Here is a 144179-nt window from a genome sequence, read left to right as displayed (position 1 = left end):
AATTATCTCCTCTCTGAGGAGAACTGAACGTGTTACAGCAGAAAATCACTTTTATTTCTGCATACATAAGACCTAAAACATCATCAGATTTTCACTTATGTCCCAAAAGTAGACAAAGATAACTTAGTTAAAAACACAGTTAAATTAATCCCCTATAACCCATAGTGTTTAACTGTGTTAATCCTGTTATTTATACACAGTCACTTGTTATATACCTAGGAACCAATAAAGTGAAAACACACACATTATCATAGTTTTTTTTTTAGGTCTTTGGTGTTTTGAGTTAAATCGCGTTACTAAGCAACAGTTCGGTTTAGAAGGTTTAGATTTGAATATTGAAGCTCACTTTGGACTGAGAAGTTCAAGGCTGAACACGAGCGATTTTGATCTGCGGATTATCCTCAACTCACTTCACCAATTCTCACTCATTTTCACTCTTTTCTCAATATTTCTCATTAATTTCTTATTCATTTCTCTCGTTTCTGTCAGTGTTTCTCACTATGCCTTTCCCAGTGTATTTTTCAGATGGGGCTGCGGAGCTGCTGGACTTCCTGGACTTGCTGGATCATTTCTTCCCCCGTTTCCCCAGACCAAACCTTCGTGCTCTTCTTCAAGGTAAGAAACATGAAGCTCCTATATTTAAATACTGAAGTGAAATAGAAACAGGAGCCCGTTCAGCCCTGTTCACACAGCACTGCGCTTTCAGAACCGATAAAAAACGCTTTCTGAAGAAAATCAGCACTGTTACTAAAGTCCCAAACTAAAGTCCCAGTACTGTGGTCCGGATGGAGAGTTTAATCACTGAGGAGACTCTGAGGACAGCTTTTTTACTCTCAGTTCTTCATGTGATTCAAAATGTGATAGAAAGCTTTTTCTCCTCCACACTATTGATTAGAGCTTCAGTGATAAATCAGCATTTTCAGTACAGGATCAATAAATCAGCATTTCTACACTAATCACACATGTTGGATCCGTTCAGTACATGTAGAAGTGCTGATATTCAGTATGTGGAATAAATGTACTGGAATTCTGTGTAAAAATAGGTGATGTTGTGTTTTCAGTACCCGGAGTTGCTACAGTGGAGACCTTGGTGTTCCTCTGTCCATCCTTTCCTCTCCTTAGGCCGGATGGATTTGCTCAGTTACTGTACCTCCCAGATGTCGGTGAGTTTCTTATCAGTCTAGATCTCTTTCTCTAAATATTACTAATAGAACAGAACTATGTGCAGCACATAAACAAATCAGATCTGTATATAAAAGCTGTACATGTGCAGTTGTACTGGATTAAACAGTAAATTAGTTTTGATGGTTTGAGCAGAACTGATGAGGTCTATTTCTGTTTTTTTTTTTGTTTATCTGCAGGTCTGTTCTACCCCACTTTCTTCCCCCTGGTGTGGGAGGACAGAGCCGAGTACTGGGAGTGGCGTCTGAGCAGCCATGTTGCCCACCTGTGCTACATGGATCTGCTGTGGAGAGCCTACCTGAAGACCAGGGTCCCCCCAACTGCCTGCAGACAGCTGGAGCCTCGACCAGACAGGGACCACAAGCCGGGGGGCCACAGCATCGCTCTCCCTGAGGACGACTGCGGACCACCTCGCAAGAGACGCCGCATCTGATCCAACCTGTATCCTTAATTTATTAATCTGTATATGTCTATTTATTACTGATAAGTTTACTTTATATTTGTACAGTCAATAAATTAACTAGCTATATTTTTATAGATTAGATAAGTTTACTTAATCATTTTATAAAGTTTCATAAGTTTACCTAATAATTTTAGAGCTCATAATTTAATTATATATTTTTATAGAGTTCATAAGTTTACTTTATAACTTTTATAGTGTTCATAAGTTTCCTTTGTCCTTTTTATGGAGTTAATAAGTTTCCTTACCATTAGACTTTAATTAACTATTTATTTGCTTAATTACCTATTTGTCTAATCAACAATATATTTGTTAAATTACCTATTTATTTACTTGTTTAATTACAATTTATTCATTTAATTAACTTTTATATGCTTAATTAGCTTACTTAAGACCAGTTACCGACCAATATAAAAGTACTGTTTTTTGCATTGCTTAATCCTGTTTCTGATTACTTTATGTTGTAAAAACTTAAAAACGTGTAATATGCGCTTTACAAATAAATAAATAAATAAATATTATTATTATTTCTCTAATCACAAATTCAAATAATATTTAGTTATTTAAATTTTTAACAACAATTTTAGATATTTCACAACATTTACAGCAGTTTTTAAACTTTTATTTTACTTTAAATGTACTTTATTAGATTTAAATCTTTAAAAATATTAGCTTTTAAAACGTAATATCTTTACACATTTTCAAAATTATTTTTGAATTCTCTAAAATTTAAATGTTCATATAATCAGTATTAAGCATTTAAGAATGTTTTTTATGAATCTTTTGTTATTGTTAGTATATAGTTTTCTTTCTGACAGATTATTATTAATAAACTCTATTTCAACCTACATTCTGTCTCATGTCTTTTGTTTCTTATACCTGTTTGTAAACATTATCTACTTAATTGTGTGTCATGTTATTTTAGCAATGATAGCAGATATACAAGCAATTTAAGTGCTCTACAAAAACTGTATGGATGCACTAAACAGTTTTGATTTTAATTAATTTACGATTTTAAACCTCTCATAAGAAATTCAGTTATCTAGTGTGCCATCAGTCCAAAGAGATCATCACTAGCCCTTTATATATGAGTCAGTGTAACTGCTTAAAGACATGACCAAACATTACAGGAAATCAGTGAAATCAGGGAAAAGCTAGCTTCACACAGACGGTACATGTGGGTCATTTTGTAAAAGAAAGACTAAAAGTGTAGCCACTATGCTCTCCTCTAATAGCATGTGGTCATCACAGAAATCTCTGTATTGCTGTACATTCATCTACCTTAAACTACCTTAAACCTTATATGGGCGTTGCGATGAGCACATCACACAAGCCATTGAAGACACGGCTAACACCATACACCGCAGGAAAGCGCTGCTTATTATCTGCCTTTTAAAGCTCTAATACAGACTAGACTGCTCAACATTACTGAAAGAGTTTTCACATAATTTAATGATCCTCTGTAAGTTAAAATATTAATCCAAAACGCGATCCGGATGGAGTTCTCTGGTGTAGCGCAGGAACGAGTCCGCAGCCATTGTCTGCCACTGTGCTGTGACATTAAGCATTAGCTTAAAGCTAGCATTTTCCTAATTATTACCCCTAAACGATCTCAAAATTCAGAGGACCCAGTGTTGTTTAAGTATTTAATGTAAATATAAACAGAATAAAACGTACAGGTTTCTAAACATATTTATTTACTACAGAATGTAATAGAGGCGAAGAGAGGTTTTTTTGTAACTTGTAAAGACAGTCGTTTTTTGCTCTTGCTGTAGATGGGGGTATTGGCCGCTGGAGGGCGCTGATATTTCTTGCTGAGAATATCGGGTCGGCCGGCAGTGAAACTGCGCATGTCTTGTCCGCTGTGTCCTCAGGAAGCATGGCGGCGTACAGGAGTTCGGGAGTGCTGCGTACCCTTCCTCCGCTGCTCGCGGCTCTGTGAGTCCCTCTCTCCGTCTGTTAGAGCTGCAGGGTTCCGCTGTAGACCCGCGGGTCTTAGTGCAGGGCCTGGCCCGGTCTGTGAGCGAGGCTGCGAGGCGGTGCTGAACCGGCCTGAGTGACGCAGGGAGTTTTATCGGCTCTGTTTACATCAGTGAGCTGACTGTAGACTCTCACACTGCTGAGTTTATAAACATCATACTGGGTACCTGATTACCCAGTGAAGTTTGTGTGTGTGTGTGTGTGTGTGTGTGTGTGTGTGTGTGTGTGTGTGTGTGTGTGTTTATTGTATTAGATGCACTAGCTAGACTATGCATATACCAGCCTTACCAATTTGACGTTAAACAAACTGGTGATGCAGGTGGGTAGGACTGCCACGATAACCAGTTTTTGAGCAATACTGTACAAGTCAAATGTTTGGACACCTTCTAATTCTTCTAATTTATCTCTACATTGTAGATTAAAAGTAAAGATGCTGAGAAATCTATTTAAGGTGACTCCACCTCATGAAGCCACTAAGAAAATACCAAGAGTGTGTAAATCTGTCCTTAAAGCTAAATGTGGTATTTAATCCATATCTTGACAGGATTAGTTTCTGAGGGGGTCCTGGGGTATTTTTTTTTCTTTTGTGGGGGCCCTATGTGATTTTAATCCCGCCCGGAATGACCATATATATGTTTTAAACGGTCAGGCTGAGTTACCTACTGTTTTTCTCTGAACTCCGTGGTCCTCCGTTAATTTTTGGTTCGTTTGAACGCACATCTCTGAGTTTTGTCACCTCGTGTTTAATAAAATAGCTATTTGTCCACTGCCACGCACTGTAATTGTACTTTGGGCCCCCGTTTCCACAAAGAGCCACGTAAACACAACAGACGAGTGCTAATGAAGGAGCTACTGAACGCAATGTCACGTGACCGAGAAAGAAAAAAAAACTCACTGGTCCTCCTGTTTTTCCAGTTGCAAATTTTGAAATATTTGACACAAATTTCCCCCTGAGAAACTAATCCCGTCCGGATAGGGCTTTAGATGAATCTAAAGTTTGAAACATATTCTGATTTGTTTAACACTTTTTGTTTACAAATTAATTCTGCACATTTTTGAAAAGCTTTAATGTTGTATCTATTAAATTTGCAATCTAAAAAAATAATAAATTAAGAAAACACATTGGTACTGTATATTGTACCAAAAACATTAACAATAGACAATTTCATTACACTTCATGTCATGATTTCTTGTAATGATGACAGAACAGCATGGTAGCTACATACCGTAGTTAAAACAAAAGTTGTCATACTGGCTCAGCTACAATGGACTATTGATGTCTGTGAAAATGTTGTGGATATGTCCTACAAATAAGAATAGTGTACATTTTCTTTTTTGTATTAAGCAGCAAAAATTGATATTTGTATAATTGTATAGTATTTGATATTGCACATCATGTAATTTGGCTATTGCACATTTGTACATTGCTAATAATACTGAAACGATATTTATTGCAGCACTAAAGAGCAAAAACATATTTGTACATATGCTTCCAAAATACATAATATATTCATTAATCAGCTCATAGTAGGCTGTGTGTGAATACAGCCTTTATTCAGGAAGAAGAAAATGCTGTTTAAAAGGTTTTCTTGTTTATTGTTCTTTATAGAAGAGGTCCTACATGCAGTTATCATGCAGCTGTGCTCAGCAGGCCTCGCTTCAACACTGTGGTTATGAGGACATTACCACAAGCACCAACATCCATGTTTGGTAAGTACGGATAAACAATATTATATAGCTCTGGAAAGAAATAAGAGACCACTTAAAAATGAGTTTCTTTGGTTTTACCAAATTGAAAACCTGAAGAGGAGGACGGATGTTCACAAGCCATCAAACCAGGCTGAATTGTTAGAATTTTTGCACCAGGAGTGGCATGAAGTTATTAAAAAGCAGTGTGTAAGACTGGTGGTGGAGACCATGCCAAGATGCATGAAAACTGTGATTAAAAAAACTGTGATTTATTCCACCAAATATTGATTTCTTTACTCTTAAAACGTTATGAATATTAACTTGTTTTCTTTGCTTTATTTTAGGTCTGAAAGCTCTGCATCTTTTTTGTTATTTCAGCCATTTCTCATTTTCTGCAAATAAATGCTCTAAATGACAATATTGTTATTTGGAATTTGGGAGAAATATTGTCCGTAGTTTTTAGAATAAAACAACAATGTTTATTTTACTCAATTATATACCTAATAATAACAAAATCAGAGAAACTGATTTAGAAACTGAAGTGATCTCTTAATTGTTTTCAGACCTGTTTTTTCAGGTTTCCAGATCTTTTTATTATTTCTGTAAATTTTTTATTTATATTTATTTCTGTCAGTTGTAATAATTAGCAGTGTTAAACTGCTTTCTCAACGCTCTTACTTTAAAACGCTGTTTAGATTATCAGCACCAGCTGACTGTATGAATGTAAACATGATGTGTATAATGCAATACAATTTTACAAAGTAAAATGTCATCTATTTGTTGTTAGTGGTCATAGGCACGGTGGGTGTGGGATAATATATTGTGCAGCCACAGCAGCATTGTTTCAAAGATTAAGTTTTAGTCTTATTTGTTTTAGTTGTTTCCACTCAAAATCCAGGACTCATTGTTACAGTGACTTATATTGTGCTTCATTGATGAGAATGGAACACTCTCTCTCTTCCAATTTCTCTAGTGAGGAACATGTTCATTCAGACTCAGGACACTCCAAACCCGAACAGTCTGAAGTTTCTCCCCGGCCGCATCGTGCTGGAGTCGGGGACGATGGACTTCGCCTCGGCCAGAGATGCCTTCTGCTCCCCACTGGCCAGGTGAGGAAATATTCTATTCATTATTATAATGCAAACTTACGCACTTTTTTTTCATATAAAGTAACCAAAAATATTGCACTGTCTAATTATTGCACTGAATATTTGGCAATGAAAAGTGCTTTTTTTGAAATGTTGGCCAAATATTTTTGATATTCAAATGTTGCATCCCAAATTTCAAAGTGAAAACCTGATTAATTTATCACAGTGAGCAGTGAAGTTTGTTATAGGTCATATTGTAGTGTTTAACTTTTTTTTAATTGCTTAAAAAAAAAAAAATCAAACATGAATCAAAGTTAGCTAAAACCAGACAAGATGGCACCCTGTAGCCATAGGGCAGTGAGAAGACTAAGCTAAAAACACATCGCTTTTTGACCGACGTGGAACCGGCACTGTTTTGGTTTACAAACTTTATTTTGAACCATTTGCTTCGTTTCCACCAACAAAAGTAAGTTCTGGAATTCTGTGCAGTGCCCTCTGTTGATGATGTATGATGTGACAATATAATGGTTCCACTAAAACTGGTGGAAACGCATGCTGGTTGGCTGAAAAGCACCACCGTTCTTATGAGCCTAAACTGAACAAATTCATTTTGTGAAAAAGGGCCAACAGGAACTTTAATCTGTCATTAAGCCCAGTAAGTAATCCAGCTTAGAAAAACAGTTAGCTAGCATCGCTGGTAAACTTCTACATCCTAGCTGAGAACGGCAGCATTAATTTTGAATGGAGACTAGCTGCTGTGTTTGCAATCATTGTTTCAAATTAAATGCCCTCTGCAGGGTTTTGATAAAAAGTGGCAAAATAAATATAAACCTGAAAAAAATAAAATAACACATGGTTTTCAGTATATGACTTTCAGGCAGAATGTATAAAGCTAGTATTTTCTCATATAACTTAATGAGTCAATAACCAGAATATGTGCTCTCTGCAGGCAGTTGTTCAGAATTGATGGAGTCAAAGGGGTCTTCCTGGGTCCAGATTTCATAACCATCACGAAGGTACCATAAAATTACACTAGTATTCAAAGATGATGAGATTGATGATAATGTACAGATTCAACACAACACAGGAAAAAATGTTATAATCCTTTGTGCTTTGTATCCTTTGCGTGTCAATGCAAGATTGGGATGCATCATCAGTAGTGTTCCATGATACATCCCAAACAACACTTATGATGCATCCCAAAATACAGATAATTAACGGTAGATCTCTTTGCTGATATCAGACTAACTCGGATGCAGAGTGGAAGGTGATCAAGCCGGATGTATTTGCTACCATTATGGATTTCTTCACGTCTGGACTTCCTGTTGTTTCTGAGGATGCAGTTCCTAGTGCAGACACCGGTAATGTTTTCATATTTACATGCACTTCTTCCGACTGCTGCAGAACGTTGGAGTTATTTGGTAATCCTATTAACATGTTTACATGTTTACAAGTGGTCCAGTGGTTTTAAGCGCTGCCACTATGATTGGGAGATCACTGGTTCGAATCCTGCTCATGTAGCTTGCCATCAGCTTGGTGCACTTTCATCAGTCCTAGGGTGATGTCGATCAGCCCAAGGCGTCTTTGAGCGGATGTATCGCTGCACTTTCCTCCGAGCGCGCTGTTATGGTACTCGGCAAGTTCGAAAAAAAGACGGTGATTGGCTTCATGTGTCGAAAGAGACGTGCTAGTCTTCACCGTCCTTGTGTTGTGGCATCACCTGTGATGGGGGATATACAGCTGAGTAGCTGAATGGTGGGACAATTAGCCTAGCTAAATTGGGAGAAGGGGGGGGGGGGGTTATGTAATCGTTTAACACATACGCTGACTGAAAAATCAAAGAATGCTCTGTTTAAGAGGATTCACGGACTGAGAAATGTGGTTTACAAAGCTTTTCATCTCTCTACCAGATTTCCTAATCTGATTTTTAGACCATACTCAAATCAGAGTATGTCTTTTACATGGCTACTCAAATAAGCACATAACTGCACTGGGGCTACAAACTATTTAAATATGTCCATTCACTTAGCACATATAAGACAAAAGACAGACCTGTACACCCATAAGTATCTAATTGGCCAATCACCCTTTAGTTACACAGGTTGGAGCTGACAGAAAAGCTACTGTAACTCAGATAACCAAAGCATTTTAAAATGCATAACACATCAAACGAGGTGTAAGGGTCACATCATCAGATCACCATGTTGCATTCCATGTAGTGATCTGAATAAATTGCTTAATAAATGCATACTATCTCAACAAGTAAAGGAAGCCTATATGGAAGTTTACTCAAGCCATAGCGAACTGTTAGTTCATGTGAGGTAGATTTTCATGTGAGACAATATTTCTGTAAATACTGTTATATTAGCTACTGAAATGATCAAAAGTGCATTACACAACTGAAAACAGTAACAGCAGCAACTATAAAGTCTGGATCAGTTATTAGAGAAAACATTAACAACTTTAACAACTTTATTTTTCAGCCCCCTCAGATGATGATGATGAAGTCGTGTCTATGATCAAAGAGTTGCTAGACACACGGATTAGGTACTGTTACACTCATTTCTCTGTCTGTTTTACTTCAGAGTACAATTGTTTTATCTGTTTTTTTTTATTTGATCTAGGTTTAAAGCAGTTATATGAGGCAAATTTACCTTAAAGTGCAAGCATTGCTCCAAAGTCTAGTATAAAATCTTTGGGACAAATACTTTTGTCTATGTAGTTTACTCTTCTGATTAATGCCATGTTGGTACTATGTTTTTGGTAAATGACTCAAAATTATGTCTTCCATCTCAGACCCACAGTGCAGGAGGATGGTGGGGATGTGCTGTATCGCGGGTTTGAGGATGGTATTGTGAAGCTGAAGCTCCAGGGCTCGTGCACCAGCTGCCCCAGCTCCATCGTCACTTTAAAGAATGGCATCCAAAACATGCTGCAATTCTACGTCCCTGAAGTGGAGGGTGTGGAGCAGGTAAGAGAATTTTAACAAAAGAAAAGTTAATGGAGACCATTTATTGTTTCACATGTAAAGCTAACCAGCTTGCAATATTTATACTGTATTAATATTATTTAATATCTTTTTTTAAAAGAATAAATCAGATTTACATGGTTTTCTATTAACCCCATATGTAGTTTGAGTTAAGGCATGTTTGGTAGGTGGAGTTTACACATTTAGTTATTTTGGAGCTACAACATGTATGTAGCTAACAAATAGGCCTGTCACAACAACTACTATATTTTTGGACAGTATAATTTCCCATAAATTATTGCAAGGATTGATATAATTGCAACCAATAATATGTATAACTGTGTAATAATGCAATTAGGCCCTTTTAAAGATATGATGAGGGCAAAGGGAAAACTATCAAGCCAGAGTTAGTAATAAACTGATCAATTTCTTATTTTCATCTTATTGATCTCTGTGCTCCTTTCATCAGGTGAAGGAGGAGGTTGAGGATGTGGAACAGGAAGCCCAGAGATGAGTGTTAGCCAGAAGGAGTATTTCATCTGGACTACATTCCAGTCTCCTACAGTTCCCAGCAGCCACTTCTCTCACCACAATCTAACTAAGTCAGAGGAGGACTAAAACTCAATTTTGCCATGTTTAGTTTATTTTGACTATTTTGAGGGGGGGTGTAATAAAGCCAAATAGATATTGTCACTGTCACAAACAAATCTTGTGTATCTAAAGCTCTACACTGACGGGATTCGTTTCTCAAAGTGACGTCCATGACAAATATTTACACTTCTACTCAGTGTTAAAACTTTTGCATCTGGACTGCAATTGAAAAAAAACAGGAGGACCAGTGAGGGTTTTTTAGGCTTTGTCACATTGTGTGTTCAGTAGCTTCTCCATTTCCACTCGCTGTTGTGCCCAATGTGTAATCACGGTGCATAGCAGTGGACAAATATCTGTTTTATTAAACGCCAGGTGATGAAGCTCAATGTTTGTCTGGATGAGATTAGGGCTGACAGTTGTTCCTTACATTGTATTGGAATTTCACAGTGAATGGTTCTGTAGAAATTCCCCAAATTGATTTGGAATAAAATCGTTTTACACTGACTTTTATTACAATTTATAAAGGGTTTTCCTTCTCCTGTAAAATTTCTGAAGAATGTGACGACAGTGACAGTATGCTCAGGGGATCCGTGCTTTTTTAGATAATTGCATCTAAATCTTAAAAGAAAATTGTGTGACATGCGTCATTGCTCAATGCAAGTTTTTTTTTCCTGTCATTATACTGTATTAGGTATATGTATATTTAAGTTGGGTGAATGCATCTTGTTTAATGGTAATATTCTGCTCTCCTGATATTTATAATGCTTTCAGTGTTCCACCTAATATTACCCAACCCTGCAGTAACTCGAGACGCACAAAAATAACAGTGGATATGGCCTGTCCACATGTATATTTGTTTTTAATTCAATGTACAGATGTAGAAAATGTGTGTATTAAGAGCAATAATAAAATTGACAAATTCAGACAAAATTGATGAATGTTTTCACTTTTTTAAGTATTATATTATATTATATTTTATTAAAGAAGTAATTTTAAGAATGGTATACCTTACACTGAAGGTACATTACAAAATATATTCAGAAAACAAATACACATTAACATTAGGGGTGGGAATCACAGGGCATCTCAAAATACAATATTATCACGATACATGATATCTTCATATTCTGATTCACTAATACCAAACAGGAATCATGTTTTTGCTATTGTCAGTTTCACAGAAACAATATACTTCACTGCAGTTTTTCCATTCTACACTGACAGGCCAAAAAGTCATGAGACAGCAGCTTGTAAGTTAATCATAAAGTGTATCATCAGGGATTGATTAGGGATGAAACCTTTCTAAGTTATGAATGAAAACATGAAAAATAGCTAATAGATTGACACTAATAATAGAAGGACACTAAGCACATTTTGTGTATATTAAATGTGTATATCAAAATAAACAATATCTAAGGTAGAAGGTAAAATATCTTGTAAAGCATATATGGGATTTGGAGTAACACAACAATGCAAAAATAAATTATATCTACGAAGGATTTTATTTAATTATATTTTATGATAAAGTTTATAGTTACAAAGTGGGGACAGGTAACAAATGCTATTTTTCAGTGTTCTAAGTAGTTTTTATTAATATTTTTAATTACTAATCTTACTTTCGTAATTAGTTCGATGTACAAGACGCTATGCTTAATAATAAAATTTATTTTAAAGTTACTGTGTGTGCACATTTATACATGTAATTTCCATGGGGACAGAAATGGCACAGATTTGACGGAATATTCCATAAACTATTCGTAATAATCACCATAAACACACATGACTGTTACTGATCCTCTCCATCCCGGACAGTATGATGACACATCACTCACTAAGTATCTCAGCCAGCAGCCAATCAGATCTACCCCCGCGTAGCTACGTACGCTGTCTTTTTCTACGTAGAGTACCGGCGCTGGAGTTTGCGCAGGTCTGTTTTGCATGATTTCCTGGTGTGGATCATTTGTGCACACGCGACACTATTTACATCACTATTACTGACTGAACCGACGAAAGGTAAAAGCTCCGCGAGCGCCGGGTCCGCAGGTGATTGTCGACATCATGGACGCATCCTTCTGCCACGTAGAACCAACCGGCCTCCGCAGGCGAAGACCTGGTGTTGGGCGTGACTGACAGCTCGTTCCGCCAATCAGAGGCGGGTACGTAGGCACAGCCTGGGCTCTCGTCCAGTAGAGTGTGAGGGGGCGGAGCTTGTGTAAGACCCAATGACTCGGAGGCGGAACTCAACTCCACAGTAGTTGGAAACGGTGCTGAAGACATGTGTGGTGAGTGTGAATGGAGCATGAGATTTTTCTTACTGTGTTTAACTTCAGCGTTTTTAACACGCAGTCTGTAGGTAGAAGAGGTTCATACGGTTCAGAGGAACTAGAATATATCTGTGTAATTGTGAAAATAGCTCAGAAAATAGATTAAACATCTCGAGAGGCACAACGTTAGCACTGCTAGCTAGCATTTACATTTGGGCTGTAACCTACCTACTGTACTAGCCGGCTAAGTAACCAGCGTAGTGAATTAACTGTGCCGCATAGTTTAGTGTGTATGTGTCACTTGCTGCCGTTTAGGGCGTGTTATTATTTTATTGACATGCAGCTTAGAGACTCTAAAACAACTAGTCTGACTGATTGTCACTGTTTAGACTCTCACAGACCGGGTTCGGTTTCATTACAGCTGCTTTGCGTAGGACTAGAATGAGGGGTTTCCTCACTGTTCGATATTGAGAATTGGTTTCGTTTAAAATGTATTTATTTGTTATTTACATTACCACATAGCTAACCTAGTTAGCAATATCTTTAAGCTGTAAAACCTCAGACTCACTTCTGTATTTATTTGTTATTCACATTACCACACAGCTACAGCTCTGGGAAAATTAAGAGACCACTTCAGTTTCTGAATCAGTTTCTCTTATTTTGCTATTTATAGAAATATGTTTGAGTAAAATGAACGTTGTTGTTTTATTCTATAAACTATGGACAACAATTCTCCAAATTAAAATATTGTCATTAAGAGCATTTATTTGCAGAAAATGAAAATGGCTGAGCATTCAGCTTTCAGACCTAAATATTGCAAAAAAAAAAAAAAAACAACAAGTTTATATTTATAAACCAATATTTGGTGGAATAACCCTGGATTTTAATCAAATTTTTTTATGCATCTTGGCATGTTCTCATCCACTAGTCTTACACAAGGCTTTTGAATAACTTCATGCCACTCCTGGTGCAAACATGTAAGCAGTTCAGCTTGGTTGGATGGCTTGTGATCATCCGTCTTCTCCTTAATTATATTTCAAAGTGTTTTTTTATTTGGTAAAATCAAAGAAACTCATAATTTTTAAGTTGTCACTTATTTTTTTTTCCAGATCTGGAGTTAGAAACCTTTAACCCATAAGACCTCGGACCCAATTCTGTATTTATTTGTTATTTACATTAACACATAGCTAGTTAGAAATCTCTTTTACCCTTATGACCTCAGACCCAGGTTTGTATTTAAGTAGTTACATTACCACAAATCAACCTAGTTAGAATTCTCTTAAACTCATAAGATCCCAGACCCAGTTCTATATCTGTTTATTTACATTACCACATAGCTAGTTGTCTGTTTGTTTTTGTTTTAAAGCTGGCGGAAACCCTAAAATCTACAGAGCAGTGTGCCTCCACTACAAGGGTTAAAGACCATTGACTTAGGAAGACTGCACTGATTAGATTGGGTTCCTCAGATAAGACGTAGACAAATGCCAGGACCCGCCTCAGCCCCTGATAAATGGCAGAACCTGATTTACTCCTTGATGGATCTTAGGACCAGCTTTAGCTTACGCAGCCAGTGGGAGTCAGAAGACAGACAAGAAGAGTACATTGGTTTTAAAGTCAGCTGCTTGAAAGCACAGTACTGAGTGGAGATGATGATACTAATCCGAGATATCAGGATGTATCAGTATTTCAGGCTGATATAAACAAAAATTGCTGCATCAGTTTAGGAGTGTTCTGTTGATTGTCGAGTGTATGTCACATTAGAAACAAACATAAAACAGCCTTAAACATATTGAATTTGTTGAGAACATTGGGCCAATCTGCCTGCTGTGGTACATAGTACATAGATACAACAACAAATGCCTTGTTTAGTCCCTTTTAAACAGGCAGCTCATATCAGATTTTCTGACATTTACAACAGAAACCAGACCTTTTCCACTCAGATTGAGACTTAATTTAAAAGTAGTTTAAATTCTATTTTTAAACATGAGATTATAACCAGACATTTTTTTGACATGAACGAGATAGGAAGCACAAAAACGTGAACCTTTTAATGCAAAAATACATTGGAACTAGAGGAGTGTTGTATTGTAAGCAATAATATTGCAAACATTTTTGACACAATAAAAAAAACCTCCTTGTTGTGCTAATAGCGATATTCTTGAAAGCAGTCTGTTTTATATTTGTTTATTTGCAGTTTTTGTCATATTGCCAAAAATATTATCACATAAATACCTTGAAATATCGGATATGGCCCTAAAATAATAGCATACAGCCCTAAACGGAACTGGGCAAAGATACTTGTAATATAAACATAGCCTACCTTTGTTTGGTCTGAACCAAACTAGCATAAGTAAAAGCTGCCGCAAACCATCAACAAGACCAAAATTTGCTCCAAACAAACAAGGCAATTTCAGGCTTGTACTTATTTTACCTTTGGACCATGTTAGTAAAAAAGAAATGTAAGTGTAAAGAACCTTCTTAAACATTCTGTGCAAATGTAAAGTTTCTTCACATTTATACATTTTTTACAGAAAATGGTTATTTAGAAAACTAAAAGGGGTTCTTCTGTGACATTGCTTAAATAACCCCCTGAATTACCTTTATTGTCAATAGTTGCCACATGTTTGCTCTACAACAGATTCCAAACACACATGTATAGTGGTTTTAAATAAGTGGTTTAAGTGGACTGGGGAAACAAATTTGATTGGGAAACACTTGCATGTGTTCCTGTAATTCTCTGTATGGGGCCAGCTTGTAGGCCCATACCAATTCCTTGCACTCTAACAGCATGAGTTACTTAATAGCTTTACTACAATCATTTGTAGTAGTTACTGAATAAAAAGTCTTCAACTTAAAATTCAGACATAAGCAAAAACAGTAATGAAAGGACTAAAAGGAAACAGTGCTGAATTAAGAGGCTGTTCATACTACAGGAAAAATCTGTTTTGTTTCTTAAATCTGATTTTTAGAATGAATATTCAGATTTACAAGAGATCAAATCTGATTTGACTTGAAAAGTAATATTGTAGTTACATTTGCTTGCACTGCGACATGTAAGTAAGGTAAAAAAAAACCTGAATCTGATGAGTAAAAGTAGATTTTATTGTTCTGAGATTAGATTTGGGCACATTGTTTAGAAAACAGAAGTACCATATGAAGGTGTTCACACATATGGGTCAAATCTGATTTATTACATTTGTTGCAATAAGCAGACCTTTTCCAGTCTGACATTCTCCTAATTTGTAAGTAATTTCCAATATGATTAATGACGTGCTTGACCAGTTTTTCCTGTTTTCCTGATATTTAGGGATGCACCTTTTATTTGGCAACCAAAACCTTTCGGCTGCAAATAAGTGAAATTAATCAAAACAATGTGTTCAGCATTACTAAACCACTTGGTTTCCAGCTAAGAAAAATACAACCTGGGGCTAGGATATATATAAAAAAAACACATTAGCTGAGCTAGCTAGCTAAACTAGCCTTATCATTTGTTTGTTGAATAAAAGGCTGGCTCCATTTCATAAAAAAAAAAAAAAACTCACATGTGACTGGAGTACCACTTCTAGTGTAGTGTACTGTCCCCCTTTACACCTAAAACAGCACTGCTCGAGCAAATTCATGGTTAGAAAAGCAGTGCTCAGTTAAAGGTGTTTGTGCTTTAGTAGTTTGTCTGCTGGTAAATTAAAAAGGTCTTCAATAAGTATTTTTGTTTTGTAAATGTTATGTCTTTAAGAAGGAATAGAATATATTTAAGCTGTTTTTGTGGTAAAAAAAAAAATAGATTCATAAAAAAAACAGGTTCGGGTTCGGTATGTTTAAAATGTTTTCTTTTCTGTGTATCATTGAATATTGAATATATCTAAAGATCTAATTGACAAAACAAATCAGATTTTTTCCAGTTAGGGTGAACAAAGCCTTCATACAAATCTGCATTATTACTGTATTTTTGCACTATAAGGCGCACTTCATTATAAAGTGCACTATCAATAAACGTCTATTTTCTGGTCTGTTTTCATACACAAAGCACACCGAATTATAAGATGCATTATTTTAAAATTTAAACGAGTGCTGAATGTTAATCTACACTTATTTATCCTGAAAACTGTTCATTTGGATGAGTAAAGCGCTTCCATTTATTTAAAGTAAGCTTTGATTTCTGGATTTTCACTAAGGCTAGCTGCGATTAGCACTACACTAAGGAGCCCTGAGTGTTCCAGTGTTGTGCCAAATTCAGCACCCCCGCCAGGAAAAGCCGCCCCTTTTGAGAGTGTGCACGTACGTCTTCTTGGCTTTAATTTTTTTTTAGAAAATGATAATACCTGTAATAATGCTGTTCTAAGTCCGACATACTCACGTCTGAACTGCTAAAGAGCTAACTAGCGATTAGCATGGTTAGCGGGTAATGCTAATGCTGCTCCAATAGTGCCAGCCAGGGTTAGCAGCAGGCTACAGGCTCATAATACTCACCTCTGAATGGCAAAAAATGCTAGTGCTTAGCACAGTTAGCAGCTAATGCCAATACTGCTCCAGTTTCAAGTCTCGGTGTTGAAAAAACTAAACTATACAACAAAACTATAATGCTGTACTTCAGCGGAGTGGCTTTACTGCTCCTTACAACCTGACTGGTAAAATTCTTACATAAGGCGCACCGGATTATAAGGTGCACTGACAATTTTGGGGAAAATTAAAGGATTTTAAGTGTATACAAGTTTATGTAATGGCTACATGCTCTTTAGACGAATAACATAGTTTCATAGGTTTACTGTCTATGTACAAATTTATCTCTGAACATTTGAACCCAGCACCTACAGGCCATTTCAGCTATAGAGCTTTTTATTCAGACTCACAAGCTCATATTTATTGACCCCTCCAGTTTCTGGAGCCATCTGTACTTACAAAGCAGAGCCTTGTGTAGCTACCTCACCCAGACTCCCGAGCTCTCAACACATACACATACACATCCACACACGCTGACACTCATGTCCGTGTGTAGAACACAGCTGTACTCAATGGAGCTTCTGTTAGGATACTTTCCACAGTGCCACGCTTGCCTTCGCTGCCTGTTTCAGTCTGGAGTTGGTGGAGTTCAGTCTTGGAGATGAAGTTAATGAAGGTCATTGTCATAAATCCCTCATTAATTCCCTCATTGACTCACTAATGCCTTTTCTTTTTCTAAATGATCTAAAGGCCCATATCCTACATTGTTCTTGCAACTTATTTTAAATGTTGGCATTCATTAATGATGCACTGTGTGGACAAAAATATTAAGACATGCTATTCATTGTTTTTTCTGAAATAAAGGGAATTAAAAAATATATAATTCTGCTTGTGTTGGAGTACAAAACCTCTCTACCCTCCAGGGAAGGCCTTCTACTACATTTTGTAGCATTGCTTTAAGGATTTAATTGCATTCAGTGAAAACAGCATTAGTGATTGAGAGTATGGGATTGAGAACTATCATTCCACCACCCCACAGATCAATGCTGATGTGTTTTTTTCCCCTGTAGCCTGAAATTAGGCATGGTGCCAATAGGTTTATGTTTATATAATCTCTGGCTACGTTCACATTACCAGGCTCAAATCTGATTTTTTTTTAGCTTTTCATGGCTGTGTAAACATGCCACAACCAATTTTTTCAAATCAGATTTGAGTCACTTTCATATGTGCTCCAAAAATACATATTTGATCTATGGACATGCGACATGAACTTTCTAATTTTGGCTTTTACGCAGGCACTACATGTTTCTTTCTTATCTAGGTGCAGCTGTGCAGCTATAGCTGCAAAAAGTCGTCTCAATTATGACGTCTTTTGTTCTTGGTGAAGAAGATGACGTTTATACACGTATCAATGTGTGTATGTGAGGCGTTTCAGGGACAGATTTGTTCACATTACACACATAAAGGTCACTTACATTTGTGAAGCAAAAAATCAGATTTAAAGATTTAAGCAATGTGGCTTGTAATGTAGCCTTAGTCTAATAATTAACATGTAGCTCCATTTTTGTCGATTTATAGTTTGCTAAACAATTTGAAGACACTGGACAAATGGACCAATAGAAATTCTCCAAAATGACTCAAACAATATATTTTTAAATTGACTTCCATTGAAAGTTAAGAAGGTTTCTCTCCTATCAAGTTGCTGTTTTGGAGATGCATGTTTTTCATTGGGACCACAATGATATGCTCCAGAGAGTCCTATTCTATTGGAAACACTTCTTTGCAGGGACTTAACAATGTGTGTGTGCATGTATGTCAAGGGTCAAGGCGGGGGGGGGCATTTGTTGTCAAGACAGCCACCCTAAAATAAAAAGCTGTGGGAAAACACTGTAGTACTTAACACAAAGTCTGTTTACTGATAAAGTCCTGACTTTTAGGGAAGGTAGTGAGAGGAAGGGGGTCAACATGGCACTAAAGGGGAAAGCCCCAAAAGGAAATAATTGTGGTTAATAGATTGCCATTTTAGTAAACTGTGGAGCTTCAAAAGTGGCAAAAGTTAACAGAGAAACTGCACTTTTAATACTAGAAGATCTCAATGTGCCAAGAGTGCTAAAAATAAATGAGACACTTGATGAGATGAGAAACAGCTGATGGCGTTATGTCAGTAGGAAAGTACACAAATAAATACAACTGTAATGCTGAAAAATATATATACATTTTCAGTGTGGGACTGCTGAAAGAAAGTTCTGTGATGATTCTGGAAATGTTGTAAAAAAACAAAACAAAAAAAAACAAGTAATATTCTGATATTAACTCAAAATTCTGTGATGAATAGGGGTGTGACGAGATATCGTGCCACGAGATATCGCGAGATTAAATGTGACGATATTTCTCGTCAAGCTTAAACCTGTCTCGCGAGAGAAAAAAAAACCAGTTTAATGTGGACTTTTTAAGAGGGATCTGGCAACCCAGTAGCAGCGTGTGAGAGCAGCTCTCAGCAGAAGAGGAAAATGGGCGGACCGCGGTCCGGACCCAAACGTTGTCCAATGCGGACCCAAACCGATAAACTACTGAGAAGGATTTAATTGTGCGGCGCAGTAAACTCACAGACCAATCGCGTGTGGGGTAAGATCACTAAACGCTCTCTTCAGTCAATCAGATCTGTGCAGACGCGGTAAGGAAAAAATAAGTGCAAACACACCGCTCCTCACGCGGGATCGAGCCCGTGTTGTCAGAGTCGCGGTACCGCGGCCGTGAAAAACCGCCTTTATAAGGAGATAGGGAGCCCGAAAACGGGTGGAAAAACGAGAACTGGCGGAAACTAGTCACGCCGAGCGCGACAGAGAGACAGGGGATACATGTAAACCAAATCTGTCCAGAGAGGCATTTCTTCTTCTTCTTCTTCTTCTTCTTCTTCTTCTTCTTCTTCTTCTTCTTCTATATTTTTACATCATTCAGTTCAAACAACCTTACAGGATATAGCACTTAATTATTTAACATAATTAAATACCCCTGATATAGAAGATGCTTCTGCTACTTTTTAGTTGTATGTCTGGCTGCATATTGGCTCAAGTGAAAACAATAAACGTAACAGAGTGACCAACAAGACACAAACCATATATAAATACTGTAAGTAAATCCTACACATGACTGTTTCATAGGCAGTTGTACTAATCCCTTAGCTCTGTACTGTATTAAAAAAATATTCTGTCACTGTTTGCACTTCAAGCATAGTCTTAATATGACTGGTTATGGTTATGCATAGTTAAATTACAAGAGATTTAGGAGAAAAAAAAACACAAACCATAGTCTTAATATGACTGGTTGTGGTTTGCACTATATAAGACCTAGAAAAGTTGTATTTTTATTTTTTATTCTTATTTCTATTCCTTATAGAATAAATGTGTGAGAGAAACCAGTCTGTTAAGTTTGAGGTATATGATTTTGTCCAAAAAAAAAAAAAGTTTTCTTTAAAATTTTATTTTTAAATCTCGTCTCGTTATCGTGAACCCAATATCGTGTCTCGTCTCGTCACCGTGGTATTAGTGTCTCGTCACACCCCTAGTGATGAATTCTTTTTACTTTGACTTCTGTTGAAAGTCTAGAAGGTTTTAATCCTTCTCCTGAGAAGTTGGCAGTTTTGTGGTGATATTTTGATTAATATGAAGTTAAATACTGACCACCCCTAGTTATTTGTCATGATAAATTTATTAAAGTATTAGTAAAATACTGCATTTCAGTTAATGTAAATTCACAAATATAATAATAGCAGTGAAAATGTATCATACTGTACTTACTGCCCACACTTTTTTTAAATTATTGTATAATTTTTTTTTTACTTAAATTGTTATCAATCATTCTGTCACAATGGCAGAAGGCCTTGGAAAATAAGATTCAGTTTCAGTTTCTTGTTCATTGTGTGTGTACTCTCTATAAATATAGATTGCCTGTAATGCAGTCCTCCGCCGATGTATGTATGTGTGTGGTTGAACTGGTTCTTGTGTGGTTTCTGGTTCGTGGGAGAGGACTGATACATTATCAGTGCTTTGTTTTTAATGGCTTTTAGCTGGAGGTGGTTGTATTGTCTGCGTAAACAGGTCGGGTGATGGTAATGCAGAGCACATTGACGGTAAACACATCAAACAGGTCAGAGAAGTTTCATCAGCTGACGTCCGATACGCATATTACAGCAATATTATACAGATACAGAAATACAGAGATACATGTTTCCATCCTGTTCTTCTGTCACGTCCTTTATGTCTCTGGAGACTGTTTGATAATAGCAGATACACTGATTTCATGACCAACAGACAGAAAAAAACATCTTCAGTCCATTAATGTACAAAAAATTATATACAAATACTTCTTGTGGTTTATTAATTATGTTTTTTTATTTCTCTCCCTTTCTCTTTCTCTCTTACACTTAATATTTCTTTATCCTCCTCTCTTTGTCAATTTTTATCTTTTACTTGTCTTTCCTTTCCCTTTCTTTCTTTCTTTCTTTCTTTCTGTTTCTCTCTGCATATCCCTTGCTCTTGGCTTTATTTTTTTTCTCTTTTTATTTCTCTATTTTTTTTGTTTTCTTTCGGTTTCTCTTCCCTGTTTCTTTTAATATATTTCTCTCTCTCTCTCTCTCTCTCTCTCTCTTTTTTCCTGTATCCATTGCTCTTTATTTGTCACTTTATTTTCACACTTCTCTCCTTTCTTTCTTTCTTTCTTTCTTTCTTTCTTTCTTTTTAATTTCACTTTAATCTCTCCATACTCTCTCTCTCTTTCTTTCTTTCTCTCTCTCTCTCTTTTTGTATCACTTTTCTTCTTCTCTTTTTCTGCCTTACAACCTCTTTTATTTTTGTTGTTCACACTTTCTCTCCTTTTGTTATGTTTTTCCCTTGTTCTCATACATTTTTTCTTCATAAATCTTTATAATATACACTTTATTCTTTTTTTCTATCTTTCTATCAAATTTTCCTCTCTTTCTCTCGATTGTCTTTTGTTCTTTTCTTCCTGTCTTTCACTTTCTCTCTCTTTCTTATCTATTGTTCGTTCTAATTTTCGCTGCCTTTTTCTGACACTTTTCTCCCTTTTTTCTCTCGGATACTTTTTCTTTTCTCTTTTTTCTCTCTCTCTCTCTCTCTCTCTCTCTCTCTCTCTCTCTCTCTCTCTGTCTCTCACTGCAGGAATCTTTGCGTATCTCAACTATCATGTCCCTCGCTCTCGGCGTGAGATCCTGGAGATCCTCCTGAAAGGTCTGCGGCGGCTGGAGTACCGCGGCTATGACTCTGCAGGTACACATCAGTTATTCATACAGTAAACAGGATGTGACCTCAGAGAGCAGGATCTGGTGGTGTTGAGCGTGCTCTGAGGTGTGTGTTGTGTGTTTGATCGTGCAGGAGTGGGTATTGACGGAGGGAACAGTAAGGACTGGGAGAGCAATGCTAAGGCCATCCAGCTGATTAAACAGAGGGGCAAAGTCAAAGTCCTGGATGATGAGATTCAGAGTAAGACGCCGGTGACGTTAATACATAATTCTTATCAGAACTGATGTTCTTTTACAAGACTAAACATGCTGATATTATTCACTGAAGTGATTTCTTTTGTGTGAAATCTACAGAGCAGCAGGACATTGATCTGGATGTAGAGTTCGACGTTCATCTCGGCATCGCACACACTCGCTGGGCCACACACGGCGTCCCCAGCCCTGTCAACAGCCACCCACAGAGATCTGACAAACACAACGGTTGGTCCCCATCAGTGTTAACTCTTTACTTTAACTCTGCTTTACTCAGCAGGAATTTTCAGGCCTGAATGTAAGAAAAAGCACAGCACTAAAAAGAAGACTTTAATATTGTACTATAAAATCTGTATAGCAAATAAATCCAATTAACTAATATTTAATTTTTTTTTTATTTCCATTGCATATGAAGCCTGCGTTTAATATTTTATATTTCATTGTGACCTTTTTATTTTTATAAACCACCCCAAAAAAAAAAAAAAACATGATTAAAAAGAGCTCTAGCACATTAAAATAGTAAAAATGAGCTTTTTCTTTGCAACAATGGCTCTACTGTTTTTCCGGTCCAGTGGGCGGGCCAGGTTACAGTTTAAAAGGTTTATAAATTTGTTCATTGGCTGTTTCATGATCTATTCTAATTGACAGCACCTCTCAAATAGTGTCATGTGCTGCAAAATATTTAAAAATAAAAATATATGATGCCTATTGTAATGGATGCAGGGTCTGAAAGGGTTAAGATGCAGAACATTGCCATTATTTATAGGCACCTATCAAATAGTTATAGTTGGTATCAGAACTCAGCATCAACAGATCCTTAACAATCTGACATTGGAACGGAAAAAGGTGTATCAGTGCATTCTACATTTTAATAGAGCAAAATCAGAACAAAAATAAAGTAAAATTAAAATTTTAGCTAAAACTATAAAATAATCTCCTCAAACTTTGTCCCAACAGTCAGAAGCAAGAGCTCCTCTAAGTAGCTGCCCAACACTCCATTACAATCACCCTCAAAATAATAACTGCCTACAAAACAGGAGAAGACTATAAAAAGATGACAACATGTAAGATCATTATAGATGGATTAGTTGTTATGTAATTAAGAAGTGTCAGTTGACAGGAATAGTGAAGTTTAAGTTTAGGTCTGGCCAAAACCAAGGTAATAATCAAATAGACTTTCAGAGAGAACTGTGTGCAAAATTCTATAAACCAAGGCCGTAGTCACAGTACATGTTGAAAAAACAAGAAAATAATTTACTGGAACATTTATCAGACTCTAGATTGGTGGTTCACTGTTCTAGTGTGTAGTGATACCCCCACAAACCAAACATGACCTTTAAGGAAGAATTATCAGAAATGTTCAAGGATATTAAAGGAGCATATAAACAAGCTTGATGCATTTACAGAAGCAGGAAGCATTGGTGGAGAAAAAACAAACAAATAGCAAAAAAAAAAATATATATATAAAGAATTTAGAAAGGGTTTACCAGGTGGGATACCTGCCTCACTGTGCTGAGTGTCCAAACTTTTGCTTTGGAATGTTTTCTATTCTTTCTTTTGTCCTTTTTTAATATAAGTTGGAAATAAGAAGTAATTCTGGTTGATATAGCGTATTATCTTAAAAAAAAATCAGATAATCTTTTACTGACATGATGCTTCACAATAAAATATTTTTGACCAGGGCTGCCCTGGTTTAATTTATTATTATAGTGTTTTTTTACAATAAATATTTAAATAAACATTTTTGTTAAAATGTTTGTTATTATGTTTTATGAAAAATAGTTAATATTTTACATTTCCTGTTAAAGCTCCTGTTTTTTATTACATTTAAGTATTTTGATGTTTAAAGGTTAATCTGAGTGTTTTTGATCACAACAGAATTCATTGTCATTCATAATGGAATCATCACCAACTACAAAGACCTAAAGAAGTTCCTGGTAGGTAGATAATCCTTATCATCAGTACATTATCTGCTCATCTCTATATGTCCTTCTATCTCTTCTCACCCATCAAACCATCCACATGCTTGTCTGTTCTGGGTGTTCCAGGAGAGTAAAGGTTATGAGTTTGAGTCGGAAACGGACACAGAGACCATCGCCAAACTGGTGAAGTACATGTACGACAACCGGGAGAATGATGACACCAGTTTCGCCACCCTCGTGGAACAGGTCACCCAGCAGCTGGTGAGAGTCTGTCACCTTTCAAACTCATGCAGGACTACCAGAAAACTGTTTTACAGAATGATCAATTTAAATACGTTTCACATTTTCACTTTATCTGTTTTTAAGACTAATATGATTATAGATCCATAATAAAATTATTAAGAATCATAGTGGTATCAGCAGGTTAATGCTTTTGAAGAAGTAAAAAACTTTTAAAGAGTTAAAAGTTTTGTTATAGTCAGTTTATTTCTGTCAGAATAATTAATATGCAACGTAAAGCAGCACTAACTACATGTTTCAGCTGTTATAAATACTTTATAAATATTAAAATAAATAATAAATACTTAATAAATGAGTACAAATTAGAGCTTTAGATATTGTATTGAAAGCTACATTAATTATGTCTGCCACCCTCCAGAAGAGGGAGCTCTCCCCATTTTCCCTGAAACAAACAAACCTAAAACACCAGGCTTTTTAAATGATCCTACATCTGGGGGCTATTGTGTGTGTATATCCCAAAAAGAGCTCATGGTGACATATGTGTCTCAGACTCTCTGTTCAAATTCCTAAGTGACATATAGTGAACATCCTGAGAGCATCACAGCAGGAGAGTGTGTGAATCTGTGTTTGTTCATCTAACCTTATTTATATAATATGATAGTTATACTTTTAGCTTTGACTGATCTGTTCCAACCAGTTAAACAGTTTAAACACTTTAATTAAATGTTTTACGTTTCATATAACTAATTCTGATACAATCCAAAAAGAAACTTTAGATATTAACAGTCATGTTCCCAAAATAAGAAAAAACAGTGAGCTGCTCACTGAATTTATCTGATTCAACTTTGAATTTGACATCAATATTCAGAAATTATTCTGGGCTCTTATGGGTTAGTCTTGCTGAACAGTACTTAAAGTAGAAAAAATACAAAAAAATGTGGGCAACTAATGTGGGAAGGATTACACGTTTACTGGTTCTAAGTGGGTCTGAGTGTGGATCTTGATTCAACTTTGACTAGTTGATTATATCTAATTAATATTTAAATAATATTATAATTAAGTATAAGGAATTCTGACATTGTGTGAAATATGTATGCATTAATGATGCATCACAGTCATTAATTCATTTTTCTACTTTTAGTAAATACTTAACTTTTTTTGTTGTCTTGTGTTCAGGAAGGAGCATTCGCCCTGGTCTTCAAGAGTGTTCACTTCCCAGGAGAAGCTGTGGGAACAAGGTACCTTCATATTAAAAAAATACTAACAAAGTCTTTTATGAAAGCCAAAACTGCAATGCCCTGCAACTACTGCAATGCCCTGCTAACTGGCCTCCCGGCCTGTGTAGTAAAACCACTCCAAGTGATCCAGAATGCAGCAGCACGTCTGGTCTTCAACCAGCCAAAACCAATGGGCACATGTCACCCCACTGCTCATTGAGCTCCACTGGCTACCAGCTGATGCTCGCATCAAATTCAAAGCTTATACAATCGCCTACAAGGTGATGACAGAACAGCTCCTTCCTACCTGCACTCGCTCCTGAAGGCTTACGCTACCTCCCGGCCGCTGCGCTCCTCCAGTGAACGTCGCCTCGCTTTGCCAAACACTCACACAAAGCAATCCAGACTGTTCTCATACAGAGTTCCCCAATGGTGGAACAAACTACCTTCCACTACCAGATCAGGAGAATCTCTCGCTATCTTTAATAAACTCCTGAAGACAGAGCTCTTCAAAGAGCACTTACTCTCTTAACACCTCTAACACACTAACTACTTCTAACCTCATTTCCTTCTTTCCCTCCTTCACTTCTCTTTCCCATGATCTCCCTTCGACCTCCTTTAAGCCCTAGCTACAAATGTTTTACCTTTAACTTCTATTATTTTTGTACTTGACTATTGTAATTCGCTTTGGACAAAAGCATCTGCCAAATGTAATGTAATGTAATGTAGAAAAAAAAAACATCCCTGTTGCACAAAAAACTCTCTACAAATCTCCAAAATGACAACTTTACTGAAGAAGAAATGGTCTTCCTAAATTTTAAAAGTCAGCAGTGTAAAAAAAGATTTTATTGAAATTTATTTTGGTGGGTTTCTTTTGGTCGATTCATCATGAAATTTGAACATCAGATCACATGATTGGAAATCAATGCCAGTTCAGTTTTTTTAGAAGGATCAGAATTAGGTGGAAAAGATCTGGATAACTGATGTATTGAAAACTGTAACTTTACTTTGTTACTCCAGAAATTCAATATAGACTCATAGTTCAAAATATGCTGCATTTGTGCATTGATGTCCTGTTTATGGTCAGTTAGCATAGAGTCTAATCCTGTAAGCTAGCTATTGAGCCATCTGCTATTTACCTCCACGCTTCATTTTTCTCCAAACTGTCAACAAACACTCCATTGTGCTGACAACTCGCAGCCTCTCTTTTTTTCTCAAAACAACAGTTATGCAGTACTGATATTTAACTCTTTATTTCTCCAGGAGAGGAAGTCCACTGCTGATGGGTGTGAAGAGTGATCACAAGCTCTCAGCAGATCACATTCCCATCCTTTACTGTGAGTCACACATGCAGGAACTGATCTGATACTGACCTTTCACTCTTTCTAGAGATGAGCAGAACATTAACTCCTCTAAAGTTTGCTCATGCAAAGTAGTTCTACTTTTGCTTACATATATTTGTCAGTTTGATCTGCTTTTTGATGCTGTTTCTCGTATCTATCTCTCCAGCTGGTAAAGATAAGAAGAGCTGCACCACTCTTCCCAGGTTGGATCAGGACACCTGCCTGTTTCCTGTTGAAGAGAAAGCTGTGGAGTATTATTTCGCATCCGACGCCAGGTCTGTCACACTGCCTCTCAGTCTCCGTCGCTCCCCCTGTTAGCTACTGGAATAAGACCTTTTATTAAGTTCAGTTTAATGCTAATCAGTTTTCTAGGGCCTGTGATGTATTTAAATTTAATATATCATATCAATTTATATAATAGGTTATAATAGGTTTGCAATTGAGTTTTATAATATTGGCTGTAGTGATTTAAATTACTGATTTTATATGATTAGGTCATAATTGTCTCATTTTTTTTCACAAAAATAAGTGTCAAAATGCACATTCTTAAATAAGTTTAAATTATCTTAAAAATCTAACCATAATTCATTAATTCATATTTTTATGTAAAATGTAAATTAAGTTCAGATACTACTCTTTATTACCCTATAGATTATCTACAGAAGTTAAAACTGATGATCTATAAAGATCTATAAAGGTTTTATCAAAATAAACTGACATGCCAAAAGTCATGGGACAGGAACTAGTATTATGTTGCATGCTTTTTGTCATCTCCCATTCAAAGCTAAAGAATGCTGCATTGATCTGCCTCTGGGGCCTCCTCTATTAAATGTGGAATTGTCTGTTTTTCGCGACAATTCTAGCCAGACACCACCAGTCACGATCATTACCACCCACTACACTGTCAGCTGTGAGTGGTAATGTCTGTGGCATATTTCCAGTACTTAAGTGATACTATGGTTCATGGAATGTTAAATGTCTATACAACTTCAGAAATTGGAAAAAAAAAATGGGAAAAAATGATTGTATAAAAATCACATGGTAATACATTTCAAATTGATCTGGCCTTGCATATCCATATCATTAGGTGTACAGTATCATAATACCCACTGTCATTGTCAAGTAAATGTATCTATAGCTTATTGATTTTTAGTTATATAGCCATAAAGTTACATGCAGTTCCCTGGTTTTATAAATATAATATTATTATTTATATTATATTTATATTATACTTCTACACAATACTTCAATAATAACGGTTATAATAGTCAATGATAATCATTATAATCCTAAAACTATAATAATAGTAATTTATTCTAACTTTCTAAAATGTAAGCTCTTGACTCCGGTGTGTTTCCTGACAGTGCTGTGATTGAACACACCAACCGAGTCATCTTCCTGGAAGACGATGACATCGCAGCAGTGGCAGACGGCCGTCTGTCCATCCACCGGATCAAAAGGACAGCGGGAGACCATCCGGCTCGCGCCATCCAAACCCTGCAGATGGAGCTGCAGCAAATTATGAAGGGTAAGAGGGAATGTTGCAGGCTGTAGGACCCAGAAAATTGACTGTTTTTTGAAGGTTAAAAAGTTTCTTAATTTATTGATGTTTTTGAAAACGTGGGCTGAGTTTGTTGGTCTCAAGAACACAATAAGGATAACATTAAATCAACCCAGCATCCATCTAGGTGGAGTTATAGAGTGCAGCACTCTAAAGCAGCTCCAGGTTCAGTTCAAAATTGCTCCAAATGATGGCTTATCATTCCCATTTCTGATTTATGTATTATTCTTGCACATTTGAATGAATTCCCAGCTGACTTAGACTACAGGATTCTTTCTCTGGCAACCTCAAAAGTCAGATTCTAAGATTCAGTAATCTTTGAATTAGTTTGACTTGGCTTCAGAACCTGCTGAAGGATTGTAGATTTATGAATGATATTGGTACTTTAAAGATAATTGATAGTAACATCCAGAGCTTGATGCAGTTTCTCATAGTGCAGTCAGTTTGGAGGAGCCATCCTTTCCCAGGAATACCAGCCAAACAAAATGTGCTAGCAGTAAATTAGTGGTCAGGCGACTGGTTTTGCAACTGAACGCTTGACTACTCAAGCTATAAGCACATGTTGAATTCAGTGTGAATGCACACGAAAGTAGGGGGAACCATTAAATTTAAGAGTTGTTGTTGTTAAAGCCAAGCAAAGCCTTGTAAAACTAGCAGTCTTGCTGAACTTTAGGAACATTTCTGCTAATTCCAACACTAGGATTTACAGATAAATGAGATTCGACCAATTATAAACATCAAAAGGGCCTACAAGGGGCTTTGGAAAAAAACAAGAGACCAGTTAAAAATTATGAGTTTCTTTGATTTTACCAATTTGGAAACCTCTGGAATGTAATCAAGAGGAAGATAGATGATCACAATCCATCAAACTACTAGCTGAATTTTTATGAACCAGGAGTAAAGGCATAATGTTATCCAAAAGCAGTGTGTAAGAGTGGAGAAGAACATGCCAAGATGCATGTAAAATGTAATTAAAAACCAGGGTTATTCCACCAATTATTCATTTCTGAACTCTTAAAACTAGAACTTTTTCTCTTTGCATTATTTGAGGTCTGTAAGCTCCGTAGCTTTTTTGTTATTTCAGCCATTTCTCATTTTCTGCAAATAAATGCTCTAAATGACAATATTTTTATTTAGAATTTGGGAGAAATGGTGTCTGTAGTTTTTTCCAAAGCTGTATATCAACACTTTTTTGTAATTAATATTAAGTTATTGTAAAGTGTTTGAGTCTGTTTTTGAGTGTATTTAAGCATAATCTTAAAAAGAAAAAAAAAGTAAAAAAAAAAAAAAAGTAATTTTCTCTTTTATAGCTGACATTTTTGGTGCATTCAGATTTTTAAAAAATGTTAATCAGAAACTTCACCACCAGGTGGCAGTAGTATTCTCTCTCTCACGCAAGCTATTGTATTCTCTCTCTTTCTCCCTCTCCCTTTCTCTCTTTCTCCCTCTCTCTTTCTCTCTCTCTCTCTCTCTCTCTCTCTCTCTCTCTCTCACGCACTCCCCCCCCCCCACTCTATTACCCAGAGTGTTTGTGAAATAGTACAATTCTCATGACCTAAATTTCGGCTGCAACAGGCTCTTGCTGTGCCGCGCTTCACTGCGCTGCCCCCTAATTGGCTATTAATGACTGCTGGGAAATCTTTGTCACATTCCTGTGCATCTTACTGTGATGCTTTTCCACTCCACACCTTCGTCATTGATTCATTAACGAGCAGAAAACAAACCTCTTCATTTATAATCAATGTTTCACTGCTGATTAAGGGCTTTAACTGACACCAGAGAGCAGCCAGGAAGAAACCTGTGTTGCTGTTAAATGAATAGGAAATGCTCAGAGTGCCCTTTAAAACGAGCTCAGCTTCACACCAGTAGAGTACTTTAAATTTAAAATAGTGAGGCCATTTCTTGCAGAAACTGCAGGCATAAATCATATAACTTGGTGATTAGTTCTAGTAGTTTGCAAAATGTGACTGCTAAAGCTGATTTGGACGCTTACTGTACAAATATTGCAATTATCGTAAAGCTGTATTCAAGCCCAAGTAGTTGTTAAGGATGGTCTTACATTCATGTTGCATCTGTGCTGTCTCAGCATGCATTGTTTTAAACCCAAAGTATGATTGGTAAAAAATTCAGTTTGCTCACAGGGTCACCAACTAAGTAAACACCTGGCACACTGTAAGTCATTAATTAACAATTCAGTATCATATATGGATATGAAGAACTCTGAAATACTTAGACTGAAGGATTTTTTTCTCTGGCAAGTCAGATTCCGAGATTCAGTAATCTTTGAATTTGTTTGACTTTGCTTCAGAACCTGCTGAACGATTGTACATTTATGAATAATATTGGTAATTTAAAGATAATTGATAGTAATATTTAGAGCTTAATGCAGTTTCCCATAGTGTATTCCTAAATGGGGAACTTAAAAAATGGGGAAATACAAAAAAGCTGCAAGTGTAAACACATCTAAACACAAGGTTTGTGCAAACACACCAAAACTTAGTAGTTTTGTTATGTTGTACACATTTAGTTTGGTTAGTTTTGGTTGTACACTACAGTTAAGTGAGCAGACTATAGAACTTTGCTACACTCAGTCATGGGCTACATGGGCTGCTTCTGCCTATATTTAGCATGAATTGGTTTGTAGAATGTTGCCAGTCCGGCAAGTTGCCTTTACAGGTGATGTGCCAAATTGTGCATCCCTGCCACAATCAGTCCCTGCCAGTGTATGTGTGTCATGCAGCAGAAATAGTGCAACAGATTTCTTTTATATCTCTTTATATGTAAGGGTTAATCTGTGGGACTATCTATAGTAATCTATAGTAGATGGATGTGCTCCAACTGCTTTCTGACAAAAGTGATTATTTTTCTTCTTCTACTGTTTAATTGGTGACGATAACCTGCCTCAACTTCCTGTAATTGGTCCGAAAGTCAAAACCATCCAAAAAAGTACTTTCACACTGTATACAGTTAGGACCATGGTTCAGTTGATCTGTACTGAGCCCACCTTTTGAGTGTGTGTTTGCACCTTGCTTACCTGCTCTTTTTTCGTCTCTGTGCACAGGTAACTACAGCTCCTTCATGCAGAAGGAAATCTTCGAGCAGCCTGAGTCAGTGGTCAACACCATGAGAGGCAGAGTCAACTTTGAAGATAACACAGGTGAGAAACGTCCCCTGCCTTTCTGTACCAACCTCCAATACCTGTGCCTCTCTTGAAGAGGAGTGTTGTTGTTTCTGGAGTGAATAGTTTTAAATTGGGAAATGTGTCCTAATGAAATTATGCACATTCCAGCTGTGTTTGGAAAAGGGAATATAGAATGGGAATTTAATGAGAAAAGGGGATTTCTTCCCTGTGGAAACCTTCAGATCATTAAACTAATCTCTTCTCTCAGTGTGAACCTGACTTTGTGTGTGAGGTTAACTTTATCATTAGTAAAGACTATTTATGCACATTTGTCTCTGTGTGTGTCTGTAGTGACACTGGGAGGACTGAAAGATCACATTAAGGAGATCCAGAGGTGTCGAAGGCTCATTCTTATTGCCTGTGGGACCAGCTACCATGCAGGAGTGGCAGTAAGTGCAAAACACACCTTCACACTGAAGCCAGTAGCACAAAATAAAATCTATTTTTTAACATTTTTAAAATAGTTTATTTTTTTATTTTCTGTTAATTGATAATGGGCCATAAATATAATACGCATTAAAAGATTTACAGAAAGTTTAAGGATGCCAAGGATTATATTTATTAAGTATTTAGTTTGTGTTTAATTTATTTACCCGATACTTAATTTACACATCAAAGTATTTGACTTTAGTTGAGGTGAAAATGCTCAGATGTTGTTTTACAAACCTTTTCACCAGCCTGTTACTTTACTTCTGAACGAAACCGTATGATTTTCGTTTTTACAGCGGTCTCATGGGGGGTGGGGATAAGTTTACAACCTCTGCTTTTATTGGCTGTTTTTGGCATAAAGATGCCCACGGCTGCCTAGCCTAGCTTTTAAGACTGTTGTGTCTGGGTACTTTGCTGTTATTGTAGAAGGGTCTGGTAGCATAAGCTTTTAACCTAGCGCCATGCTTCCTGTCCACTTAAAGTTGACCTTTACACTCTGTGATGCTTTGTAGACTCGTCAGGTGTTGGAGGAGTTGACCGAGCTGCCTGTCATGGTGGAATTGGCCAGCGACTTCCTGGACCGCAACACACCTGTCTTCCGAGATGATGTGTGTTTCTTCATCAGCCAATCAGGTGTGAAAACACATTATCTGCTGTGTATTGCTTAATTTTCGTTTGTATTGTGTGTGTATATATATTTTGTGTGGTGTTTGTGTGTGTTGTTGTATTTATTTATTTAAAATTTTATGTTAAGTTTTTAATCCCATTTTCTCCCAATTTACACGGCCAATTACCCAAGCCACTCATTATCACTCCCCCTATCACTATGATGCCCCAACACCAGGAGCGTGAAGACTAGCACATGCCTCCTCCGATACATGTGAAGTCAGCCATGTACGTGGCTGTGGGGAGATGTGGGGAGAGGGCACACATCTACCCACCCCAGAGAGAGCAAGGCCGAGTGGTGGCCGATTGGTAGCCCATTACCAGCTACATGAACAGGATTCGAACCGGGGATCTCCCGATCATTGTGGCAGCGCCTTTGTGTGTGTTATTAAGTTTTTAAGTATTAAGTATTAAGTTTTTGTCATTTGCAGGTGAGACTGCAGACAGTCTGCTGGCTCTGCGATACTGTAAGGAGCGAGGTGCACTGACTGTAGGAATCACCAACACTGTCGGCAGCTCCATTTCCCGCGAGACCGACTGTGGCGTCCACATCAACGCTGGACCTGAGATCGGAGTGGCCAGCACTAAGGTAACCAATGCTACACACACACACTAACACACACACACACACAGGCATGTTTATACAAACGTCCATGCTCCTGGTAAACATAATTATATTGTTCATTACATTATACACACACTCAGTACACATGTACTGTCCTCAAATGACAGTGCGAGGGGCAATCCTCAGGGCCCAACCATTTTTTTTTTTATATAAATCACCAGGCACAAAAGATTAGATTTTTGGGAATGTTTAGTACATATTTGTTTAATTCTTATAACTACCCCTGTATTTTAATCCAAGCTAGACAAAAGGTGGTTATAAGGGGTTTTCATGTCTGTTGTTAATAATAACTTTCTATTTAAAATAACTTTGATTGGTCAGAGCTGTCTGGCTTCAGAGCAAGAAAGTTCATATAACGAGAAGATTCTGTGTTCCAGCACGTATATCTGTACAGTGTGAAGCTGCTTTAACACTGAATGCTGAAAATTTGGCACTGCACTACACAGTGTTTTCAGTAGGATATGCAGCGCAGATGTACACGTAATAAATGGAGTGTCGCGTCCACAAGCAGTAAACGCTGCATGTTACTGCGCTTGTAAACAACATGGAGACAGCGTTTGTTCATGGCAGTATATTATCTGGCTAATATATCAGATTAAACTGCACTCTATCTGCAGTTTAGCTCAAATAAAAATAAATATAATTGAAAGATGGTTCGGATAGAGACCAGCTCCTGTTTTGACAACAAGTGAATCGCTCCAGGAAAAAACACACATTGGGCGGGGGTAGGGCAGATTATGGCCGAAGTTGGGGTCAAACTTGGTGTTATAAATAATTGCGTTTAAAAAATAATCATGCGTTACTGATTACAAATTAATTGCATAATGCTTTAATGTTGACAGCCCTAATTTATCATTTATCAGGGTTTTTTTTTTTTTTGTTGTTTTTGGGACAGTGGTTGCTTAGTGGTTGTGGATTCGATACCTATACCGGAGTTTGTTTAGCTGCCACTCTTAAATAGCTTTTTTAAATGTTAGTTCACTAGTACTTAATACAGAAATAGTTTTGTTGGTAAAAGAGGAAGTGGTATCATAATCTTGCATTTTCATCCATATTTTTAACTCTCAAGCACAGATGGAATTACTTTATAGAATGGAATCTTGTTTAATAACACAAGTGTATTTCTGAACGAAAGCAGGTTTTGAAACTCCTTAGGCTTCCAAAGAACTAAATATTTACAGAGAAACACTTTTAAAGTTTGTTTAGAAATTAGGCCGCTGTGAAATCTATGGCAGGTGTTCGAACATGCTACCACTGAGACAGCTAAAAATACCGGACGTAGCAGAAATCTATAGATTGGCCCCACTTCAAATCGCATTACAGTCACTGAAGATTTATTGCATGGCCTCATTTAGGCTGGAATGCATGCATGAGGTGGTGTTTTTGGCCTGACTAAAGTACTATAATTGCTAATGTAAGTTGTATACTTCTCAGAATAGTTGAGTTGAGCCAGCTGGGAAAGTCTGAAATCACTTATTACAATGCTTTCTGACCACATGGGAAAAGCTTTATAAGCACTCAGGTTTCAGATGAGTGTGTTACAGTGTATTTATGGGGCCCCTTAGTTAGCCTAAGGCCAAGTTTTGATTTAAGGTTTCGTTTTATTGAGGTTGTCTCGACATATGGTGGTGGTGGATGTAAAGAAGCAACTTACAGGACTTATGGTAACAGCAGCAAAGTACATGAACTTAATATATCGCAATGTATTTACTTGTTAGTGCTGTACTCATACTGTAGTTCATATTGGGGAAAAACAATCACAATCACAATTGATGACCTAAGATCTGATTGGAGCTTCATTAAATCTAAAACAAATAAAAGTTCAGTTACTGTACACCTTTTAGCTTCAGGCAGTCAATTTTAGTTTTTTTTTTTTCTTTCAGTTTTATTGTACACAATAGCACCCAGAGACATTTTTCAGATAAACATAAAAAAGTAAAAAAAAGAAAAGTTTTTAGCATCATTTAAAAGGTATTCCTACTTATTTATTATGTTAAAACTGAGACTTAAAAGAAAGTTAGTAATTATTATTATTATTGTTATTATTATTATTATTGTACTATTTTTTGTTTGTTTTTAAGATAGTAATATTAGTTCCAAAAAAAGGGTATTGTTAGGCATGTAGAAAAAATAATGACAGTATTTTAAAGTTATATGTAGCACTGGATGATATGACCAAAATATACATTGCAGTGTATCCCTTAGCTTTGGTCAATACAATATAATTCTAATATTGGTAAATCGTTAATAGAATAACCATTAGTTGCAGACCTTATGTATTATGCATTGTCCTTCTGTGCTTATAGTTAGCAGGAATGAAAATATAGCAGAGACAGAGAGACAGAGAGACAGAGAGAGAGAGAGAGAGAGAGAGAGAGAGAGAGAGAGAAAAAAAAAATCTGGTATAGTCATCTCCCACTAGACCCTGTCCTTTAGTTGGGGCTCAGGTATCAGAGAATGACACTCTCATCTCTCCATCTGTGAAAGAGTATAAATCTATTCTTCCTTTATCCTCCCACCCACTGCTTCCTAGCTAGCCAGTTTGCCAGACTGAGGCTGTGAAGACGATTGAGTTTAGATCGGATATAGCTCACACTTTGTGGCTTCCGGTGTAGAGAGATTTCCTCCTCAGTTTCTTCTATTTAACTTTTATTCACTGAGCTAGATTCAGAGACCACAATTTCAGGAGAAAAAGTCATGTATGTCTTGCAGCCAAACAAAGCATAATAAAGCTTACATATTCTTGTTGATCTCTCAAATTGTGCTGGGCAGTTGATTATTAGCAAGTCTCAAGTAGAGTTCTAAAACAGTATAGGCAACTCAATTTTTGAGTTAGGTTGAACAGGTCTTAATCTGAGTCCTGGCACAATATGGGCAGGTATTAAATCCTAAGCCAATACAGGCTAGCCTTAAGTTGTGTTTTCACACATTGACATCAGCTACCAAGTCCTGAGTTAGTACTACTACTAGTACCATATTTTTTGCACTATATGGCAGACTTAAAACCCTTACATTTTCTCAAAAATCAACAGTGCGCCTTATAATGTGGTGCGTCTTATGTATAAATTTTACCAGTCAGGTTGTGAGGAGCAGTAAAGGAGTTTCAGAGAAGCTTCTCCAGCACTGAGGCTGGAGAAGTATTAGCATTAGCCTCTAACCACAGCGCTAGCTCTTTTGCTGTTCAGAGGTAATTATGTCTGACTGTATTCTGCATGTTTACCGTGTTAAAACAAGCGTAGGAAAAACTGCTAGCTGATAGTGCCCTGGCTTACCAGAACACTCACTGAGGGCTTCTTAGTGTAGCTCTGTCAGGCAGCATTTACTAGCACTGAGCAGTGCTAAACGGGGCAAGCACTGCTGCTAACCGTGGCTAGCACTGCTGCTAACAGCCCTGTTGAAAATATTGGAAATCTAAACTTACAGTAAATGAATGGAAATAAATTTACTCACCCTTATTTCTTAATATTGTTACATAAAATGTGCCTTATAATGCAGTGCGCCTTATAGTCCGTAAAATATGGTAAAAGTAGTCACTACAGGCAATTGGCAAGCCGAGTCCCAAACAGTGTGTATCTCAAGCATATCTCAGAACAGGCAAGTCTCAAGTTGAGTTTTGAGACGCTAAAAAAAAGTCTCAACTCAAATGTCAGTACAGGCAGGTTTAGGGTTAGTACTAACGTGTCCACAGAAAATGAAAGCAAGTCTCATCTCCCAAGCCATTATAGGCAGATATCATCTTCCGAGGTGACACTGGCAAGTCTCAAGTAAAGTTCCAAGTTAATAGATACTAGGGGTGTGCCATATCATATTGTGCGTGATAATATCGCCAAAAAAATAAATATCGTGAACAATATTAGACCCTTAAATATCGTGCCATATCACTCACTCCTAATTATCACATCAGGGTACTACTTTTTTGCCGTTTTTAGCAAAAGAAAAATTCACACTGTTCTTATTTCCCGTTATATACCTACTAGAGATTACATCTGTCCAGTATCATTTATTTTACTTTAATCCTGGATATATGGAGATATTTGGAGTGCATTACTAGTATCATGACATTATGGATCATTGACTTATGTTACAGATCTGATCTAAATTTAATATCTCAGTTAGCCATATCATATTGCATGCAATAATAAACTTCTAAATATTTTTTTATTAATTAATTTAGTGTTTTGTCATATCGCCAAAAGTATCGTTATCGTGAAAATACCATGAAATATCGTGATATTATTTTAGAGCCATATCACCCACCCCTAATAGAGACAACTACTAACTTGTCCTGAGTCAGTACAGACAAGTCACAAGTCATGCCGGAACAGGCAAGTCTTAAGTCGAGGCCTGAGACAACTCGAGTCAGTACATGCTAGTCCAGAATCAGAACAGGTTAGTCTTGAGTTAAGTCTCAAGTTTTAAGTTTTAAACACCATAAGATGCATATACTGCATATGTATATAAATCTAAAATTCAAATACTTTTATATGTGGGAAAAAATTGAGAGCAGTTTCTAATGGTTACAGATGTCTTGGTCTCACTTTCAAAAACCACATAGGCAAGTATATATGAAATCCTTTCACACCCTGATGCAGTTTGTGGTGAGTGAGTAATGATCTTGGCTTCAGTCTGCACAATGCTAATCGGCTACATTAGCCTTGTAGATCCAGCCCAGTACTAACTAAGAGAGAATATTGCATGTGTATTGGGTTTTTGAGGCAAAGCGTGAAGTGAAGGCAATTTTCAGACAGGCACTTTATATTAGGTGGGATAATGGAGTGAAAGGCCCTGTGTGCTGGCTGATGGAGGGTGGAAGGGGATTACTGGAGAGTGGAGAATACATTCATAACTCCTTTCCAGCAGCCCTGCTGCCGCCATGCTTTACTGCCTTTCATACTCTCTCACTCAGTGTGCGCTGTGTGTGTTTGTGTGTATGTGTGTGTGTGTACAAAGTAGAGTAAAATAGAGGGAAAGAGAGAGACACTGAGCGTGTGAGGCTGTGAGGCCTTCCTTTGCTTCTCATCTTCTGTGGTCAGTGTGCAGATGATGTATGGTGAGGTCTGTCCTTCAGACGTCGGCTAATTTTTATTCTTCTTTAAGTGACACTAAACTGCCGTGGTTGGGTACGCGGGGGTCTTTAAGTTCTCCCCTGATAATGTGGTGGAGTTGTTTTGTAAATATTTTGCAGACGTTAATTGCAGCTACACCAAACACTGTGCACATTTTGATTTATGGCTGTTTTCAGTGGCCGAATGGAGATCGCTGGAGCCGTGCTCCGATTATGGGGCACAGCGGAATTGGAAATGCAGCATCAGCTACATAGCTTATCAGGAATGCTTCAGCCCAACCCTACATCCCAGTAACTGAGCAGTGGAAACATGCTGCTCTCATTTGGGTTCTTTTTATGATCCTCTTCATATCCTCTTCCTATCCTGACCCCTCTGTAACAGTGCAGGTTTGTTTGATTGGTTGGTTCATTGGTTGGTGACCCAAGTGACGATATAAAAAAAGCATGAAAACCCTGGAGATCAACAGTTTGATCCTCAGGTGCTGCCTCATCCATCAATGTAATAACCTTGATGACCTGCAGGGTGTGTGCGTGGGGCCTCCTAAATAAATGTTTGTGATTTCTACCAGAATCGCTCGTCTGTTCACATGGACATTTCTAGCCAGATGCAACTGTTCGCGATCATTACCTTCCATGATGCTGTCCACTCTCGGTGGTAATGCCTTCCATGATGTCTTCCCAATAATTTACTATTTTACTGTGGATCAAGGAATGTAAAATGCCTGCACAACTTCAAATTAGTTAAAAAAAAAAAAAAAGAATTTCCCATTGATGTGGCATCTGTCTTGAAGCTGAAGGTGGGAAAACCCAAGCCAATGAGAGGGACCGATCCTCCTTTGTTCTAACTGTTTATAAATTATTTGAAAAAATATAATTGTGCCACCATATACACTGCCTGGCCAAAAAAAAAGAAAAGGTCAAACACTCTTAAATTTCGTTGGTCCGTCTTCAGCTTTGATTGCGGCACGCATTCGTCGTGGACTTGTTTCAATAAGCTTCTGCAAATCACAAGATTATTTTCAATCCAGTGTTGCATTAATGTTTCACCAACCTCTTGCAGCATTGATGATGGTAGAGTCTGCCCACTGCACAAAGCCTTCTCCAGCACATCCCAAAGATTCTCAATGAGGTTAAGGTCTGGACTCTGTGGTGAACAATCCATGTGTGAAAATGATGATCTCGTGCTCCCTGAATCACTCTTTCACAATTCCAGCCCTATGAATCCTGGCATTGTCATCTTGGAATATTCCGTGTCATCAGGGAAGAAAAAATCCATTGATGGATTAACCTGGTCTATATTCAGTATATTAAGGTAGTCAGCTAACCTTCTTCTTTCAGCACACACTGTTGCTGAACCTAGACCTAACCAACTGGAGCATCAACCCTACATCAATCCCGTCTGTTTTGTTGCTTAGGTGTGCTAATATGATCACAGTAGTGATGGCAAGAATAATAAAAGTAATGATAATGTTTAATGATGAAAAGGTGGCAATAATTATATCAGCTTTTTGAGTTTAACTAAAAATAAAAATCCAGAAGATAATATAGACATGAGTGCAGCCTGAATCTGAAACAGCCATCCATCCTCTCCACTGTCTAGAAAGTTGTATTGTACTTCAGAAGGTTGTGTGTGCTCTGCATGGGAAGCAAGATAAGCGTCCTCCTTTCTGTACAGTTTTAACATCCTTGATATTAGTCTTTTTGTGTTTTTTCTGTTTGTAGATTTGACTCTAAAATCTGGTTTTGGTTTTGCTTTAAGGTTCATGAGGAATTTTAAAGAGTGAATTTGGTATTCAGAAGTCAAAATAATGGGTGTATGTTTTTGTCTGTATTTTCTAGGCATACACAAGTCAGTTTGTGGCCCTCATCATGTTCGCTCTGCTGATGTGTGATGACAGAATCTCAGTGCAGCCGAGGAGACGGGAGATCATCCAGGGCCTCAAAATACTCCCAGGTACAAATGTGTGTGTATGTGTGTGTGTTTTTATTGAGACTTTTACCTAATGCCATTGGACAGCATGTGTGTGTCCCTGTGGAGCTCCAGGGTGTGTGTGTTTTTGTGTGTGTGTGTGTTTACAGCTGGAAGGGAGAATATCAGCCAGCTCTGACCGTCGCTGCTGGAACTCTCCACTGGAACACAAGCATCTGATGGGGAGCCCTCCTCCTCTCTCTAACACAAACAAACACACACACCCACACACTTTTCTTTCTTTCTAACTGTCTCTCTGTCTTCATAATTCTTTCTCTTTTTCTCTGTCTGTCTGTCTCCCTCTTTTTTCCTATCTGCCCTTTTTTTGTCTGTCTCTCTCTCTCTCTCTTTCCCCTTCTGACCTTTCTTGTGCTCTGTCTCTGTTTTCTGTCTCTTTCCTCATCTCTCTTTGTCCCATGTGCCTATTTGTCTCTGTCTCTTTTCTTTGCCTCTTACTCTCTTCTTATTCTTTGTTTCTCTTTTTCTTTGTCATTCTGTTTCACTACTGTTCTGTTTGTCGATCTTACTTTGTCTCTTTCCTTTTTACTTGTGTGCACTCTCTATTTCTCTCTTTCTCTTTCTCTCTCACTCTCACTCTCTCTGGGGTTTTGGAGTTGTGTTGTAGCCAATCAGGTCAGGAATGTGTTGGCAGTTTAGTTCTACAGTTCCTCCTACATCAGACTCAAAACTGCTGATGCTGTCAATAACTATTGTGTGTGTGTGTGTGTGTTTGATAAACTTTATTCTTTTACTGTTGTTTTTTTTGTGTGTGTGTGTCATCTGATTAATAACGTGTTGTGTTTGATTTGTTGTGGTGCGTTCTTCTTGGTGCGTGGGTGGGGAATGTGATACTGAAGGTTGTTGTTTTGGTTCTTTTAGCTCGGTTCTGTAGTCTGTAGAGTGTGAAGGAGAAACTTCACCCAGACGTTCATCTTTCAGCAGTCTTAAGATGTGGGTTTGCTGCTTTTAAAGCATGGCTGCTTTTCAGAGCGCTACCTTAGTTATTAGACGGAATGTATTGGAGGGAAGCTAGCCAAACCTGGAAACAGCCTTGGTTGTCATCAGTGGGTTTTATCCAAGAACTTTCACGCTGTTGCCGAAGATAAAGCTTCTACTGAATATGCTCAAAACCGTGCAGTCCATTTTCATTGTTGCAGCTCCCTTAACGTTTCATTTTTAACAGGAAATAGCAGAGTAGTCCAGTGTTTAGTAGCGACAATGAAGGATTATTCACTCTCATTGAATAAGACAGTTATTCAGTTATACACTGAAATGTTATGGGGCAGGAACTAATATTGTGTCCCATGACTTTTGGCATGCATCCCAAGTTTGAAAAAATTAATTTCAGGGAGATAACCCCGGACCTGGACTTGGACTCACAACACTGCCCGGCCACACTAAAAACTGATTGGCTATTTCACAGACTCTTTGCAGGGAACAGGCCAATCAGAACCCTCCCTGTTTTGCATGCACTTCATGAATATGCAGACGAGGGGAGCGGCTTTCTCTGCGCGTATGTGTTCATTCCGAGAGATTTTATCTAACTTGCGGGCATTAAGGAGCTGTTATTGATATGCGGTAGACACCCGCAACTTCCGGGAGACTTGGGAATTCTGGCCATGTCACGATCAAGCTAAAGAGTGCTGCACTGATTTGTGGGATATGCATGCGTTGCCTCATGGCTGGAAGTGATTTCTAAGTCGTTTGTCTGTTCACATGGACTATTCTGGCCAAATGCTGCCGGTCACAATCATTACCATCCCCTGTGCTGTCCACTGTGGGTGGTAATGTCTGTGACATATTCCCAGGACACATGTGACACATTGAATCAAGGAGTGTTTACCTTTACAAGTTCAGAAACAAAATAATTCACACTGCCTTGCAAAGAGCACACTGGCCAGATAAAACCTCACAACTTGTACTTACGTACTGGAATCCCAAGACGTTTGCTATGTCAGCTTAGTTCTTTAGGATAGAAATTTCATTTCTCTCTGTTTCCTCCGCAGATCTGATAAAGGAGGTGCTGAGTTTGGACGAGGAGATCCAGAAGCTGGCCGCCGAGCTCTACCAGCAGAAGAGTGTCCTCATTATGGGCAGAGGCTATCACTATGCCACCTGTCTGGAGGGAGCACTGGTTAGTTCACTATTTCATTTTACTTTTCCACCTGTCTGTCTATCTTTCTTTTTTGCTTTTTGCTCAGTTCTCTCGTTCAGTTTTTTTCCCCCTCACAGAATTTGTTGTCATACTTTGGTTTATTGCTCAGTTCCACAATCAAAACAAGACTTCGCTTTCACATCAACTAAGAACCGTGATATCCCTAATTCCCCTCTTTAATTCACATTTCCTACTAAATTACTGTCATTTCTGAGCTGCTGGGAAATTCCTCTCACAGCAGGGTTTTATGCAGAATATAATGAAGTCAATTACTCGCCTCTCTGCACTGATTGCAGCCATGCTTCTTTACTATTAGTACTGCAGGGCTTAGACTTGCATTGGTTGCATAGGTTTGAAAATATTTGAACATTATTATAATGGGAGAGCCCTCAGTGCCATTATTAACAGCACTAAGACCGATACTGTAATGCAAACCTCAGTAGTTTCTTTTTCCTTGTTGCATGACTACTTGGTATTTTAAAGTATCTGTAATGATCCATAAAGAAGCCTACTTTTTAATAGGCTATTTGAAATAGTTTCTGTTTACTTGAAAAAAGCGTAGTTATTTCAATGAATCAAATATTAATAATACAAAAATCTAGAATGTATGTTGTTAGGGTAATAAATAGGCTTCGGCCACAATATTAAAACAAGCTACAAAACTAATGAAGGCAGAAACAACTGTATTAAAAGATCTCAGTGCAGCTTTGATGCTTTTTGTGTGCTGAGTTACTGAGAGCTTTAATGTAGGAAATAAACTAAATAATGTGTAGATCTTTATTGTAACCTAACTAAAGATGAAACTCACCATCAGACTGAGGAGGAAAGTAGGTAGTTTGCTGCGTTAGCGTGCGGCTGCAAACACACTTACAACAGACAAATTTGGGACAACAAGGAGAATTGCTAGATCAAAAGATATGCCTACTTCACAATGTGGAATTGTTCAAGTGTACTAGGAGGTTAAAACACATGCCTATTGCGCAAAATGCATACACACTGACTGTCTGAATCTATTTTTGGCATTTGTGAATCGTCTACTTCCGAATCCAGATGCATCTATGAATCAAATATTACCCCCATCCCTAATAAAGGCACTTGCTGGGAGATCTTGGACTACTCAGTCATGCTGAGCTCAGATTAAATTTAGTAATGTTTAATAATGTCTTGATTAATGTCAGTTAATTATTAGTTGAGACATTACATATCCATTTAACAATGATTTCTACTGTTATTTGACCCTTATTGTAAACTGTTACTATTAAATGTCTCAGACAGACTGCTGATCTGGGATCAGTTAAAATTTACTAAATGTAATTAGACCTCAGACGAAAGGCGACCATATATCAGTACTTTTATAATAAATAAGCCCTAAGAGCTAAAACAAATCCTTATTTTATTGTATTCTACATATTTTACAGTTGAATTTGTTCAAAAAGAAAAGAAAACTGACTAATGCTCCTTTTATTAATGAACTTCACTCCCTTTCACTGCATGTTCTAATTTAGAGCCCACAGATCCAGCTTGTGGAACAATAAATAAATTCATCTGAATTCACTTGCTGTGTGATAAACAGAGCTCAAATAGGGAGGGAGAAGAAACTCAGCCAGCCAAAACTCATCCCCATGTGCTTACTCTCATCAGTCAGCTCGTCCCACAAAAATGCACGGCCGGCCCAAAAACAACCCGTGACTGATTTTCGCATCACGATGCTCTGCTGTCGAAGCTGCACAACATCCCAGTTCTTATCTGTCAGAGCTCCTGATTATTAAGACATTAGTTCCAATGACAAGTCGCTTTAAAAGTAGTTGTTCCACCATTAATCAGATTTACTCTCTGCCCTTTACCTTCTGCCCTTAGCTCAAATGCAATCAATTATCAAAGACATGTTTGGTTTTTAGGCTTACAGTGAAGTACAAGGCTGAAGCAGCTAATGAGTAAAGGAAGCTTTTATGTACCATTTCTTCCAGCATCAGAATCCCTGCCTAAATATTTACTCACTTATAAGGTTGTTTTTTCCTAGAAAGGGGTTTAACCCTGGTCTTGGAATACACAGGAATTTGAACTAAAAGGAAATTTTAGTCTAGAACCGACCCAAAGCAATGTTAAAATGTTACTATAAAGGAGAATTAACAATGCAAAACAACATAGTTATGTGATATAATTTAACCCATAAGAGTCCAGACCCATTTCTGAATATTCAAAATTGAATCAGATAAATTCATTGAGCAGCTCTTTCATGTTTTTGTTTTATTGTGGCTATATGACTGTAACTGTATATTATTAAATTAAAAAATGTTTAACTTTATATTTCATTTTTTTATGCATTTTGGGTTAAAAACATTGTGATTTAGGCATGCCGCTAGCATGATGGTAACACAATGTATTGTATTCTTCGGAATCCTACAGAAGCAATGTTATCCATTTTGTGTGTGTGTGTGTGTGTGTGTTTGTGTTATTGCAGAAAATTAAAGAGATCACCTACATGCACTCAGAGGGCATCCTGGCCGGAGAGCTGAAGCACGGCCCGCTGGCTCTGGTGGATAAGCTCATGCCCGTCATTATGATCATCATGAGAGACCACACCTACACAAAGTGCCAAAACGCTCTGCAGCAAGTAGCGGCAAGACAGGTAAGCTTTTATTTACATAGACGTGTGGCAGGGAGGCTGCATTAGTGCATTAGTAGGGTCACGTAAATGAAGACAGGGTAACTTAATGGATCACTTTAGTGATCTTGATTTCCCATGACTCACTACCTCAAGTTTTGGAGATACCCAGTCGTCTAGCATCACAATTTGGCTTAGAACCTTATGCATAGAAGCCACATGTCTATTCATATCTATCATGTTTATATCTATTCGAGTATAGTGTATGATACTGTCTAGCTTAGTAGAGCCTAGGGATGTCCCAATCACAATTTTCTCCCCTGAGTCTGATTAGCGATTCTGATTAGTGCAGTAAAAAAAAAAAAAAAGCACATCCCTTTTGTCCCTTAATGCATTTATTTGTTATTATTTTTGAATATAATTAAAACAGCCAAAATAACCACATACTAATTGCCCATATTAATGATTCCCATTCAAATATGCATCTTTATTTAAAGCTCCACTAGGTAGGATTGAGATTTTGTGCTCGCGGTCTCCCCCTACAGTTGTAGAGTGTAATAAAGGTTTCAGGCGTATTAGTTTCTCTTTCTCGTTTTCTGGCTTTCACAGACATATTCTGTCTCTATTCTTGCTTCTGCCAGAGTGTCTGTATGTTAGTTTGTAAAGTATGAGCCAGTAGTCCTTGTAGAACTTTTAGAACTAAAGGTCGGAAAGCAGGTCGCAGTTGACTTGACTGAAAGCTGTCTGATCCATGAGGTTTTTCACAAAAGTTTGTCCTTCCTTGGCTTTTCCCCTCACCTGCTTTGTGTGCTGTTGCTCTGTAGGGTCGTCCGATAGTGATCTGTGATAAAGATGACTACGAGACCATAAACAACTCCAGCCGCACTATCAAAGTACCCCACTGTGTGGACTGCCTGCAGGGCATCCTCAGCGTCATCCCACTGCAGCTGCTGTCCTTCCACCTGGCCGTGCTGCGCGGATACGATGTAAGAGAACACACACACACACACACCCCACTTCACTGCATTGTCTCTCTTTTTCTCTCTTTGTTTAATTCAGTAAAGATTTTCATGATCAGAGAATCCTATTAATCCCACAGGATAAATTTGCAATGTTACAGCAGCACAAAGGACAGAACAGAAAAAGCTATACATACAAGAAAAGAATTACAAGAGAATATAAAAATGTGAAAAAATACATAAATATAGAAAAACTCTAGATTAGGTGAAACATGGTTAGTTGTTGTTACAGGTGCATAAAAAATGTAATATTAGTTTAAGTTTTTTTCTTCAGTATTTCAGTTCAAAATGTGAAACTCATATTATATAGATGTATTACGTTTATTTATTTTATTGTTTATGATTATGGATTACAGCTAATGAAAACCCAAAAATCAATGTCTCATAAAATTTGAATACTATATAAAATCAATTGGTACTTTTGACATTGTGGGCAGTGTGCCAAGTCCTGCTGGAAAACGAAATCCACATCTCTATAAAAGTTGTCAGCAGAGAGAAGCACTTCATTTAAAGCAACTGAATTGTTAAAATGTTTATAAACTTTTAAAAGAGGCTACTTACATCCAGCACTAACCCAGCAGATCTAGATTCTGGTAATAATGTCAGATGATAACAAATAACTTACAGACTAGAGAACATAGTGCTGCAACAAACTTTGCACATCTTTTTAAGGGTTTATAACGTGAAATCTTGCTCTGTTTTGTGTTGAATTTAGATTCAGCTTAATTAGATTGACTGTGTTAAATTACACACTTTTACATTCTTTCTCTTGCTGCCCATTTTCTGCACTTATGGTGACATTCAGCTACTCCAACTACTCGCTTAAACTTAATGATAATATCCACGTACACGTCCTAACAGAACACACCACTGAGTTACTTATGCAAAAGACCTAAATGAGGCAGCGTACTGTTAAAATGAAGCACATTAAATAGATTAATAATCAGTGCTGTGCATCATTACTGCATTACTTACCATTTCTCATCCTCTCCTTTTTTTTCTCTCCATGCAGGTGGACTGTCCAAGAAACCTGGCCAAATCAGTCACAGTGGAGTAGAAACACTCCAGATTGTGACCTAAACGCCTCCACACACACACACACACACACACACACACACACACACACACACACACACACACACACACAGACACATACAGACACACACTGAAATTACTAATTAATGAAAACAATTCAACATACGTTTCTGTTTTTATACAGGTCTTCTCCAAGTCTTTTTACTTCATCTGTTTCTTTCATACAATTAGCCTCAACTTAACCTCTCTGTCTGTCTGTCTTTCAGTCTGTCTGTCTGGAAGAGTAGCACTGTTGATTGTATTATCCCTTTTGTGTGTGTGGTACGGTATGGGGTGGCCTTTTTTTGAATAGATTAGCTGCTGTTTTGTGGGTGAACTGGATATTTATTAGTATGTGCTCTTAAGAAACATCCTGAGTTGATTATGAAGCAGATCACTTCCTCGCTTGCCTGGTGCCCTCATGCCAATACAAATAAATCCTGTTACTCTCATATAGATCGTTTTTTTTTTTTTTTTTTTTTTTACTGTATCAAGCTCCTGTTAGCATGAGGCAGGATGACATCTGTTAGTTACTTACGACATCAGTTAGCTTAAAACGCTGTTGTGGTTTGTGCTAATAAGACTGTTGGGCAGTACTGGAGACAATATTATTTATAGCTTGACTTGGAAAAATGGGAGAAGGTAAATGTCTTTACAGGAGAGTCAGGAGGTTAGTTTATATCTGTAACTGTAGTTGGCAGAGTTGCGCACACTATTGTTTGTTAACATTATTGGGACAGTAGTGGACAGCAGTGAGACACACACACACATTCAGAATCTGAACATCTTTCATGTACATGTCTGATAGGGGTGGGAATCGTTTACTATCTCACGATTCGATTCGATTCCGATTTTGGGGGCCACGATTCGATTCAAAATCGATTTTTGATTCAAAATGATTTGAATTATAAAAATTTCTGCTTCTGGCTTATGAATCTTATTGAAAAAAAACCCTCCATAATATACACTGGTCCTGGAGCAAGTAATGTGTTACAAAAACAATAAAATGTGCAGAAATTTGGGTCCTCAGTGACAGAGAAATCACTGGGATATCACAATGACGTTAATGAACAATAAATAAATAATAAATAACACTGCTTTATTACCAGGCTACTAGCGGTGGTGTGTAGGTGACGCTGCTGGGCTGATGTGATGATAGCAGTGGAGCGCTAAAGTTCAGGAGCAGCTGCTGATTAACTAGTTAATTTAAGGTCGTTGTATTTCTTCAGAAAGGGGGCAGGAGGTGGAGAAATTAATTCATATGGTCCATTCCTTAATTCCTCTGTGATGAGGAGCTGAAATTAGCTCTGATTAGCTTATTGTATTTTTCCGTTCCGCCTTAAATGCTGCAGCCCGCTGCCACCTGTAGCGTTATTTAAGGTGGAACTGGAAAGTTAGCTAGTTAGCTAGCTAACAGTTACTGAAACTAACTACTAGCGATCTTTTTTATGCTTGTTATGAAGCATTCTGCCATAAAACATTGAAACTACACGTTAATCTAATGTAATATAGTGCTTGTTCTGCCATCTTACCGGTGATTCTCAAACACCTACGCTCTGTGTGTGTCTGGAAGATCTCCGTTTGAAAGGACAAGCGCTATCCCCAGGGTTGCCAGGTCCAACAAAAATACCCAGCCCAAAATCAGTCTAAAACCCGCCCCTCAGAATCGATTTTGGGACATTTTAAATCGATTCTGAATCGTAGTAAATGAGAATCAAGATTCTTATGTGAATCGATTTTTTGGCACACCTCTAATGTCTGATGATGCTGCTAGTGAAATCATTTTAAAAACTAGAAATTGGGATGCAAGTACAACATTTATATACAATTCAGTTAATAAATAAATTAAAATAATAGCGCAGTTTAGTGCAGTAGTAACCTACACATTTAGCTATTTTAGAATTTATTAAACGATTACTAGCTTAAAGTATCAGTGACTTTACTTCAGTAAACTGCTGACATATTTTACTAAATCTAGTATCAGCAGAAATAATTGATATCAATCTCATCTCCTTTTGCAGTACTAATATCACACACAAATCTGAAATATGCAAGCGAGATCAATCATAGTTCCAGATAAGAGTGTTTCAAACTGATTGAATGAATCAAATAGAAGAAAAAGGTTTTGACCAAAAAATGTGATAAAATAATGAGAGAATTAAAAATAGCACATTTTGCACTGCCATTTTTAAATTATACTGCATACTGCAATATAATTATATTGTTAAATTATCACTAAATTATTATTCATTACTTGTCTAGACCTAATAGTTACACATATTGTTACAGTCACAGATGCACAATATTTTAAATGTGTTTTGTCTAATAGCGTCTTCATCCATTCCAAGTAGGGCTGGGCAATATAGTAAAACTATTCTTTTTATGTTTTACAATATCTAAGATATGCTCAGAAGGGTATATAGTGCATAAAATGCTACGATGAAATAGTTGTTTTGTCGCTGTCACACAAAATGTTGGAGCTTCTAAACTACTATTTGTTTTCTTTCTTTTTTTTTTCTATTTTCTCCCCAATTTACATGGGCAATTACCCAACCCACTCATTAGGACTCCCCCTATCACTAGTAATGCCCCAACACCAGTAGGGCATCACCTTTTGGAGTGTAGTGGGGAGAGAGCACCATCTATCCACCCCAAGAGCGCAAGGCCAATTGTTCTCTCTCGAGGCTCTGGTAGCCGATGGCAAGCTACATGAACAGGATTCGAACCTGCAATCTCCTTATCATAGTGGCGGTGCTTAGTCCGCTGGACCACTCGGAGCCATCTAAAAGGCAATTTTTACAGGAGAAGAAATAATCCTGCTTAATTTTCTTTAAGAAAAACAACAAAATAAAATTGACAAAAATGAAGAGGCAAGGTTTTGGTGGCAGCAACAATGTGTTAGAAGGCTATTAGAAGGCATTTCCATTACATTTAAACGTTATGAAGTCTTTGTGGGCAGCATTCGTAAGGCTACATGAAACTGACAACTGATCACACCAACATACACATTTAACAAGGCTTCATCCATCAAGGCTTCATCCTTTAAGGCTTCATCCTTTAAGGCTGCTTTGTTCAGTTCTGGTGCCGTTTCACCTGAAAACTCTTATGACAGCTGCTCCAGTAAACATTTATAATTGTTTATATAGCTTTATTTATGCTTTATGCCATTAATGGCTCGTGGATTTATGAATGCTGCCGTTCAATATCATGTTACCCGATATTGTTTATTATGAAGAAACGTGTTGCATATGTGAAGTACGACGTCTGAAGAATTGATCTAATGAAGTAAAATCAAGGCATCATGCGCTGCGGTACTGAAGCTCAGTCTGATGTAGGTTAGATTTGGTCACTAATGTCAGACTGGAGATGTGCTCACTAATGTGATGTTTTAAAGACGAGTGAAGAGCGGTTTTCTTAGTTACTGAAAGCAGGGAATCCAGATGTTACTGATGTTCAATGTTCCTTTCTGTCATAATATTTTCAGTGCCTGATCACTTCGACTATTTCAGTAGTTTTCTCAGAATAGGTATTTTGCGTAGTCACTGTTACAGTCTTTACATTTTCATGAGATTAGATGCAGTTTGGGGTGTTTTATGAAGTTGGATAAATTGGTTTGCCAATTAAGGCATTTTTTCAAAGGAATATTTCAGCTTTTTTCTACATAAATCTTCATACTTTAATAATAACTATAAAGCTACACTTAGTCCAGCCAGTATCGTTTATCGAAAAAAAAATTATTCAACACATTTGAATGATAGATTTTTAAATGATTCATTTACTTACTTACTTAATTACTACATTTATTAGTATATAGCTGGAGGTCTGTTATGTGAAAATCTGCAAGAATTTCTATTGTGTGATCTATTAGATTATAATGAGTAACTATGCAGAACAAACACTCTGTTAAAATGTATAGATATTGAATTTGTGATGCAAAGTGCTGTAGCCTGAAATAGAACCTCACTTTAAAATATGGAACACTTTATGGTGCATCAAAAGTTATTGAAAGTCTTTTTAACTTTAATAAAATCACATTAATTTAAAAAAAGAAATTGACACTAGGGCTGCACAATACTGGGGAAAAAATGACATTGCAATATTCCGTTCAGCCCTGCCTGGCACTGTTTAGAACCCACATGAATTAAAATGTGCCTGTTGCTTATAAAATTAGGTAATAATTTTTGCTTAAGAAGTTATATAAGCTGGTGGTAACAGTGTGTTATTATTAGTTTGTTTGTTATTACATCTTGACCTAGTTGACATCTGATTATATGGCAATAAAGGTCATAATGAATAAATTTAGTTAATATGATGTTAATATTCTGCTTTAATTTGTATTTTTGTCCTAAAAGAGCTGGATTTGTATGCGTGTCATATAATCTTTCATACAGTAAAGTGTACCCAGTTATTATTATTGTCATCTTACCATGCTGGAATATTCCTTTTTTATATTTAACATTAGTTGTTTAGCCTCAAAGTCAACTTTATAATCCACCCCTTGCTTCTTTTTACCCTTTTCTGTTTTTTCTTCTTTATTTTTTCTTTGTGTGTTTTCCAGTGATGCTATGTTACTTTGAAGAGTCTGGAGTTTACAGTGTGGTTGCCAGTAGATGTAGGGGGAAAAAAGAAAAAATGAAGTATGTTATTTTTCTTTTTTTCTAATTTTCACACACAGAGTATGTTATTTTTCCTTTTTTCTAATTAACACACACAGAGCTACCCCATACCATGCCACCTTCCTGCTCTTTGATTGTTACCAAGGGACCATTCGCTTTATTTTTGTGTTGATTTTTTTTTCTAATGTTCCGTTGTTGTTTGGGTACAGAAGGGTTATTCTATTTTTTATTGTAATTATGATTATTATTATATAACTGATTTGTTGAAAACTCAATATTTGTTTAAGCTTTTGCATCTATGCTCCTGTATGTTTCACACCTGCCCCTGTATGTTGCCTAATCATTCATTCTTCTAATATATAAAAGCATCCCAACTACCTTGAACCTTTTGATTTAAAGGATCAGACAGGTCTAAGCCAAAAGCACCTACTCATATCTAACCAAAGGTGTGCTTTCCTTGGGTTGTTTAAAGGGGTAGATTGGGTGTTTTAGGGGATTAAAAAAAGTAAAAAATGCCTAAATAGAGGTATTCACTTTACATTTTTAAGTTGGTATCTTCCATAAGGGAGTAGCATATGTCCTCTCAGGATCTTCAGAAAGCTCTTGGAAAGGTTTCTGACAAAAAAATAAAGCATCCTGGCTTGTGGATCGTAACGCTGATCTGGATGAGGTGCTCTTACTGATTCTGTTAGGCCTCTCAGGTCACTCAGAGTACAGGATGGGGAAAAAAACAATTTTTTTGTCAAGCATTTATCATATCATATATCTCTCATTTTAAGTGTCTTCTTCCTCACTGGCTTTAATATCAGTCCTAGAAATCACAGCCTCAACACAAACTGGGGTCATAAAGCTTCCTACTGCAGGCTCCACTGTTAAATGATGGGTATGAAAGTAGGTGAAAAATCTGTGGGCCTTACAGCAGAGTAACACTTGTTAATGAATGCTGCTTAGTTTGTTGTGAGTTTTAGAGCCTTATTTCCTGATTATGGTAATGGCACTGTCTCAATCCATTGTGTTTTGGATGCAGTTATGGGGTTTTCTTTACAACCAGAGTAGTTGCAATAAAGTTCTGAATATTTCTCCCATTGTTCCCGTGTCTGATGTGTTCCGTGAAAGAGTACCACATGATAAAAACACTTTACTCTGTGGATTCTTATGTATATTCATCTTCTCTTTATTACTTATTACTGAACTTGAAGCAGCCAGTTGTCCTTTACTTTGTGTTGTAAATTGAAAAAAAAAAACCTAGACTACAAGCTAATGCCATCTAAAGCTAAAATCTATTCAGACTACTGTCAGACTATTTTGCTAAGCTCTTGATATTGACTCCTGTTAGTTGTCATTGTCATGTACCCACCATAAAATATAAATCTGCATATTTTATGTCAAAATAACAAGGTTATGAATAAAAAAAATAGTATTTAGAATGTGCAGAAAAAAAAATCCCATGGGTGCACATGATTTAATTTGCATAAGGCCTGCTCCCTGCAGAAACACTGCCATCACATCTTTTAAAGTGATCAATACATTTCTGGATCACTGCCCCTAAAGCCACATGCCTGAAGAAAAGATCTGCTTTTTTTCCCCAAAAAACGTTCTGGCAAACTAAGAGCTAACCTGATACAATCTCTTTAGCTTGCTAACCACTTATTAAAGACTGCTGTGAATTAGCATTGTGATGTAATCTATCTGATAAAAGCAAGGACCCTTTCCGCCCTATCTGGATGGGATTAGGTTTGTAGGGGAACGTCTGTGAAAAATATTTCACACTTCTACTCAGTGATAAAACTCTTGCATCTGGACTGCAATTAAAAAAACAGGAGGACCAGTGAGATTTTTGGCTTTCTTGATCACGACATCACATTCAGTAGCTCCTTAAGTACCTTATGGTGCGTGTCAGTGGACAAATAGCTATTTTAATAAATGCAAGGTCACAAATCCCAAAAAGCAGTAGGTAATTCAGCCTGTAATTTTCTCAGAGGACGTCTGAGAAAAACACATACATGGTCATTCTGAACGGGAACAAAATCACAGAGGACCCCAGCAAACCCCCCCCCCCCCTCCGGATAGAGCGAAATATGGAAGATCAGCAGCAGATCACATCTTGGGCATTTTTCTCTCTAACCAAAGTCCATACTTATGCATATTAATCAAAGGAAAAAAACTACTGAATAAAAGCATTTTGGCACCTTTTTATGACAAAATTTTGTACATTTAGACTTAAAACATTTTGATGTTGCCTATAAAAAAAAACCTAAAATGACACAATTACATGTGACTTTTTAAAATGAATTTCTCTTTTGCAACACTGTTAGTTACATGTTATTTTGTTTATGTTTAATGGTGCAAAATCTCTTAATTACTGTTATTTCTGGGTGTAAAGCTTGCCATTGATTGCTAATATTTTCACTTATATATGGGGCAGTTTCCCAGAAAGGGATTAAATCTAGTTTTGGACTACACAGCATTTTAACTGGAGATTTTTCACTGAAAGGGAAATATAGTCTATAACTAGGCTTAATCCCTGTCTGGGAAACTGACCCATAAATTTTAATTCGATTTCAACAGCTCCTTCTTGCTGATTTTTTTTTTTCAGTCAGCGAGAGTGTTTAAAGCTTTTTAAAAGGTTTAAAGAAGCTTTTAGTAGGAACTGAGAGCGAGCGTGTGAAATAGCTACAGCAGTCCAATTTCAAAACACCACAGAGTGTGTGTAGCATGATTACATTAGCTAGTACTCCAGAACATTTTAGCTAACCTTGCTAGCTATACACAGTCTATGTGCTAACCTATCTAGCTCTCTCAGATATCCTCTGCCTTGTTATCCCAGCTGCACATAGACCACTGATATGAATGTGAACACTCAATTTTTAAATTAATTTAAACACCAGTCCCTAATAGCACATCTAGTGGTGGTGATAAATTACCTGACTAAATTACCTAGCCAGTTATCTTATCTGTTCAGGAGAAAAGTAGCAGCTCTGGGTCGTTCTTGTAGTCTTTCTAAGCTTTAAGTCTTCTCCAACTTTCAAACACACTGCCAATATTCACCCTTGTTTTTTTCCTTGTTTGGTCACTGAGCTTTTTTGTGACATGGCAAGGCTTTTCAAGTCAAGTCAAGTCAAATAGTTTTATTGTCAATACTGCATATGTACAGGACATACAGAGAATTGAAATTACATTACTCTCCTTCCCAAATTTACAGCAAGTACAGACAATAGATATAATAAAAGAGAATGGGAGACACTATGTGCACAATACAGCAGGGACACAAATAGACATACATGAGACAAAACAAGGTGCAGTAGCGGTGGGGAAAAATAGATATATAAATATAAGTAAAAAAAGAAATAGATATATAATCTAAATTATGTTGGAGTGTTGGAGACACTATATGTACAATACAACAAGACACAATAAACATAAGTAAGACGAAAGACAACAGTGCAATATTGATGGTGATTAGGATGGAATGACAGTATCAATAGTTTATAACAGTAGTGCAAATATGGTATATAGCTTAAGGCTGGTAAAGTGAATGAGTGCGTAAAGTTCTTAAAGTTCACAGTTTTTGAGGAATTAAAGTGCGTATAGACAGTGCAAGTATAGCAGTAGTGCAGGCATTGGGTGTTTGGTGCGAGTCTGTTGGAAAGGGACCTGTACTTTGTGTATTGTAGTGCAGAGTTTCAGTACTGTATTAGTGGGGGAGTGGGGGGGTCAGGATGCTGAGTGAGTGTGTGCGGGGGGCAGGATTGGGATGGGGGTAGAGCAGGAAGAGAGTTCAGCATCCTCACAGCCTGATGGATGGGGCTGTCTCACAGTCTGCTGGTCCTCGCCCCGAGACTCCTCAGTCTCCTCCCTGATGGCAGCAGGCTGAAGAAGCTGTGTAGTGGGTGGGAGGGTTCTCCTGTATATTAGGCTGTATAGAAGCTAAGGTTTCAGCTGAACCAGCCTTTTTGCTAGCTTTCATGCTGCAGCACTGCTTGCTGTTGTGTACTGACCACTAGAGGTGGGCAGATCGATCCAAATATCGATTATATCGACACTAACGCTGGTATTGGTATTGAGCAATACTTGTGTAAAAAAAAAACAGTATTTTTTTTATATATATATTTTTCATAATAATATTTTTTTACACAGTTGCACTAAAAGGAAGAAAATTACTTATTTGTATTGTTTTTCCTAAGAACAATTCTATTTGAAAAAAGAAAAAAGAAAGAAAGAACTAGAAAATGTCTAGTGTATGGAGAATTTTTGTTGAATTTTTGTATTGTGGTTTTAATAATGTTAAGGCAAACTTTGTTTTGTTACTGTTCCAATGTTTCTAAACAAAAATAGTATTTTGTTGTCACACAATGTTTGGTGAAATTCTATCCTAGGTATTTTGGATCCTTTGGATCTATTAAGCTTAAATATTAAAAAGTATCGGTATCGATATTAAAAAAACTGGCCCTGCATTTACTTAGTATTGGATCAGTACCAAAATTCCTGGTATCGCCCACCTCTACTGGCCACCTCAAGGGTGGAGTTAGTATTGGGGAATGAGCAGCAGGCCGACTCAGAGCCCAAAACTGCACAGTCCGAATAGGAACGTACTGACTGAAGTGCTGCTGACAAGAGCTGCCAGTGCTTTAAATCAGCATGTTTCCTTAATATCTAATGATACTTTCTGATCCTGATTTAATCATTTTCTACTGAAAATAAAATCCATAATGGTCCTTTAAGTGGTACTTCAGATAGACATTATTATTTGGAAATGATTAACTGAAACAGAAACATCTATAGGACCAGATACAATATAGTATAGAGAACCACATAATATCTTTTATCTTTATAACAGCATCACGTCCTATTAACCTGGAAAAAGAAAATACATAATGTTCCTTCTGGGTCTAATAAAAATTACATTTAAATCTGAAATTTTAATAAAAATGAATAAATCTCATTTGTCCATGAGTGCAGAAACTTTTGCACTTGATTTCTTTTTCTCAGAGCCATTCTTTCAGATCCCCCTGTTTTCCTCTACATCTTTTAAACTGATTGCAAAATCCCTGGATCACTGCCTCTACAGCCACGTGTCTGAGGAAAAACAACACAGCCGGACAGCGAGTCGAGGTGAGGGGCTCTGTATTGCCTAATCTCCCCATCATTTCCAGCTTCACAGGGTCTTAGCCTTCAGCAGCGGCACTACTGAGGTAATGTCACATGATGTTGATATGTTTTAAGTTAGTATCATCAGGATGGAAAGTGCTTTTTGCAGCCTGTTTTCACCAGCTGCTTACGTTTCCCCCGAGGCCCTGCTCTCCCTCCCTGGCTGATGGTGGATGAAGCCTGAATTTTACAGACTTTGGAGAAGGTTGGCAGTGTATCCGGCCTTCCAAGAAAAAGAATGGTTTCAATTAGCCTATTAAGATTGTTATTTTTCTGGGGCAGCTTTTTCTCTGATTGCCCTTTAAAAGAGGATTACTTTTGATAGTTGACTGTCTGTCTTGCAAAAGCTTGTATTTCAAGACCTCTTTGACCCTTACCGTTCGGCGTATCAGAAAATGTTCCACAGAAAGACTTTAAGGATTAGTACTGTGCCTCAGGTTTTTGATGCTTAAAGAACTGTTTATCTAGCAGCTTTGGACTGAACAAAGATTTGATGAATAATGAAATAAAATGCATTTAAATTTAATATGTGAGCAAACTAATGCCCAAATGACTGAGGAAGGCTATAAGTGCCAAGTGTTTAAAGTTATTTACAGCTGTTCCACCACCAGTTTGGTCACACACATTTTTCCATGCCTTCTATGTGTAGCAGGATCTGCTATGTCCAGATGTAGCAAAACCTGGGCCAAAGATGAGCTCTATGCCAAAGATTTTAACTAATAAATGTTTGGCACACCTTGTACCTTGTTCATAACATTTGCAAAGATTAACATGTCTTCTTGTTCCTAAAGGTTAAAGAGGTTAAAGACGAGATCTTGACGAGTCTGTAAGAGATAATACACTCATATGCTGGTAAGAAAGGCAAACCAAAATCCTGATAAGACTGAGATATCAATCTTAACCACAAATTTTATTTTGATTTATTATTATGGCGTCACATCAGTGTCAAAAGTCAGGGGCCAGAAACACTTTCGACATTGATTTGATGCCATACATTACGATTTGACACCCCACCATATGATAACAAAATGCATGACAGTTTAGCGAAGTCAAGAGTGTAGTACACTATTCTACTGTGCAGTGTTGCTTGCACAACAATATCTATATTTTAAAGGCATGTGAGCAAAAAACAACTGGTCTGAAGTAGACACGTTGTCCGTTCATCAATCCATCAATCCATTTTATTTGCTTCATCTTGGTCAGTGTCTTAGAGGGTCATTGGTCACAAGGAAACGGAGCAATATATATAACTCCTCACAGACCAGTGACCAAAATCTCAGAGTGGTAATCGATCCCACCACCCACTGAAACCACTGAAGCTTCAGCATCACTAGATGCACTGTGAAAAATCAAACTTTCATTTAGCATGCATATTTGCTGCTATCATCAATCATTATTCTCTTAAAACATCTTTCAAAAGTGAAGACATATTTTGTATATTTCGTGTAATGGGATGAGGTGCTACAGACTAGTAGCTCTGCAGCCCAGAGGGTTGTTGAACCCAATTGCAGAACAGTTCATTTTAAAGCAGATAAAACCAAAAAGAAAGGAAAAAATAAATAAATAAACACACACAGGATCAAACCCGTGTTGAAACTAAAGTCACGCTGAGTGCGACAAAGAGACAGGGGAGAAATGTAAAAAAAAAAAGCTCATCAGAGAAGCATTTTATTTATTTTTTCATCATCATTCGTTATAGTTTATTATAGGCCGCCTATTGCCGCCCCTGGTCTAGTAGTTCTAGCAGTAGCATGAGACACTGCAAAACACTGCTTTGGGATATAAGATTTAAACACTCTTGACCACTAAAAACATAAGTACTTTTGAAAGCCAGAAAACAATGTCCTTTCTGTTGTTGCTTTGTGGATTTTAAAGCTTTGTTTCAAGAGTTATGTTCGGTTTGGTTAGCGTAACATAAACTTCTTAAAATCTCATTCTCATCTCATTTATAATCTCGCTAAATTTGTCAAAGTGCAGAAGATGCTCCTGCAGACAAAAGTGGGTCAAACAACGCTGATGACTTGTGCAGTTTATTTTCAGCTTGGATTCAAGTACCTTGGCATGGAGGTAGCTGATAGGCGGGACAGCAACCTGGGGAACACTTGATGTGTAATATTTTAACTAAAGCACAGCTTTCAGCAAGAGAAAATCTCTTCAGCTAGTGACAGATTTTTTTATTCCCCACAACACTGGTATTCACCACCCACCATGTGCTCCACATTGCACATTTTGTGGCCAAGCCTGAGCTCACTGCAAGTCTCTAAAGAGTTTATAAAGTTCATGAGGTTCAGCAGCCATTGTTTCTTATTTGTGGGCTTTGCTTTGTTTCAGTTTAGCCTCAGTTGAGCCATTTATATAGAAACCCTGATTACAGTGATGGTCGATGACAGCCACATTTACGTTTGTCAGTGGCAAAAACCATTAACGAGGCAGATCTCCATTTCTGCTCAACATGAAACTGAGGTCAGTAAAGTAGGGGTCTGGAAAATGTACTTTACTGCGTTGCCACAGTGACTGTCGGAGCAGAGCAGAACGTTACCCAGAGGAAGTCATCGACATTAGCTGCAGAGCTGAAGGTGTTAGCAAGATGAATGAGGTTCAGGCTGCCTGAGACTGATCTCTTATATTTACCTAAGGACATTGAGCACTTCCAGACTCGAATGCTGTAATGGTCCCTTGAGGTCCTGAGAAAAAGGTGGAGTGCCTGTTAAAGCTTCGCAATCAAAGGAAATTTCAGTACGGCCTTATGGTTAACATAATACAGCTCGTAAATGTTTCTTGTAGCAGGTAACAGTCTTTTAGTTCTCTCATACTTTCTTGCAAAATACTTCTAGTTATCTGAGGTATTTAGCCCATCTTGCTGTACTGTTGTTTTGAGATTTGCCTAAAGATTTTCTGTAAGGTTTTATACCAATGTTGAAAACATGAGATACTCCACAAAAACACATTTTTCCCAGATTTTTCTTTGATCATTGTTAGTCATCAAACTAGGAGTGTGTTTTTCCAGAAGTGCATTTGTGAGATCAGACGCTGATGTTGGAGAAGAAGGCCTGGTTTGAAGTCTTCTCTCTAATTCATCAGAAAAGGGGTTCTATCAGGTTGAGATCAGGACTGTTGCTGCAAAGTTGGGAGCAGGACATTATACAAAATCTCTTGGTATGATGAAGCATTAAGAATTCATTTTACTGGAACTAAGGGACTGAGCCCAACTCCTAAAAAAAACCCTACAGAATAATCCCCCCTCCACCAAATTTTACACTTGTACACAATGTATCCATACCAGTACCTTTGTCCTGGCAACTGGCAAACCCAGTCACCAGAAGAACATTGATAGGTCTTGTAAGATTATGATTAAGAGAGATTAAGATTAAGATATACTTTATTGTACCAAAAGGGGAAATTTTCATTGGACTTCACATAGATACATATAAAGTATATATCTTGTAAGCACAACAACAAACAAATCAACATGTAACCCACACCCACAGAGCCCACTTACAGATCTTTTAAGCACAAACATAGACCAATCAGGATGTAAAGCAGATGATGAGGTGCATAGTGTGCAGAGGTCACCAACTTACTGCAGAGTCAGTCACTAAAGAGCTCCAAATTTCGGATGGCATTCAGATTAGCTCAAGAACAGTAGAGCGTAAAGAACTTCATGGAAGTAATGTAACACGCTTATCTGTCTGGCAAACTAAAGAAGCGAGCCCAACTCCTGAAAAAAGACCCTACAACATAATCCCCCTCCACCAAACATTACACTTGGCACAATGTATCCAGACCTGTACCCTTGTCCTGGTAGACAAGTAATCATGTTACATCACTTGAAGAGAACCCATCTCCACTGCTCTAGAGTCCAGTGGTAGCATGCTTTACATCACTACATCCAGCAATTTGCATTACACATGGCTTGTTGATTTAAGGTTTGGATGGAGCTGCTCGGCCATGGAAACCCATTCCATGAAGCTCTCTACACTCTACTGATCTTTATCTAATCTGTATGCCATCCGAAATTTAAAGGTTTGTAATTACTGACTCTGCAGTAAGTTGGTGACCTCTGCACACTATACACCTCAGCATCTGCTTTACATCCTGATTGGTCTACCTGTAGGTGGACTTTGTGGGTGTGGTTTACATGCTGATTGGTTTGTTGTTCTGCTTACCAGACCTTCTTTATCAGCTGGATTTACACATGAAGACTCTCTTCATAGTGTATCGTGACATAAGTATTCAACATAATTGAATATTGCGGGGGTGAAGAAGTGGGGGGTCCGGTGCTCAGACTGAAGAGTTACAGCCTTCTTCTGCTCTGTCGGTAGTACTGACCCTTACATCCATCTGAACCAGCAGTTTAAAACATGGCAGTGCTATAACCTACAGTGGTGTTTAAAATGGTATTATTTAATCTATTAGCTGTGGTGCTAATCATAAACGTACACACAGATACACAAGCATATCATCCCGATCAGCTTCCTCCGTTGTCATGAACAGCTTGTTTGGCACGAGTATCCCAGAGCCTATCGACATTTCCTGCCTTCTGAAGCCGCTCTAATTCTTTCCGAGAGTGCTCATTCCGTTACAGTACTGCATGTGACATAATTCATTGCATTGCCATGTGTGCATTATTACCTCACTAACAAGCTCCCAGTATCAACCTTTTTTTTTTTTGAAAGAACTACAGTCTTAAAAATAAGTGCTACAATGGCTTCTTTGAGCGATACCATTAACCAACAACTTTTGGCTCCATAGGGACTGTGTTTGTAAAGGGGCACTGGAAAAAGAACCTTTTTGACTTGTTTAAAGCTTTAAAATGTTCTTCACACAAACAACGGCCATTTGTATTGAATGTGGATGAGCTGTCGGAGTCACTTGTCTGTTTGTAATGGTCAATTCTAGCCAGAAACCTCCCGTCACGATCATGATCACCCTCTGCTCTATCCACAGCTCACAAAGGCTTGTTAAAGTTCTACCAGGAGACGTCATGCTACATCATTTAATCTCTCAACCAATCACAAGCTTCCACCTGCTTTTAAAAGCCGTGACTCACTCGTTATCCTTTGCTGCTTCCAGATGTAACGTTGTATTTTCCCCTCTTTGCTCCACGCCACTTTCAGGATGATCCCACAATTCGCCCAGTTGGAAGGTTCTGCTTGGGAACAGAAGGGACCAGACCTGGGCTGCCTTTGGGGCCTCTGCCAAAGACTTTAACCAATTTATATGTTCATTTACCTACACGGGCATCTCAAAAAAATTACTTTATTTCAGTGTAGGCAGTGTGCCAAGTTGTGCTGAAAAATGAAATCTGCATCATCATAAAAGTTGTCAGCAGAGGGAAGCATGAAGTGCTATAGGAAAAGGAAAAACAGTGCAGGAAAAACACTGCACTGACTCTCCAAACCATCACTGACCATGAAAAAATGTAGCATTTTATTTGGAAATCAAGGGACCAGAGTCTGGAGGAAGAGTGGAGAGACAAGCTACTTGAGGTCTAGTGTAAAATTTCCCACAATCAGTGATGGTTTGGAGAGACTTGTCATCTGCTGGTGTTGGTCTGCTGTGTTATATCAAGTCCAACGTCAGTGAATTGTTTTCCCCAAAAATCTTCCAGTACTTCATGCTTCTCTCTGCAGACAAGTTTTATGGAGATGCGAATTCCAGGACTTGGCACACTGCACATGATACCAGGGGTACCAATTGGTCTTATATAATATTCTACTTTTCTAAGATACTGACTTTTGGGTTTTTATTGGCTGTAAGCCATAATCAACAACAATAAAAGAAACAAACACTTCAAATAGATCACTCTATTTTCAATTATATTAAATGATGCACCTGTATTTGCAAAATTTTATTGAGATTAAAAGACTATATCTCTTTTGCACTCGTCTTATGTACAAACATGACACTTTGCCTCAGTAATTCACGTCGCCTTGCCATGAGCATGTTGGCCAGTGTTCAGTCTCTCTCAAAAGATAAAAGCTCACAACTTATACATATATGGGCATTGCCAAGCCATCATCCCCTGAGAAACCACCTCATCAATTTGGATGCTGCTGATTTTTTCACAGGTCAGTGTTTATTTTTTTTTACATAATGATTCTTGTATGAGTCAATATCTCTAGCAGTTCCAGTTAATGTAAAGCATTTCTTTTCCTTTGAAAACAGTTTTATGGATTTGACGTCATTGGCATTTCTCAGCATTTTGTCCAAGCCTTATTCTCCAGTCATTTCCCATCATTAGCCGTTAGCACTGCTTCACTGGATCTGTTATCTATTATCTGGAAAGTCTGCAGTCCTGTAATTCAGAAAGTGCTTTCGTAACAGGTCACCTAGGGCTGTTAAACATCCAACAGCTTTACTGTTTTCAGAGTTTCCGACTTACTGGTTCTGCTTAGCTTTCAAAAGACTCTAAGTTCTTGTTGGTGTGGAACACCTGTTGTTGCCTGAATGCTAGAAGTGTCAGAATGTGCTACTACTGCTGTTCGTCTCTTACTGGGCTAGCTGTCCTTCTGGGGATACTGAATCATCTGTCTATGTAAGAACGTTGATGTTGGAAGTATGTCCGGTCTTTGGAACCAGCTAATGCTTAACTGTGGTGCTAAATAGACTGTGGTTGGGTTTTTGGTTGTCCTGGTTTGTTTGACTGAGGTCTGGACCTTAGGTTTGTGTCTTTTGGATTCTGAGCCACTGTGCTGCATTGGTTGGGATTCAGGGATGAGGTGTGGCTGTCTATGAACTGTATGAGCTAACTGTGTTTTCCCTCACTAGGTATTACATGCCTTGGCTGTAATCTTGGAGGTCCTGCTGAGTCTCGGTTTTAGTGCCAGATCCAAGAAAGAAACTTGGAAAATCTGAGCAGCAGGTTGTTCATCTTCTCAATCGAATAAATGACAGAAATTAAAATTGATCTAATTGTTTTTTTTTTTTAAGTTTTTGTTTAATTTATTTAAGCCAACATATGGTAATAATTTACTGTAAGACACTGTTTAGAAGACTACATGACAACTACATAAACACTCTGGTAACACTTCCTTTAAATCCTGTATTCATAATGCAGAATGAATGCATATATAATGCCTTATATGGCATATAGGATATCTTATGGCTATCATAAGCTTGTATAATAACCTTTTTATTTTATTTTTAATTTAACACTTTGTTAATATCACAGTGGCAAATTTGCTGTGTGTAGTCAATTAAATTACAAGTTACAATACATTTTTGTACTGTTTTGTAACAATGCTTCACTTAGATTATAGTGCAGTTATTTTATGTAATTTAAATATTTTTAAAATTTATTTTAATGTCATTTCTTCCATTTTATTGGTAATGGGAATATGACTAGAGATCTGGCATGGTGGAATGTATTTACATAAAGTTGAGCTCTGTTGAACCTTTTCGCGGGACTGCGAGGCTACATTTGACATGCAACCCAGCATACACCGCAGCATGCAGCGGCTCTCTCCATTGAAATGAATACGCTGAGGTTAAAATGCTAGTGGACACGTACCGTTAAAAGCTCTGCTGCCGAGGCTTCAGAGCACCACAGCTGTGACCAGTAGTAGTACAAACACTGACTGCACCGGAGCTCAAAAATAATGCACATACGCATTTGGTGGAATTGAGCCTTAACCATTCACATATTGGTCTTTGTTGGCTTTTAGGCCTATATGATTGTATTAGCGCCCCCTGCTGTTGTTTGTTGTTAGATTCTAAATTTTGGTTGTTGCAGAGCGACAACAGATGACTTTTCCAGAACGCACAGATTGCCAGTACACCCCGCTCACAAGAGAAAAACTTGAGGCGGTATGAGTGACTTGTTGCCTGCCAGTGTAAACGCAGGGTAGGCTAAGCTCTGTTTACCTAATTTCTTTATTATGTTTGCTCTCAGTCAGCTCTCTTTCACTTACTTTTCTCACGCTAGTCTGTCACATAAAATTTGATGAAAATCAGTTTGAAAATGTAGTTTTGCGTAAACTGTAGGGATTAAAAATATGAAATAGTATTATGTAACAGAAATTTTCAAGTACAGTAGAAATCTACAAAAAAACAGGAGTGCAACAGTGATTATACTTTATTACATTCCATTTTGCAAATCAGTTAGCTTGCCAGCTAGCTGTACTGAGATATCTAACAGCTGAATCTTAGCTTACAAAATGATTCTGCCTTAAAGAAGATAACACTCTCTTCCTCTGTATTACTGTGTTTGAATTTAGGGACTACAAAATAACACAACAAAATGGCAAATAGACATATTAGCTAGCATGCTAGCTTTTGGTAATGAGCATTTGGGTTAGCTTTAGTTTGCTAATTAGCATTAACGTTATTTATTTTCTGACTGAACAGTTTTAAAGAAACTGAGAGAAACATAGCTTTATGGTTCAAGTTTGTCCTGTTTCTTTATTAAAGTAACTGTCTCTATTATCCAGAGAAAGCTTTTTACAACATTTTGGAGCATTGCTGTGAGAATTTTATTGAATTTAGCAGCAACAGCATTTGTGAGGCCAGGATAATGAATGATCATAATGAACTCATTCCAAAGTACTGCTCTGCAGCTCAGCCTGGTATTAGGGGTGAAGGGTTTCTTTATTGGCAATATGTTTTTCTCTACAGTGACTAGAAAAACTGTGTGTATCTTTACTGTGTATCTGTTGTGTCCACAAACATTAGCAAATTAAGGCTCAGTTTCCCAGACATTGATAGTCTAGTCTAGTCATGCCCTATGTTTCCATAGTGTATACTGTATAAGCACTACAGATTTACACATAGATGAAATTTACACATACACATACATTGAAAAAGAAATAGACAAACTCCTGTTCTTATTTACCAATATTTTAGTGAGTGATGCAAAACACAAGTAAAAAGCAAAGTAGCCAAAAGATGCCTGCTGTCCTAATCCGGTTGAGACAGTGATTTGTCTAAGATTCCTTTCAATCTGCCAGCATGGAAAACTGCTGATTTAGCATGAAGAACAGGCAGTACATGTCATACAGATGCTGTCTTGGCACATAATAACTTAGGAGTTGAATATGCTGAAAACGCTAAAAAAAACACAAGAACAAAGGATTATTACACATTATGTCAAACTGTGAAGTGATTTATATACAACAGGTACATAAAAAACAAACAAACACGCACTTCTGGCAATTTTATTAGTCCTTGGCCAGAACACGTTTTTGTTGGCAAGCAAACAGCTACTCATAATCGTCTCTTGCAGATATTCTAGGTCAGTGTTCTCTAGGGGTGTAACAGTACACGTATTTGTACCAGATCGTAATGGTTTTGTGCACACAGTTGTATTGAGTCGTACGATACGTGAAAAGCTATAGATGAAGTGTCCACATTGTGAATGAGGTCAATGAATGTAACGCAGAACCAAATTTTACAAGTGAGAGTTCCTTTCAGGAGCCTTAATGCTGTAATATGATTGCAAGTAATACTGCATTCCATTTAAACTCAGATGTCAGAATTTCTGAGTTCCAAGTTAAAAACTTTTATAAACACTTCCAACTCTTTGTGTATCATTTTGTGTATTATGTGTACCTATTTTGGTTTGATTAAGTGAAGTGTTTTAAACAGTGTTCAATTCTTGGAATGTTTAAAGGAGAAATGGACTTGGGGTGAAACAGGTACAACTTAAACAAATAGGTGGGACAGGGGAACAGATTGCAAAATTAATTTAGTGGAAATGCATGAATTCTAGCTGTTACAGAAAATATATCTATAATATTTGTGCATTTCCACAGAATTAATTTTGCAATCTGCTCCCCTATTTTTAGATGTGTGCATAAACAGTGTTTTTAATAATAAACTATGTGTGCACTTTCAAAGCTCTCAGTGCCTCATTTCAAATATTAGGGCGCTCAGAATTCTACCAATGAAAGATGGAGCTACTTTGAGCTTGTTAATGGTGTAAAAATAGCAATTACTTTGCATGGAAAGCTCTATGCCCCCATTGCTTGCATTGTAAGTCTGTTGGGTCCGTTTCATACCAGATTTCTCCTTTAAGTGGAATGCTGTCAATTTTGATGTAATGTGAGTCCCAGCTCCAGCATTTAACTTCTGAGAAAAATGGAACGTAGTACAAACTATGTATTTGAATCGCACTGTGGGGCTTTTGTTGACTTTCTATTTTCTTTAGTTCCTCATATTTGTTAATCTTTTTAAGGACCTGGCATCCACATGTGGACGTTACATTTTGTGTTGTCTAGACCACAAAACAAAATTTAGCTCGACAAGGGCCTGGTGTCCTCTTATCAGGCTATTATACTGTCACCAAGTGGTGACAGAAGAGTTTAACATGTTACAGTTTCGAATTTATTCAGAAATTTAAATGAACAGTAAATATAGTAAACGTTTAGTAAATGTTTTTTCCTTTGTAATTTTTTCGTGTTGAAGCAGCACTTTAAATAAGAGGGGCACAATTGTTATTTCTACTTTTGTTTTGCACTCAGAAAAAAAATGCTGCTGCACATCATTACTGATTACGACTTTGTTGTGTTCTATTGAAATAATGTGTGGACATAATTTTTCTAAGAAACTACATCATGTAAAAAAAAGATTATTTTTTGTTTTTACAGTAGTCAGGTGCCAACTACCCCAAATAGCAAAGAGAAATATAAAATGTGGAGGTTAATTCTTAATCACTCAGTGTTCCAATTGCTTTTTTACATTTTATTTCAAATTCTAAAATCATGATGGATAAGATAAATGAGCCTGAGTTGATGGACAGATCTATAGTGTGTGTGCAGAACAACATTGAACATGCTATGACTGTATCTAAATCTAGGTTATTTTTATGCCTTTTATGCCTGTGGAGAGAGATTTTTACTTTACTGTATCGAACTTGATGCGAACTGGATGCGAACTGTGATGTCAAAACCCTGATCTGAATCATGAATTTTGTGTACTTCTACACCCCTAGTGTCCTAAAGACATAATGAAACAGTATGCAAGACTAATGAAGATAATCTGAATGCTCAGTTTCAATGTAATCTACTGAACATCTCAAGCGTGGAAGTAAATTCCATTAGAAACTTACTGCTCCACCACCAAGCTTCTAGCTTAATGCACTCCAAAACCAAACACCTCAATCTGACAGCTAAGAAAACAAAACAAAACAAAAAAAATATATCACTTATCTGATATCAAATCAAAAAAGGAAAGAGATACTTATATTTATACATAATACATGTATAAAAGTATGCAAAACATAGGTAAATGTACACCTTTACAAATATGGATTGTGCAATGTCAGGTGTTAAGTATATCTTTGCATTGATAGCTCAAGGAACCTGTGCATGGTTACCTTTTCAGGTCTGACCAGCTTTTGAAACCCCCTCTCCCACTTAAAACTTGGGATATTAGTGGGATCTCTTAACTGGAAATGTTTGGTCTTACACACATTAAGACCGTAAATGTTATTTGCTGGGACATAACATGAACAGCTCCTTCATTAAACATGTGTGCTAAACACTCTTCCAATGTTTGTTGGCTGTGATCTAGACGTCACTGTCTTTCATAGTCATGTATTGGCTTCTGATTAAACATGAGCCTCCTGGTAACATCCCAGGAAGTGTGTACCAACACTGTATTCACACTATTTCCCTTCTGTTGAGACACCATTACATTCCTGGGTAAAAGTGCATGTGTAAAGGGACCACAGCTCTCAATTTCCCCATTTTCTCTAACAGGCACAGTCAGTTCAGTGATTAAAGAGAGCACTATTGCACCAGCACAACTGACTAAGGCTGTGTTCACACTGCACTGTGGGTTGGTAGACCAGGGATCCTCAGTTCTGGTCCTAGAGGTTTGGTGTTCAGCACAGGTTGGTAATTTTTTTTTACGTGCTAGACACTGGCCTTCCACGTTTGAAATTGAAGTTCCATGCAGTCGGCAAATGTAAATTCCATATTTTTCATTGGAGTAGTACTATATCGGTCAGCCATATACCATTTACCATAATTTTTTCTGACTTTTGCCTGCAGCAGTACTGAAATTTGTGTATTTATTGGAAAAGTGCTACAAAGGGTTGTTTAAATAATGCCATAGAAGAACCATTTTTGGTTCAATTAGAGATTGGAGAGTGAAGAACATTTACATTGATAATGAACCATTACATCTACTCTTCAAAACCATTTCTTCAAACCCACTTTTACAACAATGTTTGTTTAGGGAACCAAAAATGATTCCCTTAATTTCTTTAATTGTAACCTTTGTAACACCTTTATTTTTTACGAGTGTGGTATAAAGTTGTTGTTCGCATGTACACTGCCTTGCCAAAAAAAAAAGTTTCCACCTGGATTTAAATAAGTAAATGATCTGGGATTGCTGCAGTTGGTCAGGTCTAGGTTCAGCAACAGTATGTGCTGAAAGAATGAGGTCAGCTGATTACCTGAATATACTGAATATAGACCCGGTTATTCCATCAATGGATTTTTTATTCCCTGGTGACACAGGAATATTACAATATTACAATGTCAGGATTCATAGGGCTGGAATTGTGAAAGAGTGATTCAGGGAGCATGAGATCATCATTTTCACACATGGATTGTTCACCACAGAGTCCAGATCTTAACCTCATTGAGAATCTTTGGGATGTGCTTCAGAAGACTTTGTGCAGTGGTCAGACTCTACCATCATCAATGCTGAAAGATCTTGGTGAAAAATGAATGCAACACAGGATTAATATAAATCTTGTGACATTGCAGAAGCTTTTTGGAACTATGAAATACTAGAGTGTTTGACCTTTTTGGTGGCTTTTTTTGGCCAGGCAGTGTCTATGTAAATGCTTATAGCTAATGTCCGAGCTGAACTTCCATGGAAATGTGTACTCAGAACATTCAAGTGTATTCAGAACACACAGTACATACCCAGCCAGCACTATATCGTTTAAAAGCACATTGAAAAAAAAAAAGCTCATTGGTGTTTGTTGAAACTAGTGTATTCAATTTTGGTTGACTGGTGAAAAGACATTTATATTAGGATTTATTTTATATGTGTAGATTAAGTTGAAAGTGAAAGTTGAAAATGTGTCTTTTTCACGTCGTTAAAAATAAAAGTTCGAACATAAACATCTTGAAAAAGATGCTTTTTTTTCTTTCACTTTCATCTAGTGATGTGCAATCAGTGTTTCTGGGCCTTTTACCAATCGTGAGTGGAGCTAGATGCCACATTAACCTTACCAGGCCTCAGGCCATGGCTTCAGTAATGTGCAATTAGTCTCTTAAAAGTTGGTACATAGTTGGTAAATTAATCTTTTCCATCTCTATTTTTACCCAAACTTATGCTTTTTCAACTTCTTTTTAACAACATAGTGCTGGGTGGGATATGACACCCCATAAGCTTATCCTACTACCATGACAAGATGTAATTTCCCATTGCTGTGGGGCACAGAATAACATTGAATGCTGCAGATCATAAGAAAATACCAACATGTAAACACAGCATTAAAAAAGTAAGTATTTCCTTTGGTAAGATTCCTGTAGATGCTGCTTTACACATTTACTTTACCAAAGTAACCCTAAGGCCAAAAATCTCAAAGTACAACACTCTGACATCATCCACTACGTTTACGTCATTGGCACAAACTTGGAATAATTCCTCACCGAACGTTCAGAAATGCACAGTTTGGTGCAAGTGTTGGTAAATTCAGAAGAAAGAAAATATGTGCGCATATTGCAACTCTGCCCATTCTATACATATCTTAAATGGGTCATTTTTTGTGGCCCTTCCTTTGGATTTTATTTTTGGTCAAATTTGGATGATTTAAGAAGTCAGCATTTGGTAAATATCCATGTGCTCATCCTTAGATCAGTGTACTTCCCTGCAACCACCATTATCTCAGTATATCACAATGTTCTCAAGCAAATGCAAGGTTCCAAGCAAGTGGCTTCAAAGCAATATCCATTAGGTCGCTGGTGGGAGAGTGGTAATGGTCCGTTTCTGAGAGTTCGCTGTTAAGCTTGAAGCTGTGAAGGCTTGACTGGTGTGTTCAGTGTCGTCTGTAATGTTGCTTTAGTCCGTGCTGAGTACAGTTTGTACAGTTTTAGAGGTTGAAAGAGGCTTGTACTCGATTTCCTTGCATTTTTCAAGACAGCGGAAGCTTTGATCCCCCTGGTGGGTCTATGCAATTTAGCGTTTTATTTGGCTGTGAAAGGCCACACAGTTAGACAGCCCTGTTGTGGTTCTGCAAACAAGAGAAGGAGGATATGGGAAGTGGAGTCTCCTGCTAACTTCCTGCCCTCAGGTTTCTGCTTTCCTGAGTCTCCTAGGAGAGGTTTTCACCCCCCCCTCCTCTTCGTTCCTCGCTCTCCAATCAGAGCGCTGTTCCTAGAAAGAGGGGCGTGGTGGTGGGCGATCAGGGGGTGGAGCTCTGCATGGAGGTGGGGCCTGAGGGGGAGGGGGCAAAGAGCCTGTGGGTGAGGGCGGAGCAAAGAAAAGAGGCGAGGTGGGCGGAGACCAGGCTGGGGGTGGAGAATATGAGGGAGGAGGAGTGATGGGTGGGGGTGGAGTGATGGAAAGAGGAGGTGGGGATGATGGAGGAGCGCGGGGTGGAGGGGGTAGTTGGCCCTGGGGTGGAGGAGGGCTGCAGCCGTTCTGGGGTGTGTAGATGGGGGTGGAGTGGTTGTAGTTGGGGTAACGAGGTGGAGTGCTGGACTTGATGCGGGTGAAGTTCATACAACGACCCTGGAAGAAGACAATTAAAGAAGGAATTAATAGAATGATATTAGCATAGCAAAGTTGTAAATAGTTGTATATGCATGCTGCACATGAAACTCCTCCTCAACCTCCATTGTCTGCAGTAGTTAGTAATAGAAAATATTTAGAAAAACGAGTCGATCAGGAAAAGCACCTGTGTCTATGTTATCCCTTGAATTAGTATTCAAATCCTCGCCCACCTTGGCTCACAACCGTCCACAGGGAGCGCTGAAGCAAGGCAGTGACATTGTCTCGTCAGGTAGGAGCTAACAGCGCTAGGAACAGTATAGCAGTTCTTTCCTGTGTTATTTGTGGAAATATCACATCAGTGTTATATGCTTTGTCCAGTAAATCAGAGCAAAGTAACAAACGGTTAGAATTTGTCTATGGAACATCACCAGTGAAGTACAATTGAGATAGGTAGGTGTATGTTTAGAACAATTCTGTTTACACTAGTTAAAAGTAAAAATTCACCCCAACCCTGGAGTGTTTTTTTTTACTATCTGGACCTGGACTACTCACCTCTGTGTGTAACTATAGTTTACATAGGATCTTCGGTGGATTTCGCGTTTTACAGAGACTCTGAGTCTGGATAAGTGGCTGAACTGCACTTAGCAGGGCATTACACATATTATAAAGTAACATATGACATTGCAAAGACTGCTATTCGTGTAAACATGTCTTTGTTTTAAAACGTTTTAACCGTTGTCCGTCTCCTGGTGTGACAGTGCTGTAAGCCATTCAGAGGCATGTATGAATATTTTTGCAGGTAAGAATACTTATAAGCAAGATCCGATATTCTATCATATCAGTGCATCAGCTTTAGCAACTTTTAAACATTTAAAGACTTGATTCCAAAGCCCAATCTCATTTTACCACTTGTCCTTACCCCTTATTTTTTGAGTTAAGTGTCAAGGTACACTCCAAACAGAGGACTGTGGGAATCCTAAATGCAGCTCAGCCAAAGTCACGCTGACGATTTCACCAGATACAACACCAGCACTGCAAGCTTTTCTGGGAATGTGTATACAGTTCACACCAGGTCCCGTCTGTGGAGTGGAGGGGATGGAGCCGTTACCTCCTGCAGTGGAGGATCATACTGAGGAAGCTGTAAAACTCGACCTAAACATGGTTTTAATGACAGTAAGAGGAAAAGAAGGCTTGCTGTTTTCTCAAAACACTTGAGGAAAATTACAGAGCCCTGCTTCCCCTCAGATAATGAAGTTTATGGACAGATTGAATCTCAGGCTGCTGGTTTCATTACTCCACAAAACATCTCAACAACACAGCATGTATTAAGTCTCCAGATGAGTTTCTACAGAAACAGAATTATTACACACAGTTTAAAGTCTTAATTCAGTGTTCACCAACTATCCCTCTGGAGATCCAGTTCCAACATCCACTCTTAGTCTTCCTAAATAGAAGCTCTTAGATTTCTGGATCAAATGCATTAATGTTAGATCAGGTAAGGACAGGTTAGATGCAAGAAAGAAAATAAAAGGAGCTACAAAGGCTTCTTTCAGCAAAGCCATAAAAGAACCACATTTGGTTCCATTAATGATCATGTTTTGAGAAGTTTGAGTATAAAGAACCATTATTTTGTTTTAAAAATCATCAAATGAGGTTTCTTTAAAGTTCTATAAACACAGATTGGCGACCGTCTTTTAAAATTATTGGTTGATCTTTAATACCAATTAATGTAGTGGTTAAATGTGGTCTGCATCATTTGTTGATTTGTGTGGCTGGTGGTGTTTGGTAGCTCTGCTGTGCTAAGTGATGTACTTTCAAGAGGGGTATCCAGTTAGAGGTGTTTAAATGACTTATTCTGCATTCTCCAGGAGGCAGAGTTAGTTTTACACATATCTAGAAATATGTCAGTTGAAGTTACAAAATAAAAAATTGTGTATCGGAGTACAATGCTGGTTTAATGAATGTGTGCACTCAATCTCTGTACTACCAATTAGCAACTAGACAACAAACTACAGTGCCCTGTGACCAAGTCTCACACAAACCTGCTGCAAAACTCACAGCTATGATTTGATTGGCTTTCAAAATTGGCTAGTTAGACAAGTGTTGTCTGAAAATATTTTTGATGAGAATTTCTTAAAACAAATGACAAAAAACACAAGATTTTTTTTGTATATTAAGATTTAAAGAACAGGAATTTTTTATGTTTGTTATTATGTTTTATTATGTTTATTCTACACAGAACCACTATCCACCACTTAACCTACAGCTGTTCTCTAAAGTTTATATATTTTTGTAATGATGGTTAAACAGTGTCTGATCTTTGGTGCGAAACAAAGTAAGCTGTACAAAGGAAAGTGTTGCATTCTATTAGAAACCATAAAAACTAAGATCCTTGTTTGCTGGTTTAGTGGGTCCATGCTTACAAAACCAGAGGCAGGCAGTTTGTAACGTCACATGCTTCTGTAAGATTATTGGTTGATTGCAACGCAGAAATCTGATTACTGTCTGACTGATTTAAACCCAGAGCTTTCCTATTATCTTATTACCCAATTGCATGTAAACGTGTAAATCAGATTACTGACAAAATAAGATTTTCTGTAGTTATTGTATTTTAAGTCCTTGTACACACACGCACTGTATTTTTGAGTTCCTAAGCTTCTTCATATAAACAATTTTCTATCAAACATCTCCAAATTACTTTACTAACTTAAAAAAAAACAATAGTGGAATTTCTCTTTAGAATGATTCAGTGTGTTTTAAGCATGCTAATTAACAAATGTACATTTTCAATACATTGCTAACATCATTAGCCTACAGTCCAAAACTATTTCAAAAGATTCATTAGATTTTTGGCCAAACCACCTCTTTAAATGCTTCATTTATGTACTAGACCTCAAACTCAACTCAATGCTAATAATTCAGAATGTTAGTCAATAAAGGCTTTGTTCTCAAAAATATAAACAGCACCCACTGGACAACCGATCAGATCATTTTTTCCACATTATGTCGTAAAATCTCTATTCTCTCAGTTATTGTTACAGCTGAATCTGGCCTTCAGTGAAGCTGAGGAACCAACAAAGGCTTTCTTTCTTTCTAGACTCTGTTCTATTTTCCGACCAAGCCTTTCTCTCACACACACTCTCACACGTAGTTTCCGTCAATGCTGTTTCTTAAATCTAAATTCCACTGTCCTCCGTTTCAATAGTTACATAATACTGAGGCAGATGTCCACTGTCTTTCTCACTCTCGCCTTCTGTCTTCTGACTATCCTTTGCTTTATAGCCTCTGTGAACCCTGAGAAAATTCATATCTGCACATGTGTCTCGGAGATGTTTCTAACTAAACCAAATAACAGAATGAAACTATATATGTACACACTATGTGGACAAATGTATAATGTTTTTTCTTAAACTAAGGATATTAAAAGGAGTGTTTCCTGCTTTTTGCTTGAGTAAGCAAAGTTTTTCGCTGTCTCTACTGTTCTGGATTGCATTCTTGAAGTCTTTGAGGGCAGTGATATCCCTCTATTCCTGGCAATAGTTACATTTACAGTTCACATACTGCCATACCACCAGAGGCGCTGCAGAGCGCTGTGTAGAACAGCGCCGCCAAAGAAGCACAGTAGCACAGCTTGCTAGCTAACGCTAGCCAGTTAGCATAACAAAGCTAGCTCAGCTCAGTCTCACGCTGTCCTGCCTGGAAAAACATGGGAACAGAACTTGTGAAGCTGCTGCTGCTGCTCCTTGTATTATGAGTAATTATCGGCCTTTTAAATATATTAATACTGTAACTTAAAAGATAATATAAATGCACAGTGAACTAACCAAAGGAACTGTGATAAACTGATAAACAGCTACTTACATATTTAAATACCTCTAATAGCTTTAATAATAACATATAGTAATTTGATATTAAACTTGTGTATAACTTGTACAATAGAACATTTGAGTATTTTACATATAAACATTGAGTATTTTAGTTCCATTTATAGTGTTTATGAAAATAAAATATTAAGATAGTTTTAAAAAGGAAGTCTTGTTAAAGTTGCTGGCATATCTCTTTTTAGGGTGTATTTAAGGTAGAATTTTTCTGAACCAACTTACACTGAACGATCGAGATGACGTGACCGCAACTCTACTCTAGCAAGACTTCAATGATTTTATCGTGTCACTGGAAATCTGTCTGCGACAGTGAAATCACTTGAAAACTGTTTATGGTTAACTAGTAGCAGTTTAAGCAGCTGGGTTGCAGTTTGTATCCAATATAGTATATTAAATTCAAATATATGAAGTGTACAGTGAACCCATCTAACAGTTTACACTTGAAAATGGTAAAGAGCTATCCATTATAGATAAAGAAGAGTGTTTTAATATGAAGTACCAGAATTACCAAGTACCAAAGAGAAAATTCCCTTCCTAATGTTAAGTTTTTTATTATCAAGTTATTTTTTATGTAATGGTTAAATGCATGACTTAGCATGGCAATGCTACAAGGTAAGAGAGCAAATTCACATCAGCTATTTTTAATGTACCCTTACTAGTCGACTACTTGAACTAATACAGGGCAGATGTCTAAAAAAATACATCTGGGCATTTACCAAAGGCTGAATCTTGTAAATTTAGAAGATTGATTCACTAACTGAATCCCAAACTGTGTGACCGCAGTTGCTATGCTAACCAAAATACACCACAGCTACACTCAAAACACATTAATGCTCCGAAACTGGGTCAGGTTGGAAGATTTGTGCAGAATTTGGGGATTTCTCAATACACTTCCAACAAATCTCATTATTCCCCAAGAGAGCTGAGTTTGCATTTGTGTTCTAAGGCTCAGAGTTCAGTGATCACTCTGGGCTTTATGCAGGAAAATTTAAGACAACTTCCCGAATGAAATGGAGAAAATGGAGAAGGTGGGGAAGTGAATGTTGCTGACTTGGGGGTAGTAATCTCCTTCACAAAACCACACCACAGTGCTCTGAATGAGGCCAAACACCACCACCCCCACCCCCAGGTGCACATTTCAAACTTGGCTGCTTGTAATGGTTTTCCCAGACTGCGCTAAAATGAACTGTTTAAATCTAGAGCACTGTATGCATTTGCAGACGTCTAGATGCCAGCTAGCAACACATATGCCTGACAGCACATCTGTGAGTTTGTTTCACTGCTCACAGCTGCTTCCCCTCTGCTATATACACATTCCGTTGGCTCATTCCTTTCAAGGGTCACTCCACCAAATATCAGAATTTTACTATTTAACATGCTACATTTATGAAGAGTACTGTGATGTTTCACAGCTACAGTCTTCTACCCCTAAACCATTACGAAGATTATGATTTTAACCCATATTGGCGATATTCTCTGGGGAACCCTAAAGACTTTCTAGGCCTTCAGATAAAAGCCGAAAATGCAATTTATAATATAATAATACGTCTTTATTTTTTGCAATTTTTTGATAAAGTTAGGATCATAAAAAAAATTATATTGTCACACCTTAGCCTGTTTCTTTCTTAAATGTTTCCTTTTTTGGTCCTTTCTGATCCTGTCTTCTGTTTCCTTGTTTTGTTTACCTCCCCTTTGCTATACTGTGCTATGCTAGTGTTCTGTCTCTGACCTAGCCCCGCCCTAGCCATTAATGTCATCACCTTGTGTCTTGTTTGTAACCCTGCCCCTTTGATTCCAGTCTCAGGTGTTCCTCACTCTTCTCATGTTTATAAGCCCCTTTGTTTGAGAGTTTCCTTGTTGAGTTTTTTGGTTCCTTGTATCGTAGTATCTTTTGTCTTCTTAGTATCTTTCTTGTGCCTTTAATTCTCAGAGTTTCATGTATTCAGGTTTGTTGTTTTGTTTGATATGTGTTCTAGATATTCCAAGTTTTGCTTTAGTTTGTTAAGTCTTAGATCCCAGTGAATTTCCAGCCATAGAGTCTCTAGTATTCTTAGTTTTGCCTAGTCTTAGTTCTTGTCTGTGTTAAAGTAATAATTCCAGTCTTGTTTGAGTTATTTGCGTTACCCCTGTTTGTTTTTAGTTTTAGTAGCTTTTGTGTATCTTTTGTTTGAATAAATCTTATATCTGCATTTACATCCATCTATCTCAGTCTGTGACACATATGTAGCTATGGAAGATACTGTTAAGAAAGCTCTTTCCATTTTTGGTAATATTTTAAAAGCTGCACTGAAGGCCAGATTAGACGATTTTTCTAGTCGGTCCTGACAGCTGATGACATCACATAAGGTGATCTGATGCTCTAGACCAGCAATTTAACTGCTAGATGTTAATACACTCGCACCTGACTGCAAAAACAAAGTGTAGAAATCTGCTGGATCTGTATCTGAATTAAAACTCAAATAATTGTAGAATGTGTAAAACTAATGTGCCTCTGGGGTAAAGCAAAGTAAAGACTTTTAATACCACTAACCAGATACCCCTTTCGAGAGTATGTTATTTAGCCCAGTGCAGTGTAGTTGGGTAAACTTCACAGTTGAGTTCTGCATGAGAATTCACTGAAATTCCACAACATTTTAAATGTGGGGTATCAGCAACTGGCCAATGAGGGTGCTGTCAGTATCATTTTGCATATCCTAGCTTGTAAAACCTGGTACATGCACTGCATAATGTCTTTAATTTAAACTGTCCATATGCTTCAGTGTTAGTGCTAACAAACTACTTGAAACCCCAGTGGCAGCAATTAGAATTCAGCGTTATGAAATTTTACTGTTTTTTTTTTTTTGTTTTGTTTTGTTTTGTTTTTTTTACTTTTTTTGTCCTTGATGACTAATACTAAAGAACTAACTCATTCAGACACTAACATGCCAGATGTCATGGGACATGAGACTAGTACTGTGTCCCAAGACGTTTGCCATATTCTCTGAAGATAAAGAATGTTGCAGTGGCCTGTGGGATATATGTGCGTGGCCTCCTGCATTGAGTGTGGATATGGTTTCTTCTAGATTTGCTTGTCTGCTTGCATGGACAAGTCTGCTTGCATGTTGCTGGTCAAGATCATTATCACCCACTAAGCTGTCCACTTCAGAAATGGAACATCCCTCCATCTAGCGCCCACTATCAGCTCTGAAGATTGACATTGACCACAACAGTACTTAACTAATTGTAAGGAGTATTAAGATTTTTGCAGCTAAGAGGCTCCAAACACACTCAAAACAAAGACTTTGGCTTTAATGCCTCATTACAGGATGAGTGTGTTTTTAAACAAAACCCAGGAGGCGCATTTATCCATTGCATCCAGTGAAATATTATGAATGCAAAATTTGGAAATATTGGTGGAGCCGTCTTGCAGCAGAGAAATGGCGCTGGCTAAACCGTGTCGACGCCAAATGTGACTCAGAGCTGGGCTCGAGGATATGAAGTTGAGGACTGGCTCTCTGGAGAGAAGGAGGGTGGGGGAGTTTTTCTGCGCCATTAATGACAACACCTCAAAGGGCAAGTCTTACTTAGTGCTTTGCTTTCATCATATGAAGCTTTCATTAACCTAAATTCTTTTTAGCAAAGATGGAGGCCAGCTAGCTGCATTAGGACATGTGTTTGCTGTTTTCATTTGATGTTTGACTGCATTTTAACCCTAATTTAACTCAATTTCTTAACTAGTGTAATAAAAAGATGACAAAAACGACTTGAGGGACCAGTTAGATGTTTTCCTAACTCATCTGTTGTGGTTCTGTGTAAGTACCTGATATTAAGCTAATGTAAGCTAAAGTTTATATTAAGATTATGGTAACAAAAAGAAGTCTAATGAAATCTCGATAACAGAGTTAATGTATTACTCTTGTTTTGTACTTTATTTTAGTTTTTTTAGACTGGGAAAAGGCAAGCAACTGATCGTTGGAAGCCTGTAACTGATGTTGAAATGTCTGAAATAACATTGTTAGAACTTTTGTTTTGAGTCCTGTAAAGAAATTAGTTGGACATTCACTGTGAATTTTATAAAGGCTTCTTAAAAAGACATAATTTCAACATCAAACGATGTCCACAGAGGATCTGTAATGTTTTTTGTGATACCAATAGTAGACATTTAAACGTCCACAATAGTTGTTAAAGAGCTCTCTGAATGTCTTTTACACGTCCAATATTGACATCACTGGACATCATTAGTAGACGTTTAAATGCCATTAAAAAGCCACCTTTTTATACCCACAATAGATGTTAAAGAGATGTGCTCTCTGAACGTCTTTTACACATCCAATATAGGAATTATTGGTGTTCAGTAGTACATGTTTAAAAGATATTCAAAAAAACAATCTTTTTAATGCCCACAATAGATGTTAGAGAATGCTCTTTGAAAGCCTTTTGCACATCCAATATTGACACGATTGGACATCAGTAATAGACATTTAAAAGATATTCAGAAAAAAATTAAAAGTTTCAAAAACGATCATTTCTGATTTTCAGAGGACACGATTTGAACACTGAACAGGAACATCAAAACAATGTCTTTTTTTTAGACGTGTTTGCTCAGTGGAAGATAACTTTATAATATAAAGTTTATAATGAGACATTATTTTTCATCAAAGGATTGATGTTGAAAAAAGAATAAGAGAAAATACGTGTCTTTTTGAGCTTTTACATCATGAGGAAACAGCAACTTGAGTAACCAGTTAGCTGTATCTAGCTGTCTAGCCAAGTATCTTATACCTCCAGCGACACCTTAATAACCAGTTCTTCTTCTCTTCTCTACACAATCTATTTAGTTTTATTAGTGCACTTATTAGTATTCCACTTGCATTTAGTATCAAATGTTCCATCTGCAGTACAACCCAAGAAGCTGTTCTCTTGTTACATAACTTAACCACTAATGTGCATGCACTAATCCAGCTGTAGCCAAACTATGTGGCTCAAGATGAAGTTTTTTTTCTTCATTTCTTATTCCCTTTTCTCTCTCTCATAACGTCTATATTGGATTCATATTAGTATATATATATATATATATATATATATATATATACATATATATATATATTTTTTTTTTTCCTTTTTTACTTCTCAAAGTGCTGTATATGTTTTCAGTGCATTTTGTTTATGAATTAATAGTTAACATGCAGAGACTGGTAGCAGAAAGTGATTAGTATTCAGAGCCCACTGTTCTCACTAAGTTTTTGCATATTTTGGTTTGTGTGGTTGCGTTTTTTAAACTATGAGTTTTTTAATCATGAAAAACATTACATCATCTTGCTTACAGTATTGCAATATAATAAACTGGGACTCCTGTATTGTGGTATGTGTTGTATTGGTTGGTTGGTGGTTGATGTGATACAGTGGATAACATTACCGCCTGCCAGTAAGTTACCATGTGGAAGACTGGGGTTCAATTCCGGGTCTGGGTGACTGAATGCTGTGCTACACCAATAAGGGAGATTGGGCAAGACTCCTAACACTACATTGGCCCTCCTCTGTAATAGGAGCTGTAAGCTGCTCTGGATAGTGTCAGCTAAATGCCGTAAATGGAAATGGAATGGAAATGTGTTGCCATGATCTTGCCAATGTACAGCTTTACTTAGATTAGGATTAGTATTTGATATTTGTTCATAATCAGTATCTAATTTTTACTGTAACATTAGTAGAGTTACAGTCTTCTTTTTTTTAGGGGAAAGGAAAACATGACTATTTGTTGACATCAAAAGAAATAGTTGATACAAACGGTAAATTACATGTAAATGCAATATATAACACAATTATATACACTATAAATCATCCGTAAGATCCCAAATATACTATGCCTTTATTATGGCTATCATTGCCGTAGGGAAGCGGTAAAAACCTTTCCACTGCCGTTATTTTGCCTGGACTAGGAGAAATGGCATGCAACAGGTGGCTTTCTCATTATCAGTCTTTTGGGCATTGTTTTTCAACCTAGAGTCAAGGGAGAATGAAGAATGAAGGAGGGGAAATAAGTGCTGGTCTTTGAGGACATGCTGAGCAGCCTGCCCATGTTCTTTTAGGCACCATTAAACTCTTACATGGAGGTGTCCAAAGATTTCTTTATAGGCTGCTGATTCTGTCATTTTAGTTATTTACAAAAAACACTCCACCATGTTAAGTGCACTAATATCTTTGCACTGTGTTCATGTAAATATTGTATATAGAGTATGTGTAATTTGTGTATTTATACTGTCCTGTCTTCTTATTTGTTTGTCTGGATATATGTGTCTGTGTATTAGCAAGGACTTCCCGATACAATACATACCTTCGTACGATCATACAGTACAGCACCTCTCTGATGTGCCGGGCTTGAGCCCTAGATGGACATTACATTACCCTTTATTTTTTATATGTTTTTATGTGCACTGCCACTGTTTATTCTCTGTAAAGTTGGAAAACTATTTATTTATAAAACTATTTTGTTAGGATTATTTATATATTCTACGTATTATTATGTAATATTATTATGTATTATTATGTAATTATCATGTAATATTATAATGTAATATTATGTATATATAATATTATGTAATATTTTCTAATACTAAATTCAAGCTCAAACTAAATCATATTCTTAAAGTTTAGTTAAGAAATCAATATTTGGTGGAATAACCCTGGTTTTTAATTACAGTTTTCACACACTTGGCGTGTTCTCCTCCACCAGTCTTACACACTGCTTTTGGATAACTTTACGCTACTCCTGGTGCAACAATTCAAGCAGTTCAGCTTGGTTTGATGGCTTGTTATCGTCCATTTTACTCTTGATTATATTCCAGATGTTTTCAATTTGGTAAAATCAAAGAAACTCATTGTTTTTAAAAGGTCTCTTATTTTATTTCAGAGCTGTATTACTACTCTATTGTTATTTATACTATTTTTATTATCATTCAATCAATATATCACAATATACTGAGTTTTTTTTATGTAATAAGAACAGAGGGATCTAATAACACTGCTATACAAAATTCAACCACTGTCTGACACCAATCTTTACATGTAAACTAATCATTCAAAATCAATACAGTTTTAAAAATGTATACAGTACTGCAAAACAAAAGATTGCAATACTACACAGTATTGATGTTATATTCTTTTGCCCGTATATAGCTCACCAACGTCTGCAGAATTCAGACCCAAACATTATCCAACTATTGTATGTAAAACAATTACATTTCACTTCTCATGCAAGCTGGGAAAATATAAAGTGCTAAATATTAAGCTAATAAAGTGGTTCTGGAATAGTGTAATTAACTGCTTTTTCTGGAATACAAACTGCTTTTTTCTGTGGCATTACTTAAAACCCGTTTTTAGCATCTTTATTTTTTTATTTTATAAATAGTAAAGCATGGCTAAAAATAGTAGTTACAGAATTTTAGCTGACAATACTGGTATCAGTATTGACCACAAGGCCCTAAAGCCTATGAATGGATCTAAAATATGCTGCCAAAATCTATTAAATATGGGTCTGCAGAGATTCAGAGCTCAGTCAGAATGTAACTTCCCTTCAGAAATGGAAACGCAAGCCAGCACTAATATCTCAAACTCACAAATCTTTCACTTTTATCTGTATCAGAGCAACACATGACTCTCTCTCATGCCAAAACACCAGCTATACTGTGCAGTGTACATTGAATTATGTGCATACATAATTCCTCAGATCTGTCTTATCTGCATCCATGCTAAACACGCTGTGTTTGTTCCTGTGTCAGTGGGAATCTGCTTTTCATTTCCTCTCTGGCTGCGGGATGTTGCTGTATTCCTCAGCTCTCATCCGGCCTGGCTAAATCTTAAGAAAGCCGAGCCTCACGGTCATGACTGACAGGTTTAAAAGGTGGCTTAGCGGTTTGTCATGCTGGATTGGGACAAAAACGATGAACAATTACATCAACAGACTTTTAAGAGCTTGTGAACTTTCTGTAGAAAGAGCCGGCACAGCTGAGAGGTACAAGACAAGTCATACCATGTGGCTGAAGGCTGGATCTCTGTATCGATATTAAGAGTGTGACATAATGTATCGTTTAAAATAATATCGTTCTAATTTTTAGGTACCACAAAAAATCCATATTGTGATAATAATAGTACAGTATTACTCACTTTCAGAAAAAACTGTGTAGAATTTTTAGAATTACAGTTTCGTTTACTTAGGTGCCCCCAGCGGCAAGACTTGTTAAATTAGAAGGGAAACATGGTGACACCCCTGTTCCTTACTGGTGTCGAATAATGCGCCTTATAATCTGGTGTGCCTTATGTATGAAAATAGACCAGAAAATAGACGTTCATTGGTAGTGCACCTTTATGCTACATTATTTATTTTGTAAGATTATTCATTTTATATAATTTGATTATTGTTTTTACGTTACTACTGTTTACACATTAAACAAAAATGTGTAAAAAAAACTTTTATTAACATTTATTGTGTTGAAAGAGTATATTCTTGAAATTCAGTGTTTTGTAATATTGCCAAAAATATAATCGCAAAAATGCCCTGAAATATTGTGCTATAATAATTGATATCCTAATAATTTACTTTTAAATCAATCAGGTGTGTTATGAGGCAAAATATTACTAAATAGTGTGACTGAAGTGAAGGCTGAAATCTCAGACTGGAGTAATTACATTTCTGTTTTACTTTAGTGTCAACACTATTTTTCTGAAATATAGAAAGTAGCTCAGAATTGTTTAAATGTTTTTTTTACTGTTAGATTCAGGCTATGTCCACTAGCATCCAGTTATTTTTTAAAATGGAGGTTTTCTCTTCCCCAGTTTTTAAAAATATTTTTATCCTCACAGAGATACAAAAAACAAGAAAACACTTGCGTAAGTGTACTATACCAATATGGGGAGATAGTACCTCATCAACAAAGAAGAAATAAAAGGATTAATCCCAAATTACACACTACTCACTATGTAGTGAACTCAAATCTAATCTAAACAGAGTATTAATATGGAGGCATTTGGGACTATTTCAGTCAGAAACTGATCACACCATACCACATCAAACTACAGTACTATTTTAGAGTGGAGGGGAGGCCAAAAGGCTTTTTTGTAAATATTTGGATGTGTGTAGACAGGGACTGAAATCTGCTGTTTTCTTCTTGTTATGGGTTCTTACCTTGTCTCCTGGCTGAGGTCTCATGATGGACACCCTGTCATAGCCTTTCTTCAGAAGCACCCAGAGTGCATCCAGTTTACCCTGAAAAAGGCAACACAGCACACATTATATATTAGGAAATTGTTAGTAATAATCTTTCTTGCTATTTCTCACTTTCTAATAGAATGTTCACTTTTCCGATAGAAGGTCTTGTTACTTCTTCCTGTATTCGTGTTTACCTGCATTTGCCAGATTCTTTATTTTCTTTTGGTCTGATTTAGTACTTCAAACTATAAAAGGGAAACCGAAATCTAGTGTAGAACTTGCATAAATTGGGCTCTTTTCTCAGGAGCCAACGTCCTTCTTTGGTTAGACATTCTGCAGCTATGCTTACCTCTGACCTTTCCCTGAGCAAATTGGCAGAGACTCTAATCCACATTCGGACTCAATCACGGCTTGGCTATCAGGTTGATGATCATTAACATGCAAGTTTCATTGCGTTCTGCTTTTCCACTGAGTTACAAGTTAGTTTATTAGGAACATGACAGACTGGCATGCAATTTTAGATTACGATAAACGTTTTTATTAAGCCAACCATAAATAAAAAAAATTAAAACAGAGCTACCAAACTGCTGGTGTGACAGAGAGAGATTTTAAAAAGTTAACTACGTTTAGAGAAAAACAATGAAACAGTGTCTAGAGGAATGAAGAATAAATGAAGAATAAATAAAAAAGAGATTGAATGTTTATAGAAATGTGTAGAAAACACTAGATAACAAAAGCCAAAAAAAAAAATCTTATCCACAGCAATGCGACTCAGTCGGAACTAGCAGTTTGGACTTTAACCAACATGAAATTCATGGATGGAGGTTTTCAGTGGTAGGATAGACAGGTACACAGGTAAAACTCTTAAATATTTGGGATAATGGGTCCTACCTTACACATTGCACAAGGCGCATTGTGATGCTCATCACTATCTTACACCCTGCCAACACTCTATTTTTATGTCTTGTGCCTGCACTGTTTAAATAGTGCCAAAGCTAATGAATATATCTAAGCTAATAGGTGTGTTGGTCTGGAAGTGAGGTGTGTTCAATTATATTTCTGGCATATTGCTTTGCAACGAAAAACACAGGGGCACCACTGACAGAGCGGACCTGGACACACTGATTTATTTCATGTTAAAAAACACAGCCATGATTAACTTGGAGAAAAACCAGAAGGTTGTTTTTTGAGCAATAAAATGCTGGCTCTGTCTTTTCAATTTCTTGGAGACTAGAACAACATGTATCTGCTCTCCTTTACAGACCCCCACCAGCTGGCAGTGTGCACACATCTCCACACCTCGGGCTACCTCTTCACTTGCTACCTCGATGCCACATGTACAGCTTGTTGTGAGCCAAAAAGCTGTAGGAACTGAACAGGCTATGATGAAGTGCTCGGTTAGGGAAAACACTCAATACATATGGCTGTCAGCTGAGCCGCTCACTAGCAGACCCGGTGCCTTCGTACAATTACTAGTAGGCACCTCATATGAGCTGACCACAGGCAGACCATACTGACATGCCCACATACTCCAACCTCACTAAATCAAACATCTGATCCCTAATATTTACACTAGATGCCATGACCTATGAGCAGACTGTGCATGATGTGTTGACACATTGCTCAAACATTTACAGGGCCAAGTGTGGAACAAAGGCCAAATGCTGGATAAAGTGTGTTTGGAAAGCTAGAAATCTAAACAGCTTCAGTGAAATCTACAGTTTTCCTCAGAAAAACAACAGTCAGTTTACTGAACATTATAATTAAAGTCATTTTCATATTTTCATTACTAATCATATTTGAGGCAGAATGTGGCACTCAACCAGTTGCGGAAACCATAGATTGCAAAATGGATTGATAAATGAAGAAGCAGATGATCCCAACTGACTACTGGATTTTCTTTCTAGCTATATAAGCTAAAGGGGTAACTTTGTAGGACATTCGAAAAAACATATAGAGGTAGTTTCCCAGAGCTAAAAAAAAAAGGCTCCCTAAAAGTACACTAGATTCAGTGTCAAAAGATTTCATTACAGATCATTTGGAGAATTTGTGCGGTTTAATTTGTCATTAAATGTTTATGCAATGTAAAGAACACCTTACAAAACCAAATATTGTCAAAAATCATTTTGTATAAAAAGATAAAGTGCAAAATCAAGCCCTTCTGATGACTTTTTAATAAAAAAAACATTTCTTAATAAAATAATCTTTTTAAATAAAAGATTTTTTTTAAATAACATTCTCTCATTCCCACACTTTAGTAAGTTAATAGTAAGTAGATAATTACTTAATTATGACAGCTTATTTACAGCTTTATTTTCTCTGCATAACTAACCTGGTCCAAGACATTATTAACCCATTTACTCCCAATTATTGCAAATTAAACTGACATGCAAGAGGTCATGGGATAGCCACTTCTGTTCAAGTTGTGAGGTGCAATCTTGTGAGTGAGGTTAAACACTGGCCGTGCTCATAGTAAGGCAATGTGAATGATCAGTTTGGAAGTTGAGCGAGGTCACATGTGTACTTTGAATACATCATTAAAAGGCATTACTAGGGCTGGGTTTTGTTTTAAAAAAAATATATGATACTTTGAATTTGGTTCCAATAACCAATGTTTTTTTATTCCTTTTTAACAAAAAAAAGAAAACGATAATTATTCTTACACGTATTTATGTAGCAGCCGTCATGAGTAATCTTACAGCGTGAGTGAGAGAGCGAGGGAGAGACAAAGCGATTGACAGAATAAGTACGAGAAAAACCGCATGAGTAAAAGACAGTGCAAGTTAGCGAGAGACAGAGCAAGTGAGAGAGAGGGAGAGACAGAGTGAGTGAGAGAGAGTAAGAGACAGCGAGAGTAAAAGAAAGAAAATGCAAGTGAGTGAGAGACAATGCGAGTTGGCGAAAGAGAGCAAGTAAGAGACAGCGCAAGTGAGAGAGAGGAAGAGACAGGGAGAGTAAAAGAAAGAAAATGCAAGTGAGTGAGAGACAACGCGAGTTAGCGAAAGAGAGCAAGTAAGAGACAGCGCAAGTGAGAGAGAGGAAGAGACAGGGAGAGTGAAAGAAAGAAAGTGCAAGTTAGCGAGAGTCAGCACAAGTTAGCGATAAATAGAGTGAGTGATAAAGAGGGAAAGACAGTGCGAGTAAGAGCGGGAGACAGTGAGAGTGAAAGTAAGTGCAAATTAATGAGAGACAGCGCTAGTAAGCAAGAGACAGAGCAAGTAAGATTAAGAGAGAGAGAGAGGAAAAGATAGACAGCGAGAGTGAAAGTAAGAAAGTGCGAGTTAGTGAGAGACAGTGCAAGTTAGTGAGAGACAGTGTGAGAGCAATTGTAGCACAGTGGTCATCGATTGCAGTTGTTCTTACCTTGCTGTGCTTGCTCTCCGCATATGGCGCATTTATGTGCATTTTATGCAAAGTATTAAAAAAACAGGCACCATTTATTTATTAATTTTTTTATTTCGATACCCAGCCCTAGGCATTACCACCCACAGTGGACTGCTCATCAGCTAATATAATCATTCTAAGATCAGTCTGGTTAGAATGCCAGACAGACAGTGCATATCCTGTATGTCCCATGACATTTGGCATATCAGTGTGATGATCTTGTTCAGTCACCAAACAAAGCCATTACCACACACTAGGATCCTGTTCACATGCCTTTTTTTTAAGCACGTCTATTTGATTTTAAAGTGCATCACAAGCAGCTTGCTTGACGCTAACTGATGAAATACAGTAGTTTCCATTAAGTGTTAGACACATTAGCCTCTTAGCTCCAATTAAAATGGAAAGAAGCACATCAGACACCAAACATGCCTTCTTGGCTGATTGTGTTTGCTTAAGGTAATGGAAAAAACTGTGTAAATGTGATTTTTGGTTAAACCTTTGTAGCATTTTCCAGAGAAGCATGAATTCTTGGCTAAAAGAAAAGCGTGCTGTAAGCTGCCATCATCACCTTAATTGGCGAGTACCACTTGCGAGGGCCAGGGGGTTTGCGCATGCCGTTATTCAGGATCCTGGATGGTGATACTTCAAACTCTTGCTCAGGCATCTTTACCCTGGCGTTCTTCGCTTTCTCCAGCTTGGCGCCCTCTTCAGTCGACCCCTTTTCACCCCAGCGCACCTGGAGTTAGAGAACAAGAAGAAGATAAGATATTGTTTATACTTACCATATTTGCACTATTAGGCGCACTAACAATGAACATCTATTTTCATACATAAGGTGCACTGGATTGTAAGGCGGATTTTAAGATTTTAAGGAACTTTTACTTCAGCAGGTCTCGGCACTGGGTGTTGTTTGGGGGGTAGCTAGCTGAGTTAAGTAAAGCTAAGTTAAGTAAACAAAACTATAAGAAAAAAGACTTTTGATTAAAGTCAAATGATTGCTGGATGTTTTTTACACAGATTTCTCTTCTGGTGAGTAAAGGGCTTTGCTTATTTACAGTAAACTGAGATTCACAAATTTATCCAGCACTAAGGCTGAAGCATTAGCAGCTAACCGTTAGTGGTGCTAGCCGGGGTTAGCAGCAGGCTACAGGCCAATAATACTCACCTCTGAATGGGGAAATAGCAGTTAGCAGCTAATGCTACTCCAGCCTCATTGCTGGAGAACTAAACTGAAACTCCTGTTTAAAGCTGTACTTCAGCGGAGTGACTTTACTGCTTCTTACAACCTGACTGGTAAAATTCATACACAAGGTGCAACGGATTAAAAGTCGCTCTGATGTTTTTTGTTGTATTGCGCTTTATAGTGCAAAAAATACAGTACTCTCATTCACAGTGCTGTTTTGTCTGATCTGATTGGATAAAAGTTTATATTTGCCATTCAGTTCTCAAAACAATCAGCTTCTTGGGAAAGTATGTTTGTTAAAGACTAGAAATACATTAGAAATGTAATGTAACTGAGAGGATTCCAGGGAATCAGTGCAGCGTTCACTGCAGACTTGGTTGTTTGCCATTATTGTAAACAATGGATTTTCTTGCTACAAAAGCCTAGTTTTATAAGCTGCAGCTCTATAGAGTAGACAGGTTTATTGAGATAAATGCTCCTTATGGTATTGTAAATAGTACTTTTATTGTGTGTATTATACTGCAGTCAGTGTTGGTGCTAGCTAAAGCAAAAGGCAATATCCTGTTTCTCTGTGTTGGAGGGTTGTTCCCAACAAGTTAATAGACTGATATGAATTACAGTTCTGTTTCAGTATAAAAAAAAGCACTCTTGCCATTTTCAAACCCTGGATTACAATACGCAACATTTGCAGCTGATTTTAGCCCTGATTCAGCTGAGACAGAATCAAGGAGTGTGAGAGAGGGGCACAGACACCAATATTTGGCCTCCTATTCGCCATTCACAGCATTCAGCGCATATCAGGGCATATCAGGGCATGTTTGATTTTTTACTTAACAGACTTTAATCACAATCTTGTAGCATATAATTCAAGAAAAACATAATTCTGTCTTCCCAATTTGAAGGTATACCCTGGCAAAGAGGAGAAGTTACTATTTGTAGTTTTTTTTTTTTGAGGTCATCTGATACAACAGTGGAGATAGAAAGTGGGTAGGATCTCCATAATCCAGCTCTGGCTTGACTCCACGCTCAATCATGTAAAAGTAAACAATGCTTACGTTCATATTCGCTATTTCTAAACTGGTTCAGTTCAGCGTTCACAAAAAATATAATGCTCTACCTGCAACTTACAATTGCAAGACTACACTACCCAGAATGCACCAGCATGTGACTCTCACTATCTTGTGACCCCTTCAGGAAGTAATTCGCCTGAGTACTAGCACCTGGGGAGCCAGGTTTAAAAGACTGCCCAGAACTTAGATTCAGTGCTGAGTATTGTTTCTGTTCGTCCAGCTTTACATCGCGTTTCTCATTGCCTTTCTTTGATCCTTGTGTATTACCGTTTTTCTGTATCCCGAATCTGATTTTTGCCTGCCCTGTTTATTGCGACCCTGGTATGTTTTCTCCTGTTGGCTCCTGTTCTCTGGTATTGACCCTGCTTGTTCTGACTACTGTCTGTATTACTCCTTTTGTTATTAAAGCTTTGATTTAACATCTGCGCTTGTTTGAGTTTAGCTCCACTATGGCAACGTGTTAAACACTGCTCAAAGGTTGGGTAGCCATCAATATGTGCTGTGCTACTTACCTCCAGTCCTCCCATTTTCCTTTATCAGCACAAAAAGTGGTGAAAGCGACAACAGCAGCTAGCTTTTGTGCTTCATGTTTACCAAGCCCCTCCTACTTAATGCAAGGTGCATGTTTTAAGGTGGTGTTTTGTTTGATTATGCAGCAGATTTAGATGTAGTTAATGTTCATCACTCACTATACAACTAAAAATACATTACCCACCAGCTTGTTTATTAACTGTTATGAATTTAAAATTAGTGTAGTGTACCCAAGGCTTAATTAGATTAGACAAAAGATCATCTGCTTGAATAAGGAAGGTAAATGGGTCTGTACATGATTTATACATTCAGTTTTTTTGGCATTATGACAAAAAAGTCCATAGATAGCTAATGTACATCAGCCTCATAGCCTCAGGGCAAAGCTAACCAAGCTCCAAACATACCTAGGCTGACAGCAGTTACAGTGACAGAATTCTCACCTCCATCCTTTTGATCCCTCCAACCCCTCGTCCTCCATAGTAGGAGGCGTCTACTGTAGGCCACTTCTTCTTAGGGGCGCCGTCTTCCTCCTCGTCCTTAGAAAGTAGTAAAAAAAGGATAACTGTCAGCAACACAAGTCACTCATTGTTTTAAAGCCATTCAAAGACAGTGAAGCCCCCTCTCTACCAGTTCAGGCCTTCAGTGGTGCTCAGAGCACGTTTTTGGCCTAATCGTCCAGATGGTTCAGTGCACTGCCAAAATGAGGTGTGACTATTTCAACTTGACATTTTCATTTCTTGGCCTTTGCAGAGCCCTGAGCCACACTGCCTGCTGGTCCTCCCACCCCCGATTCCCTGATCCAGTAAACTCAATTTCGACACGACTCGCCCAAGTCATGACTTCATTTTTTCCAGCTCTAGACTTTAACAGGCTTCATTCCTCTAGCTGTCCTTCAGATGAAATTTCAGCTTTTCTTTTGTCAACCCGTTCCCAGTGACCCAACAGCTTCATCTGACCACCCAACTACATGTCTCTAACTCCACCGTGCACCAAAAACCAGCTGAGTGTTATAGAAAGCCTATTAGAATGAACAAGCTAGCTGATAGCTTATAATTTGCATGAACTTAGCAAAATTCTAACTGACATCAGAGATGTTATTATTGAGGAGACCTTCCAACATGAATGGGATTTCTCGTAACACTCAATCCCAATGTCCGTTCATAAATTAAATCATGCCTTTCAGCAAAAAGAGCCATTCAGCTTGCTGATTGAACCCAAAAGTGTAAGAGAGTCAGCGTGCTAGTGAGGATGCCTCCCTTTGCTGTGGAGATCGGTGCAAGTGCAGTAGCCATAAAAAAAAACTATGCCATGTACTTTGTACATGTACAAAGCAATTTGTAAAAATAGCAACGTTAAAAACAGCATAAGTACAATTATTTTAATAGTTTAATGCCTTTTGAGGCCAGTGTGCAAAAAGTTTGGTATTATATTAGCAAGATGCTAACTGATATGTCCCAATTATGCATTAGCTACATAAGCCTAACAGCTAAGGTATCAACTTACAACCAAAAAAGTTTATTGATTGATTGGAATAGATCAATTACAGCCCAGTGGAGCTAAGACAAGTGGAGTTAAACAGACGTGACAGGGGTTTGTAATAATTTGTGGTGGTTTTATTTTATAGTACTGGGCGCCCTAAAATTCCTGTGTAATTGGTGAAAGATTTTGCAGCATACAGAGGTTAAAGTAGCTGAAAGTTCAAAAGTTAAAGAGTGCTTAAAATATCCATGGGGTGCTGAGTTTATAACTAGCTTTAAATTCCTCAGCTCCAATCAGCGTTTAAGGAGGCTTTGTTTCACTGTAGAATAAGAGCTTTCTGTTCGGCACATGCCGTCTGTGTTCTTGCATATTCACCTGCTTTTACTTCCATTTCTTTACTCAGAACAGTAAAAAGTGTGACATTATTTTCATGAGTTTTCCAGGCCTTGGGACACTGTCCAAGCTTACAACCCACAGCAGGTTTGCAGCAATAACAATAACAGCCTAATCTAATGATGAGTGGAATAACTGAATGATGCAATGATCGTTCCTCTGTAATTACAGGCTAATCGTCTCATCTCTGTTATTAATTTCTAACAAGTGGTGGAGCACATCTGAATTCCTTTAGTATAGAGACACTAAAAACACACGAATCTTCCGCTGGACCGTAATTACAATAATTCCCAATTCTATGAAATTATTGCTCAAGGGTTTTCCATCCACCTCTTTTATGTTCATTTTGGAAAACCTGCATATAAAAAGCCTTTCATCTATGAGAAAAAAAACCAATTATAATAATAGATGATGAAATGCAAGTCATTTTTGTTCTTTTTCACATTTTGTGCTATACAAATAATTAAAAATCATAATAATCACTTAATTACTTAATTCAACCATCACCAAATAACTTAATCAACTAAAATAAAACCCTGTGGGATTTTTTGTGATGGAAATAATGTTTTTATTTTATAAAAAATCATTTAAAAACATAATAATTACTTAATTACTCCATCGATTCATCCCCAAGCAACAAGATTTACTTAAATAAATAATTTCAACTCTGTCATAACTTTCAAAACATTCACAGGCCCTAAAATAGAACTGAACCCTGTGGTTGTCGCAACTTTAGCCTTTGTATGTTTTGTGTGTTTCCTTTTCTGTTCTTTCTGTTCCTGTTCTGCCTTTCAGCCTGTTTTGTTTTCCTTCCCCGTGTGCTCTTTAAGGACATGGCCCTGTGATATTGTCTTGTCTTTACCTTAGCCCCGCCCTGTCATCTGTGTATGCTTTGTGAATTGTTGTATGCTTTGTGAATTGTTGTATGCTTTGTGAATTGTTGCAATTTTAGCAAAACCTTTTCAAATGAAGAGCTTTTTTCTTCCCCCTCCAGCAGCAGAGCTTTTAAGAAACTTGGACCGGGTTTGTTTAGCTGTAGGTGAAACAGTGAGGACTGAGCAGACCTGAAGGCAGCGATACATAAGAACAACATGGTCATGGATTCCAGGAGCACTCTAAATGGATATTCTAAAGGTTGTTTTTCATTGTTCTGACACAAACTGGATCAAGACCAGCAGCAGTAGTGTAGCATTTTGGTGTTTCCATTAAAAAGCAGACAGTATCACATATCCTCAGATTATTGGATCCAAGTGAGGCAAGTGTTTTTCGATTTTATATAATCAGGATGCGTTTGTGTCCAATTAAGTATAACCATCTCTCTCTCTCTCACTCTCTCTCTCTCTCTTTCTCTCTGTCTCAAAGAATTAGCTTATGTGGAAAATATTTGCATTCTCTGGTTGTGTGGGCTTGCACAGGCGATGTCAGACACTTTTTTTACCACAGTATCTCCACATCTGTTTCAAAGTTTTAAGTTTCAGGGCTTGCGTCATGATTTTATTTACTGGCAAGAAACTCTTTCGACAGTATCAAAGTTTTGTCGGTAAAAGCAATGGCTCTATATATAACCACACACATTTAAAGAACAATTTAGAAGCTTAAATGATTCTTAGCCTGGTTGAAGTGTTTTTTACAGTCCTCTCAGCAAACATAAAAAAAAACACACACTTTTGGAGGGTCAACAAGTAAGTAAGTTTTTGGAAGGTTGCTGCCCAAAGTTTTTTTTAAATCATCAGCTAAGGCAAAGTTTTACAGACACATCAGAACTACATTTTCAACCATGTGAACAACAGTAAACGTGCAATTTATTACCAGAAAATGTAATTGGACAACAATCTCTTTCTTTTAACAAAATTCTGCAAGCCCTCATTTTACTTTTGTTCAATATTAAAAATTTGAAGCTATATATCACCAAATGAAAGTTTCAGAGTTTTAACTTTTTAACAGTGGCTAGCTGTTATCTGAGCATGCCCCCTTTAAAGCACTATGACCAAATCAGTGTGTAGTAGAGGTAGGAAATATTAGGCTATGTTTCTGAACAAATGTTTGTCATTTCAGGTAGTATGGGCTTTAAGGGTACATTTCAGAGACATAACATTATATATATAATAAACTTTTTTTTTCTTTTTTTAAAGGGAGAGAAAGAGAAAACAATCGTATATTCCACCTGGCAACCCCTGTCCCTACAGTTGCACCCCAAAACTCCGCCCTCCAAAACCCCTCCCCATGGCACCCCACTCCACCTTCTAATAGCAGGGTATTTTTATTGTATTGTATAGTGATAAATGTTCTTGTTGTATTGACAATATACTTTTTAAGCATACTGAGTTGATCACTGCTTAAAGAACACTGATCTAACTGAACCTGTTTATTAAAGAGATCATAATCATGCTTAATTGGATTTATTGCAGTATATTTTGGATTTTAAAAAGCTGTACTCAGTATAGGAGAGTATTTAGATTGCATTTTAATTGAGACGCATGTTAACTGCAATCACATGCATCACAATAAATATTCTGTATTACAACAATGTATTTAAAATGCAAAGTACTTGGAGATACCCATGATTCATTCAATAAAAAAATGCATGAAGATGTCACTTATCATGATAAATCATTGTCTTATTATTTTCTTGTGGTTTCACTTTTCTTTTTAAATTATTTAACCCTAGTTTAATTCCTTATGTATTAATTCAAATTGAAACTATTGTATCGCCACATACTTAACCAAATTGGTCAAAGCGGCAACTTTACAGGATAAAGTCCTTCTTGACTTTCAATGGCAGTAAACAATAAATAATTTATTTAAGGTTATTTTAGAGCTTTTTGTGGGTCATCAAAAAAAAAACAATTTAGATTGTGTCAAAAAGTGAAAAACAACAAAAATTTAAATATATAAAAAAAAATCATTTTTAAGCACACTACTGGGAATATATATATATATATAGAAAGAAACTAAATAAAGAGAGGCCATGTTATTTCTGGTGGCTGCAGTTTTCTTAACTCATTAAATACTTGAATAAGTAATGTTTTATTAATCCTTAAGTAAAAAGTATCAGATAACCATGTACCAGATTAAATGGAGGCCTGCAGGGTTCTGTTTTAGGCATATGCAAATTTTGACAGTTATGACAGTTATGAGCCTTATTAAGATCATTGTGGAATTTTTACATAATGTAAAAGAAAAACAAACATTCAGATAGTTTTTTTTTTTTACAAAAAAAGTAGACAACAACAAAAATTACAATACAATCATTTTTAAGCAGACCAGTGATGTCGTCGCTCGCCAATGAAAAATAAGTGTCTCTAAAACGGGAACTTTTCAGGAGAGAGGTAAAACCTTCTTAACTTTCAATGGAAGTGAACGTACAAAGAGTTTATTTTTTAGGCCTTTTTGAAGAATTTCTATTGGTTCATTCATTCGGTCCTGACACAGTGTAAAGGACAGTTTGTGTGTTCAAATTGTGTAGTAAACTGAAAATCCACAAATATGGAGATCATTGATTTTATTGGACAGCGACAATATATTTTATTTTAAAATAACAACCGGACCGACTTAGGAAAAATAAAATCTTATGTCTTACCGAGCTTTCCTCTATTGGAGGTGGCGGGGGCTCATGGATGATCTACAGAGACATAAAAAAAGAAAGAGAGAAACAGTAAGTGGTCGGAAAGGGTGAGAGATTAATGGTCTCACGTGAATCTCCTAATTCTGGTATGTCAGGCCACATGCTCTCCAGAGCCAAAGCAACACCCACCCCCCCCCCCCCCCCCCACACACACACTTCCCCACCCCGCCTCTTTCACCAACATGTCAGAAAGCCCAAGTAATGTGTTCAATGTGGGCCAGAAAATCAGGTTGCACAAAAACACATGGGCAAAGAATTGCTTTCTTCCCTTCTCCCTACTTTTTTTTTGCAGTCTATTTACAAGCACGTTAGGATGACCCAGAAATCTGCTGGCCAGATCTCCTGAACCTGAAGAGTGGGCCGCTGGAGAGGGGGGGTAAGGGGCGTGATTACACTCGTCTTCCGCACACAAGCAGCTCGTGAACAGTCACATGCCCGCCACCCGCCTGCTCTGTTGTTGTTTTGGCGTTTTTTGGCGAACTGGAGGGATTTCGCAGAATGACACGAGAGATGTTTCAAAAAGCCAGAGAACATTTGGAAAACATGTCAGAGTGATATAAGCAGGTCTAGTCCTGTTGTTTTCTACTCTGAGCTTTGAAAAATGAATGAGTGTGATTAGTAGGAACATTCACTTCACAGAGTGCTGTCTTCCTGTGATGATGTAGCACTCGCTCTCTGTACACAGGGACTATTTTCAACATTTTGTAATAGTCTGTTTGCTTTTCTTCAGCGTTTAAAGCTTCAGGAGACTGATGACGTCAGCAAACTAGAAATGAATATGGCTGATATAAATATGACCTTTCCTCTTGCAGAAATTTTGCACACAGTACTACGCAAAAGTCTATTTTATTTTATTTTTTATTTTTCAATAGTTTATTTCATTATTTGGTTGTTCATTATTGTTTGTTAACTACATAGAAATTCAGTAACAACTGCTAATTTTTCAGTGTCTACTATGAATGAATCAGTAACCACTATTAATTAATCTAAAAACAACTTTGAATTAATTAATAATGTCCACTATGAACTGTGTCTGTAACCACTATGAATGAATCAGTAATCACTATGATTTTTTTTTTGTGTTTATACACCGTTCAGACTCTACTATGAATTATTCAGTAGCCAGTGTGAGTTATTCTGTGTTCATTACAAACTGTTCAGTGTCTACTATGAATTATTTGATTTTCCCTATGAACTATTTGACAATTATTGTGAATTATTCTGTAACCACTATGAATGAGTTATTCTGTGTTTATTATAAACTGTTCAGTGTCTACTATTAATTATTTAGTAACCACTATGAATTATTCAGTATTCCCTATGAACTGTTTGACAATTAAAACTATTCTGTATTATTTTAAATATTAAACAATTATTCAACTATCAATTAGTTTTACTATTAATTATTCAGTGTTCACTATAAACTATGTAATATGAAATATTGAGTAAACACAATAAGGCATTCTATAAGCTTTTGAATAAATCAGTAACCACTATGAATATTTAGTGCACTCTCTAGGGACAGTTTAGTGTTCACTATGAATTTTTCAGTGTCTACTTTATATCCTTCATCTTAATGTAATGGTTTAGGGTCTACTAGGGACTGTTTAGTATCATTATGATTGACTGTGGTTGAATACCTGAAAGTCAGGAGTCTGAAACAGGTTTTTTTTTCTTTGTTACACTACATACATTAATTCCAATTAGTTTGGTTTCACTCTGCAGTTTAGTGAGCGCACTAAAGAACTAAAGAGCTACATTTTGTCATCACTATACTTCACACTGATTGGTTTGTGTCCGTTCAGTTAGTTAGCTTTCCAGGTGTTCTACTATCTTTCACACCTGCTATTCTGGTTAAAGACAAACTGAAAACTCAAAGTCGGAACCACACAGATGACTGTAAATGTGAAAGCTGTCTATTATTTGTGTAAGGTGAGCATATGTTATGCAGATTATGGGAAATGTAGTCTCTAGAGATGACCTGGGACAGAATGCCAGCCCAGAGGCGTGACAGGTCTTTGACTTACTGCAAACCAACATTGTTCCATAAGTTTCAACACACACATTTTGACTGGATTTGTAAGGGTGAGCTCTTTTCACCAGTGTAAAAAGATCTATGCACACTCTTGCCATCAATGTTTAAGCAGGCTGAGTATTTCATTTTTTACTGGGTAACAAATAATAATGCTAACAAAACAGCTCTGTAAGGCATCTGAGCCAGTGAGGCCTTGCCAGCCATATAAATACTCATGAATATGAAACTGGAGTGTATTTTTCTTCTAGTCAATCCAAATCCTGAAACTTTCTAAAACACTGTGAGATTTCCCATAGTAACCCTGAGAAGCTTTCCGAAACACAAAATCTGGCGGATCAAAGCCCTTCGGAACTGACTAAGAGAAATCTAGGGTTGGAAAAACAAAGTTACCTTGTTAAAATAGACAAGTCTTTTTCCACTTTCAGTTTCAAAGCTTGTAAAAACATTCATTTTTAAAAGGAAATCTGTTTGCCCCAAAGACTTGAATGTGACCCAAGTTTCATAAAAAATCTACAAAACAAGAACTGAATGGCTATTTTGATTAAGACTGGAGTGAACTTGTGCAAATGCAGTGTGGAGATGTCCGGCAGTGTTCTGCAAAGAAACTGATCACCATGGAACATGGAATGTGTTTTGCTGGTTTGGAAACAACTCTGGCAATTGGACATGTGGCTTATTGCCTCTCTGGCCTTGTGTGAACCTTGCTCCAAACTCTGAGCAGTTTTCCAGGCTGTTCTGCTATGGACGAGGCTGAATTTCTCTCCTCATCATATCTTTCCAGACACACATTCCTATCTTGTATAATCCCTCAAGTGTGACCTCACTCGAAGCTGTTAGCTGGCTGAATTAGTCGAGGATTCAGAGTGAGATCTTCAGGGTAGGTGGAGGTTAAATTTCAAAAATTTCAAAATGTCAGATTTACTGATATGGATGAATTACAAACATTATACTAAAACAGATTTGTCTTCATTTCTGAAGTGTTTTTTTTTTTTACTAATGTTCTTGGGAAGAGAACCTTGCAAAAACAAACTCATAAGAGCACAAGAAGAGAGGACCTTGAGACGGTGAGTACTTTTTTTTTTAAGCTATATTAAATTATAATACTGTAACTATAACAATAAAATTTCATTTTTAATTTAGTGACTAATATCCAAAGCTAACGAATTTACCTTATGCTACCACAGGAGAGTATACAAGCCTAAGAACATAACAGCATAAATAACTGTTGTTAAATTAACTAAAATTTTATACTGTATGTCCCATTTCTTGACTCATTTGAAAGAACAAAAAAAAAAGCGGATAATTTTGGGTGTGGATTGTGCCATAATAAATGAAACTGGAACAATAATTGCTTTGTATTTCTGTTAATTTTCCACGGAAAGTCATTAAACAATGCATCATTGGTTTTCGGGCAGAGTAAGAATCCATTCAGGAGCATCTGCTCTTGGTAACTAGGTTATTGAGTAATGGAATGCAACCACACAAAGTCGCAGATTAAGAAACCACCTCTGATTAACCACTGTGGATGTGATGTTTACTACTTTCAATTGCGTATTTATATTAATTATTTAGTCGCTCTTTCTTTTGATGTCCAACTATAGACGTTTTGTGAATGTGTGCACTTTGTCCTTAATTTAGGAAAATATCTATGTTTCTTATCTCCAAGTTTAACGCCCTTTTCTACCCTTAACTCTGCAGAAAAACCCTTCTGTTAGTGGAAATTCTGCAATTCTGCAAAAGTCAGTGTATGCTATAAATTAATTGGCCTTTTCACTGAAAGTCCTATTTTCCAATATTTTTTGTTGTCAAATATTTGGTGCATTTCTAATTATTATTAACATATCCAAGCACCTAATTCTATCTATAATTCAGCAGATTATAATGTATAGTGATTATAGTGTAGCACAGTGGGTAACACAGCCCTCTCAACTGAAGACTAAGGTGCATAAAATGAAATTATGCTCTGAATGATCAAATAATACTTCACAAAATTGTTTATTATATATATAAAAACTCTTATTTTTGTTTTAATTATCTTTTGTGTAATTTAACTTTTTGCACAATTCCTCTGAAAGGTGTAAACACAGAAGCGATGTATTGACAAGCGTTTTGTTTTTCTACTGCTCCTAAATTGCAAAAGCAGATATACATTCCCTTGAGTTGAAGCATTGTGAGAAGTCAAAGGTGATATGGGTTTTTTTTTAGGGGAGGTGAGTAAATTTACACACCAGCCACTGCATGGGACTAATAGACTCAGTGAAGTCTTGACAACCTGTTAAAGAGCGACTGAGGCATGAAAGTGAATCCCATATGACTTTCACAGACTGAGCACTGCCCATGGGAGTGCTGGCCTGAGGCGTTAGGCCTTGCGCCATGCTTAGCCAAAACAAATGTGGACTAAATCACTGAAGCATCCGGCAGCTGAGATGATTCAAGCTGATGATATGACCATGACCAGCTGACCTGCTTTAAGCGCAGAGGCATGCCTTACCCCAAAGGAATTCCACTGTACGATTTCAGCATGCCCAAAATATGTTTTCCTTAGAGAAATAGTTTGAAGTTGTCCAGAGTATGGGGCTGTTTTCTCCAGTGTCTCTGGGCTCTGGGCCTCTGTCACCTACACTGCTGCACCCTCCAGAAGAAGAATCAGGATCAGGATCAAGGATCAAGGATCAAGGATCCTGGTGAGGATATCTGAGATTCTGCTTGGCATCATCTAAACCAAGGGTCTTGTGACTCTGATGGCTCTCCCTGCAACCATGACTCCTGCAGGCTACACTTTTGGCCTGGTCGGTTTCATCACTCAGTGTCGCCAAGAACTGCCAACTTAGACACTTACTATTGTTTCAAACTATTAACCACAAATCAATGTTTCTGAGTGCAAAAAAAATGGAAAAAAATAACAGACCACTTAAAAATAATAAGTTACTTCGATTTTACAAAATTCAAAACCTCTGGAATACAATCAAGAGGAAGAAGGATGATCACAAAACATCAAACCAAGCTGAACTGCTTGATTGTTTTTGCACCAGGAGTAAAGGCATAAAGTTATCCAAAAGCAGCATGTAAGACTGGTGGAGGAGAACATGCCAAGATGCATGAACACTATGATTAAAAACCTAATATGGATTTCTGAACTCTTAAAACTTTACGAATATGAACTTGTTAGAGGTCTGAAAGCTTTTAATCTTTTTTGTTATTTTAGCCATTTCTCATTTTCTGCAAATAAATGCTCTAAATTACAATATTTTTATTTGGAATTTGGGAGAAATGTTGTCCGTAGTTTATAAAATAAAACAACAATGTTCATTTTACTCAAACATATACCTATAAATAGCAAAATAAAAGAAAGTAGCTATTCCAGCCAGTTTAAAAAGAACCATGGTTGGAGAGCAACAATAGTTTGTATGATCATGTCCTGGTTTAAAAAAAAAAAACTGCTGCAAAAATAGTTGAAAAATAGAAGTGTCAGATTGCAATGTTACTTCAGTTTCTGAATCAGTTTCTCTGACTCTGTTATTTATAGATACATGTTTGAGTAAAATAAACACTGTTGTTTTATTCTATAAACTACGAACAACATTTCTACCAAATTCCAAATTCAAATATTGTTATTTAGAGCATTTATTTTCAGAAAATGAGAAATCATTGAAAAAAAGATATAACAAAAAAGATGCAGAGCTTTCAGACCTCAAATAATGCAAAGAAAACAAGTTCATATTCACAAAGTTTTAAAAAAGTTCAGAAATTAATATTTGGTGGAATAACCGTGTTTTTTAATTACAGTTTTATGCACCTTGGCATGTTCTCCTCCACCAGTCTTACACACTGCTTTTGGATAACTTTATGCCTCAATGTCTGATTGAAGAAGAATCTGTGTAAATCTACTGTGTAAATAACACATACGGTAAAAAATTATGACAAATATTTAAAGCCTAATATTCGTTATGTTATATGGGTTTTCAGACCTCAAGACCTGAGGTTTAAACTATGTGATCAAATACACTTTGCCATATTGAGATCAAATGCCTTCAAATGCACATTTATTGGGGTCAGAACAATTACTGTACAGAAACTAGTCATTTTACCAGAACCCACTGAGCCAAATAGGCATCAACAAGTCAGAGTCAATATATCTGTGGTTAAAAACAAAGTGTAGAATAATTATTACTTGACCCATAACTACTACTAAGGCTTTACCCCAATAAGTCTCCTACACTGACTGATTACACTGATCCTTGCTGGATAAAATGAAATGACAGTGTAGATAAATGAGTATTACTACGGCTATGACATTTAAATTGCCTTTTCTCTGTAATGTTCAGTCTCCTTCTGATAGCATTTCAGCACCAGCGCAACATTTGAAGAAAAATCTTACCACTGTGCAGCACAGGGGCCAGAACCACCACAGAAGAGCCAACACCAACAGGATCATCAGTATGAGCAGAGCTATGGCCAGGATCGTGCCATCAGACTGTGGGGACAAATGATAAATGCTCGTTTTAGTAGCAAATGACACACCAACATGACCTCAGTGTAGAAAAACAGGGGGATAAGACATGAAACACTGGGCTTGATTTATTAAACAACCGAGCAGATCTGCTGTGACATTAGGGCTGCAACGATTAGTCGATATAATCAACAATGTCGATTATTTAAATTTGTTGACTTCAAATTTGTTGACATTCATTTGTAACAGTGCCGCATTTCATAAAGTGCTGAGGACACTAACCTCCAAAACGAATCCCATCCAAAAGACACAAGTTATAATAAACTTTTTTTTTTTTTCCCTAGACTAGGGTTGTACAATAAATAATTATCCTTCACTATTTTCCAATCCTGTGCGAATCAGTCAGTTTAACCTCCAGGTTAAACTGACTGATTCGCACAGGATTGGAAATCCCAACATAAATGACTAGCCTATTACGCACTGTCATCACCTCCAAAAACATAAACACACAATATTATAACCCACTTAATAGTCATAATGGCATTTTAGTGTGAAAATTAGCAGTTACATGTCCATGTACCACCTAAACATAACAACACAAGCTTTAAAATGCATCAGCTTATTAAAAAGTGGAGTTTAATAGGCTTTTACTAAGGACGAGAAGAATCCAAAATGCCTTTATAAAGACCACAGCGGGTGGTCCAGCGGGCTAAGTGCTGCCACTATGATCGCCGGTTCGAATCCTGTTCATGTAGCTTGTCATCGGCTACCGGAGCCCTGAGAGAGCACAATTGATCGTGCTCTCTCTGGGTGGGTAGATGGCGCTCTCTCTCTACATCAACCCAAAAGGTAATGTCTGCAGCACAAGGTGTCTGTGAGCTGATATATCAGAACTGAGTCGCTGCTCTTTCCTAAAGTGCACTGTAATGCTACTCAGCAATGCTACATCAGCAACAGTTCGAAAATAAGCGGTGGTTGACTTCACATGTATCGGCATGTGTTATTCTTCCCCTTCCTGGTGTTGTGGCTTCACTAGTGACATGGGAGTATTAATCAGTGGGTTGGGTAATTGGCTGTGTAAAATGGGGAGAAAATGGGAAAAAAAAAAAAAAAAAAAAATATATATATATATATATATATATATATATATATATATATATATATATATATAAGAACACCAGCTACAGATGTAAATACAGTGGACAAAAGCACTACCGAATAACTAGAACTCTTTGTGGTTGTTAAATAGAAGGCGTGCTGTTGAGGAGTGAATGTCACCTAGCAAATTAAACCGCAGAAAGGATGCTAGCTCATACGATCATCAAGGTGACATTCGACTTCGTGGAATGCTTGCAAGCTCCGTTTCACAGGAAGTATGCAGGGGCCTTAAGCCGAAATAAGACACTGTGATACACATTTTGGATGCCATACCACTGATACCACTGGCAGTTTTATGAATCCCAGCAAATGTGTTACTGTGGTTACAAAACCTTGCATCTGTGAAACAAGGTCTTTATAGGAGAATGACAAAGTGTGGGTAGCTTCAATGTCGCAAGATTTTATATGTACTCATTCAGGCCGTTGTATTGGTCCATTCGTCATGCCATTTGAAATATTCATGCACTGTAAAAAGCAGATGGCGTGTTCTAATGGTGATCACAGAACCAAAAAGTGAGTTATAAGGTTCTGACATGACAGTGATAAATAATGTTTGCGGGCATAACAAAAGAATATGACATCATGATGTCTTCATATGAGAGAGCTGTTAGCTTAGAAACAACACCCGTTACGAGGTGGTTATTAAAGCAGGAACTGAGCAGAAATGCGAGTTGTAACAGAAGACAATGCAGCTAATTTGCTTGTGGGGAAAACTTTTGGACCTGCCCAAATTTGGCAGGTGGCATTGGCACTGGTTTATATGCACTGAAAATGCCAGAAACACATTTATTTCTTGATTTTTGTTTGTTTTTCTCAGGCTTTGGTTGAAAGCTGCTAGTTTCTTTAACAAGACCTTTTCTTAGGACTTCAATGAGAGAATTATAATAGTGGCCTGCTTAAAATGAACTTTTAATGACTTTTTCTTCCTTATTTTAATCATAGATCATAGTCATTGTCACATGCTTTCAAAAAGACAGCAGTAATATTGACAAAAAAAAAAAAAAAACTTACACAACCCACAGTGGTGATGGTTACAGAGCTGGAAATGAAACTAAGGCCTTCGTTCATGCTCACGTAAAGGGAAGCCGCCCTACAGAACAACACAGACACACTATTAACAAATCCATGAAATGAAAAACAATAACTTATGTAGAAAAGGTAAGATATAACATCATCTACAGTAAATAACATTGTCAAAAGTCCAATATTGGATGTTGGTGATCTTCTGGCCCTCAGGCAGCACCGCAATAAATATAGGTCACAACTTTCACAACACAATTTGCTATGCAATCCACATTGGCAAGTTAAGGCTAAGGTATGCCTGGAAGAGGCATACACTAATCAACCATAACATTATGACCATGTAAGAGCACTTGTATAATTAATTACAGGCTGTAGTCCTTTTGTTACTCAGCATCTCTGCATGCTTATTGTCCTCCTTTCACCGTGTTCTTCAATGGTCAGGCCCCCACAGATCCACTACAGAGCAGGTATTATTTGGGTGGTGGGTCCCTCTGACATGGTGGTGGTGTGTTAGTGTGTGCTATTCTGGCATTAATGGATCAGACACAGCAGTGTTGCTGGAGTTTTTAAACACCTCACTGTTACTGATGGACTGAGAATAGTCCACCAACAGAATCCTCTAGGCAGCGTCTTGTAACCCCTGATGAAGGACTAGAGGATGACCCACGCAAACTGTGCAGCAATAGATCCAGATCTTCTATCTCTGACTTTACATCTACATGGGGGAGCAGATAAGTAGGAGTGTCTAATAGAGTAGTCCGAGTGGATACAGTGTTTATAAAACCATCACAATGCCAGTACGGTCACTGCAGTGCTGAAAATGATCCACCATCCAAATGATAGGTTTTCTGTGGTGGTCCTGTGGGGTTCCCATTGAAGAACATGGTGAAAGGAGGACAATAAAGCATGCAGAGAAACAACTACAGTTATAAAACTACAACATGTTTCTATGTGTTTCTCTGTGCCAAATTTCAGATTTCAAATGAAAAGTGTGGACACAACAAATACTGAAACATCGGATATGCATTTAAAATCTTTTTTAAATAAAAAACTATTTTACTATATTATATACATTTATGGCTGTTGAAAATTAAACAAATTAATGATGGTCTCTGGTGTCGTCCAATACTGTGTGTTATCTTGTGGTTTGTATGAGGAAAACTGCAGATCAAAGTAGGTCAGAGTTTTTAAGCAGCAACATAACTTACGTTCCTTCTTCTCGAAGTACAGGTGCAGGACATAGCAGATATGTATCCTCAACTACCAGTGGCTTCACCACTAAAAAAGTAGAGAAATAGGGAAAATGCAATTATTATTAGGATCTTTTACACACTGCAAAGTGTACAACTGAAAACTCTACACTTGATTAGACTGATTCCACAATAAATCCCACATCTAAGAGGCTGGTTGACCAAAAAATGGCTGCTGTTGTTGTTGTTCTTGAAAAGGATGTAGATATTCCACTTAATATCCATGATGGAAAACTGATTCCTTCAGTTTCGTAGCCCAAAGGACGGGCTGTTTGCTCTGGCCAGAGTCTGACATACCGCAGCTCTGAGGAAACAGACACGTCGCCTGCCTGCATCTCTAAAAGATCGTACTGGATGAGGAGGTCCAGGGAGGAGAGGAGAGTAAGAGCTGTCAGGCATTCAGAGACTTCGTGCCCCGGAGAGCCAAACCACTGCCTGGGCCAAGACAAACCTAGTGACATATCAGATTCTAGAATTTATCACTTCAATCATTCAGCTCAACTGTAAGATGGTGGAGGATCTGAGGTGTGAGGAGCAACTCCCTCAGGGCATACTTGTGCAGATGAGAGTCTCCTGAACCTTTCTATTTTTTTGGAAATGGTTCCAAGCCAAGACCCAAGAGAGGTCAGCTTGCTTTTGATGCAGTGCAAGTAGTATTTGCATGCTGGTGGAATGCCTTGGTAGTATGTCGTTGTGTTTTATTGGATTGTTTATCCATGCCACGGGAGTGAGTGTCCTATTTTTCTGCTAATGGAAGGCATGTGCTCAGAGTTAGTTGGAGTTATTTGTACCAACACTGTTAGGCCTTGGCCATGCATATCTGGCTATTTCTTCTAAAGGAATGGTTTACCCTCTTTTCCACAAACATATGGCATGTTAGGCATTTTACACCAAACATGACCATTAACCATTGTCAGATTTGAAAACAACGAAAAACAAAACAAAAACTTACTGGGTTGGAATTCTCATGTGAATATTGGTCTGGATGAGGATGTTTTTTTAAATACAGTACCTATGAGGTCTTATGCATCTATAGAAGAAGAGTGCTTGAATGTAGATTGGTATGAAGAATGTGAAAGGGCACTATGTGGGCTTGTTTACAACTAGAATTAACATGTGTTTTGTATGATAGATACAATTTAGCAACAGATGTTTTTTTGCATTTTCAGTTCTATCAGTTCTATCAGAACATGCTGCAGACTGTTTAAACCGAAAGGGACTTCTCTCATATGTGCACACACGCACACACACGAGAGAGAGAGAGAGAGAGAGAGAGAGAGAGAGAGAGAGAGAGAGAGCGCAAAGATCCATTTTAAACAGGGAAGAGATTTGCCTCTAACCACCTCCGAATGTGGTTTGAGTGATCTAACTGTAATCCTTTCACAATGCATCTTGGGGTATTTACACCTGGCAGTTCAGCAACCTATCCTTTCTGGTCTTATGCAAAATTCTGTGTCCCTGACAGATTTTGACTCTTTTGACTTTGCATGCATGTGTGCCACACAGCACAATAAATATTACTCTCCAATTCCTTTGATTTCTGTTTATAAACGTGGATTAATCTGCAGTTACAGTTGATATAGGAATTCCAAACATAAATATTTGCACTCCAGACTTCGACACAACATTGGTTCTTTTTCTTTTTATTATTTTATCGTTAATAAGTATCCCTGGACCTCTGAATTAGTCCTTGTTTCAGCCTCAACTCTGTCTCTGAACTAATTTACACTGTAAGTAAGACTACATTTATCACTTCAGAGGGGTGGAATGCGTTTAGTTGCCAACACTTAGCATTGATGTACTTGACAGTTCTGCTGCTCCAGGAGCAGTGATTTTATTCCATCAGCTGGTAAACACATGTAGCAACACATGGTTTCTTTCCGATGAGGCCCTTTAATCCTGAAGGCAGGAGGTATTAAAAGGGAAGGAAGGAGAAGACATCAACCAAATCTGCAAATTCAGCAGGAGGTAATGATACCACAGGTTGCAGCTACTCGATGATGGCCTAATTTTGTCTGGAACCACATAGAACGCCCATGAGCTTTGTTGTCTCTTGTGTGCAGAGGACCCCCTTTAGTGTCTACAGTGGACATGTGTAAACAAACAAAAAAAGACCATAAGTAAGTTTTCTGAGGTTCTGAGGGTGGATGGAGAAGGGGCGGTTTGGCTGGAGGGCAACTGGAAGGAGGCAGAGAAAAGGCATTTCCTTTTTTTTTCCCCCCAAATTGCTTCCATGTTCCTTGCTGGGGGTTCTGCCCTTTAATTGGACACAAACTATTAACACGGTGTCTCATCTGACGTGACCTGTTTTTATCCAGATGACGCTGGAAAGAGTAGGAAGCCAGAGACAGCCGGGCGCCAAAGCTGGTGCCAGTTAGCAATGCAGTACAGTGAGATTGGAGGCAGATGACTGGACTTTGATCTTTAAAGGTCCAGTTTTAATGGAATTACAATTGTTCAGCACATTTGATACTCGCTTTGAGGCATATTGTTCTCCCGAGGGTCAAAGCATATGAATTAGCCAAACGCAATCTCATCCCATTAGACTTCAAAGGAAATGGTGTGAGACAGAAATGTAGAAGGTAGAGAAGAGTGACTGCCAAAATTAACATTGATGATTTGAACAGGTTCTCAGCGATTCACCCTTGTTATTAGTTCATTAGCAATATCAATTAAACCAGTATATTTCCTGGTTATAATAAAACCACTTTCAATGTGTTTGAACGTTGCACAGAAAGGTTATTTGCACTTTATTTGCTTTTGTGTTCATTATTAAAAGGGAGGAAACCTACCTCACAATACATGTATGGTTGTACATTACTTGCAAAATCACATTTCTGAGCTTATAAATTGCATATACAACTCTGAAAAAAGAAACACTGATTTGCTATTTAAAGGTACATGTTTGAGTAAAATAAACATTGTTGTTTACATTGTTGTTTTATTCTAAAAACTACGGACAACATTTCTCCAAAAATTCCAAATAAAAATATTGTAATTTAGAGCATTTATTTGCAGGCAATGAAAAATGGCTGAAATAACAAAAAAGATGCAGAGCTTTCAGACAACAATTATTGCAAAGAAAACAAGTTCATATTCATAATGTTTTAGAAGTTCAAAAATCAATAATTTGTGGAATAACTCTGTTTTGTCATGCATCTTGTCATGTTCTCCTCCACCAGTCTTTCATACTGCTTTTGGATAACTTTATGCAACTCCTGGTGCAAAAATTCAAGCAGTTTAGCTTTGTTTGAATTTCAATTTGGTAAAATCAAAGAATCAAAAAATCAAAGAAACTCATAATTTTTTAAGTGGTCTCTTATTCAGAGCTGTATATGCAGAAATAGTGTATAGGAAGTAACATTATTAGTATAGCTAGCTTGTAAGAGAGCAAACAGAATAACAAAACAAAATTATGACTATATATAGGTATACTGGAACCTATAAAATTTTATGAGAATATTTCACTTCAAAGTCAAATGTAAAGTTGGCTTAGTTATAATGAAGTCTGTTCGGGAAGTGAATGGACTGTACACCACCACTAGCTTGATGCTAATGTGAGATTGAAATTCACACAAAGAAATTAGTAGAAATTAACTTTGTTGTAACTACTACTCACCCTGCGTTCACATTGGAACGCGACGAGTCGCTTGTGTCGCCCAGCGTTTGTCGCTTGTGGGCGTGTCAAGCTCAACGCCCGTGTTTATCATGATCCAGCCTCCGACAAGAAAAAAGGCACAGAAAAGGAATCGCTTGGCCATTTTATTCTACAGCTATAACTCCCAAACTTGCTGGACTCTTGGGCATTTCTGTGATTTAACTGCGCTGGAAAAGCAGCCGTTCCCGCAGATTGATGCGGGTCCACCCCGTTCAACAGAATGAACCGGGAAAGAAACTAGAAATTCAGAGAGCAGGAGCTTGAGGACGTCGAACCGCCTTGTTTGTGATAGGTCCAAAAAAAGCTAGGAGCCAATCGGGTTAGAATGTCGCTTCACCGCGTCATAATTCATTTGCATAAAGTTGAGAAAAAGTCATCTCCGTGTCGCTTGTCGCTCTGTCGCTTTGTCGCTTGTCGCCTCTCGCGTGTCACGGCGACAAATCGCGCCCTGCAATAGGAAATGAATGGTCGCCTGTCGCTTTCCAGTGTGAACGCAGGGTCAGGCTAGTAACAATTAACTGTTTTGGTTTCTTCTTTGTAAACAGTAGTCCGTTATTTCTGTTATACTGCTGCCAAAAACAAAGTTTTTCCTTGGCAGCATTGAGCTTACATAAATAACAGAGCTCTCACTGTGATATGGGTTTCTCAAGAGTTAGACCCAGTTCAGGAACAAAGCCTACAGATACAACTGCATGAGGTACAGGTTGCTTTTGCCTGAAGGTCACTGCGAAGTCAAGAAAGCCTTATGTGGCAATAGCTATCCCTTATATATCTCATTACTGGCCAGACCCATGCTATAAAACCACAGATGCACCTTTTTTAAAACGCCAAAATCCATTATCAGAGGAAGAACAGGGTTTGGCATTTATTCAAGTGAAGCTTGATATGTTATTTACTGTGAAGGTTAACAGGATGGTGTGCTAATTGAAGGACCATTTAGAAAGATTTTTATGTTAGCTGGGTATATTTTAGGTTGTTTAGTATAAACTACATTTCTTCTATTTATAGTCATTCTATCAAAAGGCCAACTAGAAAAACTGTAACGGGGTTAAGCACCATTTTGCAACGGTATCCGGGTGCTTTTAACATTGCCTGTGAGAGTTATTGGCATACTCCACGTTAATTTTACAGCAAAAGCACAATGTACATGTTACTGATCTTACTTACTCCTGGTGAGAGTGTCGTTAATCCTGAAGCTGCAAAGAACTTTATCCACATTCCTGGCATGGAGAAACCCATTACCCCTCACGACAACCTGGAACGATTCTGCAGAAGAGGAGAATGTACATAATAAATCTTAAACGGATAATGCATTAATGGAAATATTTTAAAAGGTCTGCACTATTGTTACAAGAAAAAAATAATATAGCCAATCTCTACTATTTAGCTTTGTATGATTTGGTGCCTTAAAATGCTAAATTCTTCACATTATTAAAAATAATGGGGTCCAATAGTCCACAATCTGACCATAGAAGTTTAAAAAAAAAGTTCCTTTTCACCTGCAGCCAAAGCCACAGATCACCAACCCAACAGCGATAATTGCTTTTCTATGTTGTCCTGACTAAGCAGATCTATTTGGGGAAACTATGTCAGAAGGTCAAGTTGTTTTTGGGCTGAGTTTTGCTGAAATGAAAAGACTATAACTCCCCCCCAAAAAAAATCAGTTCCTCGCCGGTGTTCCTTTATTTGAGTCTTCTGAAATCAAATGTCATTCAGCACCTAAACATATATCTTTCTTAAGTTCAAAAAGACACTCTTTGAGGGTTGTTTTGACCGCTGACCGGTCTTCTCGACATGAGAAACCTCTCTTTAATTGGTGACCATCAATTCACTAGGGTCACTTTTTATTGCTTAGCCTGTAAAGAGCTAATGCCATAAATCCACTCAGCGCATTCCTAAACAAACTGCTCATATTCACTAAAGCATTTGTAATTTTTTTTAAACTCTAGATCAAAACATGATCAGGTTTTAATACTTTTATTTACACCTTGAAAGAAAGAACAGTCCATTATCCCTTGAATTAGTGGAGGATTTGTGTTAAAACAGGGTAATTCACTATCCAAGCTTAGCCACATCACTGAAAGTTGGGACTAGAGATTAAAAAAATACTCACCTCCGGCACAGATACTGGAAGGCTCTGCTGCAAGGATCTCTATGCAAGATCTCCGTAATATCTAATGGAATTAGAGACACAGTAATTAAGTGTTGATAGCGGAGTTTAAGCTGGTCAGTTAGCTAGTAAAGCTAGCAAGATTTTGGGCGTGTCTGAAAGTGAACCTAGTATGATTTTAAACTTATCTAGGAGTGGAGCTAGCCTGATATTGGGCTCGTCCATTAGTGAACATTGCACGAGTTTATTTATAGAGCTAGATATTGCTAGGATGGTTTTAGGATAAACCAGTAGTTGAGCTAGTAAATTAGAAGCCCAGCAAACAGAAAGCATTATAATAACATTTAGCAACATTTTAAAAAGGTTCCAGGAGGGTTAACCTGTAATGTCAAGTGTAACGTTCAGAAAACATTCTACTATCCAAAATTTAATAGCTGGTGGAAATAGGTTGTACACTAGTTAGCTAGTTTATTTGCACAGCTAGCTATCAGAGCTAGCATACGTTTAGGCTAATTTAACTATAATGTTTAAAAAACATTCTATTAACCAAAAAATTTATATTTGGGGGCTACTCCATTAGTGGAAATAGGTCATACACTAGCTAGCTAACTAGTTTATTTGTACAGCTAGCTATAAGAGCTAGCACACTTTTAGGCTATTTTAACTGTAACATTTAGAAAACAGTCTACTTACCAAAAAATTATGTCTGGGGTTAACTTACTCCATTATTGGAAATATGTTAAATACTAGCTAGCTAGTTTATTTGTACAGCTAGCCATGGGCGTGGTAGTGGGGGGAAAAGTGGACCTGACCACCCAGGGCCCAAGTAGAGAGAGGGGCCCATGAAAATGTTTGCTCACGTTCCTTGTGTACTGGCATGGATAGGGGCCCACTGTCACTGAGAGTGTACAGGGCCCCGAATTTGCTGCTACGCCCCTGCAGCTAGCTATCAGAGCTAGCACACTTTTAGGCTAATTTAACTGTAACATTTAGAAAACATTCTGCTAAACAAAAATTGATATTTGGGGACTACTCCATTAGTGGAAATAGGTTATACACTAGCTAGATAACTAGTTTATTTGTACAGCTAGCTATCAGAGCTAGCACACTTTTAGGCTAATTCAGTATTGAGGTTAATATAGCATAGGGCTAGTTCGTTATTGAAATAGCAGTTAGAGTTTAATCTAGTTCATTTGTGGAGCTAGATAGGGGAACTAACATGTTTTTAAAGTAATCTAATTACTTGTTTTAAACAAATCCAATATTGGGGTTAACACGGCACTGGGCTTGTCAATTAGTGAAAATAGCAGAATTTTGAGCTAGTAGCTAACCTATAAATGTGGAGCTAGCTGTGGACCTACAATAAATTATAAACTAATCCAGTAGTGGGGCAAGCATAGTTCTTGGCTAGTCCATTAGTAGAAATAACAGGATTTTGAGATAGTATATTTGTGAAGCTGGCTAGTGGACCCAGAATAATTTAAGATAGTCCAGCAGTGGAGCAAGAATAACAGTTACTTCTCTAATTCATCGGTGTAAATAGCAAAAGTTCAAGCTAGTTTATTTGTGGTGCTGGTTTTGGAGCTAGCCTGGTTTTATGCTAATCCAGGAATGATGCTAGCATAGCATTGGAAAAGACTGTTGATTAAAACAGCATGATTTGAGCTATTTTTTTTTACCTGTAAAGAGCTGTGAAGCTAGTTAAGCTAGTCCAGTAGTAGCTAGCATAATACTGGGCTAATTCATTTGTGGGAATAGCAGGACTTCGTGCTAGTGTATTTGTGTTTTTTAAAATCTATCAGTGGCGCTAGCATTATTTTGAACTATTCCAGCAGTGGAGCCATAGGATAAAATTTAACTAGTCCTTTAAAGAAACTATATGAACTTTGAGCTAGCTAGTTTATTTGTGGAGCTAGCATTGTTTAGCTAATAGAGTTAAAATTTTGAGGCTAGCAGCAGAGCTAGTATAACTTTAAACTAGTCCAGCAGTGGAGCTCTAGCATAATACTTTGCTAGTACATGAATGAAATAGCAAAAGTTTGAGCCACTTTATTTTTAGGGCTGGCTTGTGTATAATAAATGGAGATATTAATGGTAAATAGCATTGTTTTGAGCAAGTGTTGATGTGTATTAGTATTATCGCAGGCATCCATGCACACTTGAGAACTTCCCTTTGTAGCAATCTGGATATTTATGCTTTTTTGTAACCTTTTTTCAGAACTCAGCTTAGCATAATTAGTACTAACTACACAAGAAAATCGTTTTCTCTAAGATTTTCAAAAGACTTTTGTGGTCACAAAGTTCACATGAAGTACATCTAAGCATCTGCCATTTGGAAACTGTGGTGGTGTCAGTGCTTCCCTGCCTGCAAACTATCTATCTTGAGGTGTCTTCTATGCTTGACTCTTCCACTCTGTCTCTCACATGCATTGGAAGGCCTTTGTTTGGACTACCACCTGCTGTACACGTCGATTTGAGGTTCTTTCGTTCTTTACATTTACTTTCCTTCTCGTTTTCCCCTGTAGTCCAGGGGGAAGTGTGCACTCATTGCCTGAAGACCCTGCTGATATACAGTCCTCTGTGTCATGCTCTTGGGTTCAGGCCAGAACATTTCAGCATGACATTAATTGGCAACAGATGCCGTCCGACTGCAGAGACTTCAGTGTCTGCTGTAGGAATAGTCAACTGTTGACCCGACCAGACATTTCTTCACCCAAAGAATGCTTCTTTTGTTTCCGCCCTAGCTTTCCTCAGTGTTAAACGAATCGTTTAATATAAATGAATACCTTTGAATGCAATAAGAAAAGGCAGAGTAAACATGCTTTGATCCCGACTGGGACGACTCCAGCACACTGTGGGATCAAACGTAGCCACAGCAAGCACACAGCAGGCCTTTTTATAGAAATCTCTGACTGGTGTAAGGCAGGCTTCCTGACCGGGCTGAATAATCTAGTTTGTTTTTCTATATTTTCATGCTCTTCTGTTCTTTCTGTTTTATTTAGTCTTATAATACTGTGTATAGATTAAGGCCTGAATGCGTAAACTTTAATTACATTTAAATACATTTGGGAATGTGGGGCATGCAGGCATTGTTTGATGCCCTAATGGGAGAGGTCTTGTGGGCATGTAGGGTCACTGAATGGTTTGGTCTTAAATCCAGTTCGCTTTTGGTCCAAAATGATATAATGGTGAAATAATAGTGTCAGGTTAAGATGAAATCTAAAAGAGAGAGAACTGTTCATATGCTGCTAAGACAGCCAAATCCATCACAACTGCCAAAAACCTTCATGTGGGTTTAGCCGAATGAAGATTGGTGTCCCCATTCTATTAAGCAGCTTGGACATGGGGAATCAAAAGAAGAAAACCTTACCTGTGGTCTCTGTTTGATTAATTAAATCTCAGTCAGTTTTGAAGTTTGAAGAACAACACCTGACTGTGGCTAAAGTAGGATGAGTTTTATCTGCCAGATATCAGATGTGAAAATACTGAGTAAAATATCATATTTAACACTTAGCTAAAATGTAACTTCATTAGGAACAGTGTGTTTGGCTGCAAATCTCTTTATAGAATCTCTTACTGAATCAATGATGCTCTGCAAAGCCTCAAATCCATCATTCACTGGGAAGACATGATCTTTGCTGTCTGCAATCTTGGCAAGCTGTGATGAGATTATGAGAGACACAATTTGTTAACCCTTCAGTTTTTCAATTTCTCCTTTATACCTTTACTCCTTTATTAACCACATGCAGCAAAGCAACAAGTAAACATACCTGTGTTTCATTGAAGTCTTTCACTCCTACACAGTAGACAGAGGCTCCTAGACTCCGGGAGCGATTGGCCTGGCAAAGAAAACAACAATAAAAAAAAAAGAAATTTAGAAAGTTAGTCTATTTTTTTTTACCATGAATCTACATAATAATACTTTAAAAAAATATTAAACACAAGATAAATATTGACATATTTTACCTCAAAATAATTGACTATAAATGACTTTACTTTTACTTTTGTAATTTTGGAAAGGTCTGTTTTACTTCCAGAAGTGTAGTTATCCATTACAGAATCCATTTTCTTGTCTGCTGTGCAAATGTACCATGATAGACCCTCTTTTTCAATGCAAATTGGGCAGATGGGGGGAGTGTAAATTGTTAAGAACTCTTGACCCTCTTGAGAACTCAAAAAAAGACAGACCGAAAGAGATCAAAGAGTCTGTTGATGGATGAGAAGTTTGGTGGTATTCTAATGTGTGCCAAGGAGAGCAGTGTGCCTGATGTCTCCTATTTTCTCCACCTACTTTCCTCTCCTCCATGTGCATCTGTTTACTTGCTGAGCTGGTACATCCAACTTGAGACAGAGTCTCTGCTTTTCTTTAGCATTCTAACTGAAACATATGTTTTGACACACGTTGAACACATTACATGAAGTGTGTTACAGGTAGGTGGGAAAAGGAGTCTTTAAAGAAAGACCATATGGCCTTCCATGGCAGCGTGAAAGTGTCAACGTTACCTCACTGCTTTGTCATTTGTATTTTGCTTTGTGCCTACCTCTCTCTCTGCATAGTAGAAGAGATCCTCATGCAGTTCTCCATCTGTGAGGGCGATGATGACGCTAGCTGTGCGGTAACCTGTTTGGAGTGACATCATTAAGATTAATGCCAGAACTGAACTCTAATGCGTTTTCACAGCAGACTTTATCGAGCAATCTGCATGTGGAAAACTAAAAAGTAAATATTTGTTCGCATTCTGATCCTTGAAAAAAAAAAAACTAGTGACTGATGCTCCTGAAACAGCATGTTATTTATGTAGAACTCATTTCTGCTTTTAGCTTTATTTTGGAGTATTTGTGTTTAAATCCATGACCAGATCAGTTTTTCTTCTGCATCCAGATTAATCATTGATAATTTGGACAGTCAAAAACACATGATCTGCTTTTTACTAATCTGATCCAAATCACAGGTCATTCGAAAAGTGATTACACCTCAGTCTGGATGGTTTGGCTGTTTAAATCAGATTTGAAGGTGAGTTTGTATCACTCCATCATCACTACAAACATTGATCAAATCCAGAATCCAAATCCAGAATGTCAGAAGGGCAGGTTCTGAGAAAGGCACCAAACATTTGTTACCACAGTAACCCATGCAGATAAGTTTGTAATGTCTGGACACACAAATCCATCTGATGCCTCGCAAATAACAGTTTGGACAGTCATCTCAACAGATCTGATTTTAGAATCAAATCTGATTTGTTTGCAGCCTGAACATCTCCTCCTAATCAAACATCCTATAAATACAATATATACATTTTTACATGGCTAAGCTTTTACAACCATCCACCATCCTGTCTACTACTTTTTAATTATGTTATCTAGCCTGTTATTTTTCCTTTATGACTCCATTTATCACAGAAAGGGGAAACTGGCTTCCTACAACAAATAGAAACCACTTAAACGCCAGCCCAATATCCTCAGAGTTCCCTCCACTCTCTTCATTCTGCTCTAGTTTAATACCATTGCAAGATGGTATTGTGGCAAGAAGGTATTGTGTGGTATTTATATAAAGAGCTAATGTGAACATACCCTCAGAGTTCCCGTAGTAAATCTGTTCACTCGCCTAGAAGACAAATAAAGTGAAAGTCAAGTTTACTATAAACTGCACAGTGATTAATTCTGTCAACAGGAAACACACTAGCTATGTGCTTTGCTGGAAAAGTCATTGAAAGAAATCAGAAATGACATCTCTGGGCAAAATACCATGAATGTGTCATCCATTTTGGCAGCATGAGTGACTATACTATCACTGACTCACCCTTTGAATGCCCTCATGCATGAATGTGTCTCCTCCTGGCTGAACTCTGTGGAGCTCCTCCAGACCTTTGCGAATTTTTTCTCTAAAGAAAAAAAAACATAGTGAAGAGTTTTAACTACTGTTCATATTAATGCCACCTCAATATATTGCTATGATTTAACATTTGAGCACTCTACTCTTTTTTTATGGTCATTGGATGAGCTTTGAACTCACAAATCATGATGCAGAAATTTGCAAAAGGCAAAGAAGACCTTTCTACTTTTCTTCACAGTTCAAACAGCAAATCTCTGGAGTTTATACAGATCCTGTATGAATTGCTTCAGATAATACGGTTTCAGTTCAAGTATAGTGTAAAGGCAGGAAAAACACAGGCAGCAGTCTCTACCCAAAAGAGGGTAGGGATTTTGGGTGGAGAGAAGCAAAAAAGAAGACTAAACTGAATGCTGAAAAAGGTAGAACTTATTTATGGCTGTTTGGCATGAAATTAAATTAATATAAGGTGTTCTCAGACTTTTGCACAGACTTCATGCTAGGCTCTTGCTAGCATGAAGGCTAAGTAAGCTCTACCATAGGCAAGGCAAGGAAAGTTTATTTATAGCACCTTTCATACACAATGATAATTCAAAGTGCTTTACAAATTTGAAAATACAAGTCACATAAAAATGTAAGAAAATACAAATATAAATGGAGATAAAAATAAAATAGGAATAAAGTATGAAGAAAACATGATTCAAACATAATTAAAACAATATATTTAAAAGGAGGAAAATCAACTAAATTAGTCAACATGGTCTTTGGAGCATCTAAATCATTGTTCTGGAGTTCATGTCTACTCTGGTTGGGTTGGAAATACGTTGGAGCTTCAGTAGCCACGTCGGCAGGGCTAAACTAAGAGTGGAACATTTCCTTGTAAAATCATTTGATTGGGGGACGGGGTGTTTAAGGCATAAAATTGATTTATTGAGTGTGGCCCATTAACCAGCCTGGAAGCCAGCAAGTCACTGGATGAAATGAGATATCATGATGTCACTTCAATGGTTCAGGCTCTGTTTTTCATAATGAAGCTTTTAATTCCTCAGTTAAAACAGATTAAGCAGCTATTAAGAGAGGCTGCTTCTAGCACTTATTAGAAGTGACTACTTCTAGCTGCTGTTGGCATCGGAATTAGCAAGGCAGATGGTCCGGAAATCAGGCATGTATGAAATTGGAAAGAAGGAAGACAGTAAACATCCCACACTTCTCCCAGACACATGGAAAACCCTTGCTCACAGAGATTATTGGCATATCCAAGTCACTAAAGTGACCATTTTTGCAAAGCTGGGAAACACATGTTGCCTTGGACAGGCTGATTTAAGTCCTGGAGATGATGCCGATGTCAAGGGAACTCTTGGAGCAGTTGCTGCATTTTAGCCTGTACTGTACGGGTCATTAACTTTTGCCAAATCAGGCTCAGGGTGTTCAGCCCAGATGGAATCATGAATTAGTGAAGGAAGTATAAAACGCTATAATCAGTCTTTGCCATGAGAAACATGAGAAGGATCTAATATATATCACGACTGGGCACTCTTTGTTGTCAGTTAGAGATTTCAAGGACTTTCAAGGTCATAATTTACCATGAAATTTGAATTTGATAACCTATACATGACTGGCATGATTTTAAACCCTATTATGTTTTGTCCATCAAACTTGCAAATAAAACATTTATATTTTCCACCAGTTAAACACAAATGTTCTGTGAAAATGTTCTTCTGTTTAGTTAACTCCTATTTTATTGCATGAACTGGATTTTTTAGTTAGACTAGGGGTGTAAAAATGAACACTGAATCATATCAAGATGTTTTCAAGATCAATTTTCAAAATTATATTAGTGATGGTTATTAAAGATATGTTTTTTATGTAAATGATTAGTGTCAGACAGCCACTAGAGTGCTGTTTTCTATCGTTAGATTCCACTGTTCTAATTGGATGAAATAGTAAACTTGTCTTTTATTTTGATTTCATAAATAGTATTTATTTATTTAACTCTGTTTTTTTTTCTTCAAAAATATGATTTGAAAAATCGCAATATACCGCCTTGCTTCTTGATGCATATTGCAAAGTACCCAATCGTAACTCCTGTACCATGTGATTGTATCACGAGCCAATTTCTATCTATAGACTTCAGTATCTATAACACAGGTAGGAAAAAAATAGCATTAGGAGCTTGTACCATTGTCCAAAGACTTGGTTGGACAATGAAACTGAAACACCTGGTTTTAGACCACAATAATTCATTGTCCCGATGGACAGTACTGGTGGAAACAGGAGAGTTGAGGTGCACAATAAATTCTATCGTGATTTGGGCAGCCGTGGTTTTATGTTTTTTGGATACAATCCAGGTTAGCACCCGAACATCCCTTTCAGACAGCTTCCTCTTGCGTCCACAGTTTATCCAGTTGGATGTGGTTCATCGCTCTTGGTGGTATGCTGACATTACCCTGGATACCGTGGCTCTTGATACATCACAAAGACTTGCTGACTTGGTCACAGATGTGCCAGCAAGACGTGCACCAACAATTTGTTCTCTTTTGAACTCTGGTATGTCACCTATAATGTTGTGTGCATTGCAATATTTTGAGCAAAACTTTGCTCAAATCAGTAAAAAAAATGTAGAACACTCTTAAGGAATACCGTAATGTTTAACCCATTTTAAATTTATTAAAAAAATTATTGAATTGATTTGTCTCCTCAGTATCCTACATTTTCACTCACCTGTCCTCTGTGAGCCGCATGAGGATCCTGCCCTCAGTGGAAAACACGATGAAGGACATTCGTAGCTGTGGACTGAGATTAACAAACAAATGATCAGCTGATTATAACTGACGTTAACCCACTGTAGAGCACAGAACGAACTGTCAAATTTCCCACACCACAACTGTAGTCAATCAGCCAGCAAACATTTTGTGTTTCTCTCATTGGAACCCCAATGCTAAATTTGGTCCATGCTCCAAAGTATAACAATGTGTCATCACCAAATAACATCATTAAAGCTGTGTCTCTACCTCAAACTGAGGTATTCCTCAAGTATTACTTCTAATGATTTGATTGATGGCTTAAACTATCAAACTATAACTAAATCTTTAGTTCTGAAAAACAAAACAAAAACCATGTGGATGTATTTGACTGCACAGTGTTTGACAGAGATGGCAGTGGTGGTTAAATCACTGGGTTATTAATGACAGGGTTGTGGGTTCGGTACTCGTGTGGGCAAGCTGCTGGCGTTGGGCCACCCCTGCTCCCTGGGCGCGGCATGGTGGCAGCCAACTGCTCTTTCCCTTATGCTCACTATATCACTGTGTGTGTGTTCAATAGTGTGCATGTGTGTGTTCAACTGCACGACTGAGTTAAAGAAGAATTCCACATTCCATCTGTGTGTCCAACACAAGTGTGGTGAGTGTGGCTGTCTTGTCTTGTGTAGCATAGCTAACTAACCGACCCCAATTAACAATTCTGGTATCTGTGTGGGGAGGCCTGTGGGAAGAGGCCACTGAGGATAAATATCTACTCTAATTCTGATTGGCTCGAGCAAACATTAATCTGCCAATGAAAAATTATCAGTATAGTTCCTGATTTGGCAGACAACAGAACATTAATGTTTGGTCCTATAGCCAAAACCATGTTGTTGTTACACAAAAAACTTGTAAACAGGCACTTTACAGGAGAAGCATTGATTTGCTTTCAGTGCAATTTTGGAGCATTTCTATTGGTTCATTCATCATGACATTTAAATTTTAATTTAAATGCTAGCTTCACAGATTTTATGAAAAAAAGAAAACATTAAAATGAAGATAGATAGATGTATATGTTTAAGGGACAGCAATTATACAAATATGGAAAATAAATACAGTACCAGTCAAAAGTTTGGACACACCTTAAATTCTGTGTTTTTTCTTTACTGAAACTATTTCTGCATCTTAGATTAATACTAAAATCATCCAAGAATTCAAACTATGAATAAAAACACATGTAATTCTTTAGTTAACAAACCAGAATACCGGTATGTTTTATATGTTAGATTCATTAAAGTACCCCAGAAAAGAGCCTACCCAAATGCTTCACTGAGTAATTTGGTTTACTACCTTATGTTTCTTCCTTACTGAACATGTATTATTTATGTGTTCCTTCATAGTCTGAATGGTTTTAGTATTCATTTAAAATGTAGGGGACAACAAAAAAAAAACATTAGATTAGAAGGCGTGTCCAAGATGGTAATGTACATGTAAATGCATTTACAAATATATTTGAAATTTGTATGAAAACAGCCAAAATATTTTTCCTTAAATGCACTGCACTTGCTTGAAATTCATTTTGGAAAAAAAAAACATTTTAAGTGTACTTATAAGTATAAGTAATGTTTTATTTGTTTTTCCTTCCATTCAAGATGTCTTTTCTGTGTGGGTGAACAGTTTAGAAAGTTATTTAGACATTAGAGATAAGTCATGGTCAAGCTAAGGGGCTTGTATAAATGAATGTAGTAACCCCTAACACAGTGGCACATGCACTGAGAGCGGGTGGCCACTTTGAAGGTGGTATAAAAGCTCTGACTGAGACAGTAAATTTCACTCCACTGAGAAACCCATCACAACAGTTTTAGCAGTGCGTTTGAAAGTCTTGGAAATGGCTGTGATTAAATGCAGATTCGGTTGAGTCCAGCTGACCTTTCCAAATTAAAAGCGCTCATCTGTGCACTCGTATACTCAGCTGACATCTGGGGCTCCTCCTCTCTTACCTTATGAACTTGTGTGCCAGATGTTCCACAAAGTTATAGATCTCGATCCAGTGATGCTGTACACTCCCAGACCTGCAGAGAGGACCAGACACAAAGTCAGGTTAAGAGGTTACTATAATACAGGGCTGCATATTAAGAGACATATGGATGAAAGCATTCCTGCAACAGAAACAGGTCCGGGTCATGGCAATAGTCCAGTCTCACCAGGTTAGCAAAACAGAAATCTGATTTAATGTAATTAAATTAATTTCAATAAAAAATCCAAATGTTTTAGCATCACAGATTCCCAGTATGATAAAATAGAATATGAAACACAGAAGCCCTGAATGATAAGTACTTTATTTTCTTTATGTTTTATGTTTTTTCAAGGTAAAGCATAGCCCAACAGCCAGTTAGCAAACAGTTTCCTCACAATTGCAGTATCTTAGCTCTGACCATATTTACCATTTATTGAGTTAGCTAACTGCATAATGTTACTGTTTGTGGTTCTCAGGTTAGTTAGCTAGCTTGCTAACAGTCAGCTTTTATAATTTCCTTTTTCTCATCACAATATTCCAGTTTTGTATGAAAGCCCATCACCAACACCTAAAATAACAAAAGCATTTTTTTTCTTCTTAAAAGGCTCTTATTATTTTAAGACAGTAAGTCATTATTTTGAGATACGTCCAGAAAACAACACGTATACAAATGAAAAACACTCACTTTAAAGTTAGTTACCTAGCATGCTAGCCCCCAGCTGGCTGTATACTAGTCTGGGAACTGTTCATGATTGGCTGGCAGGGAGCATGTGACAGAGTCCTCAGAAAACAGGGAATCATGGGAATTGAAGGTTGAGTTGTTTGAAACAGGAGGGAGACCAGGAAGCAAAGGAAGAAAAGTATTGACATGCATTACTCAGGTAGAAATAAACACACTAGGATTTAAAATACTGTACTACTCTAGTTTTTTACTCAATTAAAAGTGTAAAAGTACTGATAGACTACATACACCACCGTTCAAAAGTTTGGGATCACATTGAAACGTCCTTATTTTTGAAGGAAAAGCACTGTACTTTTCAATGAAGAAAACTTTAAACTAGTCCTAACTTTAAACAAATACACTCTGTACATTGCTAATGTGGTAAATGACTATTCTAGCTGCAAATGTCTGGTTTTGGTGCAATATATACATAGGTGTATAGAGGCCCATTTCCAGCAACTATCACTCCAGTGTTCTAATGGTACAATGTGTTTGCTCATTGGCTCAGAAGGCTAATTGATGATTAGAAAACCCTTGTGCAATCATGTTCACACACCTGAAAACAGTCTAGCTCATTACAGAAGCTACAAAACTGACCTTCCTTTGAGCAGATTGAGTTTCTGGAGCATCACATTTGTGGGGTCAATTAAACGCTCAAAATGGCCAGAAAAAGAGAACTTTCATCTGAAACTTGACAGTCTATTCTTGTTCTTAGAAATGAAGGCTATTCCATGCGAGAAATTGCTAAGAAATTGAAGATTTCCTACAACGGTGTGTACTACTCCCTTCAGAGGACAGCACAAACAGGCTCTAACCAGAGTAGAAAAAGAAGTGGGAGGCCGCGTTGCACAACTAAGCAAGAAGATAAGTACATTAGAGTCTCTAGTTTGAGAAACAGACGCCTCACAGGTCCCCAACTGGCATCTTCATTAAATAGTACCCGCAAAACACCAGTGTCAACATCTACAGTGAAGAGGCGGCTGCGGGATTTTGGGCTTCAGGGCAGAGTGGCAAAGAAAAAGCCATATCTGAGACTGGCTAATAAAAGAAAAAGATTAAGATGGGCAAAGGAACACAGACATTGGACAGAGGAAGACTGGAAAAAAGTGTTGTGGACGGATGAATCCAAGTTTGAGGTGTTTGGATCACAAAGAAGAACGTTTGTGAGACGCAGAACAAATGAAAAGATGCTGGAAGAATGCCTGACGCCATCTGTTAAGCATGGTGGAGGTAATGTGATGGTCTGGGGTTGCTTTGGTGCTGGTAAGGTGGGAGATTTGTACAGGGTAAAAGGGATTCTGAATAAGGAAGGCTATCACTCCATTTTGCAACGCCATGCCATACCCAGTGGACAGCGCCTGATCGGAGCCAATTTCGTCCTACAACAGGACAATGACCCTAAACACACCTCCAAATTATGCAAGAACTATTTACAGCAGAAGCAGGCAGCTGGTATTCTATTGGTAATGGAGTGGCCAGCGCAGTCACCAGATCTGAACCCCATTGAGCTGTTGTGGGAGCAGCTTGACCGTATGGTACGCCAGAAGTGCCCATCCAACCAATCCAACTTGTGGGAGCTGCTTCTAGAAGCGTGGGGTGCAATTTCTCCAGCTTACCTCAACAAATTAACAGCTAGAATGCCAAAGGTGTGCAATGCTGTAATTGCTGCAAATGGAGGATTCTTTGATGAAAGCAAAGTTTGATGTAAAAACAATGTTATTTCAAATACAAATCATTACTTCTAACCTTGTCAATGTCTTGACTCTATTTTCTATTCATTTCACAAAATGAATAAGTCATAAGTGTGACCTTTCATGGAAAACACAAAATTGTTTGAGTGACCCCAAACTTTTGAACGGTAGTGTACGTCTGCTATATTCTTGCTGGAGTGTTACTTGACCTGTGTGTGCAGGTGTGATGGATCACATATAAACCAATAGGGTGTCGGAATGGTATTAAAAATGGTAATTAAAATTCACTCCATCTGGATTGAGAGATTTATCTGGATAGAGTTTTTTTTTTTACCAATGACAAGCTGGATTGAAAAAAGCGGAAATGAAATAGGTAGAGTAACAAGGCTACACAGTGTCAGTAGGTGAATCTGGCCTGCCGTCTGTTTAAAGAGCCATCTTTAAAAAAGCTAATAGAACAAGATATTATATTATGATGAGACTCTTTAGCATGTTCTCATCTGTCGTTAATGTCCTTAATTGCATGCTTCTACGTGCAGGTCTTGCAACATATTTTGTCTCCTCAAAACCCTATTACAAATCCTTTTCCCCGGTCTCCAGGAACAGGCTGCTCATTTCCATCTATATCACGTATCTAGCAAACCAAACAGCCATTATCCAAATGACTCTCTTTAAACAAGTCCTGCCAAATGATCCTGATTGCACATGACATAATGTAGCCATATTTTAAACAAAGGCCTCTGCCTGCTAACTCTGTTGACCGATGTTAACTGATTGTGCTCTGATTATGATGGTTTCTTGATGAATTGCCATGACCTAATTTCCTTATTGTCATGGTTCATGTTTACTTTCTAATTTTGAAGCAGTTATTGCATCATGAAGCCAGTCTGGTGAGTGTATTTGGTTCTGAGCCAGTTGTGGGGCTAAATGGTATGATGCCATGTCTGGTGGGAAAATATATATAAGATAACTATGATGGAAATATGATCTGGGCTCTGATACCTACCTTCTAAAGGAACTAGATACACTAGTAAAACAGTAAAAAAAGGTTACTATATGTATGCTGACATGCCAAATATCATAGGACATGTATTGTGTCCCATGACTTTTGCCACGTCCCATGGAAGTTAAAGAACACTGCACTGACCTGCAGCTTATTGCATGGGGTCCCTGAATTGAATTTGGATGCGACTTTTGGCAGAGCTGCTTGTCTGTTTACAATTGCTTGTCAATTACAATTACTGATTACAACTCACTTTTATTTCAATTCAATAATTATTTCAGATTATAGGTCACAATTTACACAGCATTTCCAAGCCATTCCCTGAGGAAGCACTTCATGGTCAATTTACATAATGCTATCCCATTATTTTTTTATCCCATGATATGGCAGTGTAAATGAGAGTAAAAAATGTATATATATATATATATATATATATATATATATATATATATATATATATATATATATATATATATATATATATATATATATTAGTTTGCATGTACAGATAACAATACATATGGGAAATCTGCAAGACTATTGTAAAATTTAGTGCCATATCACCCACCTATAATTCTCACATCAGGGTACTACTTTTGCTTACTTTTTTAAGCAAAAGAAAAATTCACACAGTTCTCATTTACCTTCATATATCTACTACAGACAGATTATAGCTGTCCAGTATTATTCATCTTACTTGAATCCTGGATATATGGAGATATTGGAGTGCATTATTAGTATCATGACATTCTGGAACATTGTGCTTTGCTACAAATCTGATAAAATTCTTGTATTTTTTAATATCTTAGTTAGAGGTGTGCCATATCGTATGCAGTAATAAAATTCAATTTCCATTTTGTTGCAGTAGTGTATTCTTAAAATATTATTTTTTTAATTCAATGTTTTGTCATATTGCCAAGAGTATTGTTTTTGCGAAAGTACCATGAAATATCGTGAAATTGTTTTAGGGCCATATCAGCCACCCCTATAATCTATACGACCATATGTTTGTGGACACATTTTCTATTGAATTTATTAAAATATTTAAAATTGCACCTACTGCTAAAGCACACACAGCTTGTCTTGTCCCTGTAGAGAAGTATTCCCAATAGATAGGACGCTCTGAAGCAGATATAGACAAAACCTATTGACACAATGCTTAATAAAGGTATGGGCTAGGTAGAGGTGTATTAGGCCTCCAGTAATGAGCTGTGGATCTGTGCACTCTGAAATGATGGCAAATGGGCTATTTAATGCATTTGTGAAGAGTTGGGGTGGTGACCATTCAAACATCCTGACCTCACTAATGCTCTTGTCACTGAACGCAGTCAAATCCTTACTGCAATGCTCCCAAATCTAGTAGAAAGCCTGCCATAGACAGTAGAGACAGATACTCCAACAAGATCAGGATATCCTGAAATAATTATCCTTCATGTCCAACAAACAATAAATAAGCTCATGCCCCAATACTTTTGCCTCTACAGGTATGTTTACAACAAATGTATTATTGCTTAAAACTTTTGATTGGACTGTCCCTTTAAGGCTAAGTGATAATTAATGGTTTATATAATAATACTCATAGCGCTAAACTATAAAAAAGGCAGACATGAAGTCATGGTTTCCCACGGGTGACTTTTCAGTGAGGGTCAATGGGTATATGCTTATTTGGGGGTTGCTTTGAAGAATTGAGGGAGGGGAAAATATATTTGACCCACTTAGATAATAATGGCATTCTGAAATTAGGCACAAGCTATAATTATCTAGATTTACAGACAGATGTTCATTTATTGTAGCTCTGGGAAAATGTCTGCTATAGTTAAAACTGGATTGGCGTATCAGACCAACAAAGCCATCTAAGCATCATTATTTAACCCCTTCAAATCCCAACTATATTATACCCTGGGGCATATTGTTTCAGAATTACAGTGACTACAATACAAACAAGCTGTGTGATTACAATATTAGAGATAGGGGATATGTTTTTGGGGGGAAAAACTGTACAAATGAGGCTCTTGTACACTTTTGGGTGACATCTAGCCTGGATACAAGATACGATGTGGCATCCTGGGACATATCTGCCCACAGATGTCGGAGTCTGTCATCTGGTCAAAATGTTTTTAAGGGTGTCATAGCGGCTTATCTATCACTCAGAGATCTCTCACAACAAAAAAAAGGCAGACTACCCAAAAGTATACATTTTGTAGGGCAGCCTGTGTGGGAGCACTTTTTACAACCCCTAGTAAGGCAACAAACCACAGTGCATAATTATTTTGTAGATATAAAACCAAACCAGAGACTGTATGGGTGCATCCTAGTTGTGTGCTAGTTACTAATACTATGTATGAAGTGTGTAGCATGTTATAAGGATAAAAGTGTGGAAGGTGAATATACTCAGGGCTCATCCACACAAATCGTTTTGGCATGCCGTCCAAAAAACAGCATTTTAGGTCAATAAAAACAGACCTTTTGAAAACACTTTCCTATCTGGAGAGTCTGCGCGTGTCAGTTTTGTTTACATTAGTTTAGCCTGTACAGAATGAGCCTGAAACATGGAAACATGGACATCTCCTTGATTGTTTTTGTTGATTGTTGATTGATTTTCTCCTTAATTGTCTCTGTGATTTGCAGATTATTATACTACAGTTAGTTCTGACCCTGCAATGTGATTGGCAGAGAGGTGTCCCATTATTAGCCGGTAATGCACTGTAACTAAAGCTCTCCACATATAACTCCACATATAGGTAACCTAGCAAAGATGCTGCACCAAACAGCACAGCTACAAACAGAGCAGCAATGAAACTATTTATAACCAAACAGGTCGTATTATCTCGTCCTCTTCAACTCAAAATCAATAAACAGCGATAATGGAACTGTGGTATAATCACAATAATCAAACAGCAGTGCAAATATTACACATTATAGCACTCCCTCTTGTGTATTATTGCTTAAATAGTGCTAATGTTTATAGCTTAAAGTATGTTTTGATGTTATTTTCAGGTACAATCATCCTCTACCAGGCATTTCTATGTGGACAGGGATACATGAAGATATTTTAAATTTCTTAAAAAATATTCAGATATCCACAAAGTATACTTAGAATCAATTCGTTTTTTTTTTTTTTGTTCAAATGTAGTTAGGATGACACGATTATCCCACAATGCAATGCAAAACAGAAAGGGAGGAGCTACTTACATTGGGAGCAATATTACGACAAAGTGGCAGATAACAATACAAGTGCAGCAACAACAATTTGAAGTGATGTACGTTGACAGAGTAATACTTCACCATCACTTCCTTGTACATAGAAAGGTAATTATGCTAATATTCTGTGTACAAACCTGCCAAATTTTGCAAATTTGTAAACAGTGTATAACTTATTGAATTATTGTATATGCAGTTGGGATTACATTTCTTTATAATGGAGCAATACACATCAAACCAATACAAACATTTACATCATAATGTTTAAAGATGCAGAAAAACATCATAGAAAGCAAAATTATATGCAAACACCGAGAACTACTTTATAGTAGCTAAAGCAGCAGTAAGCTCACATTTTTTCCTTATTTTTGCTGCACGTTTGAAAATAAAAACAGGGATGAAAGAGTTAAAGCACTTTGGTTTGGTTTCCCTGTAAGTTGCCAAATGCTCCATTTCTAAAGACCAAGAAAAGATTTGCGATAATCAATTCATTCTGCTCACTTTTTCTAAAGGCGCATGAAAGTGCTATGTCAGAGCGAACGTGGACCTGAGGTCATTATGGTCAGAGAGTGTGACAAAAATGTTTCAAACACAGATGCATCATCTCATTCAGCCCTGCTTTCGTTTTTTCCGTTGTTACTAAGATAAGAGTCCCTGTTCGGGGCCTGTTGCCAAAGAAGGCCAAAAAACATCTGGAGCTGATGGTAAAAGCGTCCAACACAAACAGAGGAACAAATGGGACAAAAAGATACAACAGCATTTGAATGCAGAATTTGTATGGTTTAATTTAGGTTTCATTTTAAATGTCTAAAGAAGGTACTGGTCATTAATAATAACTGTCAAAAATGATTCTTATTAACTGAGATTTTCAAAATACAAGCTAACATCAGTTTTTAGCCACTCAGCATTTACATGACTTATCTTTCTTAGGATATCAGAGAAAGAATCTAAATTATGTGGCAATTCAGCAGTTTAGTTGTGAGTTGAAAATGCTAATTACGCTTCTAAAGGAAAAGCTAATACTTTATTTTTGTGGTAACAGCACACCAGTTTTTGTTTTCATGCTGACCTCAACTTAACAGCATCCAAGTCCAATCTATTTTGGCTAAATAGCAGTTGAACTCACTTGTTAAGCTTCTTTAGTAATAGCCAATACATTTTTTTGTGTTGACAACATAACATCTGCTATATGCTAACCTAAAAATGGTTGCCTCTGTTTAGGCAAACCTATGTCAAATAACAAGCAGCTAAACATGCTAGTTAAGTTCCTTAAACAATAACTACCGGTAATCATTTTTGTGAAAACAATATGCCAGCATCTTTTTTATGCTACCCTAAAATGCTAGCTACCTCTATCCAAGCCCAAGCATTGTCAAATAATTAACATATTTTTTGCACTATAAAGCACACCAGATTATAAATTGCAGTATCAATGAATGTCTATTTTCAGGTCCATTTTCTTACACAAAGTGCACTGGATTATAAGGGTCATTTTAAGAGACAATATAAGGAAGTTCTAATTCAGCAGGTGTCACAGCTGGGTGTTGTTTGTGGGGTAGCTACAACTATAAACAGAACTATAATTAAAGAACTATAATTAAAAAAGATTTTAAGTCAAACGAGCTCTGGATGTTAATCTTTACACATTTTTCTCTTGAAAACTGTTTATTTGGGTGAGTAAAGTGCTTCCATTTAATTACGGTAAGCTTAGATTAGCTGATGCATTAGCAGCTAACCGCTAGTGCGACAACGCTGTGGAACCCTGAGTGTTCCGGTATGTCAGGGTGATATTAGCTAGCGGTTGTCCCACGTAGCTTGTTTAAAACACAATAAATGCACACACTACATTCCAATATACTCCCCTCTGAACGATGAAAGAGCTAGCGCAGTTAGCGGATAACATTAATGCTACTCCAGCAGTGCTAGCCAGGGTTACCAGCAGGCTACAAGCCAATAATACTCACCTCTAAACAGGGAAATAGCAGTTCGCAGCTAATGCTAATGTTGCTCCAGTCTCGGTGCTAGAGAACTAAACTGAAACTGCTGTAAAACGCTGCATTTCAGCAGAGTGGCTTTACAACCTGACTGGTAAAATTAATACATAAGGCACACCAGATTAAAAGGTACACTGACGTTTTTTAGAAAAATTTAAGGATTTTAGGTGCGCCTTTTAGTGTGAAAATGTTGGCAATTATTAAATTTGCTAGTTAAGCTTTTTAAGCAAGAGCCAATATTTTTGTGTTGTCAACACACCAGCATCTACTGAATGCTAATCTCAAGTTACTAGCTAATAGTTAATCATTTCTTTTCGTGTATACAGTTTCTGTGCTATAAATTCAAGACTGCATCATTCTTGTGTTCTGAGGTAACGTTTTTTAACAAAGTATGCTTGTTTGTGCTAAAGTTAATAAGAATGGTTATATGCATATTATTAGATGTTTTCCTTCACTGACAACAAAAAGCTGCATTGGTCCTTGAAGGTTGTCCAAAGTTAAGACTTTGCACACACATTAAGACAAAAGCAGTTATTCAGTCCAACTGCTTGCATCTTGTTAGCATTAATTCATGAATGCATTACTTTTATGTCTTGCTAATGAATTCATTGCTAGAGAAAAAACATTACCTCATACTTAATGTTAGCACACTAAAAGACAACAGTTACTACAGTGCTTATTAAAATGCCACAGTTGGCATAAATTTGTTGAAAACAAAAGCATACTTTATATACCGGTAATTTAATCTTTATTTCTACCATACAATGCACTGAATATAACAAGCATAAAGCAAAGATAAATCAGCAGACCACATGTTGCTTTTTAAAAAGGTTTTACAGTTTTTAGAACTCTGTAACAATGGGCAAATTCAGAGCTTATAAAATGTTCAAAGGTAATGTTAGAATACAAGTAAACATTCAGTTATATGTTCACAATTATGTAGCTGGCAGTTCAGCATGGTCACTATGGAATGGTATTTTTATTACTCCTAATTTACGTACGAAAAACTAACCTTATTTTAATTGAAACAGATGCAGTGTGCAATAGTCTGGGCATGACTTGTTTTCCTCAGTGAACTTCAAAAACCCAGATACACCACTCAGTCTTGTGATTCAGTCATATAATCAGCACTTGATTGGTAGATCAGTCTCACCTGAATTCTAATTCTGGTCAGCTTGTTTAGCTTGTTGCCAAGTATTGCCAACTGTTTTTTTCAGCAATTGCCTGAGTGTTATTTCTTTGTTGTTTCACTTTTTGGCTTTCTGCTTTGATTTGTGTCTTGCCCTTTTTGCTTATTTATCTTGGTGTTTTGCTTGGTTTTTGTATAGAAGATAAACGTGACACGAACAATGATTGTTTGTTGTTTGGTCATTCCCTAATCAGTTCAGTATTTAGTAAATGCTATTTAGTGAATGAGTTAATTAGTGAACCTTCTCAAACACAGAACACAAATGTGTGTATATATATATATACACACATTTGCTGAATTTACATATAGACAAATCTGAAACCTTATTTATAAAATAGACAATTTTTCATGATTGAATAATAACAATCTTACATTAAAGAAATAAGAATACATTTGTTGTTTAAAACACGCAGAAGTGTGTTCTCTGTTTAGGAAGTGCCACTCTTTTCTCAGCTTGGCAGATTACATTTGTATGGTGTTTGTTATTTCAATCAGGCTGCTCTGTCTGGAGAAGATGTAAGTTGTGTGAATGAATTCAGGACACTGTGAATGGGCTTTTCCGGCTGTAGTGACCACACGATCTGGCTCAAGACTCAAACCCACAAGCCTCAAAAACTAGAGGAGCTGGCAGAGTAATGTTATGTAAGCTTTGTTACAGTGTTTTCACATGCCCTACTGAAAGTACACTGAGGGGAACGTATAGACCATATACAGCTCTGGAAAAATTAAGAGACCACTTCAGTTTCTGAATCAGTTTCTCAGATTTTGCTATTTATAGGTATATATATATATATATATATATATATATATATATATATATATATATATATATATATATATATAGAGAGAGAGAGAGAGAGAGAGTAAAATGAACAATAAATAAAAAAAAATATTGACAATAAAAATATTGTCATTTAGAGCATTTATTTGCAAAAATTGAGAAATGGCTAAAATAACAAAAATATGGAGAGCAGACCTCAAATAATGCAAAGAAAACAAGTTCATATTTATAAAGTTTTAAGAGTTCACAAATCAATATTTGGTGGTATAACTCTGTTTTTTAATCACAGTTTTAATCTTGGTATGTTCTCCTTCACCAGTCTTACACACTGCTTTCGGATAACTTTTCAGCTTGGCTTGATAGCTTGAGATCATCAATCTTCCTCTTAGTTATATTCCAGAGGTTTTTCAATTTGGTAAAAATCAAAGACACTCGTAATTTTAAGTGGTCTTTTATTTTTTTACTGTTAGAGACCTGTATATATAAATCTATAAGTATATATATATGCGTAAAAATAAACAGCAAACTGTTCATGAAAGATGAAATTATGAAATTATAATATAGCATTATGATACAATGAAGGAATAAATAAAGACATTTCCAGATATTCCACCCTTACAGAAATCTGATACATGGCCATATGTGCACTAGTATTCGGCAAATGTTTAAAAATATTTTTATATATTTAAGGTGATTCTGAACACTAGACAGCACGCTCTGGAAAGGAAGATTCTCTTTCCAAAGTTTAAAGAATTGTTCATGTACAGAAAAGCAACTTTCACATTTGCATTTAATGCAGGGCGTCTCAACATGCATAACCCACAGATCAGTATAAGTGTTTTTTAGCTTCCATAAAACTGTTTGAACCCTGGGTAAATCATTCTGAGTGAATAGATCAAATGAAATGCTCTACAAATACATATATATTTTTTAATCCAGGTATGTAATCAATTTCTAATTGTATTGCATTTATAATTCCTATTTTGCAAAATAATTTTTTCCATGGTCAGCAAATCTTAACACCTAAACAAGAAAAACGATTGGTCTTGAGTCAGACATGAACAGCTGATAATTAAAGCTGTGGTAGATGCTAGAAGCACTGCTAGCAGGGAGCTTCTGCGATTAGAACCAGATGCTTTTCCATTTGCGTGTCCATTAATTCGCCCTGTCTCGGGTGCTGGCTTACAGTGCTGTCTGAGTCTTTCTGCTGCACTCCGCTAAAGCAGCCAATCACGGTACTCCTATGCAATTACACAATCAGAGCAATAACAAAAGCAAGATGCCTACCATGAGAATACTAAAACTCACCTGAATCAGAGGTCTTTATTGAGTGTTTGGGTTGTTTAAATCTACTTTCAGAGGATGTGTATGGTATTATTACACTTCATGTACCATTTTGCTATATACACCACCAGCAACATATAAACTGGAGATTGACCTTGCAATATTATATGAATACTAAAATTATTCAGAGGAGTTTTCACCTTTAACACACATGGGTTTTAAAGTCAATGTAAATTAACTTATAAGTTTAAATGTTCTTCAGATTTCTTTACCATTTATTGTACCTTTATTTACTGGTATCATAAAAGAAAAAAGTAGTACACTGTAAAATGTATCATCACTATGTTCTTAAATAACATTAGTGAATATTACCTATGTCATATTGTCTTAATTATTAAACTTTTGTATTTTTTGTTAAAAATACTGTATTTAATAATATTAAGGGGTGATTTGTGCTGTAAACTCGGAGGCGGGTGCAAGGTTGATATTCGCAAAGGAGAGGAGCAACTTGGATGTAAATATAGAACTAGAGGAGGAGCTCAGGTAATTGAGGCATGGTCCATATCCCAAAACTTTGTAAAACACTAAGTAAACTTAAAAATAAGCTTTATTAACTTAAATTGTTCAGGGCAATCGTTTTCCCAAATTCTAACACGTAAAATCATCTTCTTAAATTTTAAAGTGTACCATGTTTTCTGTAGAAGGTCATGCCTCAATTAACCCAAACTCCTCCATAGCTCCTCCATTTCTACCTCAACTTTGTGATGATCAGCTTCATCCACCACCTTATCGTCCCTCCCCTCCTGCGTCATCACTAAAATAAGCTACATGCTTCTTGAGCATTGTCCACAGTGGCAAAGTGGTCTAGTACTAATATCAGTACATCTTTAATATCTCTAGTATGGAAGGATTTACATAATATACTGGAGGGCTAGATTCCTCCACAGATTTGTGCTTTTACTGCATAAATACACTTGATACATTTGCACATACCCACTGATTGCCAGGTTGAATGTACATTGGTTCTCCACCCTTGGCATGCACCATCCCTGACTTTACTCTGGAGACATTCTGGCAACCAGTGCTATGGTATAGACTTACCATGTATGCAACAGCATTTACAGACAGAGCCCAAATAAACACTACTTTGTTTAGCTGGATTTCATAGAAGCTTATGTAATTGATTCTCCATGTGTACCACTGACCCACTTCTGATCCCCTATAGTTTCAAATAACTGTACTGCTGTTCCTCTGAGGTCAGTACCAGAACAAGTGCTGCATATCAATAAACCAACACATTACCTGGAATGTCCATTAAGACCCGACCAGCTGTTAATATTCTTCAGTAACAACAAACACTGCATAAATCAGCTTCAAATCCTGCAGGTGCCAAAATGTAGGCCTATATTAACAAGGAAACTATAGGGGGCGCTGTGCAGAGCAACTCAGAATGACCGCATTGACCCAGAAAATGTGTCATCAAGTCTTGATAGAGTAAGTGTAATAAAAGAGGGAGGAGCTGGGGTTAGAGGGACTAACTTACGCCAACCTTGCGCTGTGATTAATGAGCTTAATACCATTGCTTAACTATAACAGTGCATTAGGTCAAAACAAGAGAGGGTTGGTTGTTGCAGATAGGGATTCAGACTAGTCCTAGACAAGATAAAAATGAAGTCAATTACTAAGCTAATCCTTTTTTATAACCCAACGATATTTTTCTGGAATAGAGTAACTCTCATCAATGTCTATGACGAACCATATTTAAGAACTTTTCCATCATGAAGAAAATCACTTTAACCCTAAAAAAGAAGTATACTATTATTTAGATCGTTCTTGGAGTATAAGTTCCTTGAGGAATTTTAGGGGTTCTTTAATCTGAAAGTGAGGAAGAATCAACTGAGGTGCGTTGAGAAACCTTCAATGAAATGTTGCTCAAAGCACCTTAGACTTTCTTGAAGGTTCCTCAAAGCACCTTAGAGGTTCCTTCACACTTTCAACTCTTAAGGTTCCTCAAGGAACTTATATTTTCAACAGTCTACCAATTCAGTTCAAGTGCAAGATAATTTAAAATATCTCAAAATAAACCAACTCTAAAATTATCTTCACCATCTTTTTCTTGATCAACACCACTTAATGCTGGAGATGACACTTTAAACTGCAAGAAACTAAAGAAGAACCAGCCTTCCCTTCCCCAATCTTTGCTGTTCTGAGCCACCAATAGTGAGCCTCATGCAACATCAATCATGCACTAGGATGATTTCATGCTGTGAGCTGAAGAAGATAACCAAAAATGCAGTATTTCTAGGAGAACCACCCGCTAGAAGATTCACTGTCCATTCCGTTTTCCACACATCCCTCTTAACTGCAGAGGTTGCATTAGGTATAAGAAGAAACTGAGTTCCTGCACTATATTGTTTCTCAATGTTTTTGTGTAGCAAATCTTCACTTGAACTTCTGAAGAGTCTTTACCTTGTTCATAAACCAAGCAAGACAAACAAATAAAGAAGCAAAGCATTACTCACTTGTCCAGTACGAAGTAGAGGTCAAAACCTCCATAGCAGGAAGGGGCTGCAGCTTCCTTCTCTGGAGATAACCCTCCATTCCCATCTGCAATCCACACCACCATGAAATACAGCAACACCACTATCCACCAGCCCTTCCGCACACTGTAAGCCATGGTCCTGGTGAGATGCTCAGCAGCTAAGCACTCAGTCAGCAATGGAGCAAAACCAGAGCTCAAATCATGAGAAGAAAAATGAAGATAAGAGCCAAAGACAGTGTTTTTTCTTTCTGCAGGTAATCCTTGTTGAAGAGTGGCAAGAGTTATCTGACTAAACCATCCTTAAAAGGAAACTCTTCAGTGTGACTTTAAAGGTCCATTAAGCTTTTATGGTTGGTGAAGTCTTGCAGAAACAAAAAAGCAGATGCTTGCAGTGTTCCAGTAGTGGTAAAATGGGAATGACTGTTAAATTTCAGTAAAGAAAAGGCAAAAAACCCCAAAGAAAACAAATGCACAGATGTAAACAGAGATACATGAGAAGTCAAGAGCCTGACACACTTCTTACTGCCCCAGTTTCTCTATTCTCCCACTAATAGAGGACAGAAAGAGAGAGAGAGAGAGAGAGAGAGAGAGAGAGAGAGAGAGAATAAGTTTGTGTGCTTAAACATCAGACACCACTGTCTCCCAGTCTTTAACCCCAAACTGAAACTTTCCATTCTTTCCATCCTGAAAATAAAGAGCATGCCTAAGCAGTGTAGGACTAGTGCCATCTACCGACCCAGAGCAGCAATGACAGCTCTCCAAATGACCAAACTATAGTTTATCATATTTTGTACATTTTAGATGAAATATGTCACACTGTAGAGCGCCAGAGGCGGTTCTTTAATTAGGCAAACCTAGGCATTTGCCTAGGGCCTCGACCAAATCTGTCCTCCATAGGGGCCACCAAATACACCAAAAAAAATGTTAATTTGTTATTTGTTACTTATGTAAAGTAAAGAAAAAACATATTTCTATTAAAAAACAACAAAAATATCAGTAGAATACCGAATTAATGTCTAAATACTAATTGTCCAAACACACATTCCCACCCCCCCCCCCCCCCCCTGCTTGCATTGAACTAGTCCATAATATGATGACATAGCAATGTGCCACACGACGTGTTTCCTCTAATTACATCCGCCAAACCAAACACTGGTAATTTACGCTGCTAGTAAACAAACGCTTTTTTTTAGGAAAGATATTAAGTTATGTGTAAATATTTATAAGGCAATACTTGACAAAATCTGTTTTATTGACGTTGATAAACATCACTGTGACAGCGCTATTCACAGTTTCACCTCAGCAAAGGACGAGGACGTGAATCACTTATCTAACCAGCCTGTACTGATTTCTGGCCCCAATAACCCTTTCAATAACCTCCAATAGCCTTTAATAGTCTTCAGTCACCTTCAACAGTCTAACCTTGCAGTCGTGGTGTGTCCACTAAGCTAACCTGAGGTTAGCAGCGAGCTAAGTAACCTGTTTATAATGTAATCCGAGCAGTGACTCTGTGATGGCTGCTTGGGCTGAAAGATGAACTGTAGAGAGCTGTATTATCCGCTTAGTGGGGATAACTTAAGAAAACTGTAAAACACGCTCCAGACTGACTGGCTGAGCTCTGTAGCCCGTGGCTGGGCTGTAGCTTTGACTGAGTAAAGACAGCGGGGGCTTGTGCTGCTGCACCTCCGACTAGTGGTTGGATGAAGAACTGCAGCTTCCTGTAAGTGAGCAGTTTCACCAAAGTATGTATTGCTGCAGACTGGAGCACCTCCAAAGGGGAGGGGGGCTTACCTCCAAATGGGAAGTCCACGGAGCGCATTTGTGCGCGAGACCTCTCTCACCACGGCTCCGGCGAATGTCATAATAAAAGTCTTCCGTGATTATTATTATTATTATTATTATTATTATTATTATTATTATTATTATTATTATTATTATTATTATTATTATTAAATGTTATATAGAATGTACTATCCCATTATATTATATTATATTATATAAAAGTCTACATCGTAAGGCAGGGAGACCTCACTCAACACAGCTCCATTTCTCTGCCGAATGCCACAAAAAAGTCCTCCGTGATTAAAAGGCTCATGGATAAATGGATAAATATATTAGTCAATAATTAATGATTGTTTATATTTCTTAAATGTCAATATGATAAAATACGTGTACTGTGTTTGTATTTTTAATATTATTGGCTATGAATAATTTTTATAATTTGAAAAATTAACAGCATGGCAAATGTTTAAACCTTTTAAATAAATAAAATGTGGTTGCAATATCCACAACATGCTTTTAGACTCTCAGCATTTTAAAAGAAATAAACATTTAACAAACGAAATAGATTAATTAATTAACCTTTGGGGTTATTTAAAAGCACAAAACGTCGTGAAAAACACCATACCGCGTAACACCAAGCACCATCCTACTTGGATGTAGGCTCCGCCTGTTTGGAGGTATGTTCCTCCCCTTTGGAGGTGCTCCAGGCTGCAGCTATACCGTTCTCGTTTCACCGGCCATCCACACACAGCTCTGATAAACTGCTTAACTAGGGTGACCAAACGTCCGTATTCAACACTCACAGTCAGAGCGCGGAGTTTTTCGTTGATCGCCGACAAAAACATTGCTCGGAGGGAAATCGGGGATCACTGGGAGCTCGCGCTGTCGCGTAGTTTGAACTACTGAAAGACGCTCACCTATCCGTCGCAGACGCTTGGCAAATATTAAACATGTTTAATATCTGGCTCAGTCGACGACTAGACGTCAGGAGCATGGGCTACATACAGCCAAAGGGATCACACAAAAAGAGAGAACCACGGGTCCGAAACACACCATAGCTGTTTATGGAGAGTCTGACCACCCTACCATTCCCCCTGTTATATCAGTAAGTGGCTTTAGAGAGGGAGCCCGCGAGTGAGTCCTCTATGAATAAGGGTGAATGGAGCTAAAAGCTAAAATCTTTCAATTTAAAATAATTATGAACTACTTGTTCTGAATATTTCTTTGATTTTAGAAAGTAGAATAATGTATTTTACAAAAAAAAAACTAAGAAAGCGTTTATATATATTTTATTTTATCTAAAGAAAACAGGTTTTACACTGTAAAGCACTAGCATTACTCCTACTGTGAGCTGATTGGTTGGCGAGCTGATTCTGGAGATACAGGTAGAGCATGTTTAAAAGGTTAAATATGAAAAAAATGATGTCTGCTGTACAAAAACATTCGACATAGTTCTGTGTTAAGGACATAAGTACATATTTCAAGATGATTAGACATTTATAAACTCTAATTTTGCTCAGTTGCTTCATATGAACTCGTTCATGTTGGACTCGTTGCAAGTGCGTATTCTCCTCTATAGAGATTCTCTGACTTGGCATCGATAGTTTTCGTGTGCATTTAGTTCAGGTGTGTTCTTGTGACGAAACATGTTTTTGGAGAGCAACTAGGTGAGTCTGCGATTTCCCATGACGAGAAATCATGTAATTTGTGACCCCGTGTTGTTGATCAGTCATGTAGTGTAAAAGTCTCAACAACTAAAGACTCAAAAAGTCGAGTAGTGTAAATCCTGGCATAACGGAACGTTCACACTGGAGCGACGCGGCATCGCTGCCAATATCTTTCTCCACCACTCCACCAAGTTTATTAACATGCCCGGTGAACCCTGCTAAAATATTCAGTTTAAGACCAGCTGGTTCTCCGTCTCTGTAATTAAACAGAGGTAATGTAGAGCACAGTAAATTCTAAAAAAGCTGTACTCAGCTTCGTTTTCTCATTCTGTAGTTCAGCCTGTGGTTGGTGTGGTCTGCGTGGTGCTGATTGGCTGCTCATTTGCGTTAAGTTAAAATATCTCAACTGTTTGCTGCTGCTGCTGCTGCGCCTCTCCGTAGAGAACTGTGGGAAGCGACGCAAAAAGTGCTTCGCGTCTCTGCAGTGTGAACATACTGTAAAACTGAGCCGGATCCTCTTTCAGAGGCTGTCCATGTAATGTAAGCACGTAAAGACGCGTGACGTGGCCAGCAGAACTCCCGCGAAAAGCGACCCGAGAACCCAGTTTTTAGATTTTTTTTTGCAGTAAGCTTTGATTTGCAGATTTCCACTACGACGGCCTTACACCTAACGATTTCACAGTCGCAGACAATAGTGCGGAAAATACAGTATATAAGAGTTAATCATAGAGGAGAACCAGTGTACCAGGCACATAATTTAAAAATTCAAAAGGCCCTTTAAGTGGTTGCTTTTACTAAAGACTAGGTGGGTCAAACCTGACACTAGAGTGGACCAGTTACGTTTTTATGAATCACATGGTTGGGACCACGAACTAATTCCTTTACCTCAGCTCTATCAAAATAATTCACTTTTACTCCACCCTTGTGTCAAACAACATCACACCCACCTTTACACGATCATTCACTGAAAACATGGTGGAATTGGCTTAGCTTAATACGCCATCAGTAAGCCAAACCACACTCCCAACTAAACAGAGTTCTGAGCCTCCCAGGGCGCTTTTCCACCGGCATGGTGCCGGTGCTCGTGCCAGGTCCCCGAACGGTTCTTTGCGTTTCCACCGCAAAATCACAGGTTCTGGTCTGGAACCAGCGAACCTGTGGCGCATGTGAATAAAGGGCGGGGCGTTCGGGGCAAAGTTGTTTACAAACCTCACTTCCATTCACCGCTAAGAGCAGCAGAAGCAGCTAAATGAATGAAAATGAATCAACAGTGATCCACCGAGGATAGCAGTACGAGTTTCAAGAGGAGCTCTGGTTCCGCCGTGTTGTTTTCAAATCGCCCCAAGCTTCTGTTTCTGTTTACATTCACATACATAGTGAGTGACTCCTTAGAGCAGTGGAAACACGGGCCGGTTCTTAAAAGGTTCGCAGGAACCGGCTCCGGCACCAGCACTTTGTTGGTGGAAAAGAGGCACCAGTGGTAGTTCCACAGAATGGTCTGTATTAGCAAACCACACCTTAAAACAAAGACACGCAGGGTCATTGATGCGGAACGGCAAAAAAACAGTTAGTTGAGAAATAACAGCACCCCTTCTTTCATTCCTACTATTCTTACCAGCCTGTGAAACGGGTTCTTTGTGCCTAACAGTAAAAAAGTAATTAAACCCACTGTTTAAGCAAAATCATAGTGAAGAAGCCATTTTATAAAATTGAATGACAAACTAATTTGCTAATACACAACATGTCCAAATGTTTCTGGTCACCCCTTCCAATGAATGTATTTAGCCACTTCATGTTGTACACTCTACTGACATGGATGTACAAAAGCACACAACCAACTGACACCATGACTAATTGTAGGGTAAAGGGGTAAAATACCCAGTATTGAGCTGTAAAGCAGAGCAACTATGTTTTCTGAAAAGATTGAGCTTCATCCAATACTTTTTTAATGACTCAAGAAGTTGGCATGCAGTGGGGTTCCAGCTAACATTTTTTGGTTAGTAAGAATGTTTTCTGAATATTACAGTAAACATTTTAGAAGGTTCAATCTGTCAAGTTTTCTGGGTGCCCTCAGAATGTTTTAATTTAACATTTTAAAATTCTGGTGACATCACTGCAATGTTATAATTTTGTAAAATTGTTTTAATTTTAAATTTTGGGAATGTTACTTTTAATAAGGTTAGTATTGATAATTATGGCTGTATTCGGAATGGCATACTACATACTACTCGCGTACTAAATCTGCCTAAAGCTAGTATGCAGTACGCAGTATGCGACCAAACTGAGGATCTGTAGTGCACTACAGGTACCCGGATGGTGTACTACTCCGCTCCGATTGCGCAGTGTGCATGGGGAGCTATCTTCGCTACTGCATCCCAACATGCATTGCAACTGGCTACTCCAGCTCGCTTCAGAAAAAAACAAGATGGAGGCGAGTGTGAGAGAATTATGGAAATATATATATATTTAAATTAAGGGAATAATTTTGGAAAGTATTGGCTCACCGCTGTCGAGACCCACCGCTGCCGCGGCCGTGTCCCTCCGCTGCCTCGGCCGAGCGTTCTCCGCGGCCGGGACCCTCCGCTGCCTCGGCCGAGCATAATTCCCTCAGTTTTAATAAATTATTCTGTTATTTTAATAAATAATTCCCTCAGTTTTAATAAATTATTCTGTTATTTTAATAAATAATTCCCTCAGTTTTAATAAATTATTCTGTTATTTTAATAAATAATTCCCTCAGTTTTAATAAATTATTTTGTTATTTTAGTAAATAATTCCCTCAGTTTTAATAAATCGTTCTTATTTATTTAATAAATAATTCCAAAAAATTATTCTGTTATTTTAATAAATGTTTCCCTCAGTTTAAATAAATTATTCTGTTACTTTAATAAATAATTCCCTTAGTTTTAATAAATCGTTCTCTTTATTTAATAAATAATTCCAATAGATTGTTCTGTTTTTTTAATAAATAATTCCCTCAGTTTTAATAAATTATTTTGTTACTTTAATTAATAATTCCCTCAGTTTTAATAAATTTGTTACTTTAATAAATAATTCCAATAAATCGTTCTGTTAATTTAATAAATAATTCCCTTCTTAATCAATCGTTCTGTTGATTTAATAAATAATTCCCTCAGTTTTAATACATATTTTTCTTTTAAATAAGGGAATGATTTGAATACAAATTAATAAAATTGTTTCACTTGTACAACATGTCTCATTTCTTTTATTGTTGAGATTGTGTAAATATGAATGAGAGTTTGTTTAAATGTGTTCTTCTTGTTGGTATTTACATAGATGAAAATAGTAATCTACTAAAATAAATAGGAAAACATATTTAACTGGAACATACTTGGGTTGTGGGGGCTGCTGCTAAATGGTTGTTAGAATTGGGTTAACTGCACTTACATTAAACTCTAAAATAAAAGCAGCAATTGCTGTTCTGGACAGTATGCAGATCTCATTAGTCTTAATAATGAAAAGGTAGGACATTTTTCATGTTCTTTCTGTTTACAACTCACTCTGAGGAATTCAGAGCACTACAGAGCACTGACTGGTGTGTCACAGCAGGACCGCGTAGGGTACTACAATCAAAAGTGTTACAGTACTGAATACTACATACTGGGCAGTGTGTAGTATGCAGTACATA

General features: G+C 37.4%; 3 protein-coding genes across 4 annotated transcripts; 2 read left to right on the top strand and 1 right to left on the bottom strand.

Annotated features, from left to right (window-relative positions):
- Window positions 1–3449: 3449 nt before the first annotated feature.
- On the top strand, window positions 3450–10876 carry nfu1 (NFU1 iron-sulfur cluster scaffold homolog (S. cerevisiae)). Its single transcript, XM_007234755.4, has 8 exons — window positions 3450–3580; window positions 5232–5332; window positions 6285–6420; window positions 7349–7415; window positions 7643–7760; window positions 8883–8946; window positions 9196–9370; window positions 9837–10876. The coding sequence occupies exons 1-8, from the start codon at window positions 3522–3524 to the stop codon at window positions 9879–9881; spliced, it is 765 nt and encodes a 254-aa protein (XP_007234817.2). The 5' UTR covers window positions 3450–3521; the 3' UTR covers window positions 9882–10876.
- A 1256-nt stretch (window positions 10877–12132) lies between these two features.
- On the top strand, window positions 12133–47695 carry gfpt1 (glutamine--fructose-6-phosphate transaminase 1). Its single transcript, XM_007234760.4, has 19 exons — window positions 12133–12240; window positions 21837–21944; window positions 22050–22157; window positions 22271–22396; window positions 24047–24105; window positions 24217–24351; window positions 25507–25568; window positions 26811–26884; window positions 27057–27165; window positions 28255–28418; window positions 31513–31608; window positions 31924–32021; window positions 32574–32694; window positions 33159–33316; window positions 40257–40371; window positions 42393–42520; window positions 45003–45170; window positions 45971–46132; window positions 47178–47695. The coding sequence occupies exons 1-19, from the start codon at window positions 12234–12236 to the stop codon at window positions 47220–47222; spliced, it is 2043 nt and encodes a 680-aa protein (XP_007234822.2). The 5' UTR covers window positions 12133–12233; the 3' UTR covers window positions 47223–47695.
- A 17878-nt stretch (window positions 47696–65573) lies between these two features.
- Window positions 65574–138103, bottom strand: antxr1a (ANTXR cell adhesion molecule 1a). Of its 2 annotated transcripts, none has more exons than XM_015601706.3 (18): window positions 137062–138103; window positions 122659–122730; window positions 120642–120713; window positions 117891–117972; window positions 117662–117695; window positions 116632–116711; window positions 115861–115929; window positions 115668–115748; window positions 112094–112154; window positions 111148–111246; window positions 106281–106350; window positions 105061–105139; window positions 102820–102915; window positions 96362–96403; window positions 91350–91445; window positions 88694–88861; window positions 84718–84798; window positions 65574–71697 (listed from the first exon to the last, which is right to left on the bottom strand). In XM_015601706.3, exons 1-18 carry the CDS (start codon window positions 137214–137216, stop codon window positions 71341–71343), a joined length of 1794 nt encoding a protein of 597 aa, XP_015457192.2. In that variant the 5' UTR covers window positions 137217–138103; the 3' UTR covers window positions 65574–71340. The 2 variants fall into 2 exon arrangements, with proteins under 2 accessions (XP_015457192.2, XP_022526841.1); XM_022671120.2 differs by lacking the exon at window positions 137062–138103 and adding an exon at window positions 123376–123529.
- Between the last annotated feature and the right edge of the window lie 6076 nt (window positions 138104–144179).

Source organism: Astyanax mexicanus, chromosome 12 (genome assembly GCF_023375975.1).
Source record: "Astyanax mexicanus isolate ESR-SI-001 chromosome 12, AstMex3_surface, whole genome shotgun sequence".
Taxonomy (NCBI): Eukaryota; Metazoa; Chordata; class Actinopteri; order Characiformes; family Acestrorhamphidae; genus Astyanax; species Astyanax mexicanus.
This window is presented reverse-complemented; position numbering and strand designations above follow the sequence as displayed.

What these genes read in the sequence shown, in the direction of transcription:
- nfu1 (XM_007234755.4), top strand. Translation starts at nt 3,522, where the DNA reads ATGGCGGCGTACAGGAGTTCGGGAGTGCTGCGTACCCTTCCTCCGCTG. An exon ending in AGTTCCTAGTGCAGACACCG is followed by an intron (nt 7,761 to 8,882) that starts GTAATGTTTTCA and finishes TTTATTTTTCAG; the next exon opens with CCCCCTCAGATGATGATGAT. An exon ending in AAGTGGAGGGTGTGGAGCAG is followed by an intron (nt 9,371 to 9,836) that starts GTAAGAGAATTT and finishes TCCTTTCATCAG; the next exon opens with GTGAAGGAGGAGGTTGAGGA.
- antxr1a (XM_015601706.3), bottom strand. Translation starts at nt 137,216, where the DNA reads ATGGCTTACAGTGTGCGGAAGGGCTGGTGGATAGTGGTGTTGCTGTAT. An exon ending in CTGGCACACAAGTTCATAAG is followed by an intron (nt 120,714 to 122,658) that starts GTAAGAGAGGAG and finishes TGTTAATCTCAG; the next exon opens with TCCACAGCTACGAATGTCCT. An exon ending in AGTGGTACTCGCCAATTAAG is followed by an intron (nt 84,799 to 88,693) that starts GTGATGATGGCA and finishes TGCCTTTTTCAG; the next exon opens with GGTAAACTGGATGCACTCTG.
- gfpt1 (XM_007234760.4), top strand. An exon ending in GAGATCTGACAAACACAACG is followed by an intron (nt 22,397 to 24,046) that starts GTTGGTCCCCAT and finishes TGATCACAACAG; the next exon opens with AATTCATTGTCATTCATAAT. An exon ending in GGAGAAGCTGTGGGAACAAG is followed by an intron (nt 25,569 to 26,810) that starts GTACCTTCATAT and finishes TTATTTCTCCAG; the next exon opens with GAGAGGAAGTCCACTGCTGA.